Here is a 137,308-nt window from a genome sequence, read left to right as displayed (position 1 = left end):
GTGCGCCGCCAGCGTCGTCTGAGAAATTTCATTTCCCTGTGGAAAATCCTATATTGGAGAGACAGGACGTTGCGTGGATGATCACTTAGCGAACATGTTAAATGTATTGAAAACAATTATGGTGAGCGACTTATTTTGCATTGTAATGCTTGCAGCAATTGTACACCATGTTCCGCGACATGAGGATTCTGAGTAGAGGCAGGCAACAGACTGCTCGTGAAACCCTAGAAGTCTTTTATATAAAACACAGGTTCGAGCTGTGTCAGTGACAAGTCGGTTTTTCTTTATGAGGCTGAACAAAAATTTATCTCACGCATACTTTCATCAGATTGGTGCTGTTTCTTTGATGCCTTGTACACGTGCGCATTAACCGAGAAGGCGATATATGTGCTTTCCCTGAATAAACAGTTGTAGTAAGCACCAGTGGTTTCCTCTTTTTGATGTGTGTCTGTGTTACTATGCCATTTATTATGTGGTAGCACTATCGTGCGCCGAAGAATAAAAATTAGAATGTGCATATTCGTGACACGAAGAGGTTACTGAGCGTGGCTGATGACGGTGCGTGCACAGTTCTACAGACAGCAACAGGTGTATTGTGCGATCATTCGCGTGTTCATTGTCACGAAGCTCGGAAAGAATAAGGAGAAATGTAATATATTTCACCATGCCACTTGACGGATGATCAGATGACGAGCCTATAGAAAAAGACATAATTTACCGCTTTCGTCTGAATTCATAAAGGGTGATTGATATTAACTGTATTGATAGCGTCCCATGCGAGATCTCTACAAGAAGCATAATTGCACATAAGACACAACGACAAAGAGATGAATTCATTTTCAGAAGTTCCTCACTTCCTTGTTCGGCTGGTTAGTGTCTGAGCCGAGCTTCAATCCCTAGCCGCAGTTACCTTGCTTCTTACAGCCCACCTTGTAGTCCGCATTCAAATATTTCAAGCAACACGTCTGCTCCGACGCGCCAGGCGCAGCCCAGAAATCTGCCAATATATACATCGTCTGACGCCTCGCAATCCCATTACCCATTCGGATTCGGTAGGTTTCACGTGACCTGCCCAGTTCACAAAGCTCTGCAGAATCTGCGACCCACCTGGCGGCCCTACCCTCATCAATGCCGCGGTTCCAACGCATAGGTGAAGTTACCTTCCTTCTCGCAAGGAATAAAGAGTTCCGGTGCCACAGACGTGCTCTCGTCCATCTGCTTACCGTAATCCTCCACCACGGTGCAAGCCCAAGCAATGGAGGTTGCGCTTCGAGCAAGGTGTAAAAGTTTAGTGTTTGATTGATTCTTTCACTGTTTCTAGTTCACTTCAGCTAAAGTAAAATTTGCAATCAAGGTGAGAGCATTTAAAGGTTTGCCATTGGGGCATTTGCTCATTGAGTGCTAGTGAGCAGTCAGGAAAAGCGTGATGGGACATGTTTAGGGCGTAGAACAATCGCAAGGAAGCTTGATGCGAACAAACTTTCAAGCAACAAAGCGTGCAAATTCTTATTGGAACGACAGCCACTCGTGTACATCGGAAAGAAACACGTACGTCCAGTCCTTGCACTTTCGCTTTCGCTTGGACACGTGGCGAAAATAATCGAGCAAGTGGCATCAAGCAGCGCCCTCCCGTTGCCCGCGGCGGGCTTTCATTTAAAACGGCGCCACACCCTCAAAGCGGAGCTCTGGCACCCGGCACACTATATTCTAAGCACTATAATATGAAGTTTGCCAGGTGTGTGAAGAAGAAGTTCTGCAGAAGAAGAAGCGAGCACCGTAAGCTCCGCACGCCACACGTGCGAAGAAGCACAAAGAACGTAGACCACGCGCTGCTATGCACGTTCAGGGCTATATGAAATACATACCGATCAAGCTAGGAAAGGGGGTAGTAAAGCTTTAGCTTTAAAACCTACTTCATCCAACAAGCCGACTAAGTACCTTGCAAACGCTGCGCGAGGTAGATGCCGCCGCCTGAACACGTGGTCACAACTGGCCAGTCACAACACAGCTCTTGTACGTTTCGAGTTTCATTACATCTAGTGTAAAATCATCACATCTGCTGTTGGCTGCATGTCAGTGGAGATTAGGCGGCGTTGTGATTTCTGGGCTGACCTCTACGATGCTAGTGTAGGCAGTGAGACTCCAGAGACTATAATTAGCAGCCGACGTTCATGCCAATCCAACAGGAATTGGCATGAACGTCCGGTCTCTGCGAAATCACTGCGCCTGCCACACACCGACAAAGCGTCATTACGAAAGGAGCACGAGTAGCAGCTATCGCCGAATAATTGCTAACGTATGATCGTTGTTGCAAATTTTAGATAGTCTCTTTAGGCTATCTTCTGATGTTCAAAACTGCAGCCTAGCGGATGCAATCAGTGTTCTGTTTGACAAACTGGAAATCACTATGTGCAGAGAAGGAGGCTGTTACGTTTTTGAAGGAACAGCTGGTACATCGGGGATCTCCACTTGTGCAATTATTTTACAAGCAGTGCAAAGAAAGGAAATACGGCATTTAGAATCATCACTTTTACTTGTAGGCCGTGAATTAATCTTCAGCGGCGTCGAAATATTTGTTGGCCTCGAAGCATTTGTTACCTTTTAATTTATTTTCTCGGTTTGTAGAATAGGACGTGTTGTTTTTCCAAGGCGCACGCACAACAACCAACTTCAATCAAACGTTGGTCAGAGTCATCTAGTATGCATGCGCTAAGCGATGTGATGGAAGAAGACGAAACCTTGGACCTTGCCACGTAAGTCTCCACGTCGCGGTTTTTGTCAGTACCGTCTCACAGTGGGGGTAAAAACATTTGTTGAGCCTCAAATTCAAGTGTTAGTCGGAGCTATCCTTGATGAGTGGAGTCCTCAGTCCAGGATTCTGAGAGCTGACGCGGTTCGGCCTGTCCGCTTGATCAGCGATTGCTGGTTGCTCTGGTCCGAGCCGGGCAAGACAGCCTCACAGAGAGGGAAAGAAGGGTGGGAGACGTGTGTTGGTTTCTTGTTGATATCAGACGCTTTCAGGCAGTGTGATGTACGGTTGTTTTTGGATGCTAAACTCGGACAGTATTAGGGTTACAGCGTGGAGAAGAAAAGTGCATGTGAAAACAAAGTTATGGTCCGTTAGAGGCTGGAGCTTGCTTCAGGTGAGTACGTCGTCTCTACTGAGGGTTTTGGTAGGTCATGAAGTGAATGGAGTGAAGTCCTAAGCCCCTCCCCCCTCCTCCCCCCATTGCATTCTTCGCCTGCAGGCTTTGCCAGGACTAGTTCTTAGCCTCTTCCTCTGCTGATGCCCAGCGGGACAGATCATCTAAAACGAGCGTTGGTGTGCGCTCATTTCCAGCGGGTGAAACATGGTCAGGGGCCCCAACAATGCGAATAATGAGGTTGCTTTCGTTCCTATGCTTAGAATGTGCCTGGCCTGTGCGGAAGGGATGCAGATGCGTATAGGTGCTCGGCATGCTGTCTGTAAATCTGTGATGTATATTTTATGACGTCTGCTTCGTTTCAGTGGTGTAAATGTTTACGTAGATGGTGATTGTATTGCAAAAGAAATAGCTACACTATAGGGTTCCTAATGCAGGCTATGCCGGTGGCTTTGGACAACCTACACTGGTACCGGTAAAATCAAGTGATCGCTTTATCCCAACCCTTCTTGCGGGTAGCCGAAGGAAACATCTGCTGCTACAAACTCTGACTGCGTCAACTAGCACTCCAAATGGCGAGCGTGTTTAGTATCTCGAGACGAATCGAAGCGTTTACTCTCACCGATCCGAACAGTTCGGAGTAGCGGTGCCGATGGGCAGGGAGGTAGCCCTCTAGTACAGGGCGGTGGTGGTGTTGCTATCAGTGTGATGAATCAGCGCATTCAGTTTGTGATGAAACATCACTTCGGTTCCTCGTGACCTGCATGTACATATGAAGGAAGTTTGCTGTGAGAGGAATGCGTTTTGCGTGCACCAGTACTGCTGCATGGCACATAATTTGTATTCAATCGGCGAATGGTCACGCAGTGAAACAATGTGCCACCTGCATGGCACATAATTTGTATTCACTCGGCGAATGGTCACGCAGTGAAACAATGTGCCACATACATTCTGTCATGAAAAATTGATGTAGTGGAAGCATACGGCTAAAAGTATTACTGAATGCTTTCTGAAGACACGGCTTTCTTGTGCATGGTTGAGTTTTATTCATACGACCATCAGCTTTCTAGCAGCGCTTTATTTTAGCTTAAATTCGGCCTGATGTCCTCTATGCTGTGATTTGTACACCGCAGTAGTGAAAGGTGCTTTATGCGCTTGTAAGACGGCGCCATAGTCGACGGATGCCCATTGGGAGCTCGGGGAAGATCGTCGGCAAAGGAGAAAGGATGGCTTCCATGACTTACCTGATTAACGTTGCACCTCGAAAACGTCGCAACTGCGGTGAATGCAGAACTCGTACCAACAATATATGTAGCTAAGCGTTGCTTCGGATTTGATTTCACAGCTTATTCGATACCATAATTAGATTGCGGACGAATCAGCAATGTGCGACGTTTATATGCATTCCGTAGTAGGTTCCACAAGCCCGACATGGAATATATTTTTTTCTTTATTCTTTATTCAATGATTACCCCGCTTAGCCCGAGGGCGCTACAGCAGGGTGGTTACAGAGTGAAAAAAAAAATCTTCATTTAGGGAGCACACTTGATGACCTGAAAGCCGATTTGATTCAGTGATGGATCGAACAAAAAAGGAACTAGCATACATGTTAGTTCTGGCATGGTATTCCAAAATTTTAAAGCAATGATCTGTGCAAGCAGAGACATAATGTGGCCTATGTAAGTATATTTCCTTTCGAATGCCTGTTTTGTTGTGGTATATTTGGCACAAGAGTTTAAGTCGTAATTTCCTTCTTCGAGAGGAGAGGGTTTCCCATCCTAATTTATTTTTCATGACGGTGCAGCTATCAGTTCTCAAGTACCGACACAGGACAAACCTTGCTGCTCTATTTTGGATGTTTTCAATTTTATTGCTCAGTCCTGTTTGCCTGTTTTTTTTTATTGCCATTGTCAGCGCCCCCCCCCCCCCCCCCCCCCCCCCCCCCCACAAAAAAAAACAAAAACAAAAACTGACATCAAATGTTTTGTCTCGATTCTCAGCGAACCCTTAATGTCAGACGAGGGCGGTGGGACCCCTGAGCGACAGTATATTTTGCTTTTGCATTACGTTTACTCAATTGTACAGTGTCCATCACATTTGCCTGAGCCCTCTAGCCGTCTAAAGTGGAGTAGGGGAAATGAAACTTTAATGTGCTTGTATAGGAGAAATGCGCCTGTGCCTGCATGGTTCTCATGACATTGCGGCTGCTCTAGAGATTAGTATTAGCAGTAAATATTAGTACATGCATATTAAATTGCCTTTTTGTCACCACAACGCTTGAACGCTGTAGAAACTTTATACCTGCTCTGTAGTGTCTAGTAAAGCCCCTGGGCGCAGCTGCTTCTTAATTAGGCCCTTTGCGACCTACTTTATTTAAAGAAGCCCCGCATCGCTGGCATGGCATATTGCGGCTGGCAGATTTTTACGACTTATTTCATTATTCAGGCGCACTGTTTAGCTTCTATTTGCTTTCTACTAAATATACATTCGCAAGGAAAGTATAAACAACCAAGTTTTTGAACATTCAGAATTTGGTTTTAATGTGCCTTGTCAGATCTCGTGTAGTTTGTTTCAAAAGAATCAGCCTGCCGAGGCGATGGTTAAATATTCCACACGTGCAATGTGGTGGAACGATAAGTACATTGAGAACAGATGAAGGAACTCGCAGGCTGCCAGTATTCTTTTGCATTACCTAATCTATCACATTACTGCTACATGATTTTGAACTTTTAAATACAAAGCCGAACCTAACTTCGATTGCAATTTTGGGATCTTTTACGTGATTACAACTAGCCCACTATGACTGTTAGCTACAGGAAGAACGTTCTAGTATTCCAGCCGTCGCACGTGTAATGTAGGACCTTGGATTATGTGTTTACACTTGCATTACAAGAAAAAGCTGACGCTAGTCGAACATGTGGACATGTAGTGCAAGTTTCTGAGGGCGTTCCAATCATCTCGGCTGCTTAGAACGCAAGGCGGACTTCTAATTCATGGAGCCCAATCGGCTTTAATACGTAATAATGCGCTAGCAATATTTGTGCTTCTCTGAAGGAACTCCGGCGTTCTCGCATCGGTTTAGGAGTGAAATCGCGACCACATTTCTGGTAAGTGGTAGTCGGCATGGCCCAGCATTGTGGTCGGCGGGTTCTGTGATGTCACAACATGACATCCCATGGAAGGAGCCGACAACTCGATTTACTCCTTTTAGATTGGATGAGAAGATCGAATCGAACACGGGACCGTTGGATCCTGTGTCAGACTGGATGCCCTCCACTACGCAGACACATCAGACTGGCTGCCCTGTACTATGCAGACACGTCAGACTGGCTGCGCTGTACTACACAGGCACGTCAGACTGACGCACGTCCGTACGGCTAGGTTAAAGTGGGACCTATATCTATGCATACTAGTCTAGGACATAAGGCGGTAGATTAAGTATGTGTGAGCTAAGAGAGGGACTAATTAAAGGACTAGAGATTCAGCCAGAAGGACAGCGCATGTATACTGACGACAATCCGTAAAATGGGTAGCAGACGGGACACAGTAACGGTGCGCGTCATACCACAAAAGTGGAGCTTAAGGGTCTACAAAACATTTGTATAAATTATACGTTCGTTTCTCATGAGTTCTCCCGTATCATTCTTCACATACAGCAGTCGTCAAAGTCATGGACCTGAACCTATTTATCTCTATTCGTAAGTAGCGATTTCCCTCGGTTCTTCTCTTTAGAAGCGTTGAGTGCTTCCGCCTAGGACTGGTCTGCATATTATTAGTTCTGCTATGTGCTGCTTTAGTTACCGGGGCGGCGAGATGAAGCAGACAATAAGTGGTTACGTGCAGTGACCAAAATGACACTGCTGTCATATCATGACGCGTATGACGAGGTTTAGTGCGATAACATTCCCAAGTTAGCAATCGAGTTAGCAATCGACGCTGAACTTCTAAAAAAAAATCAGTACTGGTTCTTGTCAGAAATCAAAAGGAGTTGGATAAAAAGTACATAACCGTGTCAGAAATACGACAAAATATTTTGTAGTTCTGTCGTAAACGTCAGACTCTTCGGTAGTTTTGTAGTACTTTTCTGTAGTATATTTCTGTTGTCTGTAGTTCTGTACCACTTTTTTTGTTGCAACTACAGAAATGTCTGATGTTACTATCCAGTCGAAAAAACTACAGAACTGTGTCAAAACTATGACAAAATATCCTGTAGTTCTGTCGTAACCATCACACTTTTCTGTAGTTTTGTAGTACTTTTCTGTATTTCTGTAGTGTTTCTGTACTATATTTTTGATGTCTGTAGTTCTGTAGCACTTTTCTGTTGTAACTAAAGAAATTTCTGATGTTACGATAGAATGCTCTGTTGTCAAAACAGGTTTCCCGTCAAAAACCGCACAGAAATTCTGTCGTAACATCAGAAACTTTTGTGTAGTTTTTTCCGACTGGGATACAGAACATTCTGTTATCACAACAGGTTTCCCGTTAAAACCCGCACAGAAATTCTGTCGTAACAATAGAAAATGTTCTGTACTTTTTTTCCGACTAGAATTTGTGTGTTTTTGAATTATATCAATAGTCGTCCTGTAAAGGAACTAAATGAACATCACTAGATGAACATCAATACCTAGAAATTACAATCACTATTTCGTGCTCTGCACGTTTTACAAGCACTTTCCACACATTCTAAATGTAAAGGTGCTGCCTTATACCACGCGTACGACTTTGGTTAAGTACACATTTGTTCTATGCACAATAAACGTGAGGAACAATCTGCCTCACTTCGCTTTTTTCTTTGGAAACGATTGAGTGCGCTAAAGCCAGCAAGTTAGAATCTTGATTTTTTTTTCACTTTCCTACCTTTGTTGGCGCTTTATAACCTATTCTAAGGATGCATAATCTCATATTTTGTGTTCTTGAATGCATTCTTTTACTAATCGGGGTAAGTTGCTATGTATTGCTCCTTTTTGTGCTTTTCGTGAACAAAGTTCCCGGTTCAAGTATTTTTTCAGAAGCACTGACCTGTATTGTATCTTATGCTCCCATCGGCTCGGTCTTCGAATACCACAGAAGTTTGAAATAAATGGCATGAAAGAATAAATAAAAAAGTTTATAGAAGCAGCCCCTAGTTTTGTTTTCCCAGAACAATACGGCTGCGTGCCAAGCACTACACTGTACACGCGAAACGTGATTATCTTAACAGGCCACGAAAGATAAGTTTTTTTTTTGTGCAAGGGCACGAAAGGCTCAATAACGCACTTTTCGGGACTACATCTGTGAATGTGGAAAGCCTCATCAATTGTAAGCCCCATTTTATATTTGCCTCCGCCGATTATCTTAGTTTTACGCGGCGTACACATCTCACTGCAAGATAACTGAACTATTTTTGTTACAACTCCATTCTGGGTCTCGCGAATGTAATTTATTTTCTTTTTATTTTGCATAAAATTATTCGCTTGGTAATCTCACATAACTTCTCAGCGGCTGTTGGTTGCTTTGACCAAGGCCTCCTAATTTTCTAGGTCACTATGCTTTTGCATACATCTAACTAAGTCATCATTCGCAGTTTTCGCCGTCATAGTTGGCATGGGCCTCCCCGACGTGCTCAAAATGATTGGATTCGGGAGAAAGGGAGTTGTGAAGGGGACGCCGGCCTCCTGGATTCAGTCCTGCTACAAAGGCGGCAGCGTCCCAAGTGACTCATCTTTCAGGACTTTGACGAGCTGGGGCGTGATCGGGGTGCCTTGGATCGTCAGATTCGCCACCGGCATCGCCGCCTTCGAGTTGTGCTTCATGATGCTATAGGGTGGCTACGAGATGCAGCGACGCAACCGTTCCGGTGCTATCTTCAGCCCACCTTGGCATAAAAAATTCCCACGACTGCTTGCACGACATATAGTGGCCGACGCAACCGTTCCGGCGCTACCTCCAGCCCACCCTGTAAAAAAAATCCCTATGACTGCTTGCATGGCGTATAGTGGCCAAGGCGTCTTGTGAGTCATTTGGCACAATGTGAAAGACAAGAAGAGTGCAAGAACTGGCTAGTTTTTCTTCCACAGCAATATTCTCTTGCCACTGTGATAATTTTGTAATAAATGACGCTATAATAAATTTATTCATCCTTCAAGCTACTCATCTTTACCCTTCCGTCTTGTAGAAGTAGTTGGCAAAACACCTGGTCCCATCCACCGTGGTGCGGCTCACGTGCCACATTGAGTGACAACTATTGCACCATGCTGTTAGTCAGAGCGGACCAAGCCACAAATCTCACCCTGCCACTAATAGTTTGCTAGCCGTAGTTGTTTATACCACTACAGAAAGAAAGCCTGATTTTTAGTCCTGCTGAACATAGTTAGGCGAAATGAAAGCGTCGTTTAGATTGCTTTTCCTTTGATTAGGCTTAGGTTTAGACATAGACAACCATGGTTTTGGAGTGATTAGATTGCCCGGAATATGAAACCGAGGACACCGTCAACTAAGGAGGGAACACATGATGCTGCATCTGCGTCAATGGTCAATGATAGGTGGTGGTACACCATAGGTTGTACCATGATTAATATATTAGGAACACCTTGACATCTGGCTCATTGAAGGACAAGCGGCTGGAGAGGTGGACCATGCTTATACATAGCGTAGGGAAATGAAACAACATGGCGATCATCAGTGGGTGCTTTTTAGGCAATTTTCATGTTTTGCTTTTCAGATTAACTTGATAAATTAGCATGTAAGATAGCCTTTGCTACACAAATGCGCTTCACTCATGATCACTAGGCCGCATCTGCCCACTTCGGGGCACAGAAAACTCGGAGGTGGCTTTGTTTCGCCTTAAGAGTGAAATGCAATAGTGCATTTTTTTTTCTTTTTGCGCTCTTTTATTGTAGACCGCTGCAGTAATCATGCCCATGCTACCAAGGCATACACAAGCCAATGAATTCTCTAGGTCTGCCTCTAACACGCTCGGAGCAAAAATGAGGCCTTTGAGATAGCGCGTCTCTTTTGGCAAGCGGAGAGTCTAGGTGTAATCTCAGACACTGCAAATTGCACCATTTTATTACATTATTTATATTTCTGGAGTACCTTCATTACAGGAACTTCCTCTCGAAGGTCGACTTTATATGAATCCGCCATTAATTTATGCACTTTGAAGAAGCTACAATAATTTCTTGCGACAGGTGCCGGACGCCGCTAGCTTTTCTCTGCCACGACGTCGTAATCGCCGTCACCTTAGGATAGAGTTCGCCTCCAGTCCATATTCGTCGACCCTAGTCCACTCTTACAATTTTGAATTCGCTGTGGACCTCGACCTAAGCTCCATAAACAGGCAGAGGAAAGAAAATCGATAACGCCAGACGTACAGTTGAGTTGGGTTTAATGGCACACAGGCTACTCAGGCCATCATGCGCCAAACGCAAGGTTTAGTGTGCTATATGTGTAGGAGACATCTAAATAGCTTTAAAATACTATAGCAGGTTTAAAAGCTTTACTTCCTTTACACAACATTAGATGTACCGACCAGTGAATCTTGTTCTATTAGCACAGGCAGGGATGAAAAAGGAATGTCCCCATGAAATAACTTTGGGAAGTGTTTTTTCTTCTCAGTGTACCAAGTTTTTGCAATGGCATAAATGTGGAATATTGTCACCTCTTCTCTACACATTCCACATGTCGGTCTGTCCTGCGTACACAACGCTAGATAAAGAGGGGATGCTTGCGTAAGCGCTGAGCCTTGCCTTTGGCGACCGAATGCAGTTCCGCGCTCCTTTTTTTTTTTTTCTGAGAAAAAAGGATCGCTGCTCGAAAATTTCACTTCCCTTTCCACAGATCACTGCGCGCTAGCCAGACTAGAAAAAGCACGCGCACAGTACGAGTGAGTTTATTGCCGCTTCATCAGTGAGTGTTAATATTGGAGAACCCGTCACGCTATTTTTTATTAAAAGCCAGCGCCGAACAACTGCTTCCATTAACTCTGCGTCACTTGTACCACAAGAACAGTGCTAGGAGACAGGCACCACAAGACCTGCCAGGCATTTCATAAGGACAGTTAGTAACGGTTTCGAAATTTTAACGATATACTTTCATATGAGCGTGCAGCTCCTAAAACGGAAGCGTTCGTCACATGACTACGGTCCATGACGCTCACCATATACTCACTGATCAAAACACGCACAGCACCACAACACTCTCGTTCGGCAGTAATGTCATGAGCACATGTCACAATTCACTGATCTTCGATAACAATCAAGCAGCACAAATATACAGAAGCATCACGTATGATTTCATTACGTCAATCAAAACCCAATGCAACTAGGCAGTAGTGCAAGCTGAACAACTATTCCAGTCAGCTCTTGTAATCTGCTGCCACGTTCTCGCTGCCTTTATTATACTCGACGCGGAAGTTGTATTCCTGACGCGTAAGGCTCCAGTGGAGAACGCAGCTGTTCGCAGTTTTGTTCCATTTATAAACTTCAAAGCCTGGTGGTCTATTTGAACGGGGAACCCTCTCTCGTAAAGAAAGAATAAACTACCTGTCGAGGGAGCTACTTGTTGCTCGTAAATTCCTGATACTCGCGCCTTCCGAGCAGAGCAACACAACGACAAGCATCTGGAGCGATTCTTGAAAGCTTCTCAGGACCCAACCTCAAACAGACAGCTTTGTCTACATGATGACTTGGTATACAAAAAAGCTTATTCAGACACTGGCCGTCGGTTCCCGTTGGTAGTGCCTGAAAGCCTCCGCTTTTCTCTTTTACGTGTCATGCACGACGATCCAGCTTTGGGACACCTTGGATCCGCGAGAAATTTGCACCGTACTCAGGAGCGATGTTACTGGCCGCGGATGCACCATACGATTAAACCGTATGTGGCCAGCTGTCCTGAGTGTCAGTCACAAAAGCCCTACTGGTGTAGCCCCCGGAATGCTTCACTTTGTGGCGCCGCCCAGGGCTCGTTTTGACAAAGTCGGAGTGCATGCATCTTTTGGGTCCTTTCCAAAGTCACAAAAATACAATCGTTGCTTTGTTGTACGTGTGAACCATCTTACTCTTTAGTGTGAGACGGCCGCTCTTCTCGCCGCTACAGCGTACCAACTGTATCTTTATGCTGAATTTTGTCATTTTGCGACATGGTCCCAGAGAATTGTGATAAGTGACAAAGGCAGCCAGTTTACTGCCGATGGGATTGAAGAACTTCTCCGATTATGTGCATCTGATTTGAGACATTGTACCCGTAACTAATCCCAAATTAATTGTTTAACAGAACGGTCCAACAAACTCTCACCAATATGCTTACAATATACGTCGCTTTCGACCATAACATCTGGGACTGTGGTAACCCTTTCATCACATACGCCTTTGACACTGCAAGGCATGAGACCACAGGATATAGTCCATTCTTCCTACTGTGCGCCTGCTCCACTCGACACACTATCGACATTATCCTCCAATTTTCCACTGACCAATAGCTGAAGAAGCGCGGCGGAATTCCGACTGAGAACCTTGGCATCACAAGACCGATCAAAAGATCATTATGACTACCACCATCGCCAGATAACCTACCTCCCAGGTGTCCAAGCCTGGCTTTGGAAACATGTAAGAAAGCGCAGCTTACACCAGAAAAGGCTAAAATGCTGGCACGCTACACAGGCCCATATGGGATCCCAGAAAGACTCAGCGAACTGAACTACCGGATTGCACGCCTTAAGGTCAGTGGACCCCGATTGGCGAAAACTGAGCTGATGCATGTGCCCATCTGAAGCATTGTCATTATAGTGCAACATCTGACTCGCCCGGAGGGCTTCGTTTGCGAAAGGGGGACAAATGTTACCGACAAGTAGGGTGAAGAAGATAAGGAACTTGGCATACGAAGACGATGAAGTGTGTGGGAGTTCAGGTGCCGCCTGCCTCGGGTGCACCTTTGTTTTGTCTGAGGAGCGTTTGTGGACGCGGTGACATCTAGAGCGTTACAATATGTTTGAAGAGACTCTTTTGCGTTGTTTGTTTACGTATTTATTGAAAACAAAAAAGACCTGATGATTGTTGCGGTATACACTGGCAGACTGCACGTAAGAAAACATGGTTTAGGCAAAAGGAGAAGGTGATTAAAATGGCAAAATGTTGTCGAGAATTGGAGAAAGGTGCAGTCATTTATGAGACCTGCATCTAGATGATTGTGCGGGTTTCGAGTAAATGCAAAACAGTTTCATATTGTCACGTAGTGTGACGAGGTCGACGACACAATTGAAGGGTCGATGATTGCACTAAAGAAACTGTTTATTTGGGCTGACTTGCGCCCGCAAAAGAACTAAGCAACTCGGCGGCGGCGATAGAAACAAACGTGCTCGTCGATTGTCGAACAAAGAATGCTCGTCACACTCGGCAACGCTCAATTTAAAGGCTGCACAGAACAATCTAGATAACGTCGCAAACAGCTACCAGCACGGGCTGGAACATTGTGGAAAGACACCCGAGTGGCCGGAACCTTCGAGACAGATCTCGGTGCATCTTGTGCTACAACAAAACTGATAAAGGTGTGACTCGCGACATCGAGCATTAACAAACAAAGATTACGGAACCGATACGCGGTCCAGAATCAGAGTGATAAGCCTGTATGCCGGCGGCCGCCAAAAAACAACAAATACTGTCTTGAAGGTTTCGCGGCATTACTCCCCCCTTAAAAAAACATCGCCTCGATGTTCCAAAACAAAGCAACTTAAACATAAACACTGCGAAGCTTAAACACCACAGATTGTTTAACGTGCGTAATAAGGCTTCAGTCGTACAACATGTACAATTTCTGGGCGTGCGCGTCGCCGTTGTGATGCTGAAGTTCCGTCGGGAATGACTTCATAGTCCAGTGGTCCGACGCGGCGAATGATTTTGTACGGCCCAAAGTATCGACGCAACAACTTTTCACTAAGTCCATGACGGCGAATTGGTGTCCAAACCCACACTTGGTCCCCTGGATTGTACTCTGCGTGGCGTCGTCGTAAGTTGTATCGTCGGCTGTCGGTGCGCTGTTAGTCTTTAATACGCAGCCGTGCAAGTCGTCGAGCTTCCTCTGCACGCTGCAGGTAGGCGGCGACGTCGAGGTTGTCCTCGTTGGTTACGTGCGGTAGCATTGCGTCGAGCGTCGTCGTGGGCTCCCTACCATACACAAGCTTGAACGGGGTCGCTCTGGTCGTCTCCTGGATTGCCGTGTTATACGCGAAGATCACGTACGGCAAGATGGCGTTCCAGGTCTTGTGTTCAGCGTCGACGTACATAGCGATCATGTCCGCGATCGTTTTGTTCAGGCGCTCCGTAAGGCCATTGGTCTGGGGATGGTACGCAGTTGTTCGCCGATGGCTTGTGTAGCTGTATTCCAGGATGGCTTGCGTCAACTCTGCCGTAAACGCCGTTCCCTGGCCCGTGATGAGCACTTCTGGGGCGCCGTGTCGCAAGAGAATTTGTTCGACAAAAAATTTGGCGTTTGCTTCGGCGTAACGGGTAAGGTAGTCAGTGGCCACGATGATCCACTTGTTACCCATAGACGAAGATGGAAAGGGGCCAAGGAGATCCATCCCAATTTGTTGAAAGGGCATGATTGGGGGCGGAATCGGGTTTAGTAGTCCTGCTGGTCTGATCGGCGGCGTCTTGCGTCGTTGGCACTCACGACACGTCTTCACGTAGTGGGCAACTTCGGCAGGCAGTCGCGGCCAGTAGTACTTTTCCTGGATTCGATGCAACGTGCGCGCAAATCCCAGGTGGCCTGCTGTGGGCTCATCGTGTAACGCCTGCAGAATCTCTTGCCGGAGGGTTTTGGGCACTACGAGAAGCTGCGCGGTCTTGTTGGGTGCGAAGTTCTTCACGAGGAGGCCATTGCTTAAAGTGAAGGATGATAAATGTCGCCTGAACACACCAGGAGGGGAAGCGGTCTTTCCTTCCAAGTAATCGGCTAGCGCTTTCAGCTCAGGGTCTGATCGCTGTTGTTCTGCGAAACTGCTGGCGCTTACCGGTCCCAAAAAGGCGTCGTCGTCATCGTCCTTCGGGGGAGCATCGACGGGAGCGCGGGATAAGCAGTCTGCGTCGGAATGCTTTCGGCCCGACTTATAGACTACAGTCATATCAAATTATTGAAGTCGTAGGCTCCATCTGGCAAGGTGGCCGGAGGGATATTTCAAATTAGCCAACCAGCAGAGCGCGTGATGGTCGCTTACCACCTTGAATGGTCGGCCGTATAGGTGTGGACGAAACTTAGAAGTGGCCCAGATGATTGCAAGGCACTCCTTCTCGGTCGTCGAGTAATTGGCTTCGGCTTTTATGAGTGACCTGCTAGCGTAGGCGATTACTTTCTCCTGTCCGGCACTCTTCTGGACGAGAACGGCTCCTGGGCCCACGCGGCTCGCGTCGGTGTGAATTTCGGTCTCGGCGTTTACATCAAAGTGGCTAAGTACAGGAGGGCATTGCAGGCGGCGCTTGAGTTCGTCGAAGGCTTCTCCTTGCGGCGCTTCCCATTTAAAAGATACGTCAGCCTTTGTAAGCTGCGTCAACGGTTCGGCGATCCGCGAAAAGTTTCTGACAAATCGTCGATAATAAGCGCACAGCCCAAGAAATCGGCGCACAGCTTTCTTGTCGGCAGGCGGTGGGAATTGTGCGATTGCAGCTGTTTTCTCCGGGTCTGGGCGAATACCGTCCTTGCTAACTATGTGACCTAGGAACCGGAGTTCTTCGTAGGCGAAGTGACACTTCTCTGCTTTTAGTGTTAGTCCCGATGACTTCATGGCTTCCAACACTGTCTGTAGTCGTTTGAGGTGGTCTTCAAAGGTTGACGAGAATACAACAACGTCGTCGAAATATACCAAACAAATTTGCCACTTCAAGCCTGCCAAGACTGTGTCCATTACTCGTTGAAACGTGGCTGGTGCGGAGCAGAGGCCAAATGGCATCACCTTGAACTCATAAAGGCCGTCCGGTGTGATGAATGCGGTCTTCTCGCGATCTCTTTCGTCGACCTCAATTTGCCAATATCCGCTCTTCAGGTCCATCGATGAGAAGTACCTTGCATTACAGAGCCGGTCGAGAGTGTCGTCGATGCGGGGAAGCGGGTAGACATCCTTCTTCGTTATGCTATTCAAGCGGCGGTAATCAACGCAGAAGCGAAGTGTGCTGTCTTTCTTCTTAACCAAAACGACTGGTGCCGCCCAGGGGCTGTTCGATGGCTGGATTACGTCATCACGCAGCATTTCCTCAACTTGATTGCGAATGGCCTGCCGTTCTCGCGGCGATACACGATAAGGGCTTTGGCGCAGAGGTCGGTCGTGTTCGTCCGTTATAATGCGGTGCTTGGCCAGTGGTGTTTGTCGTACCTTTGATGATGACGAGAAGCACTCCCTGTAGTTTCGAAGAAGACTGCGAATTTGGTTTTTCCTGCTGTGGGTCAATACTGGGTTGATGTCAAATGTGGGCTGACGGAATTGGTCCGGTGCGTCTTCCAGTGGTTGGGCGTGGAGGGCGAATACGTCTTTGAGGTCTGCTAATTCGTCGAGAAAAGCGATGGTCGTGCCCTTGTTGAGATGCCGGTATTCTTCAGTGAAGTTTGTTACCAGCACCTGAGCTTGTCCTCTCCGGAATTTCGCAATGCTTCTTGCGATGCCGATACCTCGTTCCAAGAGCAATTGGATATTTCCTTCGACGATGCCTTCAGCGGTTTCGATGTCTGTGCTACCTACTCTGACGGCCATGCTTGATCGGGGCGGCACGGTCAATGTTCCGTCGAGGACGTTTAGAGCGACGTGTTGCGTCAAAGTCGTCGTAGCAGGTATGGCTTTGTCTGCAGAGAGCTTGATGAGCTTGGATCGGAGGTCGATGATAGCCCTATTTTCATTTAGGAAGTCCATGCCTAAAATCACGTCGCGGGAGCACTGCTGCAAGACCACAAAACTGGTGGGGTAAGTACGCCCATTTAAAGTTATTCTTGCAGTACACCGTCCCGATGGAGTAATCAGGTTGCCACCTGCGGTGCGAATCAGCGGGCCATCCCAAGCGGTTGTGACTTTCCTGAGATGGGAGGCTAACGGTGCACTGATGACTGAATAGTCAGCTCCGGTGTCTACAAGGGAAGTGACTCTGCGACCGTCGATATCAACTTCAAGGTCACTTATTCGTGTCCTCGCATTGCACGTGGGCCTTAGTGTCCGATCTCGGCTCCGTCGTTTCTTCAGGTCATGGCCGGGGCATACCGTTGTTACTTCGCTGGGCGGTGGTGTCTGCTTGCACTCTGGTCGTATTGTCGTCGATGTCGTCGTGTGGAGCGGCGATGAAATGGTTGCGTCGTCGTTAGTGGTCGTCGGCGGCGGAGGATCTTCGTCTTTTCGCTGTTAAGCAACCTCACCTCCAAAGGTTGCTGCCTTTAGTTTCCCCTACGGGGGCTAGGAGACCGTCCTTGCACGTAACTGCGGCCCGGCGACGCAAATCGGGCATTGTACGGCGATGGTGATCGTGATAGACGCCTTGGCGACGAGTGCTCTCCGCTGCGCAGGAAGTCGTTGATTTCCTGTGGTCGCTCGCCAGGATGGGGTCGTGGGGCGTCGACAGCGAAACCACGGAGGCCGATCCGCCTGTACGGGCAGTGACGGAGGATGTGTCCTGCCTCACCACAATGGAAGCAGAGTGGTCGGTTGTTTGCTGTCCTCCAGGCGTCGCACTTTCTGGGGCTTGGGGGTCGTTGGTAGGCTTGGCGGGCGGGGGCCAAGGGGCGGCTTTCGGGAACAGGACGGTTGCGGCGAGGGCTCAGAAAGTCATCACGTCGGGGCGGAGGGCGACGTAATGCACCAGCGTAGTTCATCGCTGTTGCCTCGTGTGCTGGAACAGTCGCAGCCGTCGCTTGAGGAACGCCCAGCGCCTGCTGGACTTCTTCACGGATGACGTCCGCGAGCTTCGCCGCCTGCAGTTGTTGCGATGATGGCATCAGTCGGCGGAGCTCTTCTCGCACGATCTCTCGGATGAGGTCCCGAAGGTTCTCTCCGCTTGTGGATGCGTTGGGGTAGTGGTTTGAGCAGTCCGGCTGAAGCGGTCGCTCGTAGTGGCGCATCCGGGTGGCCAACGTCTTCTCGATAGTAGACGCCTCCGTTTCAAATTCCGCCACGGTTTTTGGCGGATTTCGGACAAGGCTTGCAAAAAGCGATTCTTTGACGCCTCGCATTAAAAATTTGACCCTCTCTCCTTCGGTCATGTTAGGGTCGGCGCGGCGAAAGAGGCGCTTCATCTCCTCAACGTATGCCAGGACAGGCTCGTCAGTAAGTTGAAGTCTTGACTGAAGGAGGGCCTTGGCTCTTTCCTTTCGGACGACGCTTGAAAAGGCAGCAAGAAACGCTTCCTTGAAAGTCTCCCAATCATTCATAGTTGCTTCATGATTTTCGAACCAAACTCGGGCATGTCCTTGCAGAACAAAGTAAACTTGCCTAAGTTTCGCGGCGTCGTTCCAGCCGTTGAAATCTGCCACACGGTCGAAAAGGTCCATCCAATCTCCCGCATCTTCATCCGGTAGTCCATGGAAGCAGGGGGGCTCACGGGGTTGGACGAAAACAACCGGTGCTGTAGGCTGGGCCATTGTCAGCGTCGATGTCTTCCGAGATCGAATGGGGTCAGGCAGCAGATCGTGTTCGGGTTGTAGGCCTTGAAGTCGGCGGCGGGCTCGGTGACCTGTAGGCTGGTCTTCCAGGGCGGCAGGAACACGGCTTGGGTCTTCGCTCGAAGGATCAAAGGCAGCACCTCCACCAGATGTCACGTAGTGGTGACGAGGTCGACGACACAATTGAAGGGTCGATGATTGCACTAAATAAACTGTTTATTTGGGCTGACCTGCGCCCGCAAAAAAACTAAGCAACTCGGCGGCGGCGATAGAAACAAACGTGCTCGTCGATCGTCGAACAAAGAATGCTCGTCACACTCGGCAACGCTCAATTTAAAGGCTGCACAGAACAATCTAGATAACGTCGCAAACAGCTACCAGCACGGGCTGGAACATTGTGGAAAGACACCCGAGTGGCCGGAACCTTCGAGACAGATCTCGGTGCATCTTGTGCTACAACAAAACTGATAAAGGTGTGACTCGCGACATCGAGCATTAACAAACAAAGATTACGGAACCGATACGCGGTCCAGAATCAGAGTGATAAGCCTGTATGCCGGCGGCCGCCAAAAAACAACAAATACTGTTTTGAAGGTTTCGCGGCAATATGCTATGAGAATAAAATGCGAAATACTTGTTGGAAATGCGGAAAACCTTGATATCCTATTAAAAATTACCTTGGGAGCTAGATCTTTTTCGATTTGAGAAGGTACTGATGTGAGTAGCGTGTGCACAGGGACTAATCATGAGTTTCGTGAGATTCAGAGATAAGAGCTGTCGTTCCAAATACCATCTGCTGAACAGTAACGAAGATTTGCGAGACGGGCTAAATAGCGCTGATGAATAAATGAGTAGCATTAAGTAGTATTTTTTAAACATTTGTGTTAAGATCAATTGCGCGGAGATTACTCGACTTGAGATCGCGATAACAGATTTGATCGGAATAACATAGCACACAGCGCGGTTCCCTTCGTGGTAATTGGGCTCTGAGTGCGCAGTGATGTATTTGCATGACGAAGGCAATGAAAAAAATTGAATGAGAGCTTTATTGGGCTATGAAGTTCATTGCTGCAAGGCACAAAGTTGCCCGATACTGATTTTAGTGGCACGATTTGTTTTCCTGTTTTGTTCTAGGAAGTTTAAGCTGAAAGCCGCGAGATTCCGCAAAATGAGTTTGCAAGATGTGTCAGCGATATTTTGCGAGAATCCGCGAGATGTCTCAGCGAGACTAAGCAATAGGGCGTGAGGTAAATAATATTTCCCCTGTAAGGATGTCGCAATAGTTCTAACGACTAATCTAAATGAAATAAAGCAATGAAATTATATCTAGTACACAAACGCGCAGAACGGAGGAAAAAGGGTATACAGAAGAGGAAGTACACTAGAAGGAGCAAAGGCTTCGCCATTAAGCTCTTATGATAAGCGCAGCACTGTAATTTTTGATGTTAAAATCTATCTATGAGACGGTAGGACTAAACGACTGTAATATACGAGTGTTCAGACGCGATTAAAGTGCATTGTACGCTGACCATTACGAAAACTTTAGATTGGTTGGCTCGAGAATGACGTTTTGTTCCATGTTATACAGTGTGTTGAGGCCCTTGGCGCACCACAGTGCATAATTATTGTGATGAGCAGGTGCGCACAACACCGCGGCAAGGAATCCACCTCTAGTGAAATGAAATTTTAATGACGCCTGTGTCTTTTTATCATTGGCAGCTGCGCTAGAGGCCAGCGGAGTGTAGCGTGCGGTGTCAGTGCAAGGCAGTCGCGCTATTTTGAGCGTACAGACTTGCATGCGTGTGGTGCAAGGCGTCTGCACTTCAATGACAGGAACCAGCTGTTTTGCATGGACCTCTTTTTTGCACGCACACACGCACACACACACACACACACGTGTGCACACACACGCATGCACACACACATACACATGCGCACGCACACATGTGCGTGCGCATGTACATTTCGCATAGAAAAATACGAGCCCAATAACCTGCGGATGAACAAAAGATCGTCCTACGCCTGGCGAAGGAGGCTTACTCCAAGACCTTCTCTGCGGCCACGGTGCACGAGAGCCGGCAAGGAGATCCTCCCCTTGGCTGAGCCCCTGCCCCGAGGTCCATGTCGATGTAAATAAAGTCTTCTCACTCACTCACTCAACCTGAAGGACTGCCGCACAGGCAGTCCAGCGTAGTGGCTTTGTGGTTTTCTGAGTTTATTAACTGAATAGGGTGTACTGGGGTGTAGTTACAGCTCACGTCCGCAGCCCATATACTGCGCAGTGGCAGTATCAGGCGTGCCTGATAAAGCATTCCGGCTGTGACCTTAATTTTGCTGCATTTCGCGCTTGAGATGAGGTGGCATTTAGAGCACAGATGCATATCTTACTGAGTTCGCAGCTGTCTAACGAAATAGTAATGTAGCCAAGCTTGCGCGCTGTCGAAGATGTAGCTCTATCTATCTTGGGGTACGCGCTCATCCTCAGTATCTTCAAAATACACGTTGCTTACGACAGGCAGTCCGTGAACCAATACCAGTTTATTTTAGAGCGCGTCTCTCTGGCGCTCGTTGCTGTGTATCGTATCGGCGTCGCCGTCGGCGTTGTCTCTCGTAACCAACTCTGCAGCTAGGGCTGCATGCTCTCTTTCCTCTCCCCCACCCTCTTTCCTGCGTGGCGGCGACAGTGTTGTCCGTGTTCTCCGGTTGCTGAAGCGCCGGCTCGCTATCAGCGGATCACGGTGGGTGCATCCCAAGCCGAAACGCGGAGCCCCGCTGTCTTGACTCGCTAGCGGCGTCAGCGGCATCAGTCAGTCGCTGCTAACTCTTCGCCGTGCAACGTTCCTATGGCTCCACGCGCTGCCTCCGGCAACCTTCCGATAACCTAATTGCTTTCTTCATTTCTCCGACCACAAAGCTTCCTTCATGTCAGTCAAGAACTGTTAGTGAAGTGTTTCTTGAAGGAATATGTGTGAAGATTAAAAAAAAGACGTCTGTAATTTTACATGTCTTGCTCGAAATCTTTGCCTCAGTCTATCGAAAAGGTAAAACAGCTGATGAGCTGCGCTCAAATTTTGTATTAGGAAGTTAATTAAACGTCGACAAATTGTTTTTATTTTATTTTCATTAGTACCCTCAGCGTAAACATTGCAGAAGGAAGTGGGGATTATAGCAATAACATTTGGAACATATAAAACGTACAGCATGTAATGAAACTATAGAAAAAACAAACAAGATAATGGTCATAACTACTGCAACAGCATCACAACATTATAGCGTAAAGCACTCTTACACTAGGCATCATTGCGCAACATTAGACACTGATGACTGGAACAGTGATAAACCTTCAGGGTTTGCCACTGAAGAAGAAGAAGGAAGGATGATGGGCTGATGAGTTATGTGTGACTATGGGGCACTGCACTTTCGGGTGTCAATGCCACTTGCCATCTCACACTGGCAGGAAGGTGGTTCCAGTCCACCGATGTACGAGGTATAAACGAATAAGAAAATACTTAGGTGTTACATAAAATTAGGCCGACTTTGTGTGCGTGATTAATGCGGGAAGATATGGATGTGGATGATACGAGCAATTCATCATGCACTATTTACTGGAAAGAAATTTTATGAAATATGTAGAGGCACGCAAGTCTGCGGCGCGTTGCTAGAAGTGGTAAGCCTAAATTCGATTTCATAGCGGCCACGCTGGCAGTGCGATGAAAGTTTGATAAAATGAAACGTGCTGATTTATTCTGAATTGTTTCTATCTGGTTTGTAAAAGCTTCAACGCCTGGGTCCCATATAGCCGACGCATATTCTACTTGCGAGCGAATTAAAGTATTGTAAGGCACGAGCTTAGCTTGTGACAATCGGGCAATCCATCTCAATTCAAGGCAGCCATCGAATCTATTTTCAAATGAAATAGCAGCCCATCCCTCATGTAATACCCCATTCCTGGGGCATTTGAGGTATTGATAACAAAAAAAAAATACATTAGTAGGGGTTGAATGAAACTTGCGTGTTAGGTGCTCGATCATGCGATTAGCTTTGTTGACGATGTATTCAATGTGCTTTTTACAACAAAGAGTGGAAGGTATATGAAGGCGGAGGTACTTGTATGAGAGGACTTATTCTAAAGGGTTACTACCCAGATGATAAGGAGATAAGTTACTGGGTGAGCGGGATACGCGCATAAATTTACATTTTTCTACGTTCAATGTCATATGCCATTTACTGCACAATACGTTAATGTTGTCAATGTCGGCCTGTAAAGCGCATGTGTCAGTATCTGATGTTATTTCGCGGAAAAGAACGCAATCAGCAGCAAATAGATGGATGAATGAAGAAACACAGTTGGGCAGGTCATTAACATAGATGAGAAAAATGGGCCCTAGTACATGTTACCTTGAGGAACACCGCATATAACAGGATGCAGGGGGGAGTTAATATCTTTGGCGGAGACGAACTGTTGGCAGTAGGTTAGAAAATACTCGAGCCATTTTAGAACATTAGTATCCAGTCCTATGACGCCCAATTTTAGGAGTAGTAGCTTGTGACATACTTTATAAAATGTTTAAGTAAAATCTAAGAACATGCAATCGGCAATGGTCTGGTTCCGAGGATGACATGTAATTTGTGGGTGAACGAAAGAAGTTGCAATGCGCATGAGTATGTCTTGCGAAAACCATGTTGAACCTGGTGAAAAATGAGTTAGATTCCTTGAAAGGAATAATTTGCGAGAAGAGAATGTGTTCTAATATTTTACTAGATACGTTGGTGATCGATATAGGCCTGCAAGTATTGGGAGAATGCTTGGATACGGATTTGTGCACTGGGAGCACCTTCCCTATCTTCTAATCAGATGATAATTCGCAACTGTGTAATGACTGCTGGAATATTTTAGCTAAAATATTTGATGAATACAATTTGGTGCTTTTCAATAACTAATAATTAATATTGTTGCGTGGCAGCAAGCGATGGCAACAGGAGAGCAGATGACAGAGAGAAGATGCTCGATGGTCGTGAGATGACGTTTAATGAATCTGTGTGGGGCCTAGCGCGTGCGCTCCTGCCCGTGCCACTGCCCTCTTCTTCCTTCGTCGTCCGTAACATGACCCGGGGCCACCGAGCGATCGTCCGGATGGTAGATGAGGAAGTTTACCGATTATGATTCCATGGCATGATGATGGGCGCGTCTGGATGCTTGAAGAAGAGGAAGAAGTAAGATTAGAACGGCTTGCCGGTACGATGTCTGATGCGTTGGTGATCCGCCGCCTCCCCTAGAGTTGTCAACCATCCGTCACCAGAGTCCATGGGACCGATGACTAGAGGTCACGTCGGGAAGCTTCGGCGGGGGATGCGTGTTTGTGTCCATCGGTTCTTTCGGGTCATTCGGTTCCTTCGGGTCCTTCGTCTCGGTTCTGATTGGTCTGTCTGTTCTTGTTTGCAGGTCCGGGCTGGGGGCTGGGTGGTGGTAGTTGGTTAGGTTTGGGCTTGAAGGGCGGGGGCGAAGCTGCTCGGCGATGTCCCTGGGCCCTTGGTCGATGGTCCCGGCTTCCAGATGGGGTCGATGCTCCAAGGCGAGGATGGAGATGACGTACGCCGCACCCCCAACCAAATGTTACGTGCCGGCAAGCGATGACAACAGGAGAACAGAGGACAGAGAGAAGGTGCTCGATGGTCGTGAGATGACGTTTAATGAATCTGTGTGCGGGCCTAGTGCGCGCGCTCCTGCCCGCGCCACTGCCCTCTTCCTCCTTCGTCCGTAACAATATTATCGACACCGGCAGCTGAAACTAGCTTAAGGTTGTTAATAATTTCAGCAACATGGTCAGAGTGAACCAGCACGGAATACATTGGCAAATAATTGTAATCGCAAAAGATAGGAAGTTCAACGACGGAAGAAGTAGAAAAACAATTTGAAAACGCATCATTTAGGACACTCGCGCATTTATTATTAGGTACTGGTTCATCGTCAAAGTTTGTTAATGTAATATACATAGTTTCCTTGGGTTATTAATCCTCAGGTGTCGGCTCTACAGTCTTAATTTCAGGATCCTCATCAGCTTCAGAAGTCGCTTCACTTTTGGGCCCATCAACTTCCATCTCTTCGCCAAGGTTCTCTTCTGTACTGTCCTTCAGAGCTGGCTCTTCTGAGGACTTCTCGACGGGCTTATCCTCATCACTTTTCTCATCTGCAGAGAAGGCTTCAGGAGACTTGGCTGGTTCCCCCTTAGTTGATGGTTGTACTGCACTGCCATCGTTTTTCTCAGCAAAATATTTTTTTTACTTTCCTTGCGTCGGAAATATATTCATTGTTCGCTTCATGATACAGTTCTCAGTGGGTCTGATTATGAGATAATTTGGCCATACGATAAAAGCGTTTTTTTTTGTTTGATAGTCGTCTGATGTGCGAGTTGTACCATGGCTCATTGGGGCTATACGATACGGTTAAAATCGGAATAGAGTGGTTACTAAGGTCTTCAAATTTGGTTTTGAATAAATCCCAGTTTGATTCAACACAGCTTTCTTGAAAATGATCTAATGATGTTAAGGGCGAATGCAAGTACATATTAATTTGGTTGAAATCAGTCAGATTATAATTCCGCAATAGCATTGTTGTCTTGTGTTTTTTGTTGTTTTTTTTTGCACAGGGATAGTGATGCTAAGGATTAATACAACGTAATCATTTAAATTAGGCAAATAGGTCAGTTTAGAAAAGTGTTTGGGACATGTGCACAAAATCAGATCTAACATGTTAGCTGTTGTTTGTGTGATCCGGGTAGGTTTAGTAACAATCTGGGTAAAGCTGAATGATGAACTGAAATCAAGAAATTCGCGGCACGTTAGGGATGAAAAATGTGCAGTTGAAGTCCAGTCAATGCCAGGATAATTAAAACCACCCAGTAAGAACAAGGGAGCACAAGGATATCGCGATATAACTTAATTTTCGCACTTATGCGGGAAATGTGTCCAAAATTAATAAAAGTTCATCATCACTTGCGTTTGCTAAGTATATATTTAATGATAGAAGGTTCAAGTTGGTGTCTCGGTACGTCATCGTTGTGGAAACGCGAGCTTCTTGGATTCTTTTGTTTGTTTTACCCTCGAGTGCTTGGGAGACAATTTGGGGATTTTTGAATCGCTATAACAGTGATATTATAAGGGGATCGACTGGTGGCTATGAGAGCTTTGCCGCCTCTGGTGTTACGTTAGTTTCGTTTATGTTTGGACTCAGATGACGCCCACATGAGCATCAATAGCTGTGACGTATTGCATATGCAATACGTCACAGCTATTGATGCCCATGTGGGTGTCATCTGAGTCCATGTGGGTGTCATCTGAGTATTGCATATGCAATACGTCACAGCTATTGATGCCCATGTGGGTGTCATCTGAGTCCAAACATAAACGAAACTAACGTAACACCAGAGGCGGCAAAGCTCGCATAGCCACCAGTCGATCCCCTTATAATATCACTGTTATAACGATTCGAAAATCCCCAAATTGTCTCCCAAGCACTCGAGGGTAAAACAAACAAAAGAATCCAAGAAGCTCGCGCTTCTACAGCGATGACGTACCGAGACACCAACTTGAACCTTCTATTATTAAATATATGCTCAGCAAACGCAAGTGATGATGAACTTTTATTATCACACCGACTGCCGGGTGTTAATATATTAACACCCGGCTGTCGGTGTCATAACGGCCATCGAAGTCTAATGAGATAGCGCGGCACACATGCTCTGCTTTCAAATTTATGTTATGGCGTGTACGATTCATTCTTTTATTGCAGAAGTGGGTGCACCTGTCGTTACCCTCTTTCAAAGTATCGTTTATGCTTCCTACATGAGGTGATGCATTAAGCTTGTTTTACAATTTTATATATGAGTCAGATAGGTGCCCCGCTGGTTGAATCAGAGATCCAATTCCCAGTAAGACCTGTCGCCTATTTCCTTGCTTTATCTTTTCTTTTCGAAAAAAATGAACGCCATTTTTGATTCCAAATATTGTTACGATAGAAAACTACAAGACATACCGTCTTTTTGTAAACCTTTGTATGAATCAGAGATAAATAAAACACTCGAATCACTAAGTGTCCTTCAAGCTTTACGCGCCCATCCAAAATCTTAGGTAGCACAGAACCAGAAACTCGATTTATCACCACTGCAATGTGTTTGCTACTTGGCCGAGCTTTGACTTTGACCTAGTCTCTCGCTTAGGAGCGATAAAAGCTGAGGGCCAAATGAGTATGTAATTCTTGGTAGCGGTGTTTTAAATGAGCCTGTCCTAGAAAATAATTACATCAACCGGGAGAGCGGTACAACTGTTCCCAATACTTTTAGTACCTCTGATAAGCGGATCACTTGTATGCATATGACACCATAACATACCTGTTTCATTAAATGTGCACCCCTTACTTGCCTGCCTGCACCATTACCTGGAGATCTGGTCGTGAGGAAGTGCAGCGAAAAATGTCATTCTCAAGTACACGCAGTTGGTGTCATATTGTGGTGCCTCTGAACACCCCGCAGAGCACCTGCGTGCTCAACTATTTGTTGATATGTTTTCGCGACGCTATTCCGTACACTGACCGCATAAATCCGTTGCTGCCCGCACATGCCTGCCACAAAACAACGCAGTTTGAACATTTTTAAAAAGGAATGCTACATTCTTCAATTCGAAGTGAAGCTGTTTCTGCTTTTCTCTAGGTATGTATTTTAGGATAGAACATGGAATAGAAACAAACCTGGGTGCAAGCGGACCGAATAAAAAGTAGAAAAATGAGCACCGATATGATTCGTCATGTTGTTTTTTTCTCCCTAGATGGTGCCTGAAAGTCGTCATTACTAGTAGTGTTATTTATTTCAAGATACTGCAAACGAGTATTCCGGTCCTAGCAGGAGTGACATACATATGTACAGCACACAAGAAACGCAATAAATCACACAAAGCACCCGCAAAACTAACAAACAGAGGCAATGTAATGACATGAAATGTGTTGACCAACAGCTGGAGAGACGAAAAAGGAAAATACGAAAAACATTTGTGTGACATCAAAGTAACAATACATGGCCTAAAAAACTCCGACCCTACTGTCAACCAAACAGATGTTGCTGTAGAGCCTGGTCAAAGTCTGGAGACTGAATTAAGCTTTCTGGAGGAGTGTTCCATTCATAAATTGTCCTTGGATAAAAACTATGCTTAAATGATCTACATTTTGCATAAATTGGCTGCAGGCAGTGACTACAGTGATGACGTGTCCGCCTTGTGTTGGGAACTTTCACACATGGTGGAGGACTGACGTTTAGTTGGTTGTTTAAATTTTTATACATAAAGAGTAAACGAGTCAATTTCCTGCGAGTTTCTAGGAGCGGAAAGTTGTTGGCGGTCATGAGGTTAGTAGGAGAGTCAGTTCTTTGATATTTATTAAAGATGAACCTCACCGCTTTGTCTGTGTATGTTCAATTCGACAAATGTCTTTTTTAGTGTGAGGGTCCCAGATGATCGAAGCATACTCAAGTTTAGACCTGATATATGTGGTGTAAGCCAGTAGTTTAAGATTGGATGAAGCATCTTTGAGTTTACATCTGATAAAACGAAGTTTCTTAAAAGCTGATGAACAAATATTTGAAATGTGAGCACTCCAGGAGAGATTATTGTAATAGCAACCCCAAGATACTTATAACTAGAAACTTCTAGAAACTTCTAGCGACTAGAAAATAGGAAAACTGGCACCTAAATTCAGCTCCGATCCTATTCCACTTTCAGCCACGCTATCTTTGCGATATTTCAATCTCGTCTGCCACGTGACACGCTACCCACAATTCTTGCTTTTATTTACTGCAAATTCTTTGTGACAGGCGGTTACCACAAATAGGATAACTAGAACAACAAGAATGGGGTGGAGTGCATGTGACACGTACTCATAGACCACGAATGGCAGTTCACCAGTATCCTTGAAGAGAAAGGTCTGTAACAGATGTATTCTGCATCAGCTCAGATAGGGGGAAACAGTGGATCACTTCGAAAAAGAGTTCAACTTAAATTAAAGACCACTCGTAGAGGTGTGGATCAAAAAATGGTAGGTGTAAAGCTAAGAGTCTGGAAGCATACAGTGAGGGTTATGAATTAAACTCGAGTTAATGACAATCTATAGTTGACAATAAGAAAAAAAAAAGGGGGCATGGGCAGTGCATGTAGTGCGAAGAGAGGATAATTGATTGTCGATTAGGGTAACATATTGGATTCCAAGAGATGGAAAGTGTAGGATTGGGCGGTAGGATGTTCGATGGACAGATCAGAATAAGTTTGAAGGATTAAATTGGATACAGCTATACAGCTGCGCATATCCGGGGTAATTTGAGGTTGTTTTGGTTAATGGGGTTTAAAGTCCCAAAGCGACTCAGGCAATGAGCAACGAAGTAGTGAAGTATTTCGAAAATTTCGACCAGATGATGTTTTTAACGTGCACTAACATCGCACAGCACACGGTAGCCTCGATTTTCGCTTCCATCGAAAAGCGGCCGCAGTGGCTGGAATTGTACCCCGCATCCTTGTGAACAGTAGCCGAGAGCCTTAACCACTGCGTCATCGCGACGGGGCTTAATTGGAGGGAGACGGGAAATACGTGCAGCATTTCAGGCTGATGATGATAATATAATTTCTGGGTAGAGGCCGAGAGCAGTACGTGCATCAATGTTAAATGTTTAGTCTGCGGTTACAGAGTGTTTTCTTTTTCCCCATAGCTTAATTTTTATTAAACAGCCAAAGCGGCACTTTGTGCTAGGAGCGGCCTAATGGGAAACACACACCAAAAACCTGTTTAACGAGAGCGAAACTCGGTGAAATGCCACCTGCGTTTTGATTAAGCGACCACCGGTAACCACTTCTCCTTCTTATGCATAGTCCTCTCTTTGAGTGGCCATTTGCTCTTCATAGGCAGCAGAAACACCAAGGCATTAATCTAAACGAAAACTGCACAGAAACGAAATTGAAAGAAAAAAATTCCGTCTTTCTGTTCTAGCTCGCTTAGACAAACGCGGAATATATTTTTTTCTATTCCTGAAAAATGAACTGCGCAGTGCACCTGTGTAGGAAGTGATCAACCTTCCGCGGTGACGTTGTACCGACGGTTGCCACGAGTCTCCTACAGATGCGTTAGCTACACGATGTCCAGGTGGCTGTGCAGCCATGCGAGGCATTTGAAAAGGTTTGGGAAGTGCTTACTGCCGTCAAGCCACCAGCGGCGCTCGCTAGGTAAGACAACTGTTTTATCTGGATCACTGCAGTTTTTATGCTACACTGTTATATGAGCGAAAAATGGTTTGAATGAGGCGCATGAAATGAGATACATAGTGGGAAGCGGACAGTCTATGAAATCAAGGAAAGCATAGGATGTTTTTGTGTGGAACAATGTAAATGATAATATTATCGCGTAAACTAGAATTCTCGCCGTTGCGTCTGAGGCTGAGCTCAGGGTTTCGTAACCGGATTAGAGCTCAGTCTTGGATGATTGATGTCCTTAGTCAAAATGGCACTTACCAACAGTGGGGGATTGGCCGGGGTACTCTAGCGCGCTTATTCCTCTTTTTCACTACATTAGCTCCCTCCCCCATTAGAGAAGAATTGACCCGATGCTAAATAAACTTGTGGAGTAGAATATTAGTGAACTAGGTTTCATCTTGCGAGGCACGCATAGGGGTATTTCAGGGTTGGCAGACAGCAAAGCGCGTGATAGTGGGTCACCGTTATGAAGGGTATGCCATATGGGCATGGTCGAAACTTCGAAAGAGACCACACGATGGCGAGGCATTCCTTTTCAGTGGCAGAGTAGTTTGCCTATGCCTTGAACAAAACCCGACTAGCATAGGCGATCATGCGTTGTTGGCTGTTCTGTATACGTACTAGGAAAACCTCCAAATCGACATTGCTAGCATCGGTGTGCACTTCGGTATCTTCGTTTTCATTGAATTGGGCCAGAAATAAAGGTTACTCCAGGCCACGTTCAAGCTCTTGAAACGGGTGCATTTGCGGTGGCTCACACGTGAAATACATATCCGCGTAGTTAGAAGTGTAAAGGCGGGGGGGGGGGGGGGGCGGGGGCAGGGGCTCTGTTACGCCGGTAATGCGCACATAATCCAAGAAAACACAGAATTTTTTTTCTGGTCCCGCGGTGTCGGAAAATTGGCTATAGTAAATGTTTTATTAGGATCCGGCAGAACTCCCGCCTGATTCACGATATGGCCACATTTGTTTTCTCTTTGTCAGGGAAATGGCGGCGTTTAGAGTGAGGCCCCACGATTAGACGGCTTCTAGTACCACGTCTTGGCGACGAAAATGCTGCTCGAAATTTGAAATTCGAGGCAAATACAATCATGTTATTCAAGTATATTAGTCAAGTCGTTCACTTCAGATTTGCAAAAATGGTATCCGTGAGCCTTTGAAACGTTACGGGCTCGGAGCAAAGACTGAATGGCATGACGTGGAACTCGCATAGCCCGTTGGGTGTAATGAAAGCCATCTTTACGCGGTCCCTCTCATCGATTTCTCTCGGTCAGTATACAGACTGAGATCCATGGAGGAGAAGTACTTTGTGTCGCACGGGAGATCTATGGTGTCGTTGATTCTAGGCAAATAGGTAAACATCATTTTTGGAACGTTGTGCAGTCGACGATATTTAAGGTAGAAACAAAGTGCGCCGTCGTTTTTCTTCACAAGTACCACAGGTGCAGCCCAGAGGCTTCGTGAAGGTCGAATGACATCATTTTCGAGCATAAAGGTACTTGAGGAAAAGTTGAAAAAGAAAACAACCACATGCCGCTGGTGAAATTCAAACCCAGAAAGGCCGAATTCCACGTATTGTGCTTCACCAACTTCGCTACGGGGGTAGCTGTACACATAGAATATCTCTAGACTATATAGGAGAACCCTTTGTGGGATCCGAAGTGATTTTCAAAAAGGTTCGCAGCCACTAATCATCGCCATTCTATTGGAATTTCGTGATAGGAAACATCCAACATTGTCTGCATGCAAATGTACTAAAAAAGAAGGCGAGGTGATAAGTTTTCCTTGTAACAGCCAGCTTAAGAAGATATATGAATTCGGATGCTAGTTATGGTCACCATCCGACTAGGAACTAGAAAAAATAGACTATTTAAATCCTCAGAAGTAAGTAAGCTAAGCTAGAAATATTCCGCCAAGTAGGAAATAGCATACGACGCACCAGCAGCGGAAAAAGATTTGATCCAGTACGTTGCCGGATTTCAACGGTAACCACAGTGGCAAGTAGAAAAATCTATAGAAGTAATAACTAGCAGTGATAGGGTTGCGTGCGGAGCAGGCTATTTACCAGCTAACAGCCTTGATTGTTCAAAGTAAAGGAGCCGTTGCAGGTATTCTCAGGCAAAACTACATTTACGAATGACATGAGAGTGTAAGAGCATGAATTGTGCAACTAGCCACTGCTTCATAATAAGATCTCAATTATAACTCGCAGAACATTTATCGGCTAAATCTTGCTGTGACGTTTGTGTGTGTGTGTGTGTGTGAGTGTGTTTTGGCTGTGTGTGTACTTCCGGCCACCCTTCAGGCTACTAAGGTGGTTCCTCTGGGTATCATCTGTTGAGGGAACCTGCGCTCATTGCCCTATTTAACGGACGACTGTTAAAAGAAAGCTACAGGCGGAATCCACATAATGACTTTCGTACAAAGAGCAATTAATCAGATGCTCTCGCAAGAGGACCGAAAAGAGGAGTCCAGTTAGAGCATGCATTACCAAAGCCACTTTTCTTCACATTGTAAGGAATAGTGGGAAAAGCGTACAGCGCGCATAATGCGTGTGCTACTTTCTGACGTTCTCACATTCGACAACTATCATCTATTATCTATGGCTGGTTCGTAAAATGTATTACTGACTGAGTTTTACTCTGCATGTAGTACTGCGATCAGTTCTGAAGGTCATAGCGCGTCCGTTTTTTGATATCGCCATTCACAAACGTTCATAGCTTCTATCCAGAACCACCAACAGACCCATCCGTTTTATTTCCCATTCATACCTACATAAAGAAGCCTCAATCTTCTAGTCTTTATTTATTGTGACATTTGGTAAAGGTCTCAAGGCGTGCGTTTCTTTAAGCAGTTTTGAATGAATTGTTTAGCTACGAGTTAATAAACTCATGGCTTTTCGTTTATCGAAAGTGTTAGATTTTAGATTGATGTAGGTGGTGGTAAACTTCACAAAAACCCAAATCCACAGTTTTTTGAGCCTCATCTCTGTATTAACGTAGCATTTCGGTTGTGTGCGCTAGCTTTCGGCTACACGAAAAAAGTGTGTAAGTTAAAAATGCGCACAGCAATCGCATGTTCATAAAACTTGCGCAGTGCCTTCTGCTGCCAAGAGGATCTACCGGTAGAGCTCGACCTTATCTGTGATGGCGGGGAGAGCTGACTACGTACATGAAGCTCTACCGAACAAGATCGTTTGTGTAGAGAACAGTAGTCAAGGAGACTACTCAGCCGAACTCAGCGAAACAGGCCCTCCTTCAGTGCGTGATGAAACTTGTAAGTAGCCTATTAACGACTGTCTTCAAATCAACAACTGTTTCAGGCTATGATGCAGAGTACTGGCGCTTTATGTCTGCAAATGCACTACACTAAAAGGTTCTCAGTTCGTAAGTGTGCTTGAGACTAATGCGGACAGTACCTTTCCTCGCAAGAAGAGCTGTTCCAGTGAGGCGCTCCAGAATGCTCGCCTACCACATTACTTCTTCATCATTCGCTGCGTATAGGCCAGTGAAGTGATACTGTCTTACTACGTCATCTTAATAACATCATAAGATGGTTCCCTTACTCGCTATCACATGTGAAAACCATCAGCTGTATTCGGAACCGAAAACGAAACGAATCTCGATACATGTCAGATTAAGCCTCAATTTCTTCCGTTTCTTTCGTATCTATTTTTTATTGTGCCACTTTCCGGATCGACGGGCTAATGTTCTATGTCCACAGCTGAGGGAGCCTCCTCTTGGAAGGTCGAAATGAAATGGTACCAAAAGTTGGTGCTCTGGATTCTCTGCCAGGGCCCTTGCCCACGCCACGTCGCCTTTCTACCAGACGGCAACCGACGTTACTCAAGGAGGAAAGGCATCCCGTTGGTACAAGCGTATGGAGAGACAGTGCGCAATCTAATGCTGGTAAGCAGAATTTTTTCTTTCACCTGCATCTATCTACCGGCTGCTGTTAAGAACTACTTTCGTGGCATCGAAAAGGAGAAAAAACAATCTAACCAGAACAAAAGCCTAGCTGACAAGGATAATAGTGCACAGATATTTGTATATACAAATTACAATAAGAAAGAACTAACAGGGGTGTAGAAGATAGTCCTTTGGGGACAAATTGATTTGCCACAGCCATTACTCATTTAGAGATCCAACTGGAAGGTGACAAACAGGTAGCCTGTAAAAGACGAACTGTATGAGGAGCAAGATTTTTTTCTTGCAGATGCTCCCCAAGAGACTAAGAGTTGATCCTCGAAAATGATTCTAAGGGGAGCAAGTGTTGCTACCTTAAGGACTAACAGTTGATCCTAAGAAATAATGTTGTGTTGAGTTTAATGGCCCACAAGTAGCTCAGGCTATCGTGCCCCAAGTAAAAGTTTGTAAGTGGAGCATACTATTTATTCCAGTTTTTTTTTAAATATTAGCTTCCCTTAGAAAGCCAAACACACATGATAGGTCAATGAGTTCGCTTTCACCTAAAATCAGTGCTGGTTTGATTGAAGTGTGTTCATCGTAAAATTAAGTAAAATACTTTCTCTTTGCGTTTCATGTCTTGTGCATGACAGTATAATGTGCATTACGGGGACTTCTCAGCATTCTTTCACAGGAGTTTTTCTTTTTTCAACAAAACCTCGCATGTCATGTGTGTGTGGTCAATGCGAATACGGTATAATATCGCTTCCATAATCCTCAAAAATGATTTCTTGGAGTACAAATTTTACCACCTCGTAATTACCTGTTTATTCTCAGAAATGATCCTAGGGAGCGCAAGGATTACTCCTTAAGATCAACTGTTGATTCACATGAACAACGTTCAAAGGACTAACCATTGAACCACTGAGAGGAACTTCTTATCGATAGCCTCGTCGTCCACGTACACCGCAGATATGCTCATCATCATCATCATCATCATCATCATCATCATCATCATCATCATCATCATCATCATCATCATCATCATCAGCCTGATTATACCCACTGCAGGGCGAAAACCTCTCCCATATTTCTCCACTTAACCCGGTTCTGTGCTAGCTGCATCCACTGCTAGCAGATATGCTAGCTCGTGTCAACTGCGCTTAACTCACCGCTGCATGAATGTGTATAGAAATTTATATCTGGACAGTTTAACTTCAGTTTAAAAGCCTGTTATTTCAGTCACCCTCTTGTTCCAATGGACTACATAGAGGGCACTAGGATTTCACATTAAGCAAAAAAGGCGCCGAGAGAAGAGCAGGGGTACTTTATATCGCAAGTTTTGTAGCCAAGTGGTACTAATAATGCTGAATACAAACAATAACAAGCAAAACAAAGATTACAGCCGTAAGCAGCGAACTACTTCAAGAGCAAAGGAAAAGATGAACTTAGGAAAATAAACAAACAGTATTAATTCTCAGGACACAGCAAACAAACAGTATCCTCGTTGGTCTTGTTGGTCTTGAAGTCAGTGGTGGAAACGACTTGAAGAAAATGAAGGCCGTTAAGCACAGGACTGCTGCGCAGCTCGTGAATGGTCATCAGAAGCCGGAAGTGGTTCCGTATGTGCAAAAGATCTCCCACAACCTGCGAAAAGTGGCGAATCGGTTTAACGTGCCGATGGTTTTTTGCAGCACACAAGAAACTTGCTCAGCTGAGTGAAGATAAAATGTGGGATTGTCAGAAGAACCATGAGAAGCGTTTTGTGCAGTGCACTATGAACGTCATCTACAAGGTTCCTCTGTTTTGTGGTAAAGTGTATATCGGCCGGACTGGGCGTTGCGTGAACGACCGTCTCAGGAAACGTGCAAAAGTCCTGGAAAGTATAGGAGCGCACGAATCTGATTGATCACTGCATTGCTTGCTCCAGTTGTGAGCCACGTTTCCGTAGTGTATCAATCCTTGGTGGGAGTTATCAAAAAACTGCTCGGGAAACCATGGAAGCATACTTTATCAGAAAAATTAGGTCAGAATTGTGTAAGTAACTCTTCTATTGTTTTGTATAAAGTTGAGATGGACTTCCTATCGCGTCTACACTGATTGTACGCGGCTTTTCAAGTTCTTTGCAAGGTTGCATCTGGGCCCCAGGCCTGTTGTATATTTATATGCCTGGTTGTTCTTCAATAAATTAGTTGTCAGTGGAGCCAGTGTTCGTCCTTTTGTTTTGCGCTAAATATTTTACTCGTGATGTCAGAACGCCAACTAGCCCAATATTTACCTCTTTTCAACCATAATACACATAGCTTTGTTGAACTCACTGACATCGTCGGCAAGCACCAGTTTACCATGCAGACAGTGTCACTGCGAGGCGGTTTTTAGCTATAAAGGAATTGTGATCATTTATGCAGTTCGAAAATTAGGTATTCCCACTTTACAAGAGTTATCGATATGTGATCAGACATATGCCAGTGGAGCGATAAGCGCATTTTCAAGGGTTGGGTTAATTTGATATATTTTAAAGAAAACACATAAACGGGAGATCTTTCCTTGTTGCTACAAGTGCTAGTGACAATTTTTCTCTTATGAGTGTTAATCTCAATAAACGACCGCAGTCCCCGGACATAAAATGTTATTGACATATGTTTGTGCCACGCGCACAAGCAGCGTTCGCAAAAGGCCGATGCACAGAAACACAAGTAAAAACATGCACGTTCTCTGTTCAAGCTTTGCGCTAACGAATTTCAGCAGGATTCCAGCTATGTGGTTCACACCACGAGTGCACGCGTGCCACTTCGCAGATGCATGCTTCGGACCTGAAGGAGTGTCCGCTTGAAACTCAGAACGGATGATGAGTTTGCATCATACACCACGTACCCATAAAAAGTTGCCGCCATGTATAGTAAACATGCAGTACATACCAAAATCAGGCAGACATAGTTCGAGACTAGTGGGGGTTAAACTTTTGATTTCGAGACTGAAGTCGCTGCAGCTCCGTGACGTTCCGAGCCTAATGATTGTTTCTCCAACGCGCAGATTAAAATGGCGCGGCGGCACAAACAAGCGACGAGTGAAAAAACTTCCCAAGATGGCCAAGGCAGGGACACAAGCTGAGCCAGAAAAAAGCTGCTCACTAGGGCTACTCCGTCTTGAACAGCCATACAAAGTGATCAATATGGCCAGCATAGCTTTTGCTCGCTAAGTCAAACATGAGCAAGGTTTGAAGAGGGGTTTTAAAAACAGCGGTAGTTAGCATAGTATTACTATATTTTGACAGATTTTTCCAGTTTCAAAACATAATTCTTAATCTTTCAGAGACTGTTTGGCGCAAAAGATGCAGAACAATTTTAACCCTGTTCGTGAGCATAGCATGCGCTATTTGAGTTTCGATTTCAAATTTCAGTTTTCGAATGTCGCTTCAGATTGAAATTGCAAGGTCAAATCACTTAAACGGAGCAGCTGTTTGTAAAAATAAGCCGCTTGTGTTCACGCATCGAGATTAAACATTAGTGCGTTGTATGTAAGGCAAGAGAGAGAGAGAGAGAGAGAGGGGGGAGAGAGAGAATAGACTTTAATTGTTTCACAAAATTGTGTGGGTGGTTTTTCTTAGTCCTGATTTAGGCAAAACATTCAAAATGATCCGACATATCGCTTCATGCACGTGTGGGCAAACGAGCCTTATTGCATTTGAAATTTTCGTGACGATTTTACCTTCCACGACGAGAGCCACGCGTGAACTACAGAAAGCAAGGCGTGTGAATGAAATCCTCCAAGAGGCATATGCTACAAAGCGAACTATTTTATTCACAGATTTTTTTTACGGGGATAGGGAACAGCTGTACAACAGGTTCACCGCTACGGGGTTACAACCGTCTCATTTAGACCAGAACACGCTGCTCTGCTCTCAACACTTTGAACCGTCACTTATGAAAGAACACAGGGCAAAAAAAGTGAACAGCCAACACACACGTGAACATCCCTTTACACTTACTGGATGCAACGCTGGCCATTCAAAATAAGCCAGGCGCAGGGCCACTGCTGTAGAATTAGTCAACGTTTTTCGTATCTTGGGTTATTCTTGTGCCAAAGAAAGCTTCCGACGTGTTTCCAAGCACTTGGTAACAGAGCCAGCTAGGTAATATGCGTCTACTCGATGGACGAAATTGGCGTTAAGCTCATCACATTCACGGGGCTAGTGGCCTTCAGATAACAACACTGAAGAAACATTACATCTATGTGATGTAACAGCAGGCACATGACGCAATATACCATCGTAAATACTCCGCAACAGTTTTCCCGTTGTTTACAGCATCCAACAGCTATCACTATGCGCCGCAGTTTTCGCACTATCTGCGCTACCAGGATCAAACATTGTTCACCGGTCAGTTTTAGCAAGTATAAATCATCTGACAACTGTTAAACAGTTGAATAATGGCGGGTTATGCGGCCAGCATTCGAATGCATGGGCTGAATGGGCAGAATGGGCAGAATTTTGTCTAGAGTCAGTATAATAACATTATGGGTTAAGGAACAGCTGCTGTAACTGCCTCACAAAGATCTGGACAGCAAGGCTCTCCCGAATCGCGACAGGTAACGGGCTGTTCATGCGACGTTTCCGAGTGGTAGTGACTGCGTTCCCGCTCATGACGTGGTTGCCAACTCTAAAAAGAGGGACGGCGCCAACTCGCGATGCGGGAGGGTGGTAGATGTCAGGTTATATATCCAGGCGATGAAACCCGAAACGTGCTCTCCGAGACATGCGGGAAGAGAGTCTGCGGAGCTGCCCGGTTTCAACTGAGTCTTTCCTCCTCCCGTTAATGTTTTTTGAGCCAGGAGTAAAGATTAGTCCTCCAAATTAGCACACGGCATGAATCTTGACGCAGTCGGCCTTCTTGGAGTGCATTTTTCTTAGAGAGCATAGTACGAATGCTGCACTTCATCAACTGGTGTACACTCTGGCCGACTAACATTCAGCATCACCTATTAATAAACGGATATATCCTCATATCTAAGTATGAAAAAAAAAATTGGGATGTGGCGCTCGGCAAATATGTTGATACCGATTGCATGCTGTTCAATTGGTCTCAAAGCTGCCACTAGAAAAATGGATGCAAGTTTCATATCTACTATATCTTTTGCGGAGAACAGCGCAACAGTTTTGGAAGAGCGCAACAGCCAGAGAAGTACGCTCTGTCAGTCGTAAACTGCAGCGCAATTATCTCTCTATAATGGCACATCAACTAACCCAAGTAAAATGTTTGTTAAGTACAAGCAGTTGTGATGGCCATACAAGCATAAGTTGGTGGGTCCCGAAGCATTCAAAATTCCCGCGGCAATTGTAAATCTTTAGAGTTGACCGTCGTGCCACATAGGGGTAATCTTATAGAAACCGAACGCGTTTTAGGCGAAGAGTATGCAGCTCGTTCGGCTCAAAATGTGTCGCCGTTGCCGTACTCCAGAGCTGATAAAAAACGGTTTCAGATAAAGTATATGCATCTGATTTCGTATCATACTATTTTGACGCAACCGTATTTGTATAGCATGAGCAGGTTCTGGTGGCAGTTCCTGGCCCTACGGGGTTGGGACGGTGGGCCAACGCCGCTCGCAGCGGAGGCTAGCCTGCCACGAAATTTTTATTTGTTGTAGGCCGTCATTGCACCCGCCACCGCTTCAGTGGCGGTGGACGACGTCTGTTGCTGCTGCGTGCGTCTTTCTCTCCCTCTTCCTTTTCTTCTATATTTTTTCTTCTGTCCGCACGAGGCAGCGGAGGTGGCTCAGCTACAGAGCCAGTAGCAGGCCCATGCATTTTCTTTTCCTTCTTCCTACAGCCACAACAACAACTGTACAGCATTCAGGGTGGCGCGATACAATATTGGGATCCATGCCATATAGCCTCCGTCTGGTAGTCAAGTTGGAGGCTAGGACTTAATATAACGGTGAAGTGGAAGCTGTTCGATAACACTCTTACGCTAACTATTACCACATGATAGCCTCGTTAGGCGAGTCAGCAAATAAATTTAGCTGGAAAGAAGCGGCTCATTATTAGATACATACGAAGGAAGCCAACAGCCACTGACGTCTAGAAAGGACAGGGAAATGCTTTGAATGAATGTGAAAGGATATTGTATTAGTGGAGATAGTTTATTAAAACGTAGAGAAAAAATCAAATGCCTCCGGTGGGATGCGAACTAACGACCTTCCGATTTCGTGTCCGGGGCTCTAACGCAGACCTAGGCGATGGTTTTTGCAATATTCTATATTCTTAGGTATTTAGACGATGAACCCAATGATGAGAGTGTTCTCTAGAGCAACACTCCTACATAGCGGTGGATGTGGAACGTCCTGTAATGCCGTGCATGTCACTCTGCCCGTGTTTCATGAAACGCTGTTAACCTTCTATATAAGCACAGTTTGCATGCTTTGTTGTGTGAAAGCTTTAGCGCCTCATGTTCCATGGCGAAATTATTCGTCATGCTGTGCACAGATGGAATTTATTTCTGCTGCAATTACTAGAGCTTACTACCTGTCCTACAGACGGCTTAGGATCTGACAGAGGGACAGCGATAGAGCTTTTTTCCTCAGCAAAAGACCCCTTTTTCTATAGTTCTGATGAATGGACAACACCTTGGTTCTTTTTTTTTTCCTGTGGGAGGCAAGGGTGGGCGTCTTTGTCAGCCTAACTAAGAGCGCATGTTACGATTAACTTCGATATATTTTGGCTCGTTAATCACATTATTCTACGCGGAAACGTTACCACAGATGATTTTGGAAATCTGTCCGTAAAAGCGTTCGTGAAGACGTGAAAGAGGCGGCTGTCTGGTTCGAAGCCACGACTCGATCACGTCAATCACGGTTCGAAGTCGTGATTGACGGCCGAACATTTCTTCCACTAGCGTAGCATGGCGTGCATGCAACTACTTCAGTCCTTACAATTTCTGTTACAGTCATCAGGAAACAGACAATACAATATAGAAATTAAATTACAGAAGTGTAGTAAGGAGGCACCTGTGTTGTAATATGTAGACAGTCGCACAGGTTGAGCTTTAATACGCTCTTGTTTTCTTCATTTTTGTTGCAGATGTGTGATTGGCTGCTGAGGCTGAACATCCGAAATATCACCACCTTCCTCATTAGCACTCGCAACGTCAATCGGAGTTCAGATGAGCTGGAGGCCATGCTGAAAACTACCGATAGGTTCTGTTCGCGTACAATATGTAACATGTGAGCCTAGTTATATTTTTATATTTTCATTGCTGTGCCTGAACGCATCGAATACGTTCTGCTAATACGAAACAGCGTTACCAAGATTGTCACATTCCTTCCTGAAAATTCTGACAACAGGCAAAAGTGAAACACTAGGGCAGGTCTGTGGATATTCCAATTAATGATATCAGGCTGGCGGCTGGAGGTCTCATATGTATTTACTGCGTGCGAGAAGCACTAAGTCTAAAACCAGAAGTCTAACATACTATATTATTCAAGCAGACAAGCATAATATGAGTCGACGGAAATATAACGCATTTAGATTAAATGTGCTTTTTTCGTTGGGGTTCTCGAGCTAGCACATTTCTATGGGCTCTCAATTACCATTATAAGAAATATTTCCAGAGAACGTGTCTAGGCTGGACATGGAACTCGCTGTAGATGTTGCGTTGACCTGCTCCAGAATCTTGATCGAGTACCATATGTTTTTGGTTTTCCCCCCTTGTGGAGTTTACAATTGCATATTCTCACCTGAAGCTATATGATCGAGTGTTCAATGTGCGTGATGTGTTGGTGTGATGAGACGACTGGCCACCTACTTTGTGAGTGCCAGTGTATAGCTTCACCACACGGATCATCGTATCCTTACAAAAGCCAAGACTCTAGTTACCTGGACTACACCCTCAACTCCGAGCAAATTTTTGACGGTGCTATTTATATTCTCAAACGACTCGGGGTTGGATTCAAGGCTGTGAGTATTGCGTAGACATGTGTGCCCTGATATTAAAGTATAAATCGGGAACGTGGAATATTGATTTCCAAGTATTATCGTGCATTCCTCCCTCTCCTTGTGTTCCAATTCTCATGAATAGGATAGCCCTCTGGGCGTCCCCTAGTCAATCTTTCTGCCTGTTCATTGTTCTTTTCTTCTCTCTCTGTTTGGTCATATGCGTCAATCAACGAACGTCAAAGACGAAGCGAAAATGCTAGTAGGTATGTGATGGTTCAAGAGTGAGCAGCCTTGCAAATGGCAAATGTTTTACATTTCTTTTGTCTGAATCAACCTCATATTGGTCTTTGATGGACGTAATATGGACACTTGATTTTCCGGACAGAGGCGGGGGAGGGCATTTTCATTGTCTTCATCTTCGGCTCGATTGCGTCAAATTGTCTTTTGTGCTCACTGACACGATGACTGATACTCATGAAATGCTGTCACATGTGAATAATTTCGCGTAGCCCAAGCAGCGTGCTGTGTAGATCGCAGACATGGTAGCCGTAACCTCCTTGGTGGCGTAACAGTGCTAAGATTGGTAGAGAAGAAAGGACAACGAACAGCTAATCCATGAATAAAAAACACAGCAGCTAGTTTGGAAAAAGACCCAATGAAAGACACCACAATAAGCTCCATAGTTGATCGGCCGCTATATAATCAAAACATCCAGATTTATGATTTATCCATAGTGGAAATATGTTGTCGCTTTTTGGCATTCGTTTCTGCATACACCGTGAACAGCAGGTGTAGGTACATTTGAAGGTCCCAGACGTGCTCACATGACCGGGTGGTGAGACACGAGTGAATCCTTTTCACACTCGGCTCTTATCTCTTGCAGCAATGGGTTTCAACAACGAGGTCTGCGGCACCGCTGGGTGGGGGAACTGGAATCGCTGCCAGATGAGTTGTGGACAAAAGCAGCGCAATTGGAACTTGGAACTTCTGGAATAATAGAGTGAGAAAATCGAAGTCATGCATTTTTGTCGAGGCTCATCATGCCGCTGAAAATAGAGCCGAGCGTTCGGCGCTTGCTACACAATTCGCATAATTCGCGTTCGGGCAGTATACAGGGAAATCTTTTAATGCGGATAGGGGACGCGAAGGACTTAAAATTAAAGATGTCTCAGCTTGCATTCCACAACGTGCAAGATGTAATCTCACTAAGGTAATCTTTATAGAATCAGAGCAACGACACGATCTCTCCAGCACTAATCACTGCGTTTTTATAAGACATATTTACTGCATCCGGTAACCAATGCTGTATATGTTACGAAGGCTGAAAAGAGATGAGGAGGTGAATAAATTATTGGCGAAACGTTGGCTGATATTATGAATTTTAGAAGTGTGCGATGGTGTGGTCCCTGCGGGCAGGAAGTATAAGAAACAAGATTCTGGGTGTAATACCGGCTACTTTCACGTGCCACTTCTTCACTGGTTGTTTAAATGAACTATTCAGAGGGCTGGATTTCAAGCAGTTGCGAATTAGAGTTGACGCAGAATACTCCAGTATTATGCAATTCACTGATGGCATTGCCTTGCTGACTGCCTCATATGTTGAAGTGCAGAGAATGAGAAGAGAGAGAGAAGTGCAGAGAAGTGCAGAGAGAAAAGGAGAATGATAGGCCTAAAAATCAGTGTGCATAAGACTAAATTAATGTTCAACAGCGTGGGAAAGGAATGCCAGTTTGCTGTGGTGGCAAGGCGATCGAAGTTGGGAGGGAATGCGCCTACTTAGGAGAGGTAGGAATTACATCTCCTTTAGATAGTAATCATAATAAGCAATTAACTCGAAGAATCACATTGGTTGAAGCAAATTAGGACGTGGTATGGATCATGCACTGCAGGTTGCCATGCAGGATCCCTGAAGAGGAAATTATTAAAGCTCTATCTTACCGGTGTTCTCTTACTGGCCAGAAAAAGGAGACTCACGAAAACAGTCAACAAATATTGAAGAATACGCATAGAGCTATGTAAAGGAAAATAGTATTTGTAACGCTAACATACAGGGATCGTACCGAATGGGCGCAAGAACGAGCCAGACTTAATAACATTGCAGTAGAAAGGAAGAACAAGAAATGGTCATGGCCACCCTACTGATAAATCAAAAGTTCTACGTGGCAATGACCTCATAAAATTTCATCTAATCGCATAGACTATCATACGGTTCACATCATTATCATAAAATATCGTACATAATTTATGATAATATACAAGAAGCTATGAGACCTTATGCAGTTATATGCGACTTGTATGTGATTTATTATGTGAATTGAGTGAGATTGTGTGAGAAAATTTGAGGTTATTGCCTCATACAATTTTTTCAGTAGGGCAAGTCATGTAATGCGAAGTCATATAACGATGGTCCTTATGAGTAACATAATAGAGTGAATTCCAAGGGAAGGCAGCGTAGCACTAGGCGGCAAAATGGAAGGTGGGCGGACGAGGTATGGACGTTTGGGTGGATCAAATGAATACAGCTGAACCACGACCGGGTTAATTAGAGATATTTGAGTGAGGCGCTTGCCCTGCACTGGGTATAATCACAGCGATGGTAAAGGTGATAAAGCGAAGTATAGTTCCAACACCCCTTAGGGAACTGTAAATTGCTCTCTTATAGCCTGCATGACGATGGGGCGTTGTACCATTTCGAGACTGCTATTTGAGAATGTCGGATTGTGTGCATCATACAGTTCCTGCCAGAGCAAAACGCGCACTACTGAAATGACCATTGTCTAGGCTTCTTGTTACTGCTGGCAAACATTTTTCTCCTGATCGTTGCGTGACTCTTTCCAAATTGGACCATTATATATACCGTGGCCTGAAGTTCAGTTGTTTTAACTGACTCGGTCCATATAAAGCCTTTCTTCGCGGCTTGTGCTTATGCTAGCTGCCTTGTAACTTTGTAATTACAGGCTTCTGGATTACACCTGTGACCGATACTTCTTCAGTGCCTGCCATTCATGAGCAATAGAAATTATTGTGATTTAATTACACGCTACTATCCTCTGTGTGAGGTTGAGAGGTATGAAGCAGCTCGCCTTCCACTCTTACGTTTTTTTTTTCTTTTTTAGAAATGCCACCTGCACGTTCTGCATAGTCCACAACAGCAAGCGACTGCTGAACCGCATGGCCGGAGAACTAGCACGAGCCGTGAGGAAAGGTGTTATACGGACAGAGTGAGTAGAAACTACTGAACTTTAGGTCTCGGACTCTATACGAGCTTGTCTGGACTAAGTTTGCAACAGGAATACATTTTTAACCAACAATAATGCCCAGAGAAAATAGTAAATTCTGTGGAACGAGCTTTGCGTTGACAGGAACCGTTTCCCGCGCAGTTTGGACGGAGTACGAGATTAAAAGATTTCACATTACGTTTATACGTGCTTGGCCGGTGCAATAATGCACAAGTGGGTTCTTTTTTCCTGTGATACGATTGCTTTATCTCTCAATACAGATCGAATGTTCCTTCTATGAGAGCTTTCTTGAAAAATGTAATTATTACTCGTTAAGCTGGAAAAAAGTGCGCGGCAGGAGTGAAGTGTGGGACCGGCATAATCTTATAAAAGTGATGTAAAATTGCTTTCAAAAAATTTATTTATTTTGAATTAATTTACTGAATTCTACTCAAAAAGTCGTATTACGTACAATTAATTTATCAAATGGAAATTATTTTGATTGAATCGAAATGAAGTGGCGCTAAAGCTTAAATTGATTAGATCACATCGAAAGCAGCATAATTGCATGACTCTAATTAATTTGGAAGTATCCTAATTTAAATACACCCACTTCAATCACACAAAAAAAAAAAAAAATTCCATGCTGCTCTTCAGAGGACCGTGAGCTGTCCTTAGCTGTTGACAATTTTTGCACTTAATGGAAATGTATAGACTGAACGAGGGCTTAACCTCTGCTGTAAATAGCGTCGGCGCTTCTTCATGAAGCCGTTTTGGATAAGTTGGAGGCAGAATCTCTTAAAACAGATGGCAACACGAGGAACGCCTTTCGTAGTTGCCACTTGATATTTGACAAGCAGCATCGTTAGGATCGGTTACATCGAGGTTAGTAAAAGAGACCACGAAATCGCAAAAAGGCGACACACTAGGCGTGTTCTATATTATGCTGTCCCCTCCGAGGCAGCGTTTCGATAAGTGCTGCTTTGGCAATGTCAGCTGCGGGCAGATGTCTGGTGCAGAAAATATATTGCTTCAGTACATTACTAGTTCGTTCGAGAGGATCGATAGGGAATAGTTCCCGTCTTAAATCGGTGTTATATATAGACTGCCTGATCGATACAAATTAATAGGGCCTTCAGAAAGTCATCGGTAGTGACTTTAGAGGTTGTAGAGCGTGATAGAGGAAATACTGATCGATTACCTATACCCATGTCTGATAGACGGTTTACGAACTTTGTACTTTACGCAGGGACATCACGTCGGGACTTATTGACGATTATTTGGCGATTGCTGAAGTGCCCGAATGCGACCTGTGGTTTCGAAGCTCGGGCGAGGTGCGTTTTAGCGAGCTGATAGCGATACAGAGCGGATACGCATACGTACACTTCGAGCCCAAGCTCTGGCTTTCAGTACGCTTCTGGGAATTTGTCCAGGCTATTCTTGCTTTTCAGATTCACTGGCCGTCAATAAAGGTGAGTTATACCTTCAACACATTAGCTGGACCCTTCTGTGTGTCCGAAGAAAGAGTTCATGTGATTTCACAGTCGCATTATTGGGTGGAACAAACAACCTTACTCTTGCTTCCAAAGTCGTGGTTATACTGCTGCAAACGTACAATCTGCGTGTAATCCCCATCACTGAATAATATAGACGAAAGCTGTTTGGACCTGCTGGCGGTAGTCGTTAGGTCATCCGGTCTATTAGTCGCGGTTAAGTGTGTAAGGTTACGCGCTTCAATGAAGCAGTCCTGCATTTTAAGTCTGTCAACTAGAACAAAGGCTTTCCGTTTCACACGTGTCCCAAAGCTGACAATACTGCAGTACTGTCGTTTAATATGGCTTTGATTCTACGAGAATTGGGTTTAAACGAAATGGTTACGCATACGGAGAAAACAATGCGAATGAGGTTACCTGACAACATACAAATGCTATATGCGGCATCGGTGTTTATATTGTCTGGTTGGAAGGTGCTTTTCACTGGCGCTTTTATTCGGAAATATTGATATACGTCACCAAGTAGTGACATCGATCAACTAGGCCCTAGGAATATTTTTTTTTAAGTCAGTGGGATGAGGTTTCTTGGGCGTATCATCCACCTTGCCATTTTTATAAAATTTCGTGGATATATTATCCAAGAACATCATCAACAATGCGTAGGAAGGCGCATAATGAAGCCATTTTTAGTAGTGCTTCAGGAGTCGTGAGCAAATATTTGTAAACCCAATGTGTAAGAAAAAGATCGGGGAAGGCTGACTTTAAAATGCATGGCTAAGGACCACAATGTACCAGTAAAGTACCCGGCAATGAAATGATCAATTAACGCAATCAAGTGGTTTCCGTTTTTGTATGGTTAATAAACGAACCTGAAGTTTTTGTGTAGTTGTTGAGACGTCGGCTAAAAGAAATAGCGGACTATCTTTATGCTTTGGGCGGATGGGTTTCCACATTTCTCACCTATCACTGTTTTACCTCTGATAAGAAATTAATTTGTTGTGTGCATGCGCATATAAGTTTTAATGCAATTATATACATAGCAAACATTGCATATACATTTCAGTAATGTTTTTGTTTGTGATATCTGATACTTCAGTGAAGCGCACAGACTTTACCATTCATTGCGAAGTAATCTCCTTTGATACAATTTTGAAGCTGCTCTCATTACACTTCTTGTAATCGTTTTTTTTTTCTGTTCTGTCGGCACCAGACAATCCAAAAGAAACATTTTGAAGAGCAGGAATCTCGCTCCGCATATATGGACCTAGATCAAACAATTCGTCAGCGAGCCTTCCTTAGGCATGTCGAAATGAAGAGGATGGAATACATTCACCAACTGTCCACAGGTCTGCATTGTAAGAAGAGAGAAAAATAAAGCTTTATTGAATCGTTGACTTCTGCGTCGAAAAACTCAGGCCAGCAGCCAGCAGGTCTTAAAAGGATGTCAGCTGGTCTAACCGTAGCAATCATAGGTGCTAACAGGGAGAGCTTCGCTATTTTTTTTCTTTTATACAATAAAATTTGCCCTACAAACCTCGGAGCTGAAAGATTTGCAATGAGCAAATAGAATCGCACGTCGTGAATTTTGGTGCTTTTGCAATGCGAATATGTTGAAGTATTCTGTCATTCTGAATCATCGATTGTTACGTAAGAAGTGTATAGAGGAATCATCGTCTAAGCTTGCAGGGGAAAAATAGGAGTGTGGAGAAATAGAGAGGAAATAGGGAGTGAGTCGGATTGAGGAGGAATAGTGATCATCACATGGTTATTAAGTGGAATAGGAAGCCTGAAAAACTCGCTTGGTGATGCAAGACTATCGCTTGGTGATGCAAGACTAAGTGCATTGTAATTAAACCTACAAAGACAACTGTCTTGATGGTTAGCTATATGAAGGATGATATCACAACAATAGATGAGCACAAGATTCTGGGCGTTACACTAATTGGAAACCTAACATGGGATTATCATATTAACTAAATGTGCAAAACGCTGTTTGCGGTAGCAGGCACTATGTCCTGCTGGCCAAATATTCTTTCAGGAAATGTTAAACTGCAATTATATATGCGCTATTTGCGTCTTACATAAATTACTGCAGCCCTGTTTGGAGCACTACGACAAAAAATATTTATAAAATCAGTGTGCTTCAAAAGGAAGTTCTGCACTATGTTGCGAGCGTTAGCATAGAGACTACAAAATACCTACTTCCCAATTACAACATTATGTGATTCCCGTACAGTTATGAACATAAGTTGCTACGCCGGCCATACTTTTGTGCTGAATCTAGAAAACTTCTTAAACCTGTTGCATTGTTAAACAGCGCACAACGAACGTATGCCTTAGAAACGTGCCATATTGGTTAGTTAATTTCCGCACCCAATACAAAATTCAGTCATTAAAACATATTTACCATCCATTTCTCAACATATACTCTAAGAAGATGTTTTCGTCTAAGAAAGAAATAAAGACATATTTTAGTAATCTATGCTAGAATGATATGCATCACCTTGATGTACTAAAAATTTTATTGTTGGGCCTTGTCAAGGCAAGGCTCTCTGAAATGGGTTCAGTTCTATCGTCCTGTGTGGTTCCATTTTGCAAGTTTCTTTTTTCTTGTTGCTTCATTACTTGTACGTTGTGATACAAACACCTTTGTAAATTTCCTTTCAATTTTGCAAGTATTGTTTGCTTATGTAGACAACTTGCGTCGACTGCTGTCCTGTACTTCGGCCCCTGGGCCGTCGTCAAGTTGCCGAGTGCACCATTTAATCGAGGGTCCATTCAGAGTTTTTCTTTGTATTTACTCTGAAAAATAAACGAATTGATCTGAACTAGAAACGTGAACGTTTGGGCGAGTTGGTCGTATATAATTGACACGCTGCTAAACTCTGTTTTGTTTTGCGATGTTTATTGCCTCAGGGCATAAAAAGAATGCTATGAAGAATGAAGGGTGTGGTCAAATAAATGAAAAAAGCTTGGCTGATACAGTGAAGTCGAGAAATGAACCATGATGTGATCCCTGCGTCCAAGCGGCATATGACTGTGGATTATGGGGGGGGGGGGGGGGCAGGTGCTACCAGGTGCCGGATCCGCATTGGCTTCAGCGCTGGACATTCCCACAGCAGGTGATGAATGTCAGCTGCAGTATTTCTGGACTCGCAGACAGGGCACCCAGAGTGTGGAAACGAAGCTCAAAATTGAGGTTATTTTCAAATCACTGCCGGGGTTAGGGCCGCCCCAACTCTAATCCTCCGAAGCGCCACCTCCTCTGCACGGGCTAGACCGCGGGGGAGGCTTACCGTACACGGATGTATGAGAGCACGTGTAATGCGTTGGAGGTGCTCCTTCGTTGTTAAATGTAGGGTAGCATTGTGTAATTTTATGAGGTTTGGCGATGCTGAGGTTGAGGTGGAAAGGCGGGTTCTCAGAATCTGCATGGATCCTGAGAAATGAAAGGGGAAACAATAACAACAGTTGTTTCCTTTTTCATTTCGTGTGCTTCAAACCAAATCAGGGGAGCAGTTTAAGTAGCTGTGAAACAGCGATACCTCTTCCATTCTGGTCACACTGAAAAGGAGTCACTGTCAAACAGCGATACCTCTTCCATTCTGGTCACATTGAAAAGGAGTCAAAGTTTTCGTGTTTTCGTGTGTCCGCTGCACCTGTTTTAACGCTGCTTTTCTACGGAAATACGACAAAGCACATGAATAGACGAGTTTTGTTGGCCATATCTCCAGGTACCCCACTATACATTTGAAGCTGGAGCTTCTAGCTGACTGTCTTCGGAGGCAGTTCTACCGTGGCCTTCCAGTCAGTGAGGTGTCCATACGCCATGACGTCGTGGACGTGCTCGCCCTTCCCGCGGCCCTGCGTGTCTTCAGAAAAAGTACACCGACTCATGCGCAACAAATGTGCGATGTCTTGCTCTTCTTTATCGGGTTGCACATTGAAATTAGTTCATGTTCACTTACACTACCAGACAAGTTATTGTGGCTATGCAGCCAAAGCTATAGAGCCAAAACGCATTAGCTCACTGTGCAGCAGAATGTAGTCTCTTGATAAATTACGCGGAGTGTACTCTGGAATATTATATAGTTACAGAAATGCTTATGTTGCTATGTTATTAAATCAAGGTTGTAAAACTTTAGTGTAGTGCATTTTAAGATCATTACACGAGACTGTGCAAACGGGGTGGCTGCGTCATCTGCCGGCAGCCCCCGAACTTGAGCATCGTACGTAGCGCGTGATATATAATAACCGCGAATATACATTCGCTTATACCCTATGTAGTGTAAAGAAATAATTTTATGCGTCATTGGAGGCTCGGAAGTCATTATTTTAAGCAAAGGAAACCTTGACTGAAACGGAAACGGAAACCTTGCCTGAGGCTATATATGCCAGAACTTCATGCTGAAGTAACACCATAACGAAACCTCCGCCCCCGTAGCCTAGGCTCCATAGCCACAAAAACTTGTCCGCGAGTATAGTCAAGCGCTCAAGTTAGCTGCCTTTCACTATCTCAATGCTCACTAGTGAGCTTATAGTTAAGTTCTACGTTCTCTCTCTTCCTGTTTCCGCGTAGCGTGTCTCACGCTAGTCGTTTAAGGGTTCAAGATCACACAGAGCTAAGAGAGGGCACAGAATGCGTTAGATAATACATTCTATTCCCAGCAACTGCATATGAAAATTTTAGTTCCGGCTCTCTCTCTCTGTATTCCTCCTTTGTGTTGCTGCTTAACGCCGGCATCATCCTTAAGTAGTGCGCTCGAGGGACACACACGCACGCACACACTACATACATAATTTTTTTTTGTTGCGTTGGCGCTCACGGACACAATGTACAGCCTTGCACTATAACTTTCTTCATAGACAAGGTACATCTTCAGATGTCAAACGCCATCGTGGCATATTATTTGTATCTGTCGATAAGCAAGGCAATGTTACACTGTCAATAACACAATCAGGGTATTGAAGCAATATTTTTAAATTATAATTTCTCGTAAATGAGCTTGCATAGCATGTTTGTGAAGTTGAGAAATGCATCTTGCGTATTCTGAGTTATTAGAGATTATAGCAGGTGATTGACGGTCCTCATCTCGAAAGCTCTTCGACAGCCTTAAGTGAGACCTTCGCAAATCAGTGACGATTATGTTCATAGACGAGCGCTGCGTACTTCTGTGCTACGGCTGCCCTAGCTTTCGTATCATTTGTGGGCGTGTGAGTTCAGAGAAGGATTCGTTTGCAAGCCACGCTAGCTTTCGCGCTTGGTGTTTCCTCCATTGACAGCGCCTCTTACACACATAGACATCCGTTAAATGTCTTCGATCCGCATTGCTTGCTTTTGAGGTCTACATACAATTTTCTCACAGCACAATAAACACTAAAGGATTGAAAAGTCCACTACAAAGGTTGCCCTTAACCTACAGAGATTTCAGACTGCATGGCTACAAAGGTGACCATCCAATCTTCTTATTTATGACTTATTGTGCGCGTGTTCTACTGTTAATATTACGGTTGTCGCTTTCAATTTTGCGTAAGCTACACTGGAACTCCTTGTGCACATGTTATGGTAGCTCCTCACTGGGCGGGATCATAATACCAGACTCGGTCTCCGCGGACAAGCTGTTCTTCTACGAGTTCGCTCGGGGCCGCTGCGAGGCGTACAAGACGCGTACCTGCACCAGAGAATGCACCACGGAACGCGGTCGCCGGCCCCCTTCTCCGTCAACGGGCCCCTGAGGAACCTCGAGCAGTTCGCCGAGGCTTTCGACTGCCTGCGGGGCTCGGACATGCGCCCCAAATCCTTGTGCACTATTTAGGACTATGTCTCTGTTTGCGCCACCCCCGTGCTGCCTAGTAACTCCATGTCATGTAGTTAAGCTCTTGTCATTACTTCAGCGTTTAGAAACGTTAGTCAGCGACTGTTATTTTTTTCCAATGGTTTATTTACTGTTTCACGTATGAAAGCAGGTTTATTGTGATTGTATACAATGGTTCTTTACTTCATGTATTTCGAGACATTCACTTGACCAAGAATAAGTATAGCTTGGGTTCATTAGCAACTGCGCAGCGCCCGGAAATTATTTCAGAATGGAAGATAGCGCACACGGTTCTGGATTCCTTTTTAAGTTTCTCATACCTGACCTAATTTTTTCGAATTAAAAGATGACACTTTCGTACCATTGTGACAAAATTTGCAGCTTTAAATTTATTGTATGTGTAGGATCATTACCATAGTTGTCTAATTAGTGTTTTTTTTTGCAATTGTTCAAGCTTTTTTAATATTACTATTACCTGAAGGTCAATGATAATTGCTCCCCGTTGATGTTTTTCTGCTTGTGCAATTTGGTGCCTGCTGATTGTAGTCAAATACGCACAAGGTTAATCTTTAGGAGCAAAGAGCCCATTAACGTTACACTCAATAAATATACACCACAGTAGCCGCTCTGAAATTGGTCGAACAACTTTGAGTTGAGGGGCACACCATGAGCACCAGCAACGAAGGGCGAGTTAAAGGAGAGACAGACATCAATAATCATAATTGAAAGACGTTTATTTTGCAATATAACCATTGGCAACAGTCTGAAAAGGGTGCAGTCAACGTTGGCGAGGACACTTGAGCATGGAAGCTATACACAAACAACGATTCAATACCTCGAAAACATACGGCTCTAGTCTGTGGAGTATTCTAGTGTCACGGCGTCAGACGTGACCTAAGAAACTCTCCGGGTGCTTTACAATGAGGCTTGGAAGCACTTTACCGCGCGCAGACGTTGCATGCATCTGGCAATAGGCAAAATAGGCTTAACATTAGCATTGTAGATACACGCGCAGTTGCAGAAGTTTTATAGATCACCGTTTAGACTCAGCTATAAGCACGGCGTTTAAAACTCGAGATGTGGCACAGTAAGGCCGTTCAGCACAAGTTCACAACACTCACCTCATATGCACTCGAATTAGATTGCAGCATTGCATTGAAATCCCCAAATTATCGTTCAAGTCAACAGTTCAAGAGAAAGCATAACGAAATTGCCATGGGCACTTTTTCGTGCAATGATCTGCTCAGAGCGTTTATAAAATGATCACTGCGGCCGGTAACTTGTTTTGTATTAGGCTCGGGTAATTATTATTGTACACGAGCGTTTCTGGTAACTAAGCTTAACTCAGTAAACATAACAGCTCTAGAAGTAAATAATTTCACTGTACGGGACACACTGACAAAAGGACAAGAACGTATGGCATCTGATCCCGAAGAAAATATTTGCTTACAATGGTACATCTTGCTGGAATTAGTGTGTCAGTACCTTTGTGCTTCCAATGTCGATTACCATTACAAATAACTTTAGAGGCTTTTTACTACAGGTACTGTTTAATAGAGATTATCACGCACAACTAATACCATTTTTTCACACTTTCAACATTTTTACCCAATAATATGAGACCTTCCTGAGCGTCGAGTGAAACTGTGCGCTTGAACGGCATGTACAAAACGCATTGTAGAGTCAGGACGCAAGGATAGGACACAACAATCTGGAACAGCCGACTGCTGGAGCAGCCTTAGCTGCACTCATATCACTAGTGTATAACAACAACTCCCGCGAGAATTCGCAGCGAGACGACGCAACGTTGTATTTTTTTTTGCTCTGGTCCCCATTTGGCTCTGGCGCTTTAAGCGTGTCTACGCGCTAGGCTTAAAAACTATCTCTAATCTATCGAAGTGAACGGCATTAGCCAGTGCACACTAACGAAGCTTTGTGCATGAACTAAGGGAGAAATCAGAAATAACGCGTGGTGGTTTTAAGGGCAGCAGCCGCTTGATCGTACAGAAGATCGCGGCAATTTTACAAAATGTATTTACAGCCCTAGCTTCGCAGCGTAGGTCGCTGGTACTAGTGGCCCTGTCCAAAACGACATTATTATACATCGCGAGCAGCTTCCAAATTAAACATTGTTTTTGTCTTTGTGTTAACCAATCACATTTTTTTTCTCCGCGAAGTCGCTACATTACATCCTTACATTGGCACATGACAATCTTTGTCTGTTCCACCTTTTGACGGTGAGCTGTTCGCAGTGCACACGACTAGCATCTATAGTTTGATATCTCGCTCTCAGCCAGCCGCCATAAGTGGACCTTCATAAACACTTTCTAAAGAATGTTTGAATGCGTAGACGGTATATAGACGGTCGAATACTTTTTTGTTTGTGTGTAACGGAGGACTTTTTCCAGTATCGCGATCTATTCTTTGGAGTGCGCGGCAAAAACTTGCCAAGGTTTTCTTTTCCGGCCACATTTTGCATAGCAGCGTCACAGGTGATAATTCGTCGGTGCGGGCATCTACTGCTGACTTAACTGTTCAGTGGCATAGATATGTGCGTCACGCTCGATTATCTATGTCATGTTATCTTATCTAAATGGAAAGACGATAGCATTATCTAAACCATTTCATCTCATTTCTTTTTACAGTGCGCGTCGCAACAAGTGTTCTGTGGCACATACAGGGTATTCTGTCAGAAAGAGCGAGCTGCAGCTCTGCTTGTGGCTAGAGCAATCCACCCACTCGGTGCAGTTTATGCGCCTTTTAAGGACGCTTAGACTCGTTTTGCTTTTAACCACCCATTATGAAAGCTCCTCTGCAGCGGAATTGTGTTTAGTAGAGACAGCAAAGGCCGCTGTAAGAATAAAGAAGAGCACAGTTCAAAGCTACGAGGCACAAAATGCTCCTTGCAGGCTTTCAGACTCAGTGTGTTCAACACGGCAGCTTGAAACTCTCCCCGGCTGCCACTACTTAGCATGTGCTGTTTCTGCATATGTGGTACACTGCAAGGTGAGTAAAAATAAAAATGAATTTATAAGTATTGCATAAGATGACCGCTGCATTGTAGAGTCTAAGATAGAATGTAGTTCCACTCAGTACACCAGCCAGATCGATGAATATCAATCCCGGCTCTAAAAAAAAAGCCTAATAGGCCATAAATGCAGTCCTTCTATCTAAGCCTAACTGGGCGGTTGTCATGTCCATGTCTTGTCGAAGGAAGCTCGTCTCAGGCTTTTCCGTCTCAGCTCTCGAGCCTCACCGTGAACCAAGGGATTCCGCTAGCCGACTGCGAAACCTTTAGGTTTATATTTTGAAACGTGTTACACAGCAATAATTACCCTATGCCAACTTGGAGCCAGAGAGCTGCCGTTGAACATGCTGGGAAATGCAGGAGTTGGCGCAATATGTTACATCATTTATTTCATTTGGGATATTCTTTTACCTTGAAGTGATGTAAGAGGTCGTATAAAGCGGTAATATCAGACCATTAAGGTAATTACTTGCACTGAAACATGACGTATTTTCCGTTATGTATTGCTGTTCAGCAACTTCAAGTATATCGGTCATCGTAGACACTACCGCACGGTGCTCCGATTTTGATTTATCCGTCGTGCACTGACTTCAGCCTAACTTTTGAGAAAGGTGTACTTTCGCGTGACAATTTTTTAAAATTATCTGTAATCATCCGGACGTATTTCGTATAGCCCCGTAATATGCAAAAGAAGTATTTTTGGAAACTGGACACATCGTGAGATAGTGCACAAAAGTCCTGCAGAACATGCCACCGTGTGTCGAAAACAGACTGCTTTCGTTGTATGTCACTCGTAATGCGTGCTAACTTTTCAACCATTATAGCATGAACGATGAGAGAAAACAAACCTCCTGTGTAGCGTTGTTCGAACAAGTAGTAAGCTAAGGACATCAACTTTTTGGGTGCAACTGACGTATATATGACATTCTGTAGTATCGTGAAGTTGACATGTAATGTAGGCCCAGAGAGCGAAGGTCAGATACCGCGAACACTCCCATAGAACTCTCGTCAAACTGCTGCCATTACAGACATTGCAGAAAAAGAAAGCATTCCAAAGCGGCCCGTACATTAAGAAGCCGTTAATGCTGTAGTTTATCAAGGCGGTGCTTGCAAAACGTCAACTGCTTTCCACTCTGTTGCACAGATTCTCGGTTGCGTGAAGTTGATCATTCGTATTTATGCATGAGTATGCAGTCTGATGAATGACACTTTCCAAAGGCACTTTTTCCCACTGACAATACAAAAGAATAAGAAGCTATCAACATGTCACATCATGTCATTGGTGCCACAATGAATTTACACCATTCTACCAGCTTTGCCTGCTTTTCAGCCCTTCAAGCAAGCGTAAACCCTTCTCAAGCAGTCTCTAAGGCTAAGCATCTTCAACATATCCTATGTTGCTCTTGCTTCAACAGATGAGTGCACAGTCTTCCTATTCGGTGTCTTGCTTATCTACTTATCTTCTGCCATGATAAGTGTTACTGGTGTTATGCTTGTAAGCTACGAGAAGTATATTTTTTCGATTTTTGATAAAATTTCAGAAACAAACGTAACTTCAGCTGTACATTACAAGAAAGCAAAGTGCGTTTTCTTGTAATATCGACATTGAAAAATAGGTAAGTGGGGAAATATTTCGTCATTTTATAAACGCAGCGTTAGAATAGTATAATATGGTATTAGAATTTGCGCCTACTCAGCGAGGACATCACTTGGGGGTTGTATAAGGAAACTACCACATCCATTCTCCCTGGACCTAACACAGCGAGTGCTCTGACAGATAACATTGTGGGGTGATTCCAGCTTCTCGGCCTTGTTCCACCAGCTTTTAAAATAAGCATATAAAGAAAAGCAAGAAACAATATTTCAAAAAGATGGTACGCACATTAAAAGGATTACTTAAAGGTGCACGACTGTGCATTCAATATCTGTGCTTGAAAGATTGTTGCCTTTCCACTTTATTGACTAAGATAATGACAAACTCAAGGGCATATTAAAATCAGAGAACAGAAAAAAAATACACGAACAAAAATCACAGCAAAAACGAATAAATGAAACTTTCCATTTAATTGAACAGAATTAGTTGCGAATCGTTGCTGTAGCAACCCCGCAACTCCAAAAAAAGTGATGAGATACTATATCCTGTACATCTATAATGTTTAGAAAACGAAGGTGAAAAATGAAGTATACCAGCTGTTTGTGCGGCCACCGCACTGATTACGTTTTTTTTTGTAGCAGCGACATGCCATCCTGAAAATTAGCCCTTCACGGGGAACTGCTGGCTATATATAAGAGCATTTTTAACAACAAACTTTCCTACAACAACCCTGTCCTGCGTAAAAGTGGCTGCAGCCTAAAACCTTTCATCCAGCAGCATTATAGTATTTCCTTCAGTATGAAACTTTTAGACATCTATACAAAATACCTAGACGAAAATAATAAAAGCCCTCCACTGATTCGGTCACTAGATAAAAGACTGAGACATACAAAGTAAAAAGGAATCACCTACATAATTTTAGTAATTTACGTGCGCAGAGGCATGCCTTTATTACAGAATACAGAAGTTAAAGATTTCCAGATTAAGATAACAGAAGAGTAAGCGCTGTAAACGGGGTAGTACCTGAACTCAAACCATCCACGAAAAATTGCAGTAGTTTGCAGTACTCGTCATCCGTCACTTAGCACAAATAAACTTCTCGCGCAAAAATATTTGTGTATATCGGCAGCCACATTCGGCAGCCACATCTCGCATCACGGAAAATTTTCCTCTGCAGGGCCCTAACAAGACAATCTTTGCTAAAAGCGGTGCCACTGCGATTTTTCTTGATTCCTAACCAGAAACTCGGAAGTAGACAGGAGAATCTCAAGTATTAGTTAAGCATCGAGACATGCTTTAAGATATTCGTGAATTCAAGTAACACGTTTAAATTATTACCATTCAGTCACCGTTCAAAGCCTGCGCTCCACGTTGCATTGTGCGATTTCTCCAGGACTAAGTCCAGGGCAAAGTAAAATCATAGCAGTGTGTCGATGGTTTGCACACTTGTCAAGTGGCAATGGTTCACTGGCACTTGACCTTTTACTACGTTGTGTGGTAAAAGCAAAGCTCCAGACAAAATGGCGACTGTGATCGAAGAAAGATGCTCCGAAGCGGTGACGGAGCAACACTTCACGGAGCCTTTCTGAATTTCATACCGCCTGTTTTAGACTTCAAGAAATCTAGAAACTGCGCACGCACCCAGCCTAACTAATCACCAGGAATCGTTGAACCTATAACGCGGTGCCATAGATCAAATGAGTAATGCATAAGGATATGTGAGGAAACGACAAAGCGTGCATAACGGATACGTACATGTACACAACGCGGAGCGAGAAGCGCGTATAAATACTGGTGAGACAATAACAACAAACCGGGAAAAGTGCGAAAAAAGAAATAGTTCCGCTACAAAAACGACAGGGCGGACAGCGCTGCTCTCAGACGCTCGGCTCGCCGAAAAAGTCCTCGGCAGCACGAAAGAGTAAACTGTGCCGTCCGTGGCGCTGATCCCTCATCTCCCCGCCGCTGGAATGTTAGCCGCTGATTGTACGGGAATCGTGGCTTTGTGGCCTGGTACGGTTCTTTCTGGTTGTGGAACAGGAAGTGACGAAAGAGGAAGGAGAACTTGTGGTACGGATCACTCCTTGTTGAGATAGTGCAGCACGTAGTGCTGAATTAGGTCATAGCAGTACTTGTACTCGGTCTGGAAAGAGGGAACGAGAAAACCAATTCGCTTCGTTTCGTAAAATTACTTTGAAATGTGCGCACGCATTATGCAAGCATCCGTCTTCCTTCGGCAAATTATGAAGCTGCAAATCGGGTAGAAATTTATTTGCTTCAAAGTAGGTGTTAAGGAAACTTGCAAAGGTAGCTGGCCCATGTATCATAAGCGATGGTCTCGGGTACGGCTTATACAAGGATGAATCTCTGTTCAGCTAGAAAGTTTATGAGAAAGCCGTGTCGACTTCCTTTTCAGCATGCTATGGCTGCGCTCAGTAAGTTACTAATCACTGTAGTGGTATTAAGTGAGGAATGCAGTGGTGGGTGGCCAGCAGCATGCTTCTCGAATACAGTGGCCCACTCACCATGTTCTCGACGAGCTGGGGCCGATGGCGACGTACTGTTCGGACGGCCTGGAAGACGTCCACCTCACCGTGTTCCACGACCTGCTCGATGGCAACGTTAGCCGCGCAGTAGACGCCGGCACGACTCTTGCCGTTCCTGCGATTATGGGGAAAGCAATAGGTGCATCTGAGCATTTTCCTCCACGTTCCTTATGCAACAAAACAAAGCGTTTATTAACCCTTTAAGCCATTTGTTTCAAGTACAATGGAAAAAATATGGTTTACAGGCTTAGTGCCAGTCAACGAAAGTATTAGAGGTTAGAGGTCTTGGTTAAAGTCCTCGTCTTGGAATCATATGCGTCTGCCTGGTTGGGCATCAAAAGGCATGTGTTATAGCACGATAGAGTGTTAACGCGCCCACTTAGCCATCTCAAGTTGCAGTATTCAGTCCGATTTTATTTCTGCAACACTTTATTGAGTCCATGGTTAAACGCTCTCGTCAATGCATCATTGTCCTATCCTGTGGAGAATTTATGGTAAATCGGCTGTTAAACAGCATCGTGCTCACTGGTATACAACACAGTAAACAGTAAGTGCGGCAAGCGTGCTGTCGCGCCAGCTAGAGATCGCTTGGCGGTTGTATGACATCCCGCGAAACACATGACTACGCACCGTTTCACTCTTACTTACACCGCCGTGTCTGGCGATCCTCCTCCTCACCTCCTTCAACCACTGTGGTAGCCTCACCTCTCTAGTTTCCTCACCGTGCAAGGGCGTCTCGGCGCATGCGGCTATCCCCGTGGCAACTAGGCACCGCCAAGGGAGGATGGGGGATGATGATGTGCAGCATGGAATTAACAATGTGCAAGCAATACTTTGCTGCCCGGATACCCCTGAACGGCAACGCAACAAGTAATACTATTGCAACTTTTCCCTCTAAAAACAACCAGCCAGGAGGCATAAGCGATATCAAATAAAAAAAATGAAGGGCAGAAAGTTGGCACCACGTGATGGTCCATGATGAGTATTTGTGGCCATGTCTTATCTTTTGTTTTAATGTATCGCCCTGCCTTCGGCGTACACGAATACAGAAAGCGGGAACAGAATTAACGAAATTTTTTATTGGAAGCCTGATTTCATGGCATTACTTGACTTGTTTTTCCTGCTACCTTTTAGCGCTCCTGATCCACAATAAGCCTTCGTATAACTACAGCAGCCGTATTATAGCCCTCCCAGTAGTGACAGACACCCACGTGGATATGACGAGAACGGGGCCGTAGGTGGTCCTCTGGCGCCATCTCTCGACCATGTTCATGAGCTCGACCAGGGTGTTCGTGGAGGTGGGCACCTTGTGGCGCTCCGGCCAGCAGGTGATCTGGAAGATCTGCGTTGTCTTAGGCTCGGCCTTGACGCCCGCCATCAGCTCCGTCAGCGAGACCACCTGAACAAATTGCACTTATCAGTACGAAATAACTAATCTGGATATTCAGAGGTCTGGCACAAAGGCCTTGCACAATTCTTCTAACGGTGTCTGCTTCGTGTAGGAGTGCATCGAGGACTGAGAAATGTAGCCTGCTTTTTTGTTCTTAAAAACAAACTATCTAAAGATATTAGGGCCAGTTTTAAACCTCAAAGAGCCATACCAGCAAAACTCCAGTAGCAGCAGTGCTGTTTTGCATCACTAGTGTAGTTGGTGTAGGTGAAAAATTGCCCTATTTTAGTTTAATTAACTGAGGTAGTTCTTAAGGTTCAGCGTGCCAATACGACTTAGGCTCACTGCAGGGAAATGGTCTGAAAATTTCGTCCACCTGGTGCACTCCTTGCTAATACTGCGTGAATTGCAGACTGATGAATTCGAAAGGAAAACGCAGTTTCACGCACCTCGTTGGGCACCTGAACCGCGCCGCACGGGAAGGGAAGAAGGTGGGGGAGAAAGAGGCAACGTAGTGGAAAACTGCGAAGCGTTTTTCACCACCTGGGGACTTATACCTGCGCTGACTCGCTGTAACTGTTCGTGCTAAGCCGCCAAGCAGAACCGTGTCAAACAGGGCGTAGGCACGTCTGAAGTAAGCGGAGTTAAACCTCGGCTAATTTGTTAAGCGATGATGTTAAGGGTGTGACATGTGACGTTGTCGTGCCAAGACTACCCTTGCAACCTCTTAGTAGTGGTGCCTGACAGTAATGTTTGAAAACCTTGATCTTGATGAAGAAAAAAGAAGCTCATTAAAATCTATTTCGTCCCTAACATACGGCTATAAACGAGACATATGCAGCACTCAAACGTTTCGCAATAGTAACAAAATACGTCCAGATACGGTGGTGATGCCTGAATTGACGAGTAGGGTCGAAGAATGACCATACATTGAGCCAACCTAAGGTTTTTAATGAGAACGCAAATTTTCGTGGAGAGAAGATTCGTACTTCGGCTTGTTACAAATGTGGCTCCCTTAGCGCAGTTCTAATCCACAATAATGGGCTTATGAACCGAAAGTACGGCGGGTCAAAGATAGTGAGGGGTTGACATGGTTCAGATGTTTATGTAGTGCAGGGATTCTCGTAATGTGGACTATAAGGTAATGCGAATGCTGCAGTGTCGTACAATATCACAGCTCGAGAAGCGCAGGTGGTTTGACGCTGATAAAGGCGCGAAGAACAACCCAATTTCCCAATATTGGCCAAATGTTGCAACATGTTGGTAATATATGGCTCTATAAGACCTATACATCGCCAACATGGTCCAAATATTGGTCTATGGTTTGTGCTGCCTAGGGAATACAACCTACATCATACATCTTAAAATCACGACAAATGTATTCCAAAAGTGTAATGAGCCACTTGTGGCCTCCAGCGAGCTTTAACTTTGGGGCACTGCATGAGAATGCACTTTATTTCACAGACAGCGTCCAGCGGCAGTGTGCACGGTTTGTACGGTTTGTACAGTCACAGTAACCGATGTTACTAAGTTTAACGTGCGGCCGTACTAACGTTCACATGGGCTGAGCGACGTCGGTTAAATTAATATTGCTGACTTGATCCGTCGTTATCGTATTACTGACGGAAGTTCATTGATTTCGTCGCTAAAGTGCGTGCTTCAACGAACAACGTTGACGTTCTACGTGAAAACATTGAACCATTCAGCTCGCACTGACCGATTAGCATGATTCCGTTATCTGAGGGTAGAGCGGCGCAGCTTTTTTGTACTCACCATTATACATTAACAGAAAGGAGACGCTTTAAGGGAACAGATTGAGCAGAGTAGCTTTCCTTTGAACCGGCTAACCATTGGGATTGAAAGTCTATTTTGTTTTCCAAACTGAAGTCGATAAAAATAAACATGCTGTAGATACATTAACCTTAAAATTTACTATTTACGCTAAAGCTTAAGAGCCAAAGCTTGTCGACGTCCCTTTGGTGTGCCTTTCAAGTCAAATCAGATATGAGATGCTTCAAAACTATAAACGAGGTGGGGTGAGGGGTGTTCGCCGCTAATCAAGCTGTTCAGCTTTCCTTTTCGGGTCTCTATCACTTTGATGAAAATAAGACGATTATAATCCACCGCTTACAAAGCAAGGTGGAATACGTCATTATTAGTCGGGGTGCCAGACAGAAGAGATATCTTGGCATTCGTCAAGTAAGAAACCAACTCGCCTTCTTGTTTATCCTGAATATCCAGGTCTTGATTTTGGGGTAGTGGTTGTACGAGACGACGTCCACTGTGAACACGGGACCGTACTTTTTTCGTTTCTCTTTCTCTGTAGGCCAGAACGAAGGGTAAGCCTAGAAGAGAAGGGATTGCACAAGAATAATGTAAGAGAAGAAGGGGAATGTAAGAGGCAACGATGTAAAACAGCCAGTTACCTAGTACTAATAGGCTGTACGATTTTCTTCTTTAAGGAGCACTGAGTGTTAAACGTGCTGTGACGAGCCAGTGTGGAGTCAAAAACTGGTCACCTTACTTCTGATATAACCGGAAATGATGACTTAGACCGTTATGGATACACGCTCGGTCAGTGCTGGAATATTTTAAATGATGTCGGATTGCTTATATATGATTTGAAGATTGGATCACAGAGAAACAGAAAACCAGAAAATTAGAATTAGCCACACATTGTTTGAACAGCGCGACTGATAAGGAAAGACCAAAGAGCGAGATATCGTATTGAGAAACTACATTTGGGAACTAAATTGAACCGGCCAATGGAATTGGGAAGTCTGAGTACGGGACGCATGTTGATTTCATTCAGAATTACTCGGTTAAACGTCCTCACTGAAGTGTTTCGATTTTGTGGCGCGGTAATACCACTTTTTTGTGTAATAGCGAACTCACGTTGGAAGGTGGGGGGCTGCAGAGGACGATTATTGAGTTGCAGTCATGATCGTAGACCAACGACCACAAGTCCTGCGCTGTCCGGACCATGGGCCATTCTGTCACGATGTACTCTTTTGAGCGGCTGTAGCCCTGCAAGAATTACACGCAACACTTTCATTATTTCTGCTTACTGTAGCTGTAAGACGGCCACATTGCATTGAAGTCTAGACAGCAGGGACATTCCTGGGCACTGAATTTCTTGTTCTTTAACACCAATGAAGTATTTGACTGGTTAATATTAATTTATTAATTTTAAAAGGATGTTTATCCAGTAATAAAATGGGGAATATAATTCGCCGCAAACTGAACGGCGGGTGCAGCCCAAAACACAACCAATATATAGGCAACAAAACAAACTCGAGCAGAGTGGCGGTGCTTCCTCGTTCTTCTCGTAGTGTTCCTGATATGCAGCTCTCATGGTCCACTAAAATTTATTTATTTATAAATGCTGGGATCTTAAAACTAGACCATACATACATCTGCACAATAAAAGTACAACAAAGCGATACAGCAGGTGAGGCATCACCAATAACAAAATTCCAGCATCGTACTACATCATTATTATATTAGAATACCACGCACGTTCATTCGACCAAGCGTATAACGGGTTACATTGGAGCATAAAACCAGTTCCAATCATCAAGTAGATGAGTACTCAGATATTCAGCAATTACGTAAGCTGCGTCTCAAATAGGCATAAGGAATTCTGTGTTACTACATCATCAGAAATGGTATTCAATTCGATTATAATTTTAGAAAAAGAGGAATCTTTGTAGCAGCTTGTTCTCGTTAGCAAAGGTTATATAGAAATAGTGTAGCATGCATGCAGCATAACAACTGGAGCAGCTAATTATTTGTAATTGTAATAGACAATATTGTAATGTCTATTAATCAACTGAAAAAAAGAATATTATGCGAAAAATGCGATTCCTCTCAGTAACTGACGGTAAGCCATATTTTCTAAGAAGGCTAGGGTGGAGTTGCGGCCGCAAGGGTTATAGATAAATCTCATTGTTTTTTTTTAGTAACTTCTCATTTGCGAATATTGGTCTCAGTGTAGGGGTCCCAGATTATCACAGCGGATTATTATAACGTGTCACATTCAGAAGATCATTTTTAACTTGACGTGATTTTCAGCTCGTTTTATTTTTTTCATAAAGGGCACAATCAGTAGCATATAGTTAACATGAACGTAAAGTTGGCGGACAATGTCGTTAATAAATATATTCAATAAAGCAGACCAACAACTAACACTTGTGGAGCCTCAGACTCATCTGAACGCTGTCATAGAAAGCTTCGTTTAAGGCAACAAATAGACGCCTGTTTGACAAATTCGCCTTCATGCAGGCTATTAATTTTGTTTGTGTATTAATGAATCCAATTTATGAAATAACTTGTGAAACAGTGTCGGAAGCTTGCAGAAATCCAAAAGCATAACGCACCAGCATGTTTGCCTTCGTTTTTCCCGAAAACCATGATTTGTTTCTATTAGCCGATAACAATAGCAGTATTCTTCCTGAAACCATGTTGAAATTTTTATATTACGTTATGTGCTTCGAGAAAGGTAGATAAATGTTTGTGAATAATGTGTTCGAGTGGCTTGCATGATTTAGGATCAAGGGCAACCGGGCTATAATTTTGCACATATTTCTTGTCGCAGGTTTTATGTAAAGATTTAATTCTCACCACTTGCCAATGATACGGTAAGACGCCTTCGTTTAGGGATCTTCTAAATATGGCACACAATACTTGGCACACTACTGCGCGTACTGTTTCAGAAAAGCATATCCTTCGGGCTGTGGGGTTTCTTAAGATCAAGATTTAACAATAAATTAAACGCTCAAGTCTAAGTATGGATTGAAATGTAGAAAAGGCTACAAACAAACAAAATGCTTGCTGTGCGTATACAACTATACATCTCAAAGTAACCGTATAACCGCCAGAGGAATACAAAAAATAGACAATGGAACAGAAAGTGCATACAGATTCAGAGATCATTCTTTTTCTTGTACTTCTAGGCTCTCAAAAAGTTGTATTAATTTCTCTTGCAGATGTGCAGGTAGGTTTTATTGTATAGAATGACAATTATTTCTGTGTTGCAAGACGGCATCAAAAGCATACAAGAAGAATGACGCATTGTTTTTGACGCGTGAACACACTTCTGCACCAAATATTCATAAAGGACCAAAGAGGGGAGCTAGAAATCAAAGATGACTCATCATGCGCTCCGTGACCACATGCTCATCATTCTCAGCGTGTCCGATGTATCACCTAGAGGAGGAATTCCCTCAGTTGTGATGCTAAACAATTTAGGAGCCACTTACGTCTACGAAAACTGCGTTGATGTAGTCCGTGTTGTCGTTGCTCTGGAATGACGTCAGGTACGGTCGAAAGTTGTCGGCTGCAAGTGGTAAGATTTCAAATAATCGTATGAAGAAGCTTCTTGGTCAGCAGAAACATATCGATCAGCAATTAGCCATTTAGTTCATTTTCCACTTTTTGCGCACGGTTAGGCATGCAGTTGATATCCTAGCTTGCAGAGCAGGCTAAATGACTCTAGACAAGATGTGGCCCCGACACCGGTCACAAGATCGTTTCTTGCGGAAGCTTCTTGATCAAACTGCTGAGCTAGCAAGAAGTAATAACATAGCATGCGAGTAATAATTGAAGCAGAAAGAATAAATGCTTCTGTAGAGACATGTGTTAGCACTCCTATTCATTTATGTTATATGTAACTCTGGTTTCTTAGGCAAACCTACTGTTAGCACAACTGATGTCATGACTTTGGCGTATAAATGTGCTGCATGTGTGAAATAATTTTTTTTTTGGAAGTTAGCGGCTCATGTTGTTCGTTTCTTCTTGTGTCCTGTCTTGCTCTGCGCTGCATTCTCTCTATATGCAGTATTTAATAGCATACATAAGTAGTTTTGATGCTACTATAATTAAGTGTATCCAGCTATTCTAAAAATCCTACCTTAGAAGCCAGTTCTTAAAGCACGTGAAAACCGTACAAAATGATCAAAAAGGTGACAAGATGTAATTGGGAAGGAGCCTACATGACGTTTTTTCATCTATATTTTTGTTTGGCCTTTGGCCGCAGTTTGTTGTTTGAAAAACTTTAAAAAAGACTAGAGCTTACGAGGAACGGTAGCAACGTCTCGGTTCTTGTCTCTGTTCTCCGGTCGGTGTCCTCCGGCACAATCGCCGATGGAAAGCTTCGATGACATTTTGCAGATTTTCTGGTAAGGGTAGCAAAGAAGCGTTTAGACAGATATTCGGCAGCAAGGACTAAACGAGCTGTGAGCCTAATGGGGTTTTCTGCAAACGGTCGCAGGTAGGTACCTCGTATTCTTTCTGGTATTCGTTGACCTTGGTGATTGGATTTTTTGCAGACTTGAACTTTAGCTGCTCTGAGAGTTCGGAGACCGGAAACCACGTCTTTCCGCAGACGTACGCCTCTTCTAAGGTTTCGTACACAAACTTGTACGCCTCCTGCGAGCAGAGATCACTGATGAACATCTTGTCATAAATTTCACTCCCGTGTCATAGGCACAACTCTATAGATGATGCGTGCGTACGCCTTCAGCGCTATTAAAACAAAGGGCGATTAGAATGGCTGTGTATAATCAGTGTGTTCTGTCCCTGTGTTTCGCAGTCACTAATTAAAAACGGCTGTATTAAAAACGGGCATGAAGGGCAAAAAACGAGAAAAACTGATCATCGAACCAACAATGGATGAAACCAGATAAAGACGTTCCCTTGGTAGCCTTCATTTCAAACTTGAACCTATTTCTAGGGCTCTCCCATTGCAGTGGCTGTGTGAGTGGAGCGCGAAACTACAGAGTCGGGGAAGATAGCTTTCAACAAAGCCGCGTCGGCATGGTTCAGTGGAATCGAAGCACAATCACCCGCGTACTGTGTGTCGTGAATCCTAGGTCGTGCTTCACAGGCTGAGTCATTTTAATATGTTAAGCTCCACAACGAAAAGCTATTTTACGCTAAAACTAAGAGTAGGCTACGTGACGGTCGTTTCGCTATAATCTATGAATAATAAATTGGTGTTTCATTCATAACATTGCTCATCCCAGAACCCCTATTTTAGATAAATCGCTGAAAAACGACCAAAAATATTTTGTTTCCACAAAATTAACTCTCAACGTGTGCAGCGTTCAGCACACTTTGACCAATAAAGTAGTAAATAATTCGCATAAGGCTATTGGAACAGGTAGCCTGATCCGGTACCACTATACATGCAGCATCCAGCATTCATAATGTCACGTGCTGTACTCCCTTCCCGCTTTCCCCACCACTTGACTGCGATCAGCCATCATGAAATCCCTACCTCTCCCCTCTTCCCAACCTTTCTCTGTACCACCCTTCTCTCTCTTGAAAGTAGCAAAACGAGACAGGGTCTTACATCTGTGCATCCTTTCTACCTTTTTTTTTCAGCACCCTCAACTACAACAGTTGGTTGCTCAAGTATGGATTCGATGGTTGGTGAACCTGATTAAGAAACTGGGTTTTGCTTGTCATGATGATGATTAGTACGAGAGACCTTCATGTGAGGTCAAAGGAGGACGTCTTTACTACAACTATATGTGAGAAACGTTTCCCTCGAAGCTGGTAAAAACCGTAGTTGACTGAAGCCACTTAAGCGAAATAAGACTTTTTGGATTACCACGTTGAATACCTTTTCCTTAACCTATAAATGTAAATTCTGAACATCTCCTTCAGCAAAATTGGCATATTTATATGTAGCAGCTATTAGGAACAAAGCTGCTGTGAAATATTGACGCAATTTGGAAGCATTCAGGCACTAATATGACAAGTATTTTAGCGGCTGCTATACCGCGAGAAGACAACGGCCCTCTCCAGACTGCAAGGCAGACAGGCAGGCGTTCCTCACCACTGTATCGACCATTCCCTTTCTGGCGGCGCGCAGCTTTTTGGTGTAGCCGAAAACGTCGTACACGCCGTCTTCGTCGGCCAGTTCCAGGTTGGCGTCGATGCACATATACGTGCCCGTGCGTCCGCATCCGTCACTGCGAACGTGTTACGAATAATGAACGCCATGCACAGATCAACCGGAAAGGACATGAATCGATGGCTGCGGAAGTACATTACGTTGGCTTATGACATATCAATGTTCAGGCGCGCAGAAAATGCTGACTCATTGTTCTGAATTAGAAAAACAAAAACAAATGCAGTATGCGCTGCCGTGGACCGCGCTTTCTGTTCAAAGGAATCTGACTTCACAGACATGTCGTCGGCGCAACAATTTACCTCATGGGCCGTACCAAGTACAGCGCTTACTAAAGTAAAAAAATTATCTCACGTAATTTGATCGAAGATGTCAAATCTGCGACATGTTAGTCGAAAATTGAACCGGATCTATAGTGTGGGAACTTGCCTAGAGTAACTAAGGCTATTTTAGGTCATATCCTTAGTTCATTGATTAGTGCTTGAGGACCTTTTTCCAACATTGGTTGCAGAGTCTAAATGGGATGCTCAAAATGTTAGACCACGTTTAAAAACCTGTTGTTAATTCATCTTAAGCACGATATGTCGCTTGTGGCTTTTTTTTTTTTTTCGGCGTTCAGAGGTAGGGGCGCGAAATTTAAAAAAAAAGAGACAAGAAAAACACAGACACGTGAACTGGCACTTGCGCACTGCTGTTATTCGACTCAAAAGCCTACGATGGGTGAACAAGGTCAACTGCAGTGTTATTGCGACTGCGAGAAATTCCTCGCGCTCGCCGCGCCAATTCGTTCCCTTAAGCAGAAAAAACAACGCTATTTTCATTTTTCTTTCCTTGCGCTGACTTGGAAGCTTCATAACAGGGATTTCAAACACATCGCCAGTGGAGCTGTGTGCCTTTGTCCGAAAATCTTGCGCCAGCTTTACGAACCGGCTTTACCGCCAGCTTCTTCCCCAAACAAAATCGACTGAAAGGCCTCGTGCCAAGATAGTGCACGTTTTCTGCGGAAATGAAGAGATATTGGCATCTTAATGTGCGTAAACTAGGAAGAACGTCAGCTGCCTTCAAAAACAAGGCACCGGGCAACCAACTTTCTCTTTGATCTCGTAGTATACACATTTGTTTTTTCTTTTCAGCATAAGTGAGTGTGGTATTTGTTAAGCGTTGTATCCTTTCGGTAACTATCTTAATCATTCTGAAACGGCATCTGTCCGGTGTTTAACCAGAATGGAGCACGCCTCAATTTTTCAACAACTAATGGGAGGGAGTGGCATGGCAACGAGATTTCCTTTTTGTTGATGGTTTTTGTTGACTAGTGTTCAGTTTTATTTTTATTTTATAGATGTTATTTGCTGTTGTTATTAGGTTTTATTTTCATCTTCCGGCTTATGGCCCTGAGGGACGATATTTTCTGAATGCCGTCAGCATAGCATTATGAGTGGGGATCTCAGCTTTGCATATTTGACCCTGTTTGGCCGGCAGCATGTATCTACAGCGTCATGCAGCAAGAGCCCGGGGCCGGAAAACCTCCAGCATAACATCCTGTCGCTTCCTCGTCGCCCATTGTCACGTCTCAACCGACCTCGTTCCACCATCGCACACTTAAGAGCATACATTATCATGCCACCAGCGCCCTCTCACGTGCTTTCTTTTAGTATTTCGCGGGCTTCCTTTGCAACGTAAAAAAAAAAGGACCAACTGCATGAAATGTATCTCACGGCAAAACATTTAATGAGAGGCTTCTGAAGGTGCTTAAAGCTTTGGGTATGTAACTTAGGGTCGGCAGGCAATCAGTTAAATATTGAACAATTGAACGATTGGCAGTTAAGTGGAGACGGAATATCAGCCTGAGCTTTTCTAGGCTAGTGCAACATCATGCGTTCGATCAAGTTCGCATTCAAAGCGCCTTTCACTTTTTAAATGTTGGCTCAGTTTTGCGGCAAAACACATATAACACGATGACAACCTGTCTAATGAACAAATATTCTCATGGTGGCATAAAGCTTTAAATCTTGGGTATATGTGTTTTGCGGTAGGTTTGTGTCGACTCAAGTGATAATTCCCACGGTGCGGGCTTGGCACAAATGAATACATGAAATATTCGGAGTACCATAATAAATAGAAGTAGAAATCCGCCACTGAAGAAACAAATACTATTCTTCGCAAGATATTTCCTTCGCCACCGCTTCCAAAAGATTGACAATATTTTGAGAGGTTATTTTCTTTACACCTTGCAGAAGCTATACCAGTAACTACGATGATCTAGAAATCACATGGCTGCCATAAAAGGAGCTTCATGAGCCTCCAGGAAGTATGTTAACAAAAAATATGTGTCCATTGAGCGTGAGTTTACGGAAATTCGTACATTGCATTGTTTCAGACAAGAAAATCATCCACATTCGCAGGCGTAACTGTGCAATGTCACAAGGCCATGCGCCTTATTTAGTAAAGGTTTGGTTGATTTATGAGGTTTAACGTCCCAAAGCGACTCAGGCTATGAGAGACGACGTAGTGGAGGACTCCGGAAATTTCGACGATCTGGGGTTCTTTAACGTGCACTGACATCGCACAGCACACGGGCGCCTTGCTTTTCGCCTCCATCGAAAAGCGGCCGCCGAGGCCGGGATTCGATCCCGCATCATTGGGAACAGTAGTCGAGCGCCGTAACCACTGCGCCACCTCGGCGGGGTTTCCTTATTTAATAAAGGTGCATTCAAAGGTGTAAGTACGATCAAGTGAAACGTCCGAAGGAAAAGTGTCTAAATCTCATTAGACAAACGCCGAGTTAAATGACGTTGCAGCATCCAGATAGGGGCCCTTTTCACATCCGTTCCTTGACCTTCACCCTGTGGTTCCCTACCCTGCCAATATTTATTGAAGTGAAGCGTATGTCACAACTCTGGCAAGGAACAAAAATTACTGCCTTTGCAGTAATCTAGAGTGGGTGTGAGTATGAAATTGATATGTGTACAACACTCGGTTGCAGATGGTACTAACCGTAATCCCCAAATGGGTCTAGTGCATAGCACGCCACACTACTTGTTTCTTTTCTTCCAACAAGGCATGGCGGTCAGCGGTTCCCGTAAATTTTAAAGCGAAATACTGAGCTCCTCGAGCTAAGGGCATGGCCGCCGGCAATTTGACATTAAGTACTGTTCGAGGATTCGATGATGCTCTCCTCTTCTTCTATATCGCACACATGCTGCGGCTGCTGCATCTTCACACATCTGGCAAACTTTAGCCGTGCCAGTGCATATCTCTACAAATATACTTTGCCTGTGACAAAGCCATTCAGCCTTCTAGTCTCCTGCCTATCCCTTCCTTCCAACGCCACTGCTGCCCATCTGGCTCGCCTCCTCGTGGTACCACTACTGGGAGGGTACGACAGCCTGAGAAAGTTAACTCATCTTGTGAATTCTTATTCGGTGGCCGGGTGTTCAGGTTTAAGTTCCCGGATGAAGAGAAATCAGTGACGAAGAATCGTTGCCTGGATTTTGGCCCTTGGGCTTTTTTCGACGTCCCCTTTCAATTTCAAATTTCAGGCTTAAAAATGCACGAGTACCGAATAGTTTAGATATACTGGTGTTTAGATTCCTAGCACGAGGGCCTTATTTTACAAAAACTACATAGGAGACTAAAAAATTTCTTTTCAGCGGTAAAGTACCGATTAAGCTGATACTATGGCAAGCTGGATCTCTTTCATTCAAGCACAGTTTTATAAAACATCTGCCCTGACTTCATCGATTTCGCCAACGTTTTCGGTTAATGGCGCAAATGCCTACCGTTGAAAGTTCTAGCTTTATTCTTCTATCACAATGTTGGTTGTTGAGGCGTTCATTACCAAGCAGATCTCGCAGTCACTGCAAGACAAAGAGAAGACAGCGTCTCACCTGCAGTGGACAATAGTGGGTCCAATTGCCGACCAGCGGTCGGTAAATGTCCGGACCCGCCGGCGAAAGTCGAGTAGTGCGTTAGTGAAAGGCTCCGTGTGGGATGCCCAGCTGGTGAAGTGCAGCTGGAATACGTCACGCTCCTCCTCTCCCTACAGAAAAATACCAGAAGGAATTAAAAAAAAAAACAGCCAGAGAACCACACGAATGTTACTTAACATAGACATCTAAGAATTAGCACACGACGTTTTTACGAGTATGGTGGCTTTATTACTCAAACATAGGGACATTTTGTGGCAACCGCGCCTTTTACTGTGCACACGAAGTCATCACCACTGCTCACGTTTAAGTTCAGTGCGCGCCGACGATATAGAACTCTACGTCCAATATTCAGAACATAAACAAGGATATGTAGTGCCGTAACATCGAAGACATATTGCAAGTGCTTTGCTGTATTTGCCCGTGTTCAGTGCTAGGGTATAAGGAGCGCTGTTGAAAATGTACCGCATTTGTTCATGAATTCCAAGTAGCCTAAATTGGCTACTTATTTATTTTGAGGCAGTGAAAACGCCAAGGAGGGAACTGTTTAATTGACTTTACTGGCCTTGAGAGGTAGGAATTGGGGGCTGCAAGGAACGAAATAGACGTCGTCTTGATAGGAGCAAAGCTTTTTTAAAATTTAAATCGACTTATAAATCCGTCCCTGTAAAAGCTGTATATTGGAAGTGTTCTTGATGATGATTGATTTTATTGGCGCAAGCGCGACTTCTGATAAAGAGCGCCTAATAAAGAATTAAGCCGAGCACCAGGCCAAGAGAAAACGCCGACCCATTTTATCACCTACGGGCGCTGGATGGAGCTGATACGTCTCATTCCCTAATGGGAGGAGGATGCTCATGTCACTAGTACGCTGCGTCGGTCTAGGGGAAACGTTTGTAAGACGAATGCTATTGTCGTTAAGATCTCAAGAAACGAAATACCTGCGAGTTGTTTTACAGTAGTAAGGTTATAAAGGTCGTTTGAAATAGTTAACAGTTTTTGAATTGGCATTAGGCATATTATATTGTAGCTGCGGGAGCATGCTCTTTTGTTGCTTTTGCGGATAAAAAATGCTGTTGAAAATGCAATTTTACTGAAAGTTTTTGAAAATAATCAATCAGGTTTTATGTAGTCTATTATGAAGTAATCGGTAACGTCATCGTCTTTACTAGGGTGAAAGGTAACGGTATTTTATGGCTCTCGCACATCAACCGGCATCATGCAGTTTCCGAAGGCTGACCTTTCGCAGCCTAAGCGTGCGGATGACGAAGTTGGCCATCGTGTCCTCGGAGAGCAAGGTGACTTCGATGATGCCGTACTTTTCCGGCTTGTCCAGCTCCATGGGCCAATACTGACAGCACATCACCTGCACACGGTACGCAGCCCGAACATTGGTGAATCACGCGAAACATTTCTTGCTAAATTTGGACATATGCTCTTTGGCGCCGTCGTTTTGCGACGGAACGCAGAACCTAGCGGTTCTCGATGACTGCCCTTAATCTCTGTCCAATAAGCGTTGCTCGCATTTTATTCTGAATTGATCAAGGTCTTTGAAATATGACTCAGGATTAATTAGAAATTAGAGAGATTTAGCATACCGCAATGCGCGATTCGCCACCGTAACCCTCTACCTCTCGTGGGCGGGGCGTACAAGCTTATTAGTTCCGATGCGGCAGGTCAATGTGCCGACATGAAGTATCTGACGCCATCTATCGGCATCAAAGTGATCTGGGCATGCGCAATGGAACACGCGGTGGCGGATCACGGTAGCAGATCGCGGATCACGGTGTGCTAAATCTCTCTATTGATGACATGCCGTGGCCGCAGACTTCTCTATAATGTAAAGGAGCTCCTATATATACGTTTTTTCAATATATCCAAAGGTGGTCTCTAAAAGTTCACAGGTGGCTTTGCCTGCTTCATGGAAGTGTGTGCGACAAAAACGCAGCATGCATCACATTAGTCCACTTACAAACCTCGGGTTGAACACCGTGCATTATAGTTATTTTTTCACTATAGTGGGTGTTTTACGGATTGTTTTAGTTCTTAAGCTAAGGAAGCATATGTTTCAAAGGACGTGAAGCATTGCACAGTTTCATTCGAATTATTCAGAATGAATGGTTATCTAATAAAACTCCCTATGATATTTGTTTGCACCATAAACGCCTGGACATCAAGCCGTTTCTTCCAAACAATATGCTAAATGAGCATGGACATACAAAATTGTAAGAAGAGAGCAATTCAACTGTTTCGTGATATCTGCCCGTCGTTATCGTCCATGAATTTCGCTGAGTAGCTAGCTCATTTGGTCAATAATAAAAAGATGAGTGAAGCTGTCAATTTTAAGGTAAAATTTACGGGAAACTACAGTAGAATAATGTGAAAATGCTATATTAGTTAGGATTCATTACCCAATTACCGTGATACATTTCTTCAGGGTGAATTATGTTCACGACAAGTGAACAGAAAAGATTAACAAAAACGGTTCAGTTTTGTTCCCCCCGAGTAATATGTGGGGATAAGCATCGATGTATTTGGCTATTCCGGACTGGCGATGACTGCCGGCGAATTCTTCGCTCATTAAGATTGAAAATGCCTGAATATTGCCACTATAGGCAGTGCTGTTGAACGTCGCTGGCATTGAGACTTTTGGGAGACAAATGCTCTCTTAAAAGAAAAGGCGAAAACTCATTGTTCAAACACCCGTCGCTAATGCGATGGTACGCAAGCTAAATGGCGAGCGTTTGGCGCGGAAAAGACGGCTGATCGCCTAAAGCACGCAATTCGAAAATCAAAGACAGAATAGACTGCTATGGTGGTTCAACTGCTTTATTGTTGATGACAGCCACCCTTAGAGATCCCTCTCCCCTTCATTTAGTCTAGCAACTGTTGACTAAGTTGTGCCACATGGTTCACATGATTGTTTTGGCAGCTACAAGTGGAAAATATCATGAATTATCACCTTAATCAGAAGTAAAGAGGAAGTGGCCGAAACATTATGAGCGATTCTTTAGCTCCACCTTTAAAGGGTCCACGAAAAGTTATTCAATAAAACTAAAACTAATAACTATTTAATGAAACACACGAGGAATAGGTATCCCATCAGTCTCTCCTCAACTCAATATGTTTAAGCTAGCCCCACTAACACTGAAAATATTGATTTCGTTTGCTGGGAAATTGGAGAAAGTGACGTTTCAGGGACTTTTTAAGGACATGACGCGATAGCGTAGGCTACCAGCCCACGTATAAAGCCCCGATTTAAGCGAGCCGTATGACCGTGCCTGCGTGGCATACGATTAAGGTGCATGTAATTGACCTAACAGCCTGACTCTGATAACGCCTTCTCGCATGAAAGGAGAGACCCGAGTTGGCAGATTCTGCCAAATGTAATAATGTCAGGCAACCCAACGTCCAATCAGTGCTTGGGCATGCCGGTTGCCAGCTACCGCACGCCAGCACCATGCTCGTAATTTTCCCCTCAAAACGCTAACGCCGGATTTTTATTGACTGAGCATTTAATGCTATCGCGCAAAAAAATTCCGTACGACTCGCTCAGCGAAATCTATATTGGTATTCATATGAACTGCGCCCGAATCGTCCGCCTACTTTGTTACCTCAAATAAAGTAAATGTCTACAGTCATCGAATTTTAACATCAGGCCGCGATGAGCAAAACGATGAATTTCACTAAAAAGATCTTGAAAATGCATGCCTTTGAAGATCACGAGTCGTAATCCCCGAGACGTACCCGTATAAAGTCGAACACTTTGGTGAGCATGACAACGACGTAGCACTTTTTCTCCCAGACCATCCTCCAGAAGTCGCTGATTGTGTCCTCGTTGGGACCTGCAGTAACAGTAGAAAAGACGGTATTGTGGGGCTGGTAGCTTTTCTTTCTGGAGATTAGTGGACTCAAGTATATTCGCTGAAATCTAAACCACTTTATGTTCAAAGCAATGTTACAAAATCTTGACACTTGTCTACAGTGCTGCCTCAAAGACTCGGGGAGCAATTGTACTTCAAGGAAACAATTTTGATTTCCCTGGCATTGGAATCCTCTTACGAGATCTGGGCTCCAGAACCACACGGCCCTGCTGCTCAGTTTTAAGTATAAATTTTGTGACTGGCGCAGGCTCACAGAAAATGATGCGTAGCTATAGGAACTGGTCCGATTATTTCGTTCGAACACTTGAAATCTTTAACGTGCCCTGATATCGCAGAGCACGCAGACGTCACTTCGTTTCGCCTCCATCGATACACAGCCGCCGACGGTCGAGATAAAACACGGTTACTCCGGCACAGTAGTCGGGCATCTTACCACTGCACCACCACGGAAGCAAAGCCACTACTTATTAAGAACTATGTAGCGTAGAACAGTAGATCGATTGAAATGCATCAGGGCATGGGATGAAATTTTATCTCCTAAATTATTTACTTTCTCAAGCGATCGACGTACGCGTCTGCCGAGCAGGTAAATTAGCTTAACAACGCATCGTCAGCTTTACTGCTTATAAGCTGAAGTGGAAAACAAACACCGATCCACTGAGCTGCCCACCCATTTACTGTGCCTAAACACGTAGCGATTAACTACTGGCTCGCATTCTCGCCTAGTGTATCGTACGCTATACCGAAAGGTAGCTGTTCGATCGCTCATTACCTCTTTAATGAAACCAAAAAAGTCGCCTTCAGAATGCGAAATAGTTGCGTAAAAACGCCACACAATTATAATAACGTATATAACAAAGGCGTGATATTCTCGTTCTCTACCGTTTCAGACACCTAAAGGTCAGCCATGTTTGAAATTGTCCATAATAAGCCGACAGAATGCATCCCGATCTTCCCTTTGAGAGCCCCTCTGCGCAATCAGTGCGATTTCGTGTTTTTTTTTTTTTTTTGTGAACTAAGCTACTTTCATAGAGCACAAATTTCGCCGCATACCATTATTTACCACCGTTTACTTATCTGCCCCGACTGTTCGTTGGGGAGTGCTTACGTCACAGCCGAAAATGGTAATACCAGTGAGCGCACAATGCTCGTCATTCCTCAGAACGGAAGGGAGAGCGGGTTGGCGAGAAGCGAGTGACGAGGGCGCAATATATGGCCTTGTAAATTACGCCCACGGCAGTTTCAATCCCCCTAATGCGCAAGTGCTAACGCAACCACCACACAAGTAACAAACACATCATCCCCCTCTCAAGCACAGGCTGAAAACTTTAATGATTTCTGTCTGGCTGCGTTTATGAAAATGAACAACAAAAAAGAAAGCGATGCGTTGAGTGCCTGGAAAGATTCAAGCTGCAGATCTGAGGTCAGCTGCGCTACGCTGGCAATTTTCGGATCACCCGGCGTATACCTTTATATGCGAGCAGAGGCTGCTGCTAACGACGTAGGTCGTTCTGTTCCAAGAACACACAAGCAAAACAAAAAACACAAAATACAGCAAAAGGAACAGTTCTTCTCTTACCTTGTGCCGCTATGTAGGCGTTCGGCTTGAGAATGCTCTGAAAAGATTAAAAAAAAAAAAAGGGTAATCACTTGACCCGAGACCTTTTTAAGTGTTGCCTTGCGGTGGATAGTGTCATTTTTCTTTCCATTGTGTTTCTGCAATACTCTTCGGCAGAGACTTAGGCCCACAGAATAACTTAGTGGGGAATTACGACTCCGTGCGGCAATGAAAAAAATATTAACTTTAGTTGTGAATAAACCAATATTAAGAAATTTATCGATCATTTCGCTAATGTGAGAGCAAAATAAAAAGCTCTACTTAACGTCTTCAGGTTCCGTGTACAAATAATGAAAACACGCTTAAAAAGACGAGCCGAGTCTTGATTTTGACCGGAAAATGTGTTCAGCTTCGCACTCGTTTTCACAAAAACATGTGCTCTAATCTTAGTCATTTTTCACCAAACTCGTTTTCTTTGTTGCCGCTGCCATCCAGAACTCGGAAGTTTTCTTTGACTAGTGTGACATTCCGCATGGACCCGTGTGGTGGTAACACGTGGACCCTAGTTCAACAGAGACAGCGCTACGGCACATAATAACGCTGCTTCAGTCAGATTGATGAAAGGTTATTTAAATATACTGTAAGAACGGGCGTCTCGAATACCCCGCACCTCCACCACGTGTATGGACGGGATTGGTAGTCCAGGTTCATTAGAGACGGGAAGCCCGGGTCGTACACCGAAGCGAATTACACTACTCGTTGACAATGGATCTCCTCAGAGAGAAGGATGAAAATGAAGCAATACGTGCACTCGTGTGATAGATGAGGCGTCATACAGCACTCACACTGAACCCTTAAGGCCGTGAGGTAACTTCCTTTTTTTTTTGCTAGGACACTTGAAGAAACGTGGTCCTATCCGAGAATGACCCTAATATATTTACCATTAATCGCCAATATAGAATGGACGTGACCAATAGTAGGAATTCAGGAAGGATAAGTGCATCCTTGTAGTCCTCACGATTAATGTTACGCGCAAAAGGAAATGAACGTAATTTGAAACAACTATACCACCACTTTTTAATGACTATTTAGTCTCGCTCAATGTAAACCAACATAATTTTCTTAGGATACGCGCAAGGCATGCCAGAGAAAGAGAGACTCAGAGTCGGACTTTCTAGCTTTTCGTTTGTTGCCCAACTAGAACTATTGAAATGCTAGATGCTGGAAATCTTTATACGAATGTGTTTAAGTTAATGTACTTCGGTATCTCCTTATCCCCAAGGCTATCAATAGAGATGCAGTAAAAGCTCGCACACCTATTTTTATACTTGTGTTCGGACCTCAACAGGCATGTTTTCGAAAATAAAACTGCCTAAATTCCACACTGCGACACAGTGTACAAGCTCAAACTTATTGAATAATGTGCAAAAAAACTTACATCTATGTGGGTTGCATTGATGTAGTCGGAGTCAGGAATGTCAGGAAGGGTATCCAAGACAACGCGGTTGTAGTCATCTGCAATAAAACGAAACAAGTTACACCCTTGAATGTCTAAACGCGACATTCATCAGACTTCGAGCGCGCGAAATATTGCTCAGTGGAAGGCAAAATGAGTGTTTTTGTAATATACAGTTACAAGAAAAACACCTGAATATGTTCGGAGCAACTCACTATATATATTAGTTCAATGAATTAAAAAGAATTATGCGATACACATATAGCTGTCACTCTTTATTATTAATAACAACGCTGTCTTTTGAATACACAGGAAAGCTGCACAACTCATTCAAGAACTTCGTATTGGAACACTCCATTCTCGTCCTGAAGAGCAATCTTGGCTAACAGATTGGTCATGGTAATCGCTGTTCTAACTATGTTACCTGCACGGCTTTCACCGTAGGGTGAGAATTAACGAATTTGCGAGTGGGACGAATGTCACATCTAAGCAATGGATAGAGAGAAATTTACTACATTTCAGAACAGTTCTAATGAAGGAACCAAAATGATTGGTGCTCCTGATAATGCAAATAATGTTATGAAAGAGTCTGTGGTGAGATAAAGACATTATTGCGAGCCCTTTTGGGAAATAACTAAACAGACGAAAAACCTCTGATTAGTGTCGAACTGTATATGTATAACTTAACTGCCCTTGAGCAGCCAAAGTTAAAAGCATAGGGAATTAATATTGACAATTCACCAACTTTCCGAGAATAATTCACTTTATGAAAAGCAGCATAGGCGTGAAGACACTACGCTTCGTTCTAATAGCTTGTAACACACGTACAAACATTTTAATGTAATCAATTAAAAACATCCAAACACGATCCAATCGGTGTTATTAAAATTGTCTTCCTCACCCTCAATTTCTCAGCAACACTGGAGCCGTCACGCGTAGCTAAACTTTTTATCCTTATAGTAATGATATTTCATCGGAAGGACCGAAACAAGGCAGACGGTTTCTCGCCATTGAGCCATAACTTCGATCACTGATGACCCTAGTTGGGGCGGCCTAAATTCCTAATGGAAAGCAAATTCATTGATTCCGTCTGTGTAATGCTGTTTATCTGCAAGCGCCATGATTCCGCTTTCCTTTTTTCAAAAATTTATATTGGCACCGCCGCGCCAGTGGCTTTCGCAGACAACGGCGTTTGCGAGAATTGGCTTCCAAAACGGGAGTAATGGCAAATGCAACTGCGCACGTTTTGAGAAGGGGCCAATAAAATGAAACACGGACAGCCCGCTGGGCGGAAGCCTCCGGCAACGATAGTGATAAGGCCAGTGCGCAAATGTGATCATTCCAAAGACAGCCGACAGTTCCTTCGTTGTGTATTTGGTTTATGTTTTTGACTAGTTCGGTTCTAATGACTTCGCGAATGGGAAATTTGGCTCCGCTATCTGCCGCTTGCGATTTCGTTGGACGTTAACTGTTCCTAGAAAACGATCGAAGGAAAGAGAAAAGATTGGCACATTGAAACCGTTAAAAAAAAAAAAAAGTGGATTGAAGGCATTTCTGACATCTCCGATTTCAAGTTTTGTGCACTAATTTCATTCAAGTTTCATTCCGTAGATATGTTTCCGAGAAGGTTCCGATATATCCGAAAAGAGAAAAATGTTGAGTGCATTAAAGTACAGCATGCCTCCAGTGATACATGGACAAGTTTGTAGTCCTTGTGGTTAACTCATGACAAACTTCGTCTCCTAAAGTTCCCTTTTCCAGTGTTTTCGAAGCTTTCTTCGCTTTCCCATTGCCATGTTAGGGACGATTTTAAACGCATAGCTGCATTACGAAACGACCGATACAAGGAAGAAACCATTAAGCACGCCCCTTCGGGGTGGCGCAGTGGTTACGGCGCTCGACTACTCGGCCTCGGCGGCCGCTTGTCAATGGAGGCGAAAAGCAAGGCGCCCGTGTGCTGTGCGATGTCAGCGCACGTTAAACCCCAGGTGGTCGAAATTTCCGGAGTCCTCCACTACGGCGTCTCTCATAGCCTGAGTCACTTTGGGACGTTAAACCCCACAAACCAAACCAACCAACCATAAACACAATTAGTCAGTAAGCATCGTAACGTTTTGTTCTGAATAAAATGGGTTATTCTCAAGCTCTAGTGAAATGCATTCCTCGCACAGAGATTAAAAAGAAGGTAACACAGCAATTGGGACAGAGCTTTGACACCGACCATTTTGCAGTAGGTGCTGCCAAATATTCCACCAGAACATATGTTACAGATTCTTCACCAGATATACGAAAAAATGCACAGGTACTTTTATCGACTTTGCACATAGTTCTGCCATTTCTCTCCAGATGCAGTTTCAGGACTATACCGAATGAGCGGTCAGAAAAAAAGCAATTTGTTCTTATTCGAACAGGATTTCATCTAGTGTGGCATTGCGCAATGCACACTGTGTGCGCACGCAAGAACAAAACGTAAACAATTCTTGTTCATTGAGAAAAACTGAAAATATAAGCTAGAAAACCGCCCTTTGTCTTTCTGTCCTTCCTCCAGCAGCATGTAGTGCTTTCAGCACGCTGCTATGTTCTCAGGAATCGTATTATGATGCCTTCGTATAATTATATTACCTTATTTGCACAGTTAATCAAGCGGTCTGTTTTGAGCATTAGCTGAAAGTTCTATGCGGAGAATTACTCGTAGTGAGGCTCCTTTTTTTATTGTGCAGTGTCCTCAACACAAAACATTACTGGATACGATTACTGATGAGATACACAATACGAGGATAGTGCGCTAAAAGAAATTAAAGAAGCAGTGATAAATTGTTTTAACTAAATAATCGAATAAGAAAAAAAAAATTTAAACGCAGAAATAAGGAGATTCATGTTTGAAAATATATTTTGAGACAGGAAAAAAAAAAGGCTTTGTAGAAGTATGGCTTCACGACCTTTGTGCGTTCGTGTAATTAACCGGTAGGCGCTCATGACAAACTGTGGTCAGAACCCACAATATTACGGCACGTTGAATCACCACTCAAATGAAACGCAAGTCAGTTTTTCATTCGGGATAGAAGCGTGCTGTGAAAATCATTGCTCGGATTACATTGCATTGCCAACCAAGAACGAAGCGAGTCGGAAGAATGAAAAAGTAAAAAATAAAAGTGAGAACAAATAGAAACATTTAACAAAAGTAAGTAATATAAATGAAAAAGTAAGTTGGCTTGGGCTATATCTGCAACATTCCAGCAATTCGAAATTTAGCAACAAGATTTGTTTAAATACTTCTTTCAGCATTACTACACGGCATTATTAGAGGTTGCATTCTAACCACGAGATATACTAACTGTTACTTGGATAAAATCATAACTATTAATTGAAGATATATTTTTCCCGTTCCACCCTATGCGGTATACAATCTTTCAGGCTATAATTCTGGCATCCCGAAGCAAAGCTAGTAGCTTCATGAGTTCTCACATTGAAAAAGATATCGTAAATAAAGAGATTTGTTTCGCGATATCTTTATGACGCGATAGCGTAGGCTACCAGCCAACATCTAAAGCTCCGCTTTATCCAATCCGTATGAATTTACCTGCGTGGTTTAGAGTCATACGTGAATGCAATGGTCCTGGAAGGCTGATTCTGGTATCACCTCGCAATACCCTTGAAGGCGGAACTTAACTGTGTCTCATAATTTTCTTCTTTATGTCTCCAACTTATACTTGTCTAATCTGACTCACTGTAAAAAAAAAAAAAACTGTCTTATAACATTGGGCACCTCCAATTTCTAACCTACATAAAAGTCATTTCTAACATTCTGCCGCCACAAGCCCGTGACTGCGCGCTCAACAGCAAAATGCGTAAGCCACTATCATATCACCGAATGGTCCTGAAAACATTCGATACCCTATAAACCATCTTTGGCATTGACTGGATCGTGAGAAGGTATGCGTACTTCAGTTGCAATAAATATATAAAAAAAAAATGTTTGATGCATTTTTTTTCGCAGAACGATTGACTGCGGTCATACACGCCTGTTTGAAACTATGTATTCAAATTGAGACATAAGAGAAAAAAAAAAAAAAAAAAAAGATAACAAGGTTCCTGTCCTCTGAGGAGAAGTAACACCGGTACTCACAGGGCAGCAGTTTCTTGTAGGTGTTCTTGTTGTCGTTGTCCGGCTTGCTCGCATGTCGCATGCAGTGGGACTCACCCTTCGTTGCGAGCTAAGTCCACATGTGAGGAAAAAAAATAGACTCAAAAGGTGAGTGAGAACATCATCGTTCAATCAATCAATCAATCAATCAATCAATCAATCAATCAATCAATCAATCAATCAATCAATCAATCAATCAATCAATCAATCAATCAATCAATCAATCAATCAATCAATCAATCAGTGAATCAATCAGTCAATCAGTCAGGCAGTCAATCAAATATCTGTAAAATACGAAGAAATTGATAAAATACGGAATAAAATACGAAGAAATGGATGAAGCAAGAGGACATGATAAAAATCTGACTCAACAGGAATGAAAAAAAGAAAACGAATTAAAAGGAGAAGTCCCTGAGCGGAGAAAGTCCGATCTTATTGTTTCTCGCTCAGGAGGTTGGAAGCACTGGTCGCGAGTGCATTTCACGAAAAGTGTTCCGAAATACAGAAACTGAGCCTTCGTTTTCATCTACAGTTCAAACTCCCCAAAGAAGAAGAACAGGAATAGAGTATTCCATGAAACTGACCCTGCGCAGTGTATACTGGGATCAACTACTTCATAATCAAATAGGTTAAAACGTAACGACCGGCGAGTTAATTGTGGATTCTCCAGGCCAGAGTGCGGTCCTACGTCTCGCTTCTTGTCTCGTTCGTGTAGGACTGCTTTAAAGCCCCGTGTAACTTATTTACTGCCTGACCCTCACACGCGCACATTGCAAGTAATATTGTATGATTGGGCAGCGTTTACTGCGTTTTTCGTCATCGTATATTAGCTTATCAAATTGATAAGCAAAGCAGTGCTCGAATAAAAAACCTGACCACTGCCGTACAAGACACGATAGGTGGAAGACGTGTCGCAGGAGTAATTTTTTTTCACACCACAATTCAATTTGTATGATAAAGCCCCCCGGCGGCGCTCACAAGCTCACAAAGACCCCGAAGCCGGTGTGGTATAATCTGTGGAGCTCTCTGAATCAGAAATCCGCTTTTCCTTTGAAGAGGATTGCCCTCCCTCCATATAGAGCCTCCAGATTGATGGACCGACCAGACAAGCGGAAAAAGAAAAGGTAAATAACACTGAATCCGCACTGCCCGAAGCCACAAGCCCAGCACGGCGCTAGCATGGTGATTTCATTTGGCGATGTCTCCTGCTTACGTGTTGTTATATAGTCTTTTGATCAAGACAGAATTTCATTGCCACTATTTTCAAAAAGTATAGTTCCCTTAACTCTATTTTTCTTTGCTGCCCACGTAGTGCTATTAGATATCAGAAGAACGTCCACAGAAATTTAAAAAAATAATGAAAGCGAGAGCTTCCTGCTTTTCAAGAGAGACACGGTGTGCCTGAGCCGAAAAGCCGTCGCAACTGTAGGAGGCAGAGGTGTAAGGTCAATCGATAATGCTAAGCAGCGACTTGCTGAGCAGGTAATGACCGAGATAATTAGGTCCTCCCTTCTCCTCACCGCCCCCCCCCCCCCCCCTCCCCTTTCTCTCATTTTATCCTTTTGTTGTCTGTCTCTCCCCAGTATTACTTTCCCAGTACATCGAAAGGGCAGCCCTCGTACCCCTCTTGCTTCCTGGTAACGATCGCATTTTCTTTTGTTTCCGCGTTGGTGCAACATCACCGACCACTGCGCATCACATTACTGCATCCTCTTCGTGATATTTTCCTCGTCTTTATTTGTTCCCTTTATTGTTAAGGAGTTTGGTAGCTTCGCTCCAGTCATGCTTGTGTGAACTGCCGAGAGGTAACGTGGGTTTTCGCTTAGACGCCCTGGAAGCCCGGAGCTAGGCGAAACTACTAACTAATTCAAAAACTAACTAAAACTAAGCTTAAATATTTTCTCTAGAGAGCCCTGTTTTTTCCCTGCGCCATTTGCACAAGCCCTGGTTTTGGGCACTGGTTCGTGATAAGGATATGTATCCTTTCCGATGAGTTCAACAGTATATTAACCCTTCTTCTTGTTTACCAAAGCTGCGCTTGCCATGAATCAAAGAGGATAAACAACTGTGGCCTTATCAATAAATCACGCGTATTGAACCACACGCAAGTTAGCAACGTAAGCCCAGAGAGGAATGGAGTTTTCTTGTTCAAACATTAAAGCTACTGCTAAAAGATTTTAGTAAAGATACAAAGAACTTATAAAACGGCCACTAAAATCGTAACATAGCTTCCGTTTTACCCTCCCTTGGTGAGTTAAGTTCAGCGGCTGTGGAGAAATGGAGAACAAGTGCTCAGTTTTTATTGCGAAAGCAATACCATGCCAGTTATTGACCCGTCGCGTAGTCCGTGGCCGCAGTCACGAATGACCTTGTACAGCCGTGAAGAAGAAGAAGAAGAAGAAGAAGAAGAAGAAAAGAAGAAGAAAAGACGAAGAAAAAGAAGAAGGAAAAGAAGAAGAAGAAAAAGAAAAGGGAAAAGAAGAAGAAGAAAAAGAAAAGGGAAAAGAAGAAGAAGAAAAAGAAGAAGAAGGAAAAGAAGAAGAAGAAAAAGAAGAAGAAGAAGAAAAAGAAGAAGAAGAAGAAAAAGAAAAAGAAAAAGAAGAAGAAGAAGAAGAAAAAGAAAAAGAAGAAGAAGAAGAAGAAGAAGAAGAAGAAGAAGAAGAAGAAGAGAAGAAGAAGAAGAAGAAGAAGAAGAAGAAGAAGAAGAAGAAGAAGAAGAAGAAGAAGAAGAAGAAGAAGAAGAAGAAGAAGAAGAAGAAGAAGAAGAAGAAGAAGAAGAAGAAGAACGATGAAGAAATTTCAGTCACCGCAGCTAACGCTTTCGCTCAATATTCGGTTCGGCAGCACTGAACCCTTCTCATTTTTTTTTTCTCTCTCTATCTCTCTGTGGGAAATCAATGAATGCCATCTGGGGGATCTCAGGTGTTCGCTCACTACACAGCCATCCAGCTGCACGCCGCCTCGCTTGCCTCCGACCACTTCCCAAGCCATTAGCAGCATAGTTAAAAAGAAGTAAGGAGGTTAGGTGATGATTCGATACTGAAAGCATTTGGGGAAACAAAGGAACGGCCGCGGGGCAAACGAAGAGGAGACAGTTGCCCTCTTCCCCCTGGGCTGGGAGGTTGGAAATACTTTGAATGAAAGATAAAACAGTTGTCGTTGAAGAGCAACCGATTGTCATTAAGTTCGTGACAAGCTTGGAAAAGGTGGATAGATAAGGACACTGAGAAAATGTACAAATAAAATTAGAGCAAAAGGAATGAAAATAAGGGATTGAATTTTTTTCTTTTGCGTCATTGATTAGGGTTGCAAACGAAACAATGAGAATGTGGTTAGTTTTAATACTTGTAAACCACTCCGATTTTCTTCAGGTCGACAGTGTCCTTCAAGTTTAGTAGAAGCTGGAAACAGTTCAAGGAATCGCAAAAAGGTTTTGTAGATCAGTTTGTTAAATGTCATTCAAAATAGAAGGAAATAAAATTTTAATGCATGATGGCGTTGCTGAAGGTATAGATAGAGGATTGATTGATTTATAGGAAGGGAAAGGCGCGGTAACTGTCTCACTTGTCTTCTGTGGACACCTCAACCGCGCCGTAAGGAAAGGGAGGAATGTGGGACAGAAAGTGGAAAGAGAGAAAGAGGAGCCGTAGTGGAGGGCTATAGAGTAATTTCGACCACCTGGGGATTCTTAACGTGCGCTGACATCGTATAGGTAGAGGAACCTATATCAGAATTCATTGCTCTTTATATTCGCTGGGTTACTTATTGGTATTACGCAGAATGGCTGACAATTCTAAAGCGGTATATTATTATATATATCAGACATCAAGTAGTGAGGGTTAATTTTACTTAACAGGTTTGAAAGCAACTAGCGGGCGTGACTGGCTTCGGCTACTAACGTCATCGGTTAGTTCTTATTCGTTCCTCAATGTGGAATAACAATCACCCTGACTAGAAAAAAAGTCGAATATTTGGAACCGTTCAAGAAAAACGTGAGATCAACGTGCGAAGGAAAACGACTTGCTGAAGTAGTTCTCCTGCCTGCTTCTTGCAGTCCGCTTCGAAGGTACAGAATACAAATCAATGTTTTGCAACATAACTTAAGAAACACCAGCTCCTGCCTATTCGGGTTTGCTCATGTCTTTACAGAAGATGTTTCAATCTGGGTCCGAAAATGTAGTAAAAGTCTTAAGAACTCAGATCAATGTTCCCAGTCTATGAGCGGACGGCGACCGACTCATATGTACCGGCTCATGACGTCTAAAACCTTGTTTGACACGGTACGTTTCGACCCGATTAGTCGCAAATTCAGCGACGCACTGTCGGACTTTTAAACTGCCTATCAAGTGATCGAACAGCACAAGTTCGGCATTTTGGAGAAGGATTGAACGTAGTAGCCATTTATAAGCTGAATAACGTTACAAACGAATATGTATAAGTTCGCGACATACAGGTAGATAAAGTGTCGTAATCAACAACGTCGTGAACTCCGCTTATAAATATATCTCTTGCTGCATAACGGTCTACTAAAAGCAACAGAAGCCTGCGCAAAAGTTTTCTGCATGTGAATTCGACGATAAAGATAAACTAGCTCAGAAGTGGGTGACATTTTTTAACTGCATTTCTGCCTACAGCAAAAATTCAGCGCAAACATTTGCTTCAGAGCAATACTTTCAAATTACATCTGCGCACCAACTCGAATTAGTTTCATTTCTCCGTTAGTGAACGCACGAATAGCTTTTTAATCGTGAACTCAATTCGTGTTGCTCGTGTCCAGGGTTATACAGATTAGGGTGAAAGCTCAAAGATACAAACCTACGCTATGTTCTGTAAAGCATAACCCAAGGAACGCAAGTGCTCAAATATCTGAAACATTACGTCTTCTTAAGATGCTAGTCGAATTTCTTCCAAACTGCATTGATTTAGCACAAAACGCAATCTGCCGGTGACAGCTGTAAATATAAATGAGAGAAGTGCGTCCGAACCAAGATTCGAACAGAGCATATGAAAAGAGCTCAATGGTGTTACTTCATGTGTCACGCTACTCTACACAACAACATCGGGAATTATGTTTCTATGGAAAATGGCCTGAAGATGGCACATTCAACAACTATTCTACGCGTCACTGTTCTTGCACACTAGAGTGAAAATGGCTGAATTGGTCTGAGTAAGGTTTTTTATTTTTGTTTTTCTAGCAGCTGGCCAATGTACCTTAATACGGTGATTGAGGGACGTGAACCGGCTCTAATTCGTAGGCCATAACATGCTCAGTCTTTTCGACACGTTTCCAGTGATGATAATCGTACTACGTACCTCTCTCAGCGAGAAGTACAGCATAGCCTGAGTTGCTTTGGGACGTTAAACCCCACAAACCAACCAACCAGCCGACATGATTCCCACCATCAACAGCGTGCCGGATTTGGGACAAGCCTAAGAGGATTGTCCACTGCCTCTGCACACCACGAAAGCCCTAATCCAATCAGAACAGCAGCGCCACTCACTGCAGTACAACCGGGCTAACGGGATTCCTCTGTACCGATTTTCGCGGCAATCCACTCCTTGCGTGTCGCATTCAAACAGGAGCGTGTTCCCAAGGATGAAGGCCGAAATATCAGTCCTATGTCCCTCCTTCAAGGTCTATCAAGAATAGTGCACGAGGTGTTTCCTTCCGTCCTAGACTTTCGTGTTCCAACTTCCTTGCCGCACGCAAGGTATAAGAAAATTCGATTTCGACAACGACCGCAGAAGCGAAGTTGTGTCGTGTTGACGAAACCGCAACCGGACACTTCCTTTATATACGTTTTTTTACTCAAGATCAATCGCGAGGATAGGAGCGGGGATTGCGAGACGCCACGCATATATGCAAGAAGGGCAAACAGGAAAGCAGAACTTGTTTTAGGCGCTGTGCCGCAATTGTGAGGCATGCTAGTGCGAGCAAAGGGAACAAAAAAGAAATATGGCAGATCAGAGCACACACAGAAAGGGGGGCGCTATGGTCGCGTGTGCCTGCCGGAAATTGAGTTATCAGAGCCGCAAGAGTCGAGTGAGAAGGCGGGGGCGAGCGCGCGTTCTATTCTCTGTTCTCTCGCTTCAGGCCGGGTAGAGATCGGTTTTGCTCCGAGCTGGACATGTCCCCCGAATGCTCGATACTGGCGAGTCCTATAAGAAACTCGTCTGTGTGGCGAAAGGCACGATCGCCAAGAAATAAGGCAATTTCGCGTCCTTGTACACAGGATGAATTGGTTCAAAGAATTTCGGTTTGCGCTTCTATGCATGACTTTATTATGCTTATTGCTCGAGTAGCAGTCACCACGACTTCATTGAAACTAAGACTGCGAAACAAAGACACGAAGTCGCCAGTGTTTCAATGACGCTGCATCTGTCATAAAATGCTAGTGCAGCGGAGATCGTGCTTCGCTGTAGACTGTGTCGCTTTTTATTTCTTGATTTAAAACGGAATGGAGGAGCACTGTTCGATGCAAGCCTCAATGCGGGCTTTTTCTGCAATGATGGCACTGCTTGCAAACACTTCGTCAGGAAGCCGGAAAAATACAGGCTGATAATGCCGTACGCATTCTGCTCAAGTGAGCTGCTGCGGCGCTTCGCACTACAAAACTGAGGGTCGCGCCATCAGAAACTGTGCCTCTAAAAACCACGTGGAAATAAACAATGCCATAGGAAACTGTTCCCCAAATAACTGTGCAACAATTCAAGCCGATAGCTATACCGTAGAAACTCGTAACACAGATAACTATGTCGCAAGGAAGTGTTTCGTTGTATAGTGGATTTTTACCGCCAATATTGCAAAAAGCTATATCGGTACAAACTGCAACGCTGGAATAGGAAGCGTTGCACGGTGGAGAGGGCGGACAACTGTGTTGCTCGGAGCTCTCTTTCCGAACTCGCTGCGTTCCCTCTCCAGCCAATGAACTGTCTTGCTGGAGCGTGTAAATGAAAGATATGTCTCTAGCGCGATGCCACGCAGGCCCAAACAGTGTCTGAAGAACTGAAACTTTCGGAGTTTGGATCCACTGATAAGCAACTTGGTTTAACGGTACGTTAGCGAAACACGACGGGGCGAAATTAATATATTTTACATGGTTTCAAACGTATCTCTAGTTTACGTTCATCTAGCAACACGGCAGACAACAGCTATACTTAGCTGGATTCATTTGAATGCGCGTGTCGTAATGTTCATTTTGACCAAGCTCTCTGCACCGGATACTCGGAAATCTTTAGCGTGGGGAGAGAAGCGCATGGAGGAGGAGGTATCACAGGAGAGGCCTCACTGTTAAGAAACAAATTATTTTAAATTACCGAGGAAAACATTTTATACGCAAACAAAAAAACAACGCGATTTACTTAAGTTAAAGCATGAAGAAATATAGAGGACGCATATCGCATGCTGGTTTATGTGTCTATAATCTTTTATACAACCAAAAACAACGATATGTGAGAAAGCGATTTCCCGAGCGAAGTTCGTTTTTACTTTTCTTCTGATTCAGTTGATTTTGCTCCAGATATAAAGAATAAAGACATACAGAGGCGCATACCGATAATGCATCCGAGTAACGTATAACGCATGTAACCTTTAATATGTAACTTGAAAGCCAGCTATGCAATGCAAGCTATCGTTACTTGTATATTTTTGATGGAATCTCTGCGCCTCTAAGGCAATAAATCACAGCTTCCCCTAAAAAGAAAAATGTGAAGAAGGCATTGACGAAAGAATTAATGCAAAAGGTTCCTTGGGGCACGTTTCCATTTCCGAGCTGATGGTGTATACCCGAAGGCAGAATCGGCCTCCCAAAGTGAACGGAGCTAATCCGAGGCGGGTGCTTAAGGGACTAATTAACGTTGTAAACCCATCGGATCTCATTAGGGATCTATTTGGGGTAGATTGAGAAGCCCCCCAGCTGACTGCGGCAGCTGCGAGGGCTTAAGAACGCCACAAAATCGCTTCTCCCTTAATCGGCTTCGAGAAAAAGCGATTCGATGTACGTTAACTCTCTGGACATTTGCAGACGCGAGCCAATAAACCTCGCTACGAGAAGCGAGCCTGGAGCTGACGTTGTCCAGATTAGTAGGCAAGATCCGAGCAGCAGAAACGAGGATGTAATAACATGAGAGAGAAAAAAGGAAATCAGTGACAAAAGAAAGCGACGCGGTGAGAGGCGCAAGATTAACTTGAGTCGTAACTCAACACACCTACTTCACAAACACTTGTTCCTCCTTCCCGTTAAGAACCAACTACATTTTGCTTATGCCTTTGGTCAGAGTGTATATATGTGGTAATAAAAAATCACTAAACATACAGAGTTGAATGTGTGCAATAAAATTGTTATACATTGCAGTCTTATAAACGTTTGCCTACAGTGCGATCTCCCAACCTTTTATCGGCCAAAATATGTAACTATTGTAACAAAAAGAAGTGTCTTGGATATTTATTATGGTAGACAGTGTATGCGCGTTCAAAATGTAAAATTAGTTATATCAGGGCTGCCAGAAGTCGAGAAATCAGTATCCTGCATATCAAAATCTATTAGCGTTTGGTGAATTTTTTGCGTCAAGTCCAAGATGTGTGAGACGATCGCAGAAGCTCGCGAACCAACCGAAGGCTGATTTCCTTGAACCTAATCTTACCGCAACTGGTTTTGGTTTTTGTTTTACAGGGTATTTGAAGTCCTAAAGAAACTCCGGCTACGAGACATGCCGTAGTGTAAGGCAACTATTGTTAGAAAAAGAGAGGAGAGGAACTGTTGTGCGCGGTTGGAAGTCACATATTTAGGCACTTATTTTCTTTCATCCAGCAGGCCCGGAGTGGCAGGAAAGGTTTGGGCTAGAAAGCTAATGCTGCTGATAATAAGTTGATATATCAACATGTGTGTGCGAGCTCCAGGCTGTAATGAGTACAGGCCATGCGTACCAGATGCAAGCCCGATATTGAATACAGTCAAAATTCGATTTAGCAAAACCCGATTTATCGAAAGTCCCGATTTAACGAAGATCTTGTAATCACCCCTAAAACGCCCATAAATCCAGTGCTTTGACAAATCGAAATACAAACTCGAAATAACGAAATCAATTCCGTGATCTATCCCGATTTAACGAAATTTTTCGAAACATGATGGTGGAAAGGGGCTATTTTGGTCTATTTTGTAGAGAGCCACTCCAAAGCTTATTGATTGCGAGCCCGCGGGAACAGCGCGGGGCACTTTCGTCCCGCTTTTTTTCAAACTGCGCGTCGTAAAACACGGCAGTGGAGAATCGAAAGCAGGAAATTGTCTTGCTGGACCTGGGCCATTATTATGCGACCTAATTTCGAGTACGCATCTCCCATTAATCTTAATTCACTTATACGTGCCAATAAATTAAAATACTCAAGATGCTACATCACACACACGCGTCAAATCCCTGCTTCACAGATTCAGAAGAAAGTTCAATACTCGCTTAAGTGAAAAATGTTTGTCGAAACCAATATCTACTCCGTCTAAAGCAGCTCGCTTTATTCCACCGTAAGGTTTGCAGCCTTATGCCTTAGGAAAAAAACCATTTTGCGGCAGAAAAGTAAACGCTAGTGGTGCGCCGATCAATGCAGTATTTTAAGACTTGTTGGCGAAGTGGAGTTTTAGTACGTATGGTCTAATATAGTGGTCTAACTTACAATTTTTCTTCCTTATGACTTTCTGAATGAACCATTTGCGATAATCATCACCATTACGGACATTACCGCTCACAATGTACACACCTCCACTTTCATTACCTCGAACCTTGGCTGAAGGTATTTAAGACATGCAACGACACAACACAGTTGAACAAATATCTATTTTTTTTTTTTCTGAAGCCGACGTCACGAGGCATACTAACATAAACAAAGGCTACTCAGAAGGCAGTGTGCTTAGTGAGAAGGCTAAAAAGGACCAGAATAAATTTGCAAGCAAGCACAAGAATAAACAAGACAAAGCAGACTGAGGAAACTGCGGTTTTTATGAAGACAAGTGGTGACCGCCGTCCCCATAAAAGCGAACTGCGACAAGGAGCCCTGCATCCAGTCAGGTCTGCGAAGGAACGGTCACGAGTAAACAAGGCGCCTTTGTGACCCGCAGAGCAACGGAAACAGCGAATGGCCCGAAGCATGCGAGGCGTAAACATCTGATACGCCGGGGGGGGGGGGGGGGGGGGGTTGTTCTAAGGCAGGAAACATGGCGCGCGTTGGTGACCCGCAAGACAAAAGAGAGGTAGGACAAGGGGACAAAGGGAAAGAATGAGGAACGGAACACAGAACAGAAGCGGGAAAAGAAAATTGAAATCAGGAAATTAACAAAAGAAAAAACAAAAAGAAGAACAAAGGAGGAAAATAACGGAGGGGTGCAGATAGAAATAAGAACAAAAAAAAAGCAAGATATTAGGTATAAAAAGACGCATGGAGGAAAGAGAAAAGCGTGTAGAGCAATAAGAAACAAGAAAATTTATACTAACCAGAATGGCAGGAAGAAGCAAAAGAAAGGCTGAGGGGGAAGGAAATAAGGGAATAAATAATGGAGGAAAGTTTAAGCGAACAATTAGGGCTGAAGTCCCACGCTGCCTGTGTTAAACTCCAGGCCAGCTAACTCCGAGCAGAAAACGCGCTCATATTTTCCCCTCTTGTTTATCTTTTTTGCTCGCTTTTAAAAAAAGCTGGCCACGGTGAGATGCGGTAACGAAACCGTGGCGCCCCCGGAACTATACACAACAAAAAAATTGCCGCACCACCCGTCCCCGCACGCGTTGGCGATGAGACCGGGCTGAGGAGAAGGGAGAGTGGTGGAGCAGACCTCTTGGGAGCGTTAATTTCCCCCTCTCACTCTCCCCCCTCTCCTTACTTCTCCTCTCCGGTCTCTCGTCCAGCGCCGCCAGAACTCCTGGCTCGGAATCAAAAGCGGGGTCCAGCCTCGAAGCATCGGCTGAATGACGCAGTTATGCTTCGTCTCGGTTGCGTTCAGAGCGAGGACCTGTGGCGTCGTCCTCCGACGTCACGAACACGTCATTCTAGTTACCTGCCAATTCTGATGTTAAATAGAAAATAAAACTCGGCGGCCGCTTTTCGATGGAGGCGAAAAGCAAGAAGCCCGTGTGCTGTGCGATGTCAGTGCACGTTAAAAAACCCCAGGTGGTCAAAATTTCCGGAGTCCTCTACTAAGGCGTCTCTCATAGCCTGAGTTGCTTTCGGACGTTAAACCCTACAAACCAAACCAAACCAATACCCCAGAATCAGTTATACGGTGTCGTTACGTAAAAGATTTCTTCATACTTCTGAGGAAGGTCAAGTGTGGTTAATCAACTGTAACAGAATGCCCTCTTCATCATATACGCGAAACAGAAAGGATCCAGATCGCTCACTCTGATGGTAGCGAGTGTGCTGCCTAGGGCTAAGGTTTGAAGGTTTATCAATATTCCGGGTAGTTAATGTGTCTGTGCCTAGATATAAGAGAAGGTTGGTTTGTGGTTGGTTTTTTTGGGTTCAACTTCCCAAAGCGACATAGACTATGAAAGACGCCGAAGTGGAGTACTCCGGAAATTTCGACCACCTGGGGTTCTTTAACGTGCACTGACATCGCACAGTACATGGACGCCTTACTTTTCGTCTCCAACGAAAAGCGGCCGCCGAGGCCCGGATTCGATCCGGCATCCTTGGAAGCAGTAGTCGAGCGCCGTAACCACTGCGCCACCCCGGCGGGGTGAGAGATAACAGAAGTACTTTAGAAAAATCTTTGGTGGAATGGTCTTAGCCACAGAACGTCCGAACAGAATGACTTGGAATATATTTGTAGGATTACTGTCACAGAAGAAACAAGACAAGCTATTTAAACTGAATGAAACGGTTTAGAAATATTTCTAAGGCATAAATATTTCCTACCAGAAGCGACAAATCTCGCTTCCACGAATTTTTCATGCAGATCAAATGACATTCAGTAGAAGCGTGCTCTTTTCATTTGTAATAAAGTTTGCAGAATAAAATAAAACGACAAGTTGATCGACCTACCAAGGGTTTAATGGAGTTTAGATTTCGTTATGACATAGTTTGGTTGGTTTGTGGGGTTTAACGTCCCAAAGCGACTCAGGCTATGAGAGATGCCATAGTGGAGGACTCCGGAAATTTCGACCATCTGGGGTTTTTTAACGTGCAGTGACATCGCACAGCACACGGACGCCACTCCATTTCGCGTGCATCGAAACGCAGCCGCCGAGGCTGGGATCCGATCCCGCGTACCTGGGAACAGTAGTCGAGCGCCGTAACCACTGCGCCCCCCCGACGGGGCGTTATGACATAGTTTGAAGCAGAATACCGCTTTTGTAACTGCAATAATACATATCTCCAAAGTTTGTGTTTCTATGCCAATGCAGTTAAAAAAAAAAAACAATTGGTGGAGGCAAATAGCTTTCCCCAGTGATTTTTTTACAATATCTATGCAAACATTAGTGATGCCTTCAAGTATTTTGGATATGCCCTTCGGCCCGTATGGATATAATTGTACAATAGTGACGAGGTGCAGCTATAACTTAAAGGATTAAAAATAACCTCACAGTGAACTGTAGCACACTGGGCACTCACTTATTTGAATACACAGAGGTCCTTTCAAAGGTAAAAGCCGGACTGAAATGCTGCTCTTAGCGACCATCTGGTTAGAGATATTTGAGGACGAAAAAGTGGGAAAAAAGTGGAGCGAGGACGGAGCTTACTGGTTTTTTGTGCGAAGTAATTCGGAGGTTCTTAGCCTAGAAAATCCTGTAAAGTTTGTATTCCGCTCCTGGTAGGTGTCTAACGAGGAGCAACTGAGCAACTTAGGCTATGCGAGACGCCGTAGTGGAAGACTCTAGAAATATCGCCCACCTGAGGTTCTTTAACCCGCACTGCCCGCACTGACATCGTACACCACACATGTGCCTTGAAAGCTGCTCAAGTTGCTTATTGGTGTATAGGAAAGGAAAGGCCCAGTATCGTTTACACTTCTCGCTGCCCACTTGGGCGGCGCCGTATGGGAAGAGAAGATGGTGGGAGTGGAAAGACAAAGAGACACCGTAGTTGTGGGCTACGGAAGCATTTCCGCCACCGATAGACTTTTACGTGCATTGACATAGCTGTGCCGGTTTCTCAAACCGCCAAACAAAAGCACATAAAACAGTGCTTTCTAAAGTCATAATCTGTTTAGACTAAGTTAAATCTCGGCTAATTTTCAATGCAAAAGCTCCCATACGCTGACACTAGCGACCAAGAATCTTGACTAACCTTCGTGCCGTCGCTCTGATTGGTTAGGTTTGGTTAAGCTATTTCGTGAGGTCACAACAACGTGGCCTGGCGCGGGCTATTCAGATTCAGTCCGGTACAGCGTCTCCAATAGGGCCACCTGGCGCCCGGCTTAGAAGAGGAACCCTTCATGGGGAGGGAAACCCCTCCCCAACCCAGACCTAAAGCCTCTTCCTCCATTAGGTTTTCCTCATCTCCCTATGCGCGATTCTCCTCTACGGTATCATCGGTTCTTTCAAGATCACCAGCCAACGGAGAGTGTGATGAAGCCTATGACTGAAGAGTGGCTGACCTGAACTTTTGAAATGCTTGCACAGAAAAACAAAATGGCGTGGATTAGAACTGTCAGTTCAAACCCGGGTACTTGGGTTCAGTAGCAAGCTTCTTAACCACAGAGGCAGCGTGGCGCGTGCTTTCGTTCGTTATAACCTAGCTCAAGTATGGTAAAACATAAGGCATTTGGCGCGGCGGCTCCTAGATGGCGACACGAACCTGTGGCCTCTAGCGATCGAATGCGCTGTCGCGCCGAAGGTGATCTCAGAAGCCATAGTTAAACCTCCGCCATTCGACATGGACACTCCTAGATGGCGCCACATGTACAGCTGGAACTGCAGCTTCCGGTGCTTTCGAACTATGATCGATTTAACGCATGTATAACCCCTGCATATTTTCCAACTTTCTTTACCCCTCAAACTTTGGTTTAATTTCCCACTATAATGTACAAGGGGCATGACGAGAAAGTGCTTCGACTAAAATGGCATCATGTGATTCATTGACACTTGAAAATGGCTTTTTTTTTTAGAAAAAGAAAATTCACGGAATCCGGATATTAATATTGAATTTTGTCACAGCTGCAATGAAGAACCGCGACGAAGCAGGCATGTAAGCCTGAATTATTTTGGTTTCTGACGAATAAGTGATAAATTAAAAAAAAATTAATTGTTCAATGTAGTTTTGGACTCGGTATAATGAAGACTGCAATTTTTCGCGAAGAGAGCAGTGTAAAGCAGTTGAGCGCTTAAATTACGGCCAGACCAACTGCGTGCCCCTCAGAACAAAAACGAAAAAAAAAAACAAACAAAACATACCAGGCACAAAGGTAATAAAGTGCTTCTGTACATAAACTAAAACGTCTAAAGAAATTCTTTTAACGTTCGACTGGATGAACTCCCGAGGTACCTTGTAGAGATCTTTCTCAATCTGAGAAGCTCTACTTTACAGCAAAAGCATAGATCTGTACCAATTAGGATTAAGTATATTCAGCACAGAAACACGAAAAAAAAAGCTACACTAAACGCAACAGGGAGGGCTCCGGCTATGATCGAACAAAGAAGCAGTTAAATGTGCCGCACAGTTAAGCAAGCAGCAGGTCAAATCCTATCCGCTACGGCGAACATTGCTCGCTTCCACTCATGCATTATTCCGGCGCTCGATTCTAGCAGAAAAGGGCGGTTCGGCTTTCTTTTCTTTCGGAGTTTTTACAGCAATACTTCCCGTGGTATTTATCCTCTTTCTTATTTCAATATCTACTGGCCCTTTTTTTTCTTGGTTGGCGCTTTACTGTCTAATGCTGGGAGTTTGTCATAGATGACGCAGGCAGCTGCGTCAGGCTTCTCCTATAATAGCGGCGCCCAATTTGCGATTACGACGGAATCGCGAACGGGAAATAGTTTTTGACAGGAAGATTAGACGGCGGAACACCAGGAAGAGGGGCATGCGGAGCCGACATGGAAGGTTCCTTGTTATTCTCCTCTACTTTCTCTCTCCCTTGATTCCCCTAAGTGGTTTTGACAACCACAGCAAACATTGGAAGCATCAGTGTAAGGATAGGATGTAAACCGAACTAATCGCTCACGCCATAGCAATACACGAGCACGACTTCGTTTGCATTGCTCCCTTGCATAGTTAGAATATGCTGAAAATGATTGAAGGCGTTTTACAGGCGCTAGGCCTTAATCACTTGAAGGGTATGCCAAGGGTGTCCTCAGTTCGCGTTTGATGAGTCGTTTGAGGTGCACTTCAATATTTACTGTTCCCATATAAAGCACTAGAAAAACATAGCACGGCCGGGATCTTTCTCTTAAACCCTTATAACGATAATGGACGGTTGTTTTTATATCAGTGCATTTAGCTCGGTGTAATTGGTGCTGTTTAAGAAATACATGATTGTTTACAGTTGCAAAAGACACTCGATGAAACAGTTAATCAGCATCTTTGCAGTGATTACGTCACGTAACCTTTCATTTGTTGTCATAAAACGATTTGCGAGGATTTATGTGGCTACGGCCCTGACGCGCTAGATTCCTTATACGTGTAGTGTCACCTGGGAGTCGCCACGCCAAAGGCGAAAGTTTGACCGTGGCTTCCACGATCATCTCCGGTGTAGCGATGGACTTGGCCAAGGAGGCCGCTTGTTTAACCCAACTTGTGGTGCAAACTGGGAGACGTCGCGTGAAAGATGGGACGCTTAACCTTACTTAAACCATTTTATAAGGAGGGAATGCACCGGCCGCGTTGACGCAGTAGTTAAGATGCTCGGCTACTCAACCCGAGAACCCGGCTCGAACCCAACCGGCTCGAATCCAACCGGCTCGAATCCACTCTGAAATATTTTTAGTTCGTAAGGACTGCAACAGGTCACGGTCTGTCATTGGTGAATGATAGGCTTCATTACTCTCACTATTGGCCGGCGAACTCCAAACACCGGTAGGAAAGACTAGCGCGTTGAGCCGCAGTATCGAACTGCGTTCGAATTACCTGCGCGAGGTGATATTTTTGTGACCTCACAAAAGAGTTTACCAAATCAGAATGACGGCAAAAACAAGCAAGAACGGTCCGACAAGAATTTTGGTCGCTGGTGGTGAGCGTGTGCATGCTTTCGCGCTAATATGTATATTATCATTAGCCTGACTATACCCACTGCAGGGCTAAGGCCTCTCCCATATCTCTCCACTTGACCCTGTTCTATGCTAGCTGGATCCACTTGACCCCTGCGAACTTCTTAACCTCATCCGCCCACCTAACTTTCTGCCGCCCCTGCTACGCTTTCCTTTCCTTGGAATCCAGTTTGTTACCCTAAGCGACCATCGGTTATCCTCTCTTCGCACTACATGTCCTGCCCATGCCCAATTCTTCTTCTTAATTTCCACTAGAATGTCTGTAACTTGAGTTATTTCTCTGACCCACTCTGCACGCTTCCTATCTCTTAATGTTACCCCTACCATTTTTCGTTCCATAGCCCTCTGGGCTGTACTCAACTTAATTAGACCTCTCTTGGTTAGCCTTCACGTTTCAGCCCCATAGGTGAGTATATAACAGGCTAATATTGCATGGAGTAGTTAATATGAATTTATAGAATAGAGCTATTAGAGATAATGCATTCTGATTGGCTATCGCTCGCCGCTAGCGCGCGCATGCTGACTTCCCTACGTGGTATACGAGTGAGCCACCACTCAACAGATGGTGCCACCTGGCGCCTTCAAAGAAATCTGCGCGTGCGCACTGGCATTCTGCGGAAGTGCGTCGCGCTAGCAATTCGCAGACTACGCAAAGCTAAAACACTTTTTCTGGCCTGAAGATGGTACAGTGTTGTCTTCGCAGATAGTTGTTTTAATTCACATCATAGATTAGATCATTTTCATCGCTTACTGCACCGTGGAGGTATGCGCCTGTAAATAGAGACTGATATCATTCATTTCTATATTTAATATTACTGGATGCTGTCTTAAAACCTTAAGTTAAGAATATTGCATTCTAAATGCGAAATATTCATCCATGTTTAAATGAGACGTAACCAGTCGAAAAGCTACACTATAACAAATAATGCAAGCTATACAACTGCTCCTTGCCGTTATTTCACATAATCATAAAAGTTAAGTGCCTCGTATATTTCAGGTGCAATGTATCTGAATATATAAAGTTTGCTGACATCAAAACCCCGCCATCGGCAATTGACAGACTGCTGTGATCTCGCCATGTTTTCTTGCAAAGTGTGGCAGATTTGTTGGAGAGACGAATTCGACACAAACGTTCTCGTATTTTTGAGTAAACATTCACCCATGAGTGTCCATTTCACTTGTAAGAGATTTTGTACTCTTAATACGCTCCTTTGCAAGAAAAAATGCAATAAAGGTAGGCAAAATGCTTGCGAAATATAGATTTTTCAGCGTTATTCATGCGGAATTCATGTGGCATAACCAAAACTCCAACATGAGTTAAAGCTGAAAATCAAGCACTGTTGGAATGTTTTCTCTCAGTGCTAATAAATGATTAAAACATTTGCCACACACGAAAAAGACAGAGACTATAATTCTGAAACGATTTTACCCAACAGGTGCACAACCTCATTTCAGCACTTCGTGTCTAGTGCGGTACAAATTATTCTCAGTGAAGAGAAATATCTACACAACCACATCGACCCAAATGCGTAACATGATGGCAGTCAGCATGTTAAATCATAAATGTTGCCCAGAAATTTTATAACGGAAGGAATTTTGTTTATTATAACCAAATAAAGGGGCTAGCAATTAGATTTTATTTCATTCATGGCACGCCTCGCTCAAAAACATTTTACAGGGAAGAAAATCACTTTTCATCATCACAATAACATGATTTTCTGCCGGCAAAGCTTGCACATACAGCGCCCTCAGCAGGCTGCACAAAAGGTTTAGTCGATGTAGAAATCTTAGATGCATTTTTCTATTATCTTTGTCCTCTCGAGCCCGGAAACAAAATGTCACAAATGACCCCGCCGACAATTCAGTAGTTTTTGAGGATCACTGCCGCATTAGCTACAACAGTCGCTCACTGGAAGAGCAATATGTGAAGTGCGAATGGGCTGTACAAATAAACAGGGAATGGATCGAGTGTACAGAGTCAGCATAGCGACATGGAAAATAGCAAAAGAAGCAACTCAGAAATGCGCAGTGAAGGAAACCTCCCTGAAAGATCGAACTGATTGAGCGTGTACGAAGCCTAGGCCCCGTGCGTCCTTCACTCGTTAGGCTAAAAACACGCACTAGGTTGTGTCTCGCATCCGCTTGTTGCGGTGCGTGTTCTCGCGCAAGCAAAATAACTAAATTTGTCTAACAACCCTCGCCGCTGTTTACAGCTTGCACTATTCCCAGTACGAACACGCGCTTGTTATGAGCCGCGAAACACGTCCCTAACTTCACTGTTCTTTCGGTTCCGGGAAAGGCTTCGTGTCTGATGAAGGCTCCGAAATATCGCAGAAGCGTATACTGGAATAGCCTTCGTTTCGCCGCTGGACGCCATTGTTCGTCAGTGACGTTGGTTGCGTCTCATCTTTCCTCTGCTACTATACTTTCAGGCATTTCTTCTTTCTATTCTGCCCATTCAATATCCTCCGCCGTCACTTCTTCTAGCTCCAACATCGTTAAAATCAGTACACGCCAGCTGCTACTTCGTCATGGCGTGAAACGTGCCTGCTCTTGCCGTCATCAGTAATGCTAATACTCTTTCCCACAGCAACTTACAAAAAAAAAAAAAAAAAGGACGAATGAAAGAACACTACGCTGTTCTCTCAGCGCGCTCGCGCTCGTGACCTCCATTATCGGAGGGTCGGCACACTGCTTACATCGCTTGTTCCGAACAACAGTTCTTGATCTCCTGAGATTGAAGGGAAAGGACAACAGAAAAGGAAACTATCGGTAAAAGTAGCTGCGTGGTTCATTCAAAGCGGGAGCTCTCAGCCCATACAACGTGGAAAAGAAAATTGTTTTCGACAGCTTGCACCGCCGCAGAGCGGTGGAAACGGAGCACAAGCTCACAAGGCTTGACGTTTCCTTGGAAGGAAATGAGAATCACGGGCTGTGCGGTGCAGCGCTGCCAGTTATATGGAAAAGAGAACGATAGGGACAAGGCTAAGGTACTCGGTTATGAAACAGATGTGAGTTGTTATTCTAGTAGAATTCAGAAAAAAAGAATGGCCATGGACGGAATGTGTAATAAAGAAATCAGATAACTGAACAGTGTAGATGTATTTCAATGGAAGACAAACGTAACAGGAGATGGCGGGGAGTTTGTGGGTGGATGATATTGGTAGGTTTTCAACGAAAGTTCTCCTATATGGGCCAAGAACCATGTTACTTAGAGATCACGCGGATATTAGTTCGTCCAACTGAACTATCTATGTTGGCTGCAAGGCTGATGTCTGCCGCCTAAAATAAACACATCCCATCAATGTGCGCCACACACAAGCGACATTCTGGGAACAGATGTCACAGAGTTTATCCCTCAGTGGTCTTCCTAGCCATGGTCACTCATCCTGATTAGTAGCCCTTATTGCTTGACGCTTTGCGTACATGTTGTGATTCTGACGCTCACTTGACGCTGATTATGATTATTACACAATGCGAAGACTGTGTAGATTCGATCAGTTAGATAAACATTTATATTTGAGGGACAGTTATAGGGCTCAAGCGAACGTCGAGCATACACAGAACTATAAATAACATGTTTTCTTGTTGTTATGTTTTACGCTGCGCCCCTTAAAGAATATACGATAAAACCGTGCACCAGTTTGCAAGGCATTGACGCCTACATGAAGGATAACATAGTTACCCTCTCGAAGTGTTCCCCCCGTATTAGATCCATCTAAACTTGACCCTAATGAACCATAAAATACGAAAATGGAACTCAGCGCAAGCATTCTGACATAGATAGGGTACGCACTGGCCACGCATGGGCAGTTTTGGCCATGGCATGATGGGTATGGCCGCTCATGGGCGGGGTTAGAAAATCCGCTATTTTCGCTAACTGAAGAACAGAAATGATTGCTAACTGTGAAGGGTTGCAGATTCAGTCTGCGCTGGTGATGGCTGTTGTCAGGATGTACCCGTGGCCTTAAATGACGTAATGAAATCGGCAGCCGACGTTTCGTAGCATCTGAGCGCAACGCCTTCTAATAGACCAACACCGTGTTCATAAACGTTGATGCCAAAGCCGGCCTTCAGTAAATCGTGGGTTTAATTCGTACAGAAATACATGCGAAATAAAGCTTCCAAAGCTATTTTCTGATCATGTGTTGAAGCTAAGGTTCCGTCTTTTCCTGAAGAAAAGCTGAATACATCCTTGAATCAATTGAAGCATGAAATATCATTGTCAAGGTGGCGTGTTTATGAAGCAACACGAAGCACACACGTTGGATGCCCCCCCCCCCCCCCCCCCCCCTCCTTCGCCTCTTCCAAGGGTACAGAGATTGTCACAATCCATTGGAACATATGCAATCAGATTTCCGAAGATTTCTCGTTTCCCCCTGAGCCTATGAAAGCAGGTGTTCAATAATAGTTGTCCATTATATAATTACATTACAACGCTAAAATGTGCTTAGTCATTTAGATGTTTGAAAATGCACACGTAAATATGGTATGTGAAACCGGACACACAAGGGCGCTGTACCTACAGAATGATGCAGCGCACACACACACACACACAAAAAAAAAAAAGTGGACAAAGAAAGGAGGACGGCGACACCACTGGATGTTTCTCCAAATATTGCGAAGTTTTCATTCAGTGCAACGTGTTGCGCGTGTGCTACATTTAAGAACACAGTGGTTAAAATAAGATTTTACAGTTCTTAGCGATAACACATTATGAAAAGGCGTAATATGTGAATGAAAATGAACTGCTGTTTTTAGTACACAACCGCGTAGACGACACTCCCAAATGAAGGAAAGTGGCTCATTCCTCCCCCCCGCCACGGTGGTGCAGCGGTAAGGCGCTCGACTTCCCGTTCGTCGGCGGCTGTTTCTATGGAGGCGAAATGAAGAAGCGTCCGTCTGCTGTGCGATATCAGCGCACGTTAAAGATCCCCAAAACGTTCACTGATTGTCATGAGAATGCAGGCCTCTTTACACTACCCGAGTGAAAATTGTTACCGGTGTATTCCTGCCATGAGTCGCTTCTATGATAATGATGCCAATCTGATTTTGTGATCGGAATAGAATATAATAAGGAAGTAATTACTCATTGCATCCACCCAAGCGCAGCCATACGGCTACAACACCTTGGGGGTTTCCCCTAAATATCTGACTAACAGAATAGAATATGTATCCTTCAGGGGCGAAATCGAGAAAGTGTCTTCAAAAACCTTCCCAGGGACATTCGAGAAGAAACGGACGAGAAAGATGAAGTCGCCTTTATCAGAGCCGTCGCGGGGTTAAGATAATAAAGCAGTTACCGAAATTAGGAGGGATACCAATGGAAAGCGTGTGCCGATTTGAAAACCTTCGGGTGCGTGACAAAATTAGCGCTGGGGGTCACTGCAGATGCAGCCAACCAAGTGCAGATGGGATCGCTCGACCTATAGGCAATGATTACCAGCAATTGACTGTGCCTTTTTTGCGATGTTTATTGCCTCGGAGCACAAAAAGGGTATGCTATGATGGATGAATGGTATGGTCAAATAAATGAAAAAAAAAAAAAAAAAAAAAGGTTGGCTGATGTAATGAAGTCCAGGAGAGAACGATGATGTGGTCCCTGCGTCCAAGCGGCATATGACGACGGACTATGGCGGGACAGACAAGCTGCCACTAGTTGCCGGATCAGCTTCGGCTTACTAACACACTAACAACTCCTAACAATACATAGGCAGGCGTACGAATTTTCCATTACGTATTTTCCAGGTCACCTTTGTATCGACGGGAGCGGCGCTCTAGCCACACTGTCCCTATCCATAAGCTGAAGACAAAATTCTCAACTACTGAGAGAAACACAACCATGCTGAGAGAATACGAACGCCACCAGAGCAGTGGAGCTCGAGAAAACAGGTTACACTGCACAACCAATTTCGTTTAGGCGTACCAGTGTGCTGGTAGCAGTGAAAGCAATTCATCAAACAACGTTGTTGGTAAGTATACCAAAAGCTCATAGATGTCCAAATGACAATATATAATTTGATTTTTTATCTCGAAGGCCCAAAGGAGGGGTAAGGGTGCTCACCAGGAACTCGGTCTTGAGCAGCACGTCGTATTTCTTGAAGAGCGCGATGTGCTTGGGGAAGCGGGTCAGCTCGATGGGCCTCGTCGGTATGAAGGCGGACGCCTCGTCCGGCAGCGGCAGGAGACCGCTGTTGAGCAGCGATAGCTGTAGCATGTTCAGCGAGCTCATGACGCCAGAGTTGGCGCTGCGTAGCCGCTGAGACTTGGAGCGCGGCGGAGGGGGCGCCGAGCTGCCGTGCGAGGACTTGGACTTGCTCTTGGACTTGCTCTTGAGCTGCGCGGAGGAGAAAGATGTGCCACTACCTACCGATGTCCTTCTTTCCGCCCTCCTTCTGAAGTGCCTGAATGTTGGTGCATCAAGAAGCCCTGCTGGACGTGATCAACCAGGAACAATATCTGCTGAGGGCATAATCTGCGCGCATAAGCAAAATGATTTCTTCACTCGCTATGAATTTGACTCTCCCGCCCTACCGGCCAGAGGTAGGGGCGCCCATAAAGTTTTCAGAACATGGAAGCAACAAAAAAACTAAATTTGTTTCACGCCTGGAGGTTCAGCCAATATGAATAGTGCAGTGTTGACTTTCGACAAGCTCCAAAATGAACCCAAAGATTCGACTTTGTTTCTTAACACTGTCCAGCAATTAGGAGGTTTCGTAATTAGCATGGGCTGCAAACGTTTGTGCGCCCCTCTACCGAGGCTAGTCCTCTACTGAAATGGTTTAGTAGTCGGCCACTGGTGTATCCCATGTTCGCCACTCTGAACAAAGCTAAAAAAAGACACCCCGGTTCTGTCATTTTGCCTGCTCTCCTTATGTATGCCATGTCAGGTCATCTCGATTCGTTTATTTATTTATCACAGTGTACTGTTGTTCACATAATTAAAATCTTTTATTTATCCCATAATTCCAAGTACTTTAAGATAATACCTACCCTTTATTTGAAAAATGCGTTTTTGAGGGATCAAGGCAGCTCCTAGAGCCCTATTGTAGCTGTGCTAGCGGACATCAAAAAACAAGGAAGTAATGGTAATTGCTAGGACTGGTTAAAAATTTCTGGTAAAAAAATATTAGGGTGAGTCGCTAGTAGCAATTACTGATTGATAGCCTACCATTACTAATAACCATATCAGTTTTCAGAATTTAAACAACGCGACTACACCCACCTCTGTGGCTGAACAAATGTTTGCTAGCTCATCAAAAAAGACGTACGCTTTCAAGAAATTGGCATTCTTAGCAACGCCTATTTCTCTCACAACCAATGGCCTGAGTGTGACGTCATCTTCTCACTCCCGCGAGGACGGAAGCAGCAAGCAGCAGCGAGAAACGCAGCGGAAGCGAGGCAGAGAAGGTGACGTGACACTTGCGCCATTGGCTGACAGCGTGGGGCGGTGATTAGAGCGTGGAGTTTTTGAAATGGCTCATCTTCTGGCTCGAGCTAGCCAAAAACTCTTGAGCAACCGCTATGGGGATAGTCACGTTTTCAAATATCTAAAAACTGAAATGGCTATCACTAATGGCCAGCTAAAAATCTCCGGTTGTTAGTAGACGTCTGAATGTAAGTTAGAAAGTAAGCCGAAAAACAGTCAACGCTACTTCTATCGTTTCTATGCCCATCAACACTGGACAATTGCGTAGCAGATGTACAGTAGTGAGCAAAAGTGGTATACAATACTCAGCCGGTGGCAGAGCTCGAGAAAACATCCTAAATTTATCTAGCATCAGCTCACGACTGTACTCTTTATGTCCATTATTCCTGTTCAAAAAGAAAAATCTGGCAGCTGGCTTGCTTGAAATACTTTCTACCGTCTTCATACGCATTGTACTCATGAAATGTAAGAGCTTATAACAAAATACCTCTCCGGTAAGCATGTACATGGATTATTGTTTTTCCTTAGGTGTATATTGGTTGTCCAAAGTACCTCAGCTAGTTAGGCACAGTGTTAAACTTGTGATTTGATAGAAAGAAATTTCTGAAAGGTAATGCAGGACTTTTCAATCCCCTGTACCACAACGAAGCAAACCGAAGCAGTCGGCGAGTCAGAGGATACAAGTGCTGCATTTTAGGCTGTTCATGCCGTCAAAAGGCAATAGTTAAGGTCCACTATAATCTAGGTATGGGACATTGAGGTGTACAGATTGCGTAGACGACCGTTTGGAGAGTGGACCATTAATCACCGATAAATGAAATGTAATTAAACTTTACATCTTTCACTTGACACAGATATGCACCGAACCACAACTACCTTCTTTAAGTTGCCCTTTGGAAGTAAGAGTAGTTTGTTTCGTCACTTGTTTTTATTTGTCACGCCGTTTTAGGACACGAATGTTTGCGATGGGGCTAGTGAGAAATTCACTGTACCCTTGGTGCTCTCACGTTTCTGTGTGAGGTCTGTGGTGGTGTCCCCACACAAGAAGCAATTGGTTGACTTAACCTCTCGCTCATGAAACGCCGTACTAGCACCCTCCTACAAGTGTTCTTCTCGCTTGAGCAATCTGGACGGGTCCACTAACCACCATCACTGCGTTTTCCGGCTTCACGTATAATGCGACACCTTACCCCCGTTCTTTTCTCCTTACCTTACTATTGTTATTGCGCTTAATAAGCTCTTGCGTAACGCGCCACAAACTGTTTTAATGAACCGTTATCCTTATTCCATTGAAGAGGGACCAGGCGCGCCCAGTACCCACCGGAAGGCGCACCTTAGGTGTGGATGTCTGCGCTGGCGCGTTGGCGGCGGGCGCCGAAGACGAGGACTTCTTGCTGCCTCGGCCCATCTTCGGGCGGGCGCCCGACGGGGGAGCGTCCAGCGCCGCCTCGCTCGAGTGCTTCCTCACAGCGCTGTCGGCCAGCGTGCAGGGGGCCACGCTCCGCGCATGCGCACCTCCTCCTCCTCGCCTGCTCCCCGCAGGCTCAGCAGCGCCACTGCGCGGTCAGGCACCAAAACACGAGGACAACATGGCTGCCGCCGCCTCGAGTGATGGTGCTGCCGCCCCCTGTGTTGGACAGCGGGTAGTACAGCGCCTTTGGGCTGCGAGGTAACCACCGCCGGTCCAGGGGCAATCTTTTCTGTAAAAAGAGAGTTACAGAAACACGTGATCAAAGCGTGTAAATTATCTGCCACTTATAAAACTTCACTAGGTAGAAGCTTTCTGGAAAGTGTCGCAATTTTTATTGTGTTAGTATTACTGCACCATGTTTCAGCCCGTCGCGTAGTTCCGGAAGGGCTACATTTACCTTGAGCCGCAGCCGAGCCGAATACGGCTTTGACCAAGCCGTACGAACGTGTCTTAGTAGCCTATAGGGACAACTTAAATGCCAGAGTCCTGGCAGGCTGATTCTGACATAACCATCCCATGTGAATCGAGACCCAAGTTGGCAGCTCCTGCCAGGGGACCACGGAAATGAACACGAACAAGAACACGACGTCGTTCAATGAAGACTAGTCGTTCATTTGTGTGCCATGCCTTTACTCATAGCTACACATCTAAAGCTAGACCATGAGGTACACTACATGGTGAACCATAAGCACAGCCATGGAGGTATTGCTACCGCAATTCAACCCTGTTTAACCAGGGCTAAACCACAACCAATTTTATTTATTTATCTATTTATTTATATTGCGGAGGAAATATTTCATAAAAGCTTACCACCCTGGAGGTAACGAAGGAACTGTCGGTGCCCTGTGGAGAGCTTGACTGGTTCCATAAATTTCACTACCCGCTGTCGATTGAGAACTTTCAGTGAAGGTTGAGCATAACCAACGAAAAAATGTGGTCCTTATGCAAACGCCGCATGAAGAATCGACGCTTTTGTTAGGTGACTTTATGTGACCAGTTTTTCAAGTGCTCAAAAATAAAATAGTCTTGTAGTCAAGCTCAGGCCGTAGGGTCTAACTGCTTTTACTATCACCACTAAACAGTGTACTTACGCCGATGTTGTATAAGTGCGAAGAACAGTGATACAACTATAATCCATGGTTAGACGTTTGTACACGTCGTTTGCGTTCTCTTTTCCGTATATTTTGTAGCGCATATGCAAATTCGTGAAAACCAAGAGTGTAGCGTTAGCAAAGCTCAGTAAGATCATCAAGAGTTTTTGTCTTTGCTGTGTGCCGTATCTTAGGGCTGCCACCGACGCTGATTAATCTGCTAGCAACAGCTATAACATTGTGCAGATGTAGAGGGGAAAGAAAGCATGCCTTCACGCATAGCTTGGCATTTACTCGTTGGATTCATTACCGTACACGTCCTCTTACGAGCCGACACATTGCAGTGATGGGAAAGAACAGTTTAGCTTTCAAGGGCCCTGGACCTAGACCTAGGTCTCGTCACTGACCTAGGTCTCGTTACTTTCATCGAAACAACATTATTATCTATCCTTATGTCTCAAGAGACGTTTTTTAATGGATTATGCCGCGGCGCATCTCGTCGCTGCCGCCTGTATGGAATAGTCTGAACAGCTGTAGAACCTAGTGACTTTGCTACATTCAATTCATTGCATCAGCGAAGTGACCACAACCATCACCACCTATATATACGCTTTTTCTGATCCGCATGCATATCAGGGCCACAGTGGAAGTTTCCCGCTATTTCTCACTAGCACACCTAGTGGTTAGGGCGCTCAACTGCTGTGGCCAAAAATGCAGGATCGAATCACGGCCACGGAGGCCGCTTTTCGATGGAGGCAAAAAGTAAGGCTTCCGTGTGCTGTGCGATATCAGAGCCCGTTAAAGAACACCAGGTGGTCGAAATTCCCGAAGCCCTCCATAACGACATCTCTTATAGCCTAAGTTTCTTGGGGAGTTAAACCGAAATTACCAAAACAAACCATAACTAGCACATGGAAGCCAGGAGTTGAAACATAAGCGTGAAAACATCCGGCGAATTACCTGTCGTTACTATTGTTTTGGCTGAAGTTGTTTTATATATTGCGAGCACTGATCGTGAACCTCATCTACATATATTATTACGCATCATCACCCTTCGTTTCATGAAACTTTATCCTCATTTGTGAATCATCATCATCAAATTGCTGTGTGTTCGTTATTCGACGCCATTATTGGCGGTGCCATTAAAGCCCTATCTCCCAGCTCACAAGTGGTGGAAGTGCTGGAGTCTTCATCACCATATGTTCTATTCGTACAATATCCTTAAATTACGTGATTGATTATTGTTTCATTATAGGTATGTAAAACTTGTGGGCTCGTATCAGATAAAAATATTACCACAACACTTGCCTGCACTTGCTAATGATGCCGACCAGGGCCGCCGTTTTTCAATGGAGGTGAAACGCAAGGCGAACGCTAGCTGTGCGATATCAGCACGCAATAAAGGACTCCAGGAGGTCGAAAGTTTTGGAGCCCTACACTACAACGTACCTCATAGCCTGACTTACTTTGAGACCAGACGATACCGAACCGTGCTGATAAAGTACATTACGGAGAAAACTGAATTACCTGAAGTGCATGAAAACGAGCCTTACGGCTTGCCGAGCAAAATTTAAAAGCCCGTCTCAGTGAGGTTCGCTCGATGTGGCTTCAGCACGACTTATGATGAATGCAAAGAAGGCGAGAAAGTTGTCAAACGGGCATGCGCTATCGAAAGACTGAGATCGAATTTCCGCTTCTATCAACGTCGCAATTTCGAGGCGTATATACGTTAACGTTTTAAAAGGTCAATTGTGGCCTAAGACGGCAGTCCGCGGATGCTGTCACCCACTGAGTCTTCACAGTGCGCTTGATGGTGGTAGCGTCTCAGGGCGTCGTCAGAGGGTCCTAGTCTGCCGAAGACACTCTGGAAACTATCATCTCTACTGAAGTTTATCAGACAATGGTACGTGAGTAAGAAGGAATGCAAAGGTACAAAAACAAAGCGAAAATACAAGGGGCTATCTTCATCTGACATCCAAGCGAAATAATCAAAAGTACAACACATTATCCTCGAAGCGTAAGTGTTGCGGTTAAATATTTAATTTCCCTATCTGTCAAACAAATGGAAGCTTCACTGATGCAGTTTTAAACAAATATAAAATGTTTTTATGCGCTCTCGAACGAATTGTTCACGTTACCCAAAAATGTCTCGCAAATAGCGGTGCAAAATGTATTTTTTTTTTCCTTGTAATTAGTTTATCAATGTTTCGGCAGGTTGTTAAGAGAGTCCTCATCTAATAATCCTTTGTATTCTCCTAATCGTTTGCTAATAAACTGCTCGTTATCTGTACGGAATCAGGTGCTCGCCCCTCGAGTCTCGGAGGTATTCTATAATCTCATTTATAATTTCCGCTTTCGTTACCTAGGGAGTGCTGAAAACTTGCCTTCTTAGAACTTAATTTTGTTTGGCTTTAGAATAATGAGAATAAAGCAAATCTGAAAAGCGCGCTGGCCTCCGTATACTAGTACTCCAGTGCAGTGGTGTATACTAGCACTCAAGCAGTAGCATACTAGTATTCTAGTAGTTGCTCAATATTTGATGAGTATAACACTTTCCGCTTACCCCGGAGCCATTCATTCAACATTGCTGAAAATTCTTGTGGTGCAGTCATAAAAGGTTCAGCATCGACACTCCGTAAGCAGGCTATAAGCAAGATGTGAACTACATAAGCTAGCGAAGTTTCGGCACTCCATGCTAGTGAGGGTTTTTGATAATCAGCACCTTGTAAGCCAAGGAATGGAGGGTCACAGTTCGTGCTGCTTGCAGAGATCCCGAAGTACACGCGACTAGGACGCGGTAAACCATAATTTCAGACTTTCCCAAAGGTGCTGATCGCAACTTGTGGCGTAATCAAACAATGGAGAAGTCTTGTTTGCGTACAGGAAAATTCCAATTCCTCTACAGAGAAAACTCACACGAATCGAGACGATGTTCCCCCGTGCACTTTCATTCAAGCGCATAGTAATATAGCAGTTGACAGGCTACTATCTAATGCGCGAACGTAATTACTAAGCAAGTTACTGCTTGTAAATGCAGCTTATCCCTCTTTATCAGCGCGGCATAATCCTACGAAGCACTTCATATTTCTCTGCGTTTGTTTGCTGATTAGCTTAGCGATTTCTTCGAATCTACCAGTATTGATGTTAAAAGTAGTGCAAGAAGGTGTTTACACCGCTCCCGGTTACTTCGCGTTTCACGTGCCACTCGTGGCGTACGGGAACTTTTACGTCCATCGATATTGAGAGTAGCGTTGGCGAACATGCACTATGAAGAATAGGTTACAGGGAAAAGAAACACTCAAGGAAGTAGAATGCTGAACAGCCATCACCGCAGTCGGTCGATGGAGCACCGTACACGAAATTTGAAGGCCGTGGATTGAGATCCCAGCGATGACATCTGGTTGTTTATTCTTTCTTTATAACCACTTGTCTCCACGATGAAATTCATTCAGTGATAGCAAATCCTCTCTTTTTTTAGTGTCTCATCGTATTGCGCTATTCACTAAGTGAAATAAGAAAATACGTTTGGATGGCAAAATTTGGGCTCAGGAACTCTGCACTACGGTCACGTCTCACGGCTCCATAGCTACTACTAAAGTTTAAAAACGAGGATACTACAGTGAGGCACGCCGGCACCGGAAGCTTTTTTCGCGTTAAAGCAGTGAGGAAGAGGCGCCGAACGGACTATGCGCAAATATGCTATAGGCTTAACATCCAGAAGCAACGCGAACGCGAAATGGCTGCGCTGTGGATGACGTCGGGTTAAATTCGACCACCTAGTTTTCTTTAACACTGCGCTGACATCGCACAGCGTACGGACGCCTTTCGCGTCTGCCAGCACCGAAATCACGCCGCCGGGCCGGATTGCAAGCTAACAGCCGTGCTCGCCGGCGGTAATATCACTTGGTCACTGCTCTATATTGCATTTATGGATATAGTCGAGACGACGCCTATAATTTATGGACACGTCTGCAAACAGTACTGCACATAAAAAAAAAACTGCACTGAAATGACTGCAAACAATATTATCATCACAGGGAACAGTACTGACGCAACAGCAAGCACTAATGAGATGTCTGCAAACGGCTCTAACACGTCTGAAAATAGTGTACAAACCGAGAATTTTGGCACAAATGTACAAAGTTGCCGTTTGTATCCCCTTAGAAGGAAATGAAAGTGGTCTAAATCTATGCCATGCTATATTATGCCCAAGCGGAATCCACAGAAGCCCGCATAGACGCGCAGGCTCTCTATTCATGACCAGCTACAACGCAGCAAGAGCAATGGGCAATGAATCTGGCCTTTATAGCTCGTCAGATCGATATGTTTGCAATACAGGTCATGCATAAACGATATGATGTGCGGATGTTATTGTTGTCGCTATTTCCAGCAACGCAACAATGCAGCGTGGATTCTCAGGGCTCGCGACCAGAAAGCTGGCAAATCACAAAACAGCAGCGCGTTTTTGTGACGTGAAAGAAATTACTTTCCCGTCTGGTTTCGAACTGCGTCGCGAATCTTCTTTGTTCTGCCAGAGATCGCCGTCAGAGCAAGGTTCAGTATGCGTGCCGAACAGGAACAGTAACGGCTCGAAAAGACAAATGCCTGCGTCCTGTTCTCCTCGGCCTTATCAGCGGGAAACAGCATACGTTTATCGAGCAAAAAAATAATAAAGCTGCAGTTTCGCTTGCCTGAGAATGGATATGCATGCAAAAGCAAAACTTACTGCATCGCACTTATCTTCGCTTGATGATACGTCCTTACCCATAATGGCACATACCCACTGTGACTGAGGACATCATCGACAGCATAATGGCGGAAGCTTTTCCTCCTTTTCTTACCACTTCTTGTCTACCTCTATATTATGTGTTCCGTGTATTTTACTTATCTGTCTTTTCACTGGTTTCGTTGTCGGAGACATTGGTTCCCCGACATGCGAAACTGAATTGACTTACACGTGGCCATAGGGGCTTTTTATAGGATCTAGGCCTAGCAAGCCGAACAGGAAATTTATTTTGACGTCAAAACTCATTTCGAAGTCGTCATGATCAAGTAAATAATGCGAGTTTTTAAGTGCGACCGTTCTAATGACACAAAGCATTTTCAGACGGCCGTGAAGGCACGTCCTGACCGGGGAAATTATGTGGATGTCAGAACCTACTGCGACATCTGACGGACACATCTCGCGGAATCTCGTAAACACATCTCGTGGAACCTCGCAGACGCGAGATTTTCATCATAAGCCTAGAAATTTTGCCTTAATATATAGCACTTGTTTAGCTAACTTAAGCTTTGTTTAATTTTGCTTTGCCACGCCTTGCCATGTTTATCATGGTAATCAGCGGGTGCTTTAGACTTATCAGGGCGAAGGAGAGATGGCTGATGTCTACAATGCAACTTCAGAGAGAGTAAGAGCAGATGAATACGACGAAGCCACAGACATTCGAAGCGCAGCATGAACGGATGGAAGCTTATCACGGAACTAAACCAGCTCTTGATATGGCGCAGTGGTGTAAAGCAGTGGCCAAAGAATAGGTTTACCTAGGCCTAATTAGGTCAGCAAAATCCTGCAATGTGGATAGTATTTTGTCTGCATTCAAGCATGCTCGCTGGTAAAGGTTGTCATATAATACTGAATTTTTTCGTTCTCTGAACGTCAATAGTGAGAGCTATATGTGACATAGCCAGAATCTGAAGATGGCATACTGGTCCAGCCTAAAGGCTCTCATAACTCCTGCGATCGTTCACAGTAGGCACCTTTAAAACCTTTTTTATCGTGGGCAGATCGGAGAGACCTGTCTATCCGCACAATTTGCTTCTGTTGCAGGTGCGCTTCGGAACAAAATAAAGTAATTGAAAATGATTAAGAGCTAATTTCCAGCAGGTATGATTTAAAACATGGTGACCAGCCTGAAGCGTTTATGAATACTCGCGAATGTGCAACCCGTGTTGTAATTAGCCTGAAAGAAGCCGCCGATGATTACATGATCACTATTCACGCTTGCTCAAATGTATCATACTTTTGCCCATGATAAAAAAAAAATATAAAAATAAATAAACTCGTAAAGCATGGCTTGGCTTCCGGCTACGACATGATGGTGGAATAAATTTGTTGGAAGGCATTTCTCTACTAGAACAAAGCGCTGTTCGCGCTTCTTGCCGCATTTGTTTTCTCTTTTTCTTTTTTGCACTTCGTCGATTCCAGGAAACCTCTCCACGGTGACAAGGAGAGGAGGCCATGGAGAAATTCGCGAAGCGTTAGGTCACCTCAGTTCAAAACGACGCTCGACACGTCGCTCAGGAAAAACGCGGGCGATACTCGCTTTAAATATCCTTAGTGTAGCGTGGAGACGGTCTTGCCCCGACTCCCTCAGAGCGGGTTATTTCCGGCAAAAGAGCTTTGGCGGACCGGATTTTCTGCCTTTTTTCTTTCTTTCTGTATTCTTTTCGTTCCAACCATCACGGGGCCTACAATTATATTGCAGAAAAGAAGCAAACTGCACTAAAAATGTGTCTGCACCCGTGACAGTAATGGCACAAGGTTGACGAATTCGGTTGTCTGGCTTGATTCAGCATGACCTTCACTGCAGCTTTTGGAGAGGAGAAGTGAGAATTTAAGGCACTTGATGTATGGGCTCCCAAAATGATCAATGGCAACTGAGCAGGTTATGGCTTTAAGGGGTTTTATGACGCATAAGCGGCGGCGGTTGCCACGTGCCAAACACAAGGTTAGATGATTTGTTATGTTAATTGCCTAGAATTACGATACTCATATTTGATTTAAAACGTTGACTTGCTTCAGAAACGTACGAACAAGAGAAAAATTGAAAAGTGCTCGTTCGCCTAAAAGCAATGCTGGATGAAATTGAATGTGTTTTTTGTAAAATGCACTAAATATTTCTTTTTTAATTTTTTCAACATATCAGCATGATAATAAAATGTGATTGGCTGTGAGCTCATAATCTCACATTTCACACACAGGTTTGTCTTTTTTGTTAGCCGGAAACTATGGGGGATGGGTGTATGTCCTATGGGTAGACGGCATAAAATGACTTCAATAAAACGTTCCTCATGGCGGCATGATTTTTATTTCCTAAGCTGTGTTTTACAGAATGAAATTTCCTGCTTTCTTCTCGTTTCCAAGCAGCTCACCATTTGCTTCTCAGTTTGCAGTGCCCTAACTTACAGAAAAAGGAGAGGTGCTGAAGAGGCTCTTGTAAACGGGCGATAGATGTCTAGCCTGGTCATATATCGTGCAAAGTTACTAATTACACTATAATGACAAGAAATCAATTGTAAAAATGTTCACAGCATGCACGGACAATTACTTAGTGCTCGCAAAGCTACTTGTAAAGATTATCTTTCTCGTATGATATCTGAAGCTTATGAGTATTGCTATTTAAGAATTGTAGATATACAATACAGAATCAAATCAATAAAATGAAATGTCCCGCGTAGTACTATCACAGATGGTTTTCCGGAACTAATTCTCTTCTTCCTACCTCCCTTTTTTATTTTGAAAGTACTTGGCAGAAACCTACTTTTCTGGCTCTTTCTGGGAGAGTGCAACATCGGTCACACCATATTCATTATTTTGTTTTAACTATCTTGCAACTATTTGTATCATAGTTATAAAGTAATAAACTTGACTCCCGCAATTGAATCCAGTATGTCCACTCTATTCAAGCTTGCTCAGAGGAAGTATTCAGAGACTTGGAATGGGAGCAGTTCGGGATAAGGGTAGATGGAGATTACCTCAGTAATCTGCGATTTGCTGATGACATTTCCTTGCTAAGAAGCTCAGGGGATGAACTGCAAAGAATGATTGATGACCTAGACAGGAAAAGTAGAAAGGTTCGCTTGGAAATCAATATGCAGAAGACTAAGGTAATGTTCAGCAGCCTCTGGAAAGAACAGCAGTTTACGCTAGTTAGCGAAGCACTGGAAGTAGTAGGCGAATATGTCTACTTAGGACAAGTAGTAACCGCAGATCTGGACCATGAAAAGGAAATAACAAGAAGAATAAGATTCGGATGGAGAGCATTTAGCAAGCACTGGCAGATTATGACTAGCAGCTTACCGGTATCACTCAGGAGGAAAGTATACAACAGTTGCATCTTATCTGCACTCAGCTATGGGGCTGAAACGTGGAGGCTAACCAAGAGGGCTCTGCTTAAGTTGAGGACAACGCAGAGGGCTATGGAACGAAAAATGGTAGGGGTAACATTAAGAGATTGGAAGCGTGCAGATTGGGTCAGAGAAATAACTCAAGTTACTGACATTCTAGTTGAAATCGAGAAGAAAAGAGAGGTATCCGATGGTCGGTTAAGGGTAACAAATTGGATTTCAAGGGAAGGAGAGAGTAGCAGGGGGCGGCGGAAATTTAGGTGGGAGGATGAGGTTAACAATTTCGCAGGGGTCAAGTGAATGCGGCTAGCACTGGACCGGGTTAATTGGTTGAATATGGCAGAGGTCTTTGCCCTGCAGGGGATATAGTTCTGCTGCTGCTGCTGATGATGATATGATAACTCTAGAAGCGCTAAGTAATACATGCGGAAAAATTATACTTTACGATGAAAAAAGAAAAGTGGAGCTATACTACAGAACATGCACGAGTCACGTGTAAACCATTGCCTCCGAGATCATGCATCAAGACAAGGTTGCTCAACATACCTAAGCATCCTGTACTGTCCAATCTTACAGGCTAAGCTTCTTGAACGCTGACACACGTGTGGATCGCGTAGCAGCATCGAACCCTTCTTAGCGTGCACAGTGATATATCCATAATGGCAGGGAGCTGCGGTCTTTCATGAGGGATTGCCTAAAAAAAAAATTCTATGGAGTGCCTTATTCAAACCTCACAACAGTTATTCGAAAAGTGGCCGAATAGCGTATGCTATTTCGGTCTCGTTCGAATAATTTTCGAATCTTTTTCGATAAATTTGATTACTGTAATTTGATTCGTTATTTGATGCTTTTGAACCTTGGCTCATCAATAACTTGAGATTTTTGCTGAGGTTTTTATTGCAGTCACTCCAGTAGGGTGACTGCGACTACGGCGTCGGAGAGAATTGTGCAAATAAGCGATAATTGGTAACTAATATTAAAGAAACAAATATTTCTGCATAATTCGGGCAAGTTTCCCATCCTCCGCGTAAACGTAAGAGGCGCAGCCAAGCGGCGTTGTTAAGTCCTTTTTTACTGTCCTGTAAGGAGAACAAAAGAGAGAAGGCGTATTTATTGCCTTATTCTGAATGAACGCGTCTGTCATTTTATAGAGCCCTAAAAGAACGCGATCAAGACGGGAAAGCGTTCACGAAACCCACGGCAGGTGATCACGGGTGATAAGCCAGCCAGCCTGACGACCGTGTGCGAAAGCACTGGCTTCCGAAGATAAGGAGAAAGGAGTTCCTACTGGGTCTCATATTACGCCATTAAGCAATATGAAGCCCACGAGAAAAGGAGCCCAAGCTTCGAAAAATCTCCCCCCCCCCCCACCCCCCTCTAGCATCTTGTGTATAAATATATATACAAGGCACGGTCGTCCACCTGGGGTTTAGGCACCGTGAAGGCTCGTGAGTCAGAAAAACTCTCTCAAAAGCCTGTTTACGTCATCGGGCCTTGCTCTCTTCCGTCGGCTGGAATGCTGGCTTGGATGAAAGTAAACAGCGGATGAGCACGCAATAACAAAGGGGCGTAAACTTTACGCCACCTCCGCAGCACTCAAGACCATTTTTTTATGAGGGGTGTACAGTATATATTATACGCTTTTGTTGATTCTCTTCCTGTATTGTACGCAAGTGCATGATTACAGGCCAGTAGAAAAGCACAGGCGAAAGTTTATTCTCATTGGCTAAACAAGAGGAACAAGAAATTTATTTGCGGCCGCTTCGGCGAGAACCCAAATGGTTGCCGTGCCTGTGCATGCAGAGAACCTGTCAATAAATTCTTTGCTGCACTCCTTCTTTGCGGCGTACGCCTGCTAGTGAATCGTGTGTAATAACAACTCGATGCATGCGAGCTTTTTTTAACCCTTATTCAGGATTGTTAACTTTATTAAATCTCTCCAGCTTTATTCTGAGTTCATTCTTTCTCTGCATCGTACTTTTTCATAGCCGCCTGTTTAATTTATGTGCAAATTACCCTCGATGATGTCGCATCTGTTTTCAGCATTTTCATTTTTTTTCTGCATTATAATTTAAATCGCCATACGTTCCATGCTTGCAAGGCCGCTGCATTGTCGCGCCCGTACAAACTATTTTTTTAAGGTAGTGGATCGTTCACCGTTGTGCACGCCGGCGCAATACACGACCGCAACATTAATTTGCCCAAAGATAAACTAGACTAAACAAAAAGGCGATTCGCATCAAAATGAGGAATATTTTACATTTTTGCAAACCCTAGTCACCGCTGCGGAAGATAGAAGCGTCGTGGGGAGAACGTCGACCGCGATAAAGTGCGTAGTGAGGAGGCTATAAATAAGTACATTTCTGAACCGCGCCGTTTCATAGTACGTTAGTTATTGTGCTACGTGTCACCATAGTTTACTTGTTATAAGAAACAGTTTTTTGAGGAATGTGGGTGTCATCAGATGCTCAGAGGGCGCTCACTAAATACACCGTTCGTGGCGCACATCGGCACTAACCAGGGACAGAGTAGTTTTATAAGGTTAGTTCAGCACTGATTTATAAACACAGATTTTTTTATGATAATAGCTAATAAACCCAGAAACCATGTTAGCTTATAATTGCGCAAAATTTCGAAGCGTAGAAAATACGCCGAATGGCTTTCGTTTCAGATATCATTAAAGCGACGCAACCACTCTTGCCCCGAAATAAACAGAACGACCACGATGCCGTACTCCAACAGCCCCTAGTGGGGATCTTAACATCTACAATCAGCACAATGCACAAAGTCTGCAATGATTCAATTCCTCATGCAGTCACCAGCTGCTGACCTCACAACACGCGGCACGTGGTCTAGAATTCAATCCACCTGGACAATATTTCCGAACAGCATTTCGTAGCAAGACTATTGCATGACATCGTATAAGCGTCCTTTTTTTTTTTTTTACGAATTCATATAGCCTCTCGACGACGTACGCGACTGGTGTTAGGAAATACAGGTGGATTCCCACGAGCCTCCTAACATTCCATTGTGGCTGTTAGTAGCGCGTGTTGTTTAGAATACATGTAGAGAGTACACAGGGGTTGTGCTTTATAGTCTACGTTTCTATCTTCCAGGGTGCGTCAAAACACGCATACAGACTGTCGCAAGCATTCCACATTCGAAGGAAATGGATACGCGAAGTCTAAAGAGAGTGCAGCCACAGAGAACAGGGTACGCCCTTCTCATACAGCTATAACTTAGTCCGCTTACGTTAACTACACGAAGACAACGCTACCAGGAGCAGCTTAAACGCCAATAATGTCTTGCTTTTCCAAATCATTGTCGAGATGAACAGCATTGAATATAAATTTTGATGACATGATGATCGTAAAGATGCGAAGACCAGATAGGCAAGCGGCGAAGTTGATGAGCAGGTCACCGCTCCAACACATGTCTCAAATGCGGACGAGGAGGAAGCTAGTTCCTCCTTGCTCTCTTGTCTTGCCCTGCAGACCATCACTATTCAATCGAGGTCGAGAAACAAGCGCTTTTAAAGAGGTCGAATGAGGCAGGGTTTCTTGCTATAAATGGCATTCTGCTCATAACGGGCATGCTCAAAAACATGACCCACTCTTCATCATCAGTCATGCGTCACACTCAGGGCTTAGCAAAACCAATATGGTGCCGATGCTAGGAAGTGAAGAAAACTTCGAATTTTAGTATATTTGCTGCAGTGTCCACTGTTTCACTGCTGGGCTGGCATGGAGTTCGCTGAAATCATGTACACGACTTCAGGCGGCGGTATTCTGAATCAGAACTTAAACTGGAGCCCTTCCATTACCGACAGATTCGTGTCTTCTGACTGAGCAGATGGGACAGCGACGGCGCTTATGGCCGGCTTTGCAAAACATTTGCAGCAATTTGATCGCAAAGTACGGAACTGTGTCTCCAGTCGACATAAAATTAAGAGCAGATTCCGGTAGAGCACGGCATTGACCCAATGGCCCCGCACGAGCCGACCTTCCTGCGTGCTTCTGGAACAAAATCTGGGTCACCCCAGTGAAAACAGTCGGTGTTCCGGCCGGAGCGAGGGCCGGTAAGCTCCAGATAAACATTTTTAGAAATCGGGGGGGGGGGGGGAGGGGGGGGGGAGGGGGGGGGTTTAGTTGTCCCATTTTGCGGATTGATGAGGAACCAACAGAATGGGAGTTTAACAGGCAGAAAAGTACTAAAGCTACTGCGCAACACGCTTTGGCGGTGGCAGATAGGCCAACCCAATCGTTACCGAGTGCACTAGACCGCAAATTATTCATATAGGCACATGTAAATTAGCCGTCGTGTCATGTTCTAGCGAAATTCGCCGTCTGCCTTATTTTTCGCCCCTTTTGAAACACAGTACAAGGCTGACACATCACTTTCAAGCTAGCGTTATGTCTCACAAAACAGTAAGAGTAAGCGTGACGCGTAGCATGCGTGAATAGAAATCCAGCAAGCGGAATTATGTATTCTGTCACAAATCACTGTTTTGTTTCATTTGTGCTTTTGTTATGTTTGCTTAGCGCTAGCACATTGTGAACTCAACCCGTTACTTCCTACGTGAGACGCGGCTAGATCTCTCCTCTTACCGGCTGTAACCACCGAAAATAATTTTCATGGACGCTTGCGAACGTAGCACTAATATTGAATGTCAGTCGTCAAGATCTGAGCGCCGCTCATGGTGACAACATATTTTCAGTTTTTCCGACCATCGAGGACTCTGGCTGCTGTCGCCGCCGGCGAGTTAATTGTTTACAGGCACAGTATTTATAATCCGTTTCAGCTTCATTTCATTTTTTTTTTTCGTCTCCCATCTGGCGTCTACATCTGTTCTCTCATCAGGCTATGCGATAATACCAGCCACAGCTGCTAATGCAAGACCGCAAGCTGCGAATGAACTGAGTATTGTAATGGTTTGGTTAGTTATGCACAGACTCATAGTTAAGCGCGTACTCGGCCAAGAACACGTATGACGACAGACACGTGTCTGTAGCTTGGTATTATGTCCCACCACACGTATGAAGTCCATGTCAGTTAGTGCCGCAACATTTACTTTGCAGCAAATAGTGTTGACGCAAATCCTGAACAGCATGTTGGTTTGAGCGGAACTAGCAGAACGATATCAGAAATTGAAGCGAGCCAAATCGCTGTTTGTATCTAAACAATCTATTGACAGCACAGTTTATAGCAACGAATTACTAGCAAACATATCCAAGGACGCCATCGAGATCAGGAGAGGCAACTTCGCACATTGTTTTTATTAGGGCCATTAGACTTCGGGTTTGCGTTGTAAATTGGTTGATATTTGTTTACCACGAATTTGAGAAACAATCAAGTCATTTAAGAAAAGTTCCACGAATTGAACATTTTTGGATAATTTTTTTTTTCAATCAAATAGGAACGGTTTACTGTTACGCTCGCTTCTATGAATGGCAATTCGTTTTTTTCTCCCCCTTTCGTGCACAGTATGAAAGAGGCACGGACACTGAAAACCTGCTGAACTGAGATGGTATAGTTGCATTAACGTATTACAATTACTTTACTGTGTACACCACAATGCCCTGCTGAGTGCCACTTCGTTCATGAAACGCCAGCCTGCCCTTGTAGACTGCCGAAACGTGCATTCAATACCGTAGCAGCCATTTTAAAAGCGTAACAGCATACGGACGGAAAATCGCTAGCATCAGAAACCGCGTACATAATAATTACACTAAAACAGTGTATTTTTCCCTTTTAAAGCCTGACTTCAAAGATGAATTAATAAATTAAGCCACGTAAGGAATAGCCAATCCTCTGAAATAAGCATAAGATATCCGCTAATATCTGTTTGGTACAGTCGTCAGCACGCTTAACAGGAACGCCAGATAGTGTGGCCTCGACGGATATCCACACCACTCAAAGCAACTCCCTAGGCCTGAAATCACGCTCCAGGTGGAGACCGCTATAGCGCCTCTTAGCCACTTTTAGCAGGCTGTCGTTTCCAGCGGTGAGCGATGAGTGACATTTGAATTAATTTGTCGAGGCCACGCGTTCGAGCATTCGTGTTAAGCGTGCTGACGGCTGTACCTTCAGCCTTGTGCACGCGGAAGCAAGAGTTTTAGGACATGCCCATTTGCATACAAATTGGATTTAGCGAGATTATAAAGAAAGATTATGGTTTGTTTTTGGAAAACCGACTAAATCCTGGTTGTCCTCATAATGGCAAGCCCTAGGAACCGGGCCCTAAAGATGACATGTCTCTAAAGAATAAAAGCACCGCAGTCTCATTCGCTTTTAGGAATATTAAGCGATACGAGGTATATGCTACATTAGTGACATGTGTATGTTTCTAATTCATTAAAAGATGAGAATAAAAAAAAAAAGTGCATTGTCTTATTTTTATACCTGTTAATTTTTGGTCACCAGTTTCCGAAATCGTATCCCCTTCCCCCATTTTGCAACCTTCTCAATGCTAAGCAGAATTTCAGGACAGAACTTTAATATCAGCTGTGTATTTCTTGTAGTTGCTTAAAATGAGCAGTAACTTGCTCCATTTATCGAGCGTACACCCTCCCACGTTTTTAACTTGAACAAACGAGCGTCGACCGCCGAGTTGATAAGCGCCGTACGATGGAATACAGCGGCGAAATGAGCGAGAATACGCGCGTGCGCGCAGTGAGCACTCCGGTGCAGCTGTCCTCTGCCAGGCTGTTAAGGGAACCGAATCCAACTCCATCTGCTATGTGCATTATCGCATTTCCTTCTGTTTTCTGCGTACCTCTGGGAAAAGATTAGAAAAGGCCACGTGGTATCACCTTCTTTCGTATATGTGAGATGAAATGATGAGCGAAGTATATCGCATTCCATCCAGCGCTAGCGCTACCACCTTATTTATTTATTTATGACTTATTTATAACTTATTTATAACTTGATGGAAACATTCAGAAATTAAAAAGATGACAATAACGGTGGTCAAAAGAAGTAGGGGTGAGGTCCCGTTCCCAGAACAGCCTGGCAGAGGACCGCTGCACCGGAATGCTCATTGCGCGCACGCGCATATTCTCGCTGATTTCGCCGCTGTGCTCCGTCATACGGCGCTTATTGACTCGACGGTCGACGCTCGTGCGTTAAGGTTAAAAACGTGGGAGGGGGTACAGTCAATTTTTGATGGGCAATAGCAGATTGTAGGCATTTCACTAATTGACAGAAGTCTCTCGAGACTCTTAGTGAACTGAAACTTCATGCGCATCTTTAGTTTCCAGGCATACGTTACCTTAAGATACAGCAACCGTGCCTATCACGCATAGCTTTCAAACTTGACCGCATTTCTTTTGCATGCATTGTGGATGCAGGCACGACAAGAAATAAATGTGCTCTGTAAATGGACGGCTAGGACTACATGCACCTTACTTTTAATTGTTCTACGATCTGCACGTATATCTTTGAAAGATTAGCCTACTTTTATGAAGATTCCTAATATAAGCCTCAAACTGAATAAAAGTAAAGAAATTATATGAAATAAGTTTTGTGAAACCCATGCCCGGTATCCTTCTGGAGCTTCCGGCTTTTATAAATGAAAGGGCTGTAGTCCAGAGATGTAGCCAGCGCCGGAATTGTTCAGAAGAAGCTGCACCTTTTTAACGTGGAGATTATTAAGGACGTTACGGAAAGCGAAATTATTGAAGCGCTTTTCATTGATAACTCTGGGGACGCATGCATCAGCTCTCCCTCAACTTTTCGGCAAGACAAAAAACGGAAATTGTTGGAAAGTGCGCGACGTTTCTAACGCAGCCGCTAATGGACGCCAGTGTTATGTGAAGCTTTTGCTTATGACTGTGTTTCTTCCATTGTTTTCGTTTTCGATTTTTTCGAAGCTCCCGCACTGCTGTCTTGTTCGTTTTTCGTTGTTTTGCCGTGTTAACAGTTGGCCATTGGTTTAATTTTAATTTTTTTGCCGTGTTCCTTGTTGGCTGTTGTTAAGTTGATTGACTACGCCTTTTGCTGCGGTGGTTTTTAGTTTATTAACTTTTGCGACTAGGCCTTTTGCTACGATGACTTTAAGTCCATACATTATTCTTACTTTTTTTTTTTCCTTCGGCTTTGCTTTCGACCTCTTCTGCATTCATCATCCCTCTATGGTTGGAACCAACACGAGTCGATGTACAGCTAGAATCAATATGAAAGGGAACACGGGAGCGCGTGGCCTCCACGCTTTCAAATGCGCTGTCACCGACAGGTGATAAGAATCAGTGGTAAAGACGCATCCGAAGTATGCTTGGTGGTCCGCTCTTTCCAAGCGTACCCTTGGTGCCCCCCATTCTCGTCTTGTGTTGGTAGCAGCGCTTTGCAAAGCGCGGAGGTCACGCGCTCCCGTGTTCCCTTTCATTTTACTTCTAGCTGTATATTTGTTTTGCATCCGTTGAAATGAAGACCTGAAATTTGGATGTGTTATCGCAATTTGCTTTTTCATGCGGCCTACCTCGTGGTCTAGTGTACGGTATTTATCGTGTTTGATTTCAGAAAATAAACCGCTGGTAGTCAACGTCCGTCTTGTGTTTACGTGTTTCTTCGTCGTCGTTGTTTCGCGCTGTTCTTTTACCATTTAGGAAATAGCTATGCGTTAAAAAGGCAGACACACTGCACCTTCAAAGATGTAAGGGCGATGACTTAACATTTTCTTGAAATATGCGTTGCTGACGTTTATGCTATAACTGTATGCCTGAAAACTTTTCTTTAACTTCCGAGATTTGCTGCCTAAGTTTGGCGGCTTTTGAGAGCTTTGTACTTGTAAAGGATGTAACTTGCTTATCGGTAAAAACATTGGCAAACACCATTGAGCCGGCACAATCTGAAGGAAACAAACGCGCAATAGTGTCTCTTTAGGTGTTGTTTTAGGTTTCCAGATGTAAACCATAAAAGGAAGCACTAAATAATAGGGGCTATCGAGCGTCGATCTGAAGACGAACACTGAAAAGTGTATCACGACCAAATTCTAGCAACCACTTTTATGGGAATTGAAGTAAACAACATAGCATTTCGCTACGCTGTGCAATACCGTTTTTCCAATAAAATTCTGTAAAACAATGCCGAGAAAAACCGAACATGCAGTCACGACAGCGCCTAACACAGTCGCGTCATCGATAAACAATCATCAGCGAGAAGTTAAGATCAATAGAGAAGCGGTAGCCACCCACCTTGAACGGACAAATTCCTCTTTTCAGCCCGAGCGCTTGTGCGGCGAGCGAAACAGCCGTTCCAGTCCGAAGCAGGTATCCACAGAACGAGATACACTTTCACACAACACTGACTGCGCTCAACAGAACGCCACACGGTTCTTCAACGGCTATGCGCTGCGCAAGCAATCAGTTAACCTGCCCTAGACGAAATCCACTCTCAGTGACCGTGACACGAATCACCAAGAGGCGCACAAAGAAAAGCGACTTCTTGGAGCGAAGTCAAGTCGGCGCAAGACACTGCTGGGGCTTTTTTCTGCGCACGGCACAGACTCACAACAGCACTCCCCGGTGAAGCAGGCTTTGATACAGCGCGATGTTCGCGGCCCAGCAAAGCACAGCGCCGAAGCAGATCAGTGACTAACGGCAGATTGAATCTTCGCTTTGTGGTAGACACAGCTCGGTTCAACGTAGGTCTCAGCCTCAGCGAGACTCGAATGGTCACGTGCGCTTGTTTTCGCACTCTTACCCAATGGCTGCCAAAGCTTATTACCGCGTGTTTCGCCACGGAAGGCACCGAAAGAAGGATGACGTCATCAAAAAACTGCGTCGAAGGGGCTTTTTTGAGAAAAGATGCTCGCACGAACAACAAGAGTCCCGGCTTGGAAAGGAGGATATGTACAGGTAGATTGTCTCGGTTCAGTGCCGGAGGATATAGACAGGTAGAATGTACAGCGAACAGGCTTATCTTCGTGCGGCTTGCGTGGCTTCACGAAACCTCGTAAAGGATTAGATGGCAAGCACTAAGTCTGGCCTGTCCTCCGTCAACAGAAGCCACTCTTTCGCCCAGGCGCTCTTGTTACTCATACGCAGTACTGCCGTTCTATCCGAGGCGAAAACACCCACGGCCGCAACGACCAATGCCCTAACGACGCACCTAATGCAAGCTAAAAAAGAAAATTCTGCTGTCTTTAACGATGACGAAAAACGTCTATAAAAAAACCATACTCAAGATGAGTAAATCCTGTGCAGGAAACAAATGTCCGAAGTGTCTTCAAGGCGTGACCAATCCGTTGTAAAGTCCTGGAATCTTTTGTGTGTTGTCACCGCTGCGTTGACTGATGAGGCATCGTCGGATGACAGGACATCCGTCTGAGGTAACCGTGTTCACCAAGAAGAAGGAATCGCTGTTCGTTCTGTTTCCGGCAACTTAGAGATACCCCTTGAAAAAGACCGCAGTGAGGCTACGACGAAGCCAGTGAGAAAAGAATCTTGAGCTAAAGGTGACACAGTCAGCGAGCACGTCCAAAAGGACAAAGTCAGTCAGAGATCAGTCAAAGCAGCCGTGAGCAGTGCTTTAGAACGTATTCTGTTCGTACTGTACTTGTCATTGGAAGAATGCAGTGGGGCCCTTGGCTAATAGATCCACGCCTGCTTATCTCAGTGGTAGTGCTGTGAGATGGCTTAGGTGCACCTTCACAATCAGTAGAGGCAGTGATGGGCGATGTTTTCACCCTCTTCAATGCGGTAGAATTGATTGATGGGTCAGCCCGATAGTCGTCGGATGGTCCAGTCAGTCTTGAATCACGGTAATACAGAAAACGGAAACAAATAACAGGTAGTCAATCTTCTTCGGTGAGGAAAACAACCATCGGTCGAAAACCACAAGCTCACTTGTCCTTTGTCACCGGCTTCGGGATTCACTGCCGACTTTTCCGAACTCCGGAACGGCTGGCCCAGCATCGACGCCCTACGGGAGTTTTTTCCCCGATGGCACTTCGTCAAGAAGTCGGCTCGGGCCGGTGTCGGAGGAGAGTGGGGCGCTGGGTGGTGGGAGAGGATCGCCCCTCCTCCTTGGCTGATCGGGAGAGAGAGAGAGGGTGAGAGAATGGCCGCAGACAGCGCTTGCCTTGTGCTCTTCTAAAAACAGGCGCGTCTAAAAATTTCGCCCGCGATCAGTGACGTCACGGCGAGGAATGCGCACGTGACCGGGCCCCGCGCGCTAAATCCGGCCGTCCCGCGGCCCAAGTCCGTGCCGCCGGGAGGAGGCCACGGCCACCATCCTATGTCCGCCGCGCAGGCACCGCTGCCACGGCTCGTCGCTACTCCACATTGTTGTAGTGGTAGTAGTACAGTGAGGGGGCCGGTACGCCGCTCAGTTTAGCGTAACGCGGTCTCACCGCAGTACGCTTTTAGCGAAGGCTATGCTATGTCAAAACTAGCACGCCTAGTGTAAAAACAGAAATGAAGCATTCTGGTTCGACTCACGCCACTGAAGAGCCTTAATCAAAAATACCCAGGGCCCGTTTCCCTTTGAGGTTTATATTATCTGAAAAACGGATGGTACTGGCATTGCTAAATACAAAATATATTTAAAAACACAATGACCTGCATATACCTCACCACCGTTTACAGCAGCATTGATGTACGAGCAATCTTCCAAATTGTTTAGACGCTGAATTGCCGGAAGGTCCTGCATGTAAGCAGCCTGTCGATATGATCTAGAGTCGTTTCTAGAAAGTTTAGGGCTCAAGGAGTTTACTTCAGTGTCATGCTGTGTGTCGTTACCCCGTTCAAGCATTCCGAATATTTTTGAAGGTAGGGGGAACTCTCATAATCATCGCTTCAATGGAGTTCTGCGGAATGCCACAAAAGCCTCGCATCACGACTTATAAGCGAACCTTGAATGGCTTCTTCGGCTGTATGTATAATATAATATGCTTGTAATATCTCGATGAAGCGAAATGTGAACACCTCAGCACCTACTCACGCCATTGTTCCATTTGCTGTTGCGTTTGTACCTATAGGCGGTAACCATAACCCACTAGAGTAAACCGCGCCCGTGTGCTGTGCGATGTCAGAGCACGTTAAAGAACCCCAGGTGGTCGAAATTTCCGGAGTCCTCCACTATGGCGTCTCTCAGAGCCTGAGTCGCTTTAAGACGTTAAACCCTACAAACCTACAACCTTTCCTGTGAACCAAATAAAAAAAAAGACAAATTCCTGCCACAGTTCACATATTTTAAGGATACTTAAACTGCGGTCACAGAATACTGTACAATGCTTTTTCACCACCTAGGTACAAGCAGGCCATAAAGAATTTATATGAGCGGAGCAAATAGGCGCACTTATCTTGTCTGTCTTCATTCCACAATGCACATGTATATCACTGCGACGAGTAATTACTGTGCTAGCGCATTTATAATGTCCCAGCAATAAAGGTGATATCTTGATGAAGTGTTCTCAATAATCACATTTCGGAATATTATCTGGATTTCTTTACTTAGAAAAGGGGCACACTAATATAAAATTTTCCACATAATTTATGTAAACAAAATTTTTCTAGATGAAAGCTGTAAATATCTTAGCTGCCTTTTTTTTTTGCCACAGGTTGCATGCAAGCATGCAGGAAACCGGCGATGGGCAAAGGTAAACGGCAGTCTTAAAAGCTGTCATCTCAAGATCATTCCGATCTGCAGTAAGTTCAACAGTACATAGACAAGGGTGTCTGGCCTGCAGCAGACGTCAGTATTAATCACTAAACCTACAGACATTTTTTACGAGACACCATGCCTAAGGAATGTAGCGGGGAAATTTTGGTAATAAGAACAACTTAAACACGACAAGGTGAAAAACCATGAAAGAGGCGGTAATAACATGCTATAGATAACATTTGCTGAATATTTTCTTAAAATGTCTCTAAAATAGGTCGATGCTGCAAATTCCATTTCTTTCCCTTTATTTCATTGACTGTTTCCTTGAAAGCCCGAGTGCATTACGTAAGAAGGGCATAGGTCTCGAGAAAGAACTACGGAAACACTGGGTATGGAAAAGCCAGTTGTAATATCATGGTTGCAGAGACTGCAAAAAGCGAGGTAACGAAACTTGGTAGTAGGTACGCACGAAGGTGGCGGACGCTACAAAAGACGATTTTTATTTTGTCGCGCAGTGTTCCACGATCTGTGCTTCAAACGACGACAGTAGGTAACGAAATGAAGAATGCTATTTGGTTGAGGAAGAATGAGTTGCTGTAAATGAACGTTACAACATTTTTCGCAGGCTATCGGTTTATCATAGTTGAGGTGGGACGACATCCTTAGCCGGGCGGTTAGCGAAGGCTGATTATAGAATGTATGAAACAGGCATAGGCGCGGGTACAAAAACGTTCTTCTTCTACCTCCATAAGTGCAATTCTGAGTAGGACGTGCCAATACTTCAATTCCATTACTTGACAATTCACTTTGGTTTTTGTGGCAAGCAGGCAGTCCGCGGTGTACTACTTCTGCGAGAATATTTTACATACAGGCACCCTGGCGGATGTGTCTGCAGTCGTTTACTATAGCAGAGTCCACTCCTTTACACCTATCTTGCGTGCTACTGTGGTTAAACTTGAGGTGCTCACTGTGTTTTTCTACAAACTGCAGAGTGAAGCAAGCTGTAGTTCTTTGTGATTGGTTGCCTTTGTGCTTCTATTAATTGATCCAGCGTGATTCAAGACATGGTAGATAAATATACTGTTTCAGTGCGATGACACAGGCACATCTTACGTTCGAAAGAGCAGTGTATCGCTATTCCAAGTAATTACGGATACAAGAGTGCTTGAACACAGATTGGAATTTTCAGTCATTCATAGCCAAGAGCCCGGGATATTAGCGCAGCACGATATCGACCAAAAAGAGAGTATAGACCAGTTCTCCCAAAGCTTCTTGTCATTACTAAACGTGAATCGCTTACAAAAGCGGCGTTGCTGGCTAGATTACAGCTATACAATACAGCAACATTGGGGCGAGAAGCTGGGAGCGAAAGAGAGGTTAACGCGTATCGCAATCATTATTTCAGGAGGATGCAATTAGAACCCTTTTCTCATATTATTGGATGTGAGCTGAGGAAATTTTAGCAGCCGTTTTCTGTGCGCCGACTGACAATTTTTGTTCTCGTAATACAACGAATACGATTTACAAAATTAAAGTGAGGAAACTAAGACGTTATCATAGCTCCGGAGGAAAAAAAATCGAGTTCTGTACCTTTCTTCCGCACAAAATATGTCCTCTTATATAGTGTAAATAAGCACACATTGAATAATTTTCTCATTTATTTTGGCATATCTGTAATGCAAGGCCAATACAGGCGTTTCATATACGGCTTGCATGTAACGGATCTAACTTCAGTTCTCGAAATTCATACCAAGACCGGCGGAAATGACAAGTAATTAAACCTATAGCACCGCAAAAAAGGCTGCCTTCTAGATACGTCGTTTTTCTTTTCTCGTGAAATTGTGTTGTATACTCGTTCGAGGGCGATGGCGGCATTAAATTTTGTTTTCCAAACAGTCCCCGATGTACACGCCAATTAATTTTTTTGTGGTATGTATAAGCGCGGACAGACGTTTATGGAGCATATGTTATTCCGCTCTAATTTCAACTGTGCCTTTCCAATCAATGATAAACATTATTTGTCTACGCGATAGGGCACAAGCGTCCACTGTTCGTCTGCCCATACTACAGCTGCCAAAACTCTCAGGAGGCAGCAGTGTGTCCTGTGTACTTTTGTCCATGCGTTTGTTTCGTTCATGTTTTTCTGCTGCATTTATTTTTTATGCCCAATACATCTGCAAACTTTCTTCTCTGAAAAATATTAACTGTAGCCAGTCATTCTTGTTAGAGCTTGAAGTTAGTGTTTGCCCCAGACGGCGATGCATTACGACGAGCAGAATCACCGGGCATCATAGTCACATCACCTATCATATTACTTAGACCAAAGCCGCAGAACAGAACGCCGAAAGGCTATGCGAGGGCTTGCGATGCGTTAACATTTGCAAGAATGTTTAGACAAGTATCGGAGAGTGTTGCCGAACAACTTGAGTGGAGTCAGTACCTTGAATATTCTGGCTCTGTTGATATTTATGCACATGCGCAGTTAGTTGAAGCAGTTGTTTGCAGTGACGGCATATGCACTGGCTCAAACATTGCATCAGTGATTTGTAACAATTTCTTTGCTAGCTGTGAGCGTGTCCTTAAGAAAATATTCCTTTCATTGGGCATCAGGGCATGCTTTGGGTATGTAGACAATTTCCTTGTGGCTGCCGATACCGGTTGCACAATCGATGAGATTGTGGAAATAACATTGGTTGGTTTTCTCCACGTTCCTTCAAGTCTAGCTTTTACGCTTGAAACACTTGCTGATAACTGCTTTCAGGTACTGGCAATTTTTATTGAGATAGGTTCCCACAGTGCTGTTGCAATACAAGACGTGGCTTGATGAGGGCTTGCTTTTCTACGGCTCAGCTCGTTCCAAGCTGATGAAGCGAAATATTGCGGATCCACGCTTCAAGCATGCGTTAAAGAAGCCATGTCATAGCAAGGTACTGTATATGAAAGTGTCGGTATGCAGACTGCCCGGCTTAAATCAGCTGGGTTTTAAAACCAAGTACTGTCCTGCCCGGTCCTGTTTACACATGTGTCATCCGTGTCTTTATTTGCGCCATGTATTCAAGAACTGTCACCAATTAGCCCAAAGAAAGGTTCTGTTACAGGTGCTGTCACCGATTGCGAAAATGTGCTTAAGACTGTTGGGAAAGGAAAATTCAGGAAGGTGAAGGATAGGAACAAGGGTCTACAGTTCTGCCCTATCTTCATGCTCTTTTATATAGAGTCAGAAAAATAGCAGAAAAGCATTAATTGCTGGTCGTTTATCCCGCTTTAAATGTTTAATAACCAGTGCGCTGAAAATACGACTGAAAAAAAAAGGGACCGAAAAACGGTTTTGAGGTGTCAAGCACCGGAGCAAGTTTGTCACGCCCGTTGAAGAAATAGTTTACAAAGTGTCACTCTCATGTGGTAAGCCCTATGTGGGAAATGTGACCCTACGCTCAGCAAAACATCGATCTTACTAAGAACATAGCATCAGTGTCACAAAGGAGTTATGGCAGTCCTTTGAAATGACTGATTGTAGTTGAAAATGATTATGTGGGACCCCTTTGGTAGCGTTGACAAAGAAAGGCTGCAGTTTTATCTGCGGAGAAAGGCAGGAATCTGTGACCCCTGTTGTACGCTTGCTAAAGAGTTTTTTTAGAGCGCAGCTCTTTGTCGCCTGTTCCTGGGTTTCGCGTCGGCATCGGCGTCGTAACGAGCTGGTACCCCAGCTCAGCCCCCCTCTTCCTGCATGGCGCCGACCGCGCGTGTTATCTGAATGCTGCGCGCGCTCTCACGTTCGCCACTGCTTATACTCCCCCCCTCCTCCCCGCTCTTCCTGCGTGGCGGCGAGGGTGCTCTCCGGTTGCTGAAACGCCGGCTCGCTATCAGCGAATCAAGGTGCGTGCATCCCAAGCCGGAACGCAGAGTCACGTTTCCTTTACTCGCTATCGGCGTCAGCGGCATCAGTCAGTCGCTGCTATCTCTTCGCCGCGCAACGTTTTTATGGGCCCACGCGCTGCCTCCCGCAACCTCCGGATAACTTAACTGCTCTCTCCATTTCTCCGACCACAAAGCTTCTTTCATGACAGCCAAGTACCGTCAGTGAAGTGTTTCTTAAAGGAATACTTGCGAAAAATAAAAAAAGAGTTGCCTGTAATTGTACATACGTGCCTTGCTCAAAATTTTTGCCTCAATCTATCGAAAAGGTGAAACAGCTGATGAGCTGCGCTCAAATTTCGCATTAGGAAGTAACGTAATCATCGACAATTTTTGAATCTTATCTTCTTGTTTTTTTTTTTCTCACATCCTCATTACATCCTGATAAACAGCTTATGAAAACACGCAGCTGTTGGAAATAAAGTTTAGTGGAAAGTTAGCGTTTGTGTATTGCGTCGTTCTTTTAGCATTTTGATAGCGCACGTTCTGATGATACGACGTGTAAAGCACGCAGGTTAGAAATAATAACGGGCTGCAGCAAAATTGTTAATTGTTTCATCATCCTTTGGAAACGTAAGAAGTACGTAATCATGCAGGATAACATATGTGCAATGCTCTGAACAGTTGCCGATAAGGAAGGCGCTGTAGAAAAGGTTTTTTTTTGTTTCAATAAAAGGCGCCGAAGCATCCGATTGTGTCTACTGCAGCTGCTTTTTCGCTAGACTGACAGCCATGAATTCTTTTTTTTAATGGTCTGGGGCAGCCCAGAAGTTATCTAGGAATTGAGCTTCTGTTTACTGCAGTTTGAATCTTATCACTGACTGTTGTCATTTGTACGGGTCAATGCCCCATGAAGAAATGAAAGAAATGGCAGAAACACTGACTACTTCAAACGCAGAGGCGTTTAGGTAAAATCTGCAGCAAACAGTAATTCTCACCATGAGATCTTCTCTTTGAAAGCTCCCAAATCATTTCTAATGTTTTCTAATTTCTAATGACCATGCAATCTAAGGTTAATACAATAACCCATGTTGACTCATGCGCAGTGGACTAATTTTCTTAGTCTTTTGAAAAATAATTGCAAGAAGAGATGTGCTCTTTCGATGCGCCCGTAAGCACATACCACTACGCACAGACACGAATCACGGCAGAAGGCCGCTGCCATCTGTGATGCATAGTTCCTTAAAAAAATATGAGATAGAAATAACACCTCCGTTTGAACATTGAACGCTCCTATTTGTATCGTATTCAATATACAAGCTATTCGTGAATAAGAACAATACCACCTCATTGCCGTTCAAGGTTTTCGACCTGTACTCTATACATAAAATTGAGGAGCTCAATAAAGATATTGATTGATCCAAACATTTACGATATGGTCGGTTTGGTTTTATTGGCGGGCATTCGTTTCTGTCTTGTAGTAGACGGCGTACAAGTATTGTATTGTGTTATAGACTGTGCACGTAAGCGCTGCCCCGTGAGCCGCTTTTTTATTTTTTGTTTACATTTGGTGGTCTATATAGCATCCTCTTTGCTACATGCGGGCTTTCTTCGTAGGTCAGCCTTAATTTCGAAGCACCAAACAAGCTTTTTGAGTCAATAATAATATTACTTATTTAAGTCATTTGCTCGGCCACTCATTGCTTCATATTATAACCGAGAACTATTCAAACATTTGTCAATTTTTAACACCGTTTGCATACAACCTTATCACTTCGATTGTGGCGCACTAGCCGACATTGTGCACTTTGTTTGTTCATACTCGGTATAGAGAGAAACGCCCCCTTATCACTTTTGTTGTAGCGCGAGCTGCATCTAGATTAATCGGAAATAATCGCTTGCAAGCACGACCGTTTCTATTATTCCGGAGTTTTCCAGTATCCCCTGGCGGAACTATCTGGATGTTCCTGCGCCGAATTTAAATTGAGCAATTTTGAATACAACTGGGAATTCGTAGTCTACCACTCAGAACGCTCTCTGCTATCGCCGCAGCCGATTCGCTTAGTTCCTTTTGCGAGCGCAACTCAGCCCCAATAAAGAGTTCATTTGAGTGCAACTCCGGTCTCATCATCTACCGCCCTCGGTATTGTCGCGACCACGTGACAATGTATTCATCGTTTATTTTTGTCTTTTTTAATTCTTTTCTTTTTTTAACTTCACCGATATATAACGGCGTCAGAGCAGTTAAGTCCACCGGCACATGTGCCGATCGCGGCGGAACGATTGACATGCAAATGTGACATGCAAAGGGACAGAATTGGCAATAGATTCCCAGATCGCACTGCGCTGCTTTCCGAGCAACATATATATAGATGGATTTATTAAAAGGAAAGGCATAGAGGTCGGCCGGAATAATTCAAATCTGGCCTGCTACTCTGCACTGGGGAAGGGGAAGGAGAGAAGAAAGAAGGTCATAATGGGTGACGATGTGGGAGAAGGCATATGAAATATATATACAGACACAGCAGCTTGCTTTACAAGCGCGACTCAAGTCCGCTGGCACTCAAATAACAGCAAAGAGCACGCACTGCCTGGACGCCCTTCCCCTTGTCCTGCCAAGCGCCCAGCAGCAGTTCCTCAGACAGAGGCCTCTTGTCCAAACGCTTCAAAGAAGCAGCTAGCACATTTCTTTCGTTCGCATATTCTGGGCACACCAAT

General features: G+C 44.2%; 2 protein-coding genes across 5 annotated transcripts; one reads left to right on the top strand and one right to left on the bottom strand.

The window, feature by feature from the left end:
- The first annotated feature begins 29,843 nt into the window (after positions 1–29,843).
- LOC146181631 (uncharacterized) lies at positions 29,844–47,966 on the top strand. 3 transcript variants are annotated; one of them, XM_084576632.1, is made up of 9 exons: positions 29,844–29,999; positions 33,123–33,302; positions 33,750–33,934; positions 41,007–41,149; positions 42,745–42,861; positions 44,978–45,082; positions 46,329–46,413; positions 46,531–46,551; positions 47,783–47,966. In XM_084576632.1, exons 2-9 carry the CDS (start codon positions 33,173–33,175, stop codon positions 47,945–47,947), a joined length of 951 nt encoding a protein of 316 aa, XP_084432758.1. In that variant the 5' UTR covers positions 29,844–29,999; positions 33,123–33,172; the 3' UTR covers positions 47,948–47,966. The 3 variants fall into 3 exon arrangements, with proteins under 3 accessions (XP_084432758.1, XP_084432756.1, XP_084432757.1); XM_084576630.1 differs by having other exon boundaries at positions 46,329–46,551; XM_084576631.1 differs by lacking the exon at positions 42,745–42,861 and having other exon boundaries at positions 46,329–46,551.
- Positions 47,967–54,034: 6,068 nt separating this feature from the next.
- Positions 54,035–128,204, bottom strand: Ptp36E (protein tyrosine phosphatase 36E). Of its 2 annotated transcripts, none has more exons than XM_084576628.1 (18): positions 127,324–128,204; positions 108,765–109,143; positions 106,079–106,351; positions 83,815–83,902; positions 79,671–79,747; positions 78,254–78,290; positions 76,538–76,635; positions 74,031–74,156; positions 72,752–72,903; positions 68,790–68,925; positions 67,226–67,375; positions 67,023–67,122; positions 66,208–66,284; positions 63,842–63,973; positions 63,163–63,291; positions 60,768–60,955; positions 59,536–59,671; positions 54,035–59,153 (listed from the first exon to the last, which is right to left on the bottom strand). In XM_084576628.1, the coding sequence occupies exons 2-18, from the start codon at positions 108,849–108,851 to the stop codon at positions 59,088–59,090; spliced, it is 2,052 nt and encodes a 683-aa protein (XP_084432754.1). In that variant the 5' UTR covers positions 108,852–109,143; positions 127,324–128,204; the 3' UTR covers positions 54,035–59,087. The 2 variants fall into 2 exon arrangements, with proteins under 2 accessions (XP_084432754.1, XP_084432755.1); XM_084576629.1 differs by having other exon boundaries at positions 108,777–109,143; positions 127,324–128,202.
- Positions 128,205–137,308: the final 9,104 nt, after the last annotated feature.

Source organism: Amblyomma maculatum, chromosome 8, assembly GCF_055883805.1.
Source record: "Amblyomma maculatum isolate TAMU_Amacu chromosome 8, ASM5588380v1, whole genome shotgun sequence".
Classification (NCBI taxonomy): Eukaryota; Metazoa; Arthropoda; class Arachnida; order Ixodida; family Ixodidae; genus Amblyomma; species Amblyomma maculatum.
This window is presented reverse-complemented; position numbering and strand designations above follow the sequence as displayed.

Excerpts from the sequence above, each read along its gene's own strand:
- Ptp36E (XM_084576628.1), bottom strand. The coding sequence starts at position 108,851 with ATGGGCCGAGGCAGCAAGAAGTCCTCGTCTTCGGCGCCCGCCGCCAAC. Across the intron at positions 76,636-78,253 it reads CGCCTACATAGCGGCACAAG|GTCCCAACGAGGACACAATC; the intron begins GTAAGAGAAGAA and ends CTGTTACTGCAG. Across the intron at positions 74,157-76,537 it reads AAGTGTTCGACTTTATACGG|GTGATGTGCTGTCAGTATTG; the intron begins GTACGTCTCGGG and ends TACCGTGTGCAG.
- LOC146181631 (XM_084576630.1), top strand. The coding sequence starts at position 33,173 with ATGGCGGGGAGAGCTGACTACGTACATGAAGCTCTACCGAACAAGATC. Across the intron at positions 33,935-41,006 it reads CAGTGCGCAATCTAATGCTG|ATGTGTGATTGGCTGCTGAG; the intron begins GTAAGCAGAATT and ends TTTTTGTTGCAG. Across the intron at positions 46,552-47,782 it reads TTCACTGGCCGTCAATAAAG|ACAATCCAAAAGAAACATTT; the intron begins GTGAGTTATACC and ends TGTCGGCACCAG.